The sequence below is a fragment of the Peromyscus eremicus genome, chromosome 1 (genome assembly GCF_949786415.1).
Source record: "Peromyscus eremicus chromosome 1, PerEre_H2_v1, whole genome shotgun sequence".
NCBI lineage: Eukaryota > Metazoa > Chordata > Mammalia > Rodentia > Cricetidae > Peromyscus > Peromyscus eremicus.
In genome coordinates this window covers 32,397,468-32,519,363 of record NC_081416.1, presented here as the reverse complement: position 1 = coordinate 32,519,363, position 121,896 = coordinate 32,397,468, and the positions used below count along the sequence as shown (strand labels likewise).

Sequence of the window (121,896 nt, the reverse complement as noted above, 5' to 3'; positions counted from 1 at the left end):
TGTGTGGGTACCTATGGAGGCCAGAGGAAGGTACTGGATCCCCTGGAGCTAGAGTTACAGGCAGTTGTGAGCTGTCAGGTATGGGTAGTAGAAATGCACTCAGGTTCTCTGGAAGAGCAGCAAGTGCTTTCAACCACTGAGCTATCTCTCCACTTTTTTTTTTTTTAAATAATGAAAAATATGCTAAAGTAGTATTTATATGTAGAGGTCAGTGAACAACTTGCTCAAGCCTGTTATTTCCTTCGATCATGTGGGACATGGGGATTGAAATCAGGTCTTCTGGTTTGGTGGCAAGCACCCTTACCCACTAAGTTAGCTCATAGGGCCAAGCCTACTCTACTATTTTACATTTGAGACTAGAATGCTGTGACGGGTCTGAATACTTGAAGTTGACTGTGTCTGTATCAGTATGTCAATAAGATAATCAGATATAAAGCTCCGGGAAGTGCAAAGCTACCTTTTATTTACAATGAAGCACATTCTCAAGCAAAGTCAAGCCCTGAGTCAAACCACCTGAGCAACAGCAGCGGCTTCACACGAGAATTTCAGCAGCTGCTCCATAACATGTGGAAAAGAAGAAAGAGCACTACTAGTTTTGCTCACTTTTAATTTCAAATGACAGAGAAATTCATGTTCTTAAACATAATTTTGGAAGATCAGTAACAAGGAACAAGACCTCAATTTAAGCAGAAATGTGGAGAAGGAAGGTGAAGGAACATCACCACTCTGCATTACTTTTGCAAACTCTTATGAACCCAGATCATTAAAAAATAAGTTTGCCAGGCATGGTAGTACATTATCTGTAATCCTGGTACATTCAGGAGGCTGAGGCAAGGCCAGCCTGGGCTATATGCAAAGTTCCAGGCCTGTTTAGGGGCATAGAGAAACCTTAAAAAAAAAAGTTTTAAGAAACATGTTTTGGATGTATAAACATAAACCAAAATATTCTTATCTAACAACAACAACAACACACATTTGTTTGGTCAATACAGATTTGGTGGTGTTTTTTTTTTTCCTATTCTTTTTAAATGTCTGGAACCATAAAATTGTGAATGAAAACTTCAAACCAAAAGTAAAGTAGAGCTATGGAGAAAGACTGAAGCATCAGATCATGTCCTGGCCCTACTTCTCATGAACCTGGTAAGTGTGGACATGCTACTCAGCTCCCAAGATGACTGTGAAGATCAAAGGAGATCCAAGAAAGGAAGCTCTGTCAAGTGCAAAGCCTGTGCAAGTGCTACTATTTCTAGATACTTCCAATCTGAACACATTTTTTAAAGGACTGTCTTCATTTATACCATGTATTCTTTCAATGGACAAGAACACATTTTAAAAATGGTATTCAAACAAAGAAATACAGCAACTCAGTTTATTATATGCAGATTTTTCTGCATTGTTGCTAACAGTTCACTGGTCCAAAATTACTAAAATACTTAAAAAACTATACATTATGTAAACAAAACATAAATAAGACAGTATTGTTCTTTGTACATATATTTAGTACAGATTATTAGGGATTTAAGGAATATGTACAATTTTACACCATGGACTGCATTTTCTTAATGCATAAATATATATATATATATATATATTCTTTTTACAGAAACAAAAATAAGATGTCACTAATGACAAAGAATACTATACTGTAGATACATCACAACAGTCCAAATTTAAGAAGAAACATCGATATAATTATGTAAAGGCTAGCTTACTTAAACTAGTCAAACTTGACTTTATTCAATTTATGTTATATAGACAGGTAAATCTCGATGACATATTTTGAACAAAGAACCTTGGAAAATATCTTTACACCAATGAGTGAAATGGTATACTTTGCCCTCCCCAAGAAAACAAAGTCTTGTGCAAGCTAATGGAGATACCTTAACACACACACACACACACACACACACACACACACACACACACACGTATGAACAGCATGTTTTCAACAGTATAACAAACAGTTAAAATTTTTGTGGGAGTTAAAACAATGCCCCATTATTTAAAAACTGGCTCATTTAGTCTAAACTCAAGATGCAGCTGTGTCAGGCTTCTCTGAACCAGGTGACTGAAAAGCAGGGAAGACAGAGGCAGGATTTTGACTAGCAGACACAACAGCTTGAGGAAGAGATGAAGACAATGCAGACACCTTAGATGCTGGAGTATTAATGGTATTTAAAATGGCTCCTTCTGGGCTAACCAATAACTTTTTGACAGAGGTATCCAAATGAAACACCGATGTGCTACTTGGCAGTGGAGGATTATTGGAGGAAATGGCAGAAACCAAAGATGTCTTCGTCAAAAGAGCAGCTGGAGAGGACTTCATTACCGAAGTCAATGGCACCGTTGGTGCAGGGGGAACATAAACTTTAGCAGGTGTGGTTACGATTTGTGGTGTTGAATGTACTGTAGATAGAGAACTTGGGCTTCCAAGACAGTTTACAATCTTCGTCGAGTTTCTTACAGAATGCTTTAAAGGCTGCCCACTTAAAGAATTATTTGATGTCTGTATGATCTTCTGGACAGGGCTATCTACTGGTGTAGCCGGTATGCCCTGGGCGTTGTTAATAACTAAAGGAGGTCCATATTTTGGATTAGTGGAGATGAGGAGGACATGGCTACCAGCTCCAAGACCTTGAGGTGGAACAATGAACCGGGCTCCGTTCATCATGATTTGAGTACCTGGTGCCAAAGGTGTACTGGTGTTGATAACTATTTTTTGCTGAATACAAGGGTCACTGAACGGAGCACCTGCCAGACTAGTTATATTTAATGGTGGTGCACAAGTGTGAATGGCAGAGCCACCTGCAGTAGAATTGTTACTGGGACTTGTTTTTACTAGTGAAGGGGACATATGCTGGTTTGGCATAGAAGTAACATTGGAAGTACTGGTTATTTTACCTGGACTTGGTGAGAGGGATGGTAATTCAGCTTGAGGTTTATTTGTGTTTGCATTTGTTGGCACTGTAGTTGAAGGCCCTGGCGACTGAAACTGGAGAGAGGTCCGAGACTGTCTTTTGGAAAGAGATACAGGGCGTGTGGCTCCTGGTACTGTTGCCGAATGTGGAACCGTGCTGATTATTTTTGGAGACGTAGTCACAGGTGTAGGCGGCAGGGCAACAGTAACAGGGATTTGCAAGGCTGACGGCAAACATTTAGGAGACACTGTTGGTTGTGTAGTCGAAATGAGAACAGATGACGCAAGGTGTCCTGTTTTTACAGTTGATATTGCCACAGTGTTTCCCAGATTTGACGGGCAGAGTCTATTTGACAAAACAGGCATAATTCTTGAAGAGGTATCACTGCCACTGACTAAGACAGGAGGTCGTGTCCCAACTGAAGCACAGGATGAGGTCACTGAAAGGGAACTCAAAGGTACATTTGCTCCCGTTCCTGAAAACCTGTTTGCAGCTCTTGCTGTAGAAACCACTGACTCATTAACAGGAGGAAGGTTCTGATTCACAGTATTTGAGCTTGCTGGAACTGAGTCACTACTTGTGGACAAGGGCGAACCATGGCCCTTACTACTTCTGTCTTCTCCTTTCGGCAGCACACTCTGCAATATATTAACTGATGGTATCACTGGCAGGTTTCCTGGAGGGTTTATAATTGCTTGACCTATGTTCAGTCCAATTTTCACATCTTTAATCTGAGACACAGTTGGTGAAGAATTTATTTTTATTGGTGTTCCCACTGTAGACGGAATTAGTACTATTTGGGGTTGCTCTGGAGTCTTAACATATGTTTTATTCAAGGGAGGAGGAAGTGTCTGTTTTAATGATTCTGCAACAATAGCTGAGGCTGAAGTGCCACTAGGAACTGGAGCATTAATGAAAACTACTTTCGGGGTAGAAACACTCGTAGATGTTGGTGCTGGTGCCATATTAACTGAAGGTCCACTGCTAGAAGGAAGAGCAGATGGAGTTGATACCAGCATAAGTTTCTGAACAGGAGTCTCACTGAGCACATCTCCATTTATTGCTGCTGTTGCTTCTGATCTTGTAACTGAGTAGCTTTTTGTGATATAATCTACTTGTTGAGGTTTAGCTGATGTATGAATAACATTTGTATTGGTTTGTCCGAAATTTCCTGGTGATATGCTAATTACACTAACTGAACTATTTGTTGTTGATGGTAGCAATGAGCTGGAAGAAACAGAGGGCTTCAAGGGTGAAGAGGGCATGTAGGAGGTTTTCTCTATCAGGGGGCCCACACAGCCACTGCTGGAGGATTGGCTTAATATAGGTTTGAAATTTTTCCCCACGGATGGATGAAAGCCACATGAAATAGAAACACAAGTGGGTGTTTGGCTGAAAGATGGGAGATTAGATGCAGCAGTCCTTCCAGTTACTTGTGAAAAAGCAGGGGATGAGGTTGACTTTGGCACCAGAAAGGCCTGAAGGTGAGGCGCAAAGGTGAAGAGAGAACTGGAAGATAAACTGGTGGGTGAGTTCTGCTCTGGGTTAGTTTGTACTTTGACAACTCCAGTGTTCCCACCTCGCGTCCTAACAAGAATCGACTGGGAATCTCTTATACACACGGTCTTCAGTTCTTGCTTTGCTTCAGAAGAATCGAGAGTGTGCTGTGAGGAAGAGGGGAGGGAAGGGCCAGGCTCTGTAGACTCACTTAGTGGTGTTGGTGGTAAGAGAGGCTGAACTGTTGAAGAAATGGTGGCTGAAGTGAGAGGCTGGGGGAAGGAGGCCGACGAAACTGCTTCACTCTGGCCAGTCTTCACTGGGGACGCTGACACATTCCCTCCGGAGGTCACAGGTGACAACGGTTGTGATCTAGCACTCCCATTTGATGAAGCTGCAACTGTCTTACTGAAAACTGTACCAGGCAGTTGGGCAGACACTGTCCCTCCTGACGTGACAGGAACAGACACGAAAGAACAGGTCACACTTGTCGTCTGGGGGCAAGATGAACAATGCTCTGCACCTTTCTGCTGGGGTGCTGCTAGCTCTTTTGCAACTGCTTTTCCCTCTTTGTGCTGAATCACGAAGTTCTTAGGCAGAATAAGAACTTGCTGCATGATCTTTTCTCCTGTTTTAGAATCCACCACAGGCTGCATCTGAATCTTGACAGAACTACTGTGGAGGTCAACTGGCAACCACTGACCACAGGGCATTTTGTATACCATCTGTAAAGGTCCTTTTGTACTGGTGAGGCAGGTCAAGGCTGGTTTTACGGTGCTTGTTTCTACAGGAGATAGAGCTGGCTTTTCCACAGCAGGAACACTTCTACCTGTGGAAGGGGGCAGTTGATTTGTTAAGGTCACTTTGTTCCCAATATTCTTTGCAAGCAAGGCCTGAATAGGTTTGGTCCCTTTCTGGAGAGTGGACACTGGTACTGAATCCTTTGAGGCCAATGACTCCGAAAATGGCAGTTCTGTATGTTTTGACTCACTCAAACAGTCTATCTGCATATCAGCTTCTACATTTTCAAGTGCTGTTTCATTTGTGCTGAGCTTTGTTTTCTTCCTTGGGGAAAGCTCTTTTGTGCTATCATCCAGATAACTACTTTGTTTGGACTGTCGCTTAAGTGTTTTAGGCAGTATCTTCACTACATCTTTAGAAGACAATTCTTTTTTCAACAACTTGCTTCTGGCCAAAGGAAAGCCTATTTCTGATAATTTCATATCATCTGAAAATTGTAAAAACAAGCATTTTATTTATAGAAAACAGTGACTGTGTAACACCAATTATAAAAATTAAAGTTAATCTTTGAGCAGGCAATTTAAAAAGTCTACTGTACAGTCATTCCAAAGCTTCAGCACTACCAAAGAAGGTAACAGTGACCTTTGACATGCTGACTTCCCATATCCCAGTTATGCTTAAGAGCAACTTATTACTGAGATTCATTTTGGACTAACCCTGCTGCCAATGCCTAAGTGTTAAGGAAAAACTCGCGGCTTTTAAAAAGATACTCAGTTTAATTTGGCTAGTTTTCTTTCTCTAGATAGGGAAACCATAGAGGAATGGTTACAATTCAGTATTTTAGTCTTCACAGACTGAAAATGAAAACAAATGTTCAGCCTTTCTTGTTCTTTATCCTTAAAGAATTGTGGTCCTATCTGGTCAAAAGAAGTTCACTCTTACAATTCACAAAAGATATGAAATATGTTAACGTATTACTAACCAAAAGTTTTCATATTAACTTCTCATATAACTAAAGAATGCCACTGATGAGCTGAAATGAATCACATTTAATTTGCTTTAGCTACCCATACTTATTAGAATAATGTGTTTACTTTGGTCTTAGTCAGCCATCAACCTTGGCCACACACCTCATTTTAAAAAACCTTTAGAACGTTACAGATTTCTCAAATTCATTTACAGCAAACTTTACCAACAAAGCTTTATGAGCAGTAACAATAAAAAAGATGACCAGTGAATTCCAAACGGGTAACAGATTAGCAGTGTCTGATCTGCAACAGGCAATGGCACATCTATAATTTAGGGTTAGGCACTGGCTCCAGAGACTCTTAGAAAATTAATAATGACTATAATAAATTGCTTACATGAATATGGGTAGTATGTCTGTAAATTATCAGACTTCCTCAATCAACATTCACTGACCCCATTACCTTTTGCCTTCACAACAAACAAAGTTCTCTGTGTGCTTATATTTAAAAAGTTTGAATGCCTACCAGAATCCACGTGCTCTTTCTCCAGGTTGTCTAGAGGTTCTGCTGCATCTACAGACTTACTGATTTCTGCTTTAGGAGGCTCTCTCTCAGGGTTCCCTTCACAGTCTTCAGTAGTCCATAGTTCCCTAGTAAACTGATCGTGATCGGGTTGTCTTTGGAAATCATCATAGTCTTTCTTCAGGCGGCTCCTAAAATAAATCAATGTAACGTGGAGCTTCTGGAAGCTAAATTAATTAGCATTTTAAATTAAACCTTGAAATATTTTCAATTGTCATTAAATTATGATGTTTTAAGTGTATCTAAAATGCCTATTAGTTCAGTCTTGCCAGTTATTAATTGCCCAAAAAGATAAAACTTATGCTATATGCTTAAGAAATTAAAGGTTATATCTTACAATTTCTGAATAAAACTTGAATATGCCATCTATTTGTCTTTCTGAGGGTTACAGCTAGAACTATTAAGAAAAGCAGTATCTTCAATTCTTTCAATTTCTTTCTTTAAAGACTTGAAGTTCTTATCATATAGGTCCTTCACTTGTTTGGTTAGGGTTACCCCAAGATATTTTATATTATTTGTGGCTATGGTAAAGGGTGTTGTTTCTCAGATTTCTTTCTCAGCCTGTTTATCATTTGTTTTTAAGAGGGCTACTGGTTTGTTTTTTTTTTTTTTTTTTTTTTTTTGGTTTTTCGAGACAGGGTTTCTCTGTGTAGCTTTGCGCCTTTTCCTGGAACTCACTTGGTAGTCCAGGCTGGCCTCGAACTCACAGAGATCCACCTGGCTCTGCCTCCCGAGTGCTGGGATTAAAGGCGTGCGCCACCACCGCCTGGCTTACTACAAGTTTTTATTTCTGTATATTGGAGTTTAAGCACTACCTCTATTATAAGATTTTTGGCAAATTCCTTAATCCCTCTGGAGTATCAGTTATTCATTTACAGGTTAGGAATAACAATAGCACATCACAGTGTGTTAGTATGTACAGCACATGCATATACAAGTGTTACCAGGTAATTCTTTACAATTTATCTTTTAAATTGTTGCTTAAGGATTTAATGGGGCTATGAGATACTAAAGTAAGCTAGCAAAGAATAACTGTAAAGTGAATTTATCTTCTCATCTGTAATACTAGAATAGAGAAATTATTCAGTGGTTGAATGCTATCCTTACTTTCAGCTATGACTACTTGTATTTCACGGAAAATAAAAAGAACTAGAAAAATATTTTATATGCTCCACATCTTATCTGCAAATATCTTTATTTTTATTCATATTTTCCATCTCTCTACCTATGTTAACACTCCCAATTACATGTATCCTCTCTTCTCCAGATACTACTATACTAAATGCCCCTCCATTTAATCCAAAAACAATTACTTACCTTATTAATAAAAAAAAGCAACTCTAGAACCCCAATGCTATCTCTATACCCCAATCTGTATTTCTTGGTGCTACCTCACTTCTCTCCTCCATTTTATGCCAAAGGACACGAAAGAGGACTACCCTTCAGTTCCTCTAATTCTCTTCTAGAGATTCTTCTTCCTCAACTTAACCTAGTTTCCAAGACACCTTTCTTCCTTGGTTATCCTCTTCTCTTACTAAGCATTCTCCCAAAGCTTCTTCTCATCCTATTCATCTACCTCACTCCCCCCCCCCCCCCAAGAAAGAGTTTCTCTGGCTTGTCCTGTAACAGTCCTGGCTGTCCTTACACTCACAAAGATCTGCCTGCCTCAGCCCCCTGAGTGCTGCTACCTCACTTCTAAAGGTTAGAATGTCCACTGTCCACACAATTTCTACTAATCTCATGGCTTTAAATATAGTCAATGTTGATAACTCCCAAATTCGTACCTCAAGTCTAGTAATGCTCTTGACTTACTTATATAACTCACATAATACCTACTCAACATCACCAATTAGGTGTCTACAAAGAATATCAAACTTAACATACATGTTTAAATCCAAACTATTTATCCCTATTATTCCTCAAAATTGAATCTTTTTCAATCACTCTTGTCTCAGTTAATGGCAAATCCATGATAATAATTGTTTAGACCAAAAATTAATTTTTACTCATCAATTTCTATCACATTTATATTAGCTACTTCATTAACTGCTGGTATAAATACCTGACAGAAGCAGCTGAAGGAAGGAAGGGGTCTATTATCTCAGTCTGAGGGTCCATTATGGCAACAGGAGCATCAAGTGGCTGTTCCCTTGGACCCAGTCAGGAAACATAGACGAATGCTGCAGCTCAGCTCCCTTTCTCCTTTTTGTTCAGTCTAGGGCCCCAGACCACATTTAGGGTGAGCCTTCCTACCTCAATTAACCTAATCTAGAAAATCCCATCCAGACATGCCCGAGGTTTGTTTCCATACCATTTCTAAATGCCATCAAGTTGACAGTAGGATTAACCCACCACACACTCCATAATACACTCATTAAGCAAATTCTACCAATTCTATTTTGAAGCTATATCTAAAATCCAATCACTTCCTGTCATGTGCAATACTATGAGCGATTCCCACTTTTTTCAGGGTAACTACTATAGTAAACCAGTTCACCTGCTTCCACCTTTACAGCTATTTCAACATGGCATCTAGAGTGAATGCTTTAAAACTTAAGGTCAGGTAGCCTCAGTGGTGGTTCAAATGGATAAAAGTGCCTGCCACCCAGACCCCCACAGAGGAAGGAAGAACCAACTCCCTGCAGGTTGTTCTCTAACCTCCACCTGTGCACCACAGCAAACACCAGTGTAATTCCAGCCCGACCTCCACACACACACACACACACACACACACACTCCATCAACGTGAACAAATTCAAACAAAAACCAAAACCTCAGGGCTAGAGATACAACTCAGTGGTATACTGACTTAGCCATGTGCACAGCTCTGGATGCAAGTCTCAGCATTGCCAGCCAGCAAGGGAGCGAGTGAAACACGGAAGACACCATCCCGTCTCTGTACAATCCTCTCAAAAGCTTTTCATCTTGGTCCATATAAACTCTTAAAAGATTAAGTAGTACTGCTGGGCGGTGGTGGCGCACGCCTTTAATCCCAGCACTTGGGAGGCAGAGCCAGGCGGATCTCTGTGAGTTCGAGGCCAGCCTGGGCTACCAAGTGAGTTCCAGGAAAAGGCGCAAAGCTACACAGAGAAATCTTGTCTCGAAAAACCAAAAAAAAAAAAAAAAAAAAAGATTAAGTAGTACCTGACCTGGCCTCTTTGACCTCTGACTTTTATGTCCTAACTCAATCTCCATCAATCATTTTTCTTTGGTTGTAACTGACTGTGTTTCCTCCAAATGCCAAATACACTTGTATACTTTGAGAGTGTGTTCTTCTATTCTGTTTTCCTTCTAGTACACACCTCATTTCCTTCATGAGTAGCCCTCAGTCTCAACAGGAATTTCACATCCCCTTTCATCATGACCTTCCCCCACTAGCATTTATCACATTTCAGTCTGTATTTCTTCCACTAGAAAGTAAATCACAGAGAACATGTCTTTGCATTTGCTGAATTACAAATGAATGGAAAAACCCCAAATCATAAACTAAGGGTCTCAGAATAAGTTAAATACATCATAAAGCTTGTTACCTGTTTCTCTGAAAAGCCTTCATTAACTTTGGTTCCCATGGCAGCAATTCATTTAAAAGGCGTATCAGTGTACTATGCAATTCTTTTACAGCTTGCCTCCGATGGTACCATTTGCCCTAGAAACATAAGTTTAAAAAGTAAATTTCTTAGACTTAATCTAAAATCAGTATCAACCAAGTTTTATCCTCTAATAAAAAAGTAACAAAATGCCAATAACTCATCAAAAATATTTCTTCCACAGGAGTTTACAAAAGGAGGGAATATCTTGTAAGAAATCAATGTTTAGTGGTCTTCAGTTCTACAGAAGAAATCCCAAATGTTTAACATCTAAGTAGGAAATATGTATTTAAAAATTGTCTAATTATGTCAGTTGTAAATATCTTAATAAATCATTTACCAAATATATGTAGTCTTGGGTTTCATCTCCAGTGCCAACGTGGGGGAAAAAACCCCCACCAACAAATGAACAAAACCATGTAAAGGTACAAATATTTAAATAAATTTACCAAAAAAGTAAATATAGCTCATGAAGTAAAGTTTTTGTAACTTCTAAGAGAGGAAAAAAGAGATGTCTTAAACTTCCTTAGGAATTATTACAATTATTTTAGCAGTTTCCAGCACAGAAAAGCAACTAAAACAGTTAACTGTTGTTTATTTTATATGTGTGGTGATGTACATGTGTGTGCATGTGCATGAGGATGTAGAAACCAGAGGATGACATTAGGTCACAAGTCCTCCTACTTCTATAGTAAGCATTTGTACCCACTGAGTTACCTTCTCAACCCAGTCAACTGGTTTTTTAAAATCTATACCACTACACTAAAATTAATTATTCCTGATGTCTCTCCCATTTTCTAGTATTACAGGTACTTTTTGTCTACCTACCTACCTACCTATGAATGAGGTGTTATAATTATTTTAGCAGTTTCTAGCATAGAAAAGCAACTAAAATAGGAGGTTACAAAAGGAGGAAATATCTTGTATCATATAATCTATATGTATTATTTCAAAAACACACAATTATATATTATAGATCACATTTAACACATCATAAAACCAGACTTCATCCTATAAGCAACTGCTGAGTCAATCTGCCCATATGTAGAAGGGTAAGGCCACTATCTATAGCAAACGTATACTCTAGAGTTGTACACAGAGTTGCCAATTTTTTACATACACACACATACACATGCACACACATAAAATCTTTGCTATTTTAAATGACAATTCTATAAGTTTCTAACTCGAAATCTTAGTAGTATAGCTTGACCACAAGGTTTCAGTACTTCAAAGCAACAGAATGGGTATTTACATAAACATAAAGAGCTATATTTCTTCTGAGGTTTTTGAATCTTAGAAGGGGAACTGTTTATTAGAAGAGTAGGAAGATGTAGGATTATATGCTGTGGACACACCAAATATGAACCTTATGCTAATTCATGTCTTAAAAAGATTATTTTTATTTTATGGGTATGAGTGTTTTGTCTACACCTCATGTATGGAATGCACATGAAGCCCAAAGAGGGAGCTGAATCTTCTGGAATCAGAGTTACAGGTACTTGTGCATCTCCATGTGGGTGCTGGTAACTGAATCTAGGTCTTCTGCAAGAGCAGCACATATTAACAACTGTGGCCATCTCTCCATCCTTAATTTGCATGTTAATAAGATGTCAGATCATGGTATTAAGACCCGTGCCCCCCACCACCCCAACAGAGAGGGTCTCTCTGTTTAGCCCTGGTTGTCCTGAAACTCTCTCAGTGGACCAGGCTGGCCTCAAATTCAAAGATCTGCCCACTTCTGCCTCCTGAGCGCTGGGAGTAAAGCAATGCGCCACCACCACCCAGCTTAAGAAAATTTTTATTTCCTACCACAAAGTGGTTGTCAAACTTCCTAATGCCACAACCTTTTAATACAGTTAGTTCCTCATGCTGTGGTGACCCCCAACCATAAAATTATTTTCAGTGCTACTTCATAACTGTACTTTTGCTACTGTTATGAATTGTAATGTTTATGTTTGATATGCAGATGTTCTTAGGCAACCCCTGTGAAAGGGTTGTTCAACCCCCAAAGGTGTCACGACCCACAGATTGAGAGACACTGCTATAACATTAAATTAAATGGTCTTGCTTCTTTATAAATATTTTCTAAGAAAAGCACAATTCAGACCCAAGTAAGCAGTGAGTCAGACCTTAAAAGTTAAAATTTTTCTCAAAAGAATTGGTGACACAGTATTAAGTGCTTATTCTAATCCATGCAACTAAACTATTACGTGGAATAAGAATTAGTATTCATCTTTGGCAACCACACTTCTTTTGGTTTTAGATGGGATCTCACTATGTAATGGTTTGACTTGCTATGTAGCTCAGGCTAGTCTGGAACTTTTGAGCTTCCTGCCTCAGCTTCCCAAGTGCTGGGATTACAGGTGCCAATCATACACTCAGCAACTACTTGGTGGAAAAAGAAATGGTGAGAGAATAGAATTCAATTTTCCTTAAACTTAAGAGAAGGAAGACTGTTAGAGAAGAAAGCAGAAAGAGTATTCTCTGTGTGATAGAATTCAGTAAAAACAAGATTCAAGTCTTGAGAGAACTAGTGGGGACCAAAGGAGAAAATTGACACCCGAAAAACTAAGGCGGCTTGCACAGTTGCTGCCTGGATAAGGAGAGTGGTGACAAGGTGGGACTGCAGATGACATCAGTTAGGGATATATAGAAGAACAGGAAGGGTAGATGGCATATCTGGAAATCTTTATGTCAAGACCTTACTATAGTGGTATCTCTACTAAATTATTAAATTAATTTTTGCATTATAAGATTTTAAAAATGATTAAGATTGTTCATTTAATTCTGTTAATTTTAATTAATTAACATCTACAAAATACACTACTGAACCAAAGATTATATACAAGGAAGGGAACTTAAATGTTTAATCAGAGATCAGATTCATAACTTTCATACAACTGCCTTACCTGTTTTGAAATATCTATGGTCTTTTATCTTAGAAGATTAATAAAATATATAAAACTATAAAAAATATAATGACTCCAGTGAAAGGAACCTTGCACATTGCCATGGGAATGTGAATCTATAGTATTGAGGTGATTAAGAGTAGATTAAACTGCCTGTGTTGGTGTTTAAAGCAAGAGTTTTCACCCAACTACTCAGATGGAGAGGAACTCACAGTTTCATGTGTCATCTGGATAAAACATGATGCTCACAATCCAAATGCAATTAAATAATGACATTTTGTGTCCCACACCACTGGTGCTGAGGACTGAATCCTGAGCCTTGCATTTTACTTCCAAACTAACTCCTTAGTCCTAACATTGCTGCTTTCTACTAAGTAGTGATTTCATTTTCACAGTATACAGTGGAACTATTACAAAAAGCATAAAAGCTATCCTTTTTTTTTTTTTTTTTTTGAGACAGGGTTTCTCTGTGTAACTTTGGAGCCTTTCCAGGAACTCACTCTGTAGCCCAGGCTGGCCTCAAACTCACAGAGATCCGTCTGCCTCTGCCTCCCGAGTGCTGGGATTAAAGGCTTGTGTAACCGCCACCCGGCTAAAGCAATCTATTTTTAATAAGCAACTAGCGCTAATAACAATCTGCTTTACTTTGGTCCAATACAAAAATCTACTTCAAATCAACAAATATTTATTGATGTTTAAACCAAGCAAGTAACCACAAGCCAGAAAGAGCTTTTCTAATTGATCAATTTTATTTATTATATATAGATATGAGAAAAAATAATTTTGAAATTCCTTCCAGAGATGGATTTATTAAAACACAAAAGGGCATAATTTTCTAGAAGAAAGTTGTCTTAAAAAATCAACTCAGGAAATACTTGTAAAATGGAATTGACTTCAGACTAAAATTCTGCATTTTACAAATGTTAAAACCTACTCTCCTAAAACACTATGTTGTCTTTTCTGGTCCCCACGAAGCCAATTCCTAAACAAGTGTAGATTATATTGTGTAGATACACTTGTGATGTTCAAAGTTATACTCTCTAAAGATTGTGTCAATTAAAAGTATAATAGAAATTAAAACAAGTGACATATTTGAAAACATAAGGAAAACTAAGGAGAACAACTGGCCTGGTGGCCCAAGCCTGCATTCCCAGCATCTGGAGTTGGAGGCAAGAGGATTGCTGCAAGTGTGAGGTCAGCCTGGGCTACAGAGTGTGCTTCCAAGGAAAAACAGGGTGCTCCCTACCTTTATTAATGTAAATTATAGTAAATATTCATCTATACTGATTATAGAACTAAAAATCAAACTGGCAGACAGATGGATCAAGAGACAGGATAGGTATTTGGGGCAACTAGTTAGGGGCTACAGTGCTAAAGCATTAATAAAAATGTATTTAGTATAGCATTTAATATAAATTATGCTTATAACCTGATTACTTACTTTAAAACAAGTGAACACAGGGAAACTTTAACCTTTTTTTATCAACACAATTCTGATCATTTTCAGGAATTAAAAAATTTTAAAGATAAAATTCAAATGCATTATATACATTTAGTATTATGAACATTAAAGGTCACTTCAATGAAAATAGGGCAGTTTTTAAAAAAGATTTATTCATTTTATTTTATGTGTGTTTTGCCTGAATGTATATATGTATACTATGTGTGTACTTTATAACAAAGGAGGTCAGAGGAGGGCATCGGATCCCACGGAACTAGAGTTACGGTGCGTGTGAAGGACCTTGTAGAACAACTGCTCTTAACCACTGAGTCATCTTTCCAGCCCAAAGAGTAATGTATTTTTTTAAAATTAACAGATTCTAAACTTTAATGTGAACAATGAATTTCAAGCATGCAACAGAGAAACAATAGTCAATAGTCTAAATTTGCAGCTTACCTTTCATTGCTTCTCATCCAATGTCCACAGCATCTGCAAATTGCCAGCTCCCTTTGTATTAGATGCTCAACTACCAAACCATGGAGTTTTTAAATGACCCTCTATGGAATATTATTAAAGAAGCTGATTTATGGTCACAAGGTAAGTCCTTTATTATATTATGAAGTTTCCTAAGTTTCTGAATATAATGTACCAATAACCTAAGGAACCATATGAGGAAAGAAACAAACTACACAAAATTGTAAAATGAAAAACTGCAACTGAGCATTGAGAACTTATCTAATAACTAAAGAACAACTCCATCCTGCTGCAGTAATCTGAGATGAGTTTGACAATGCCAGTTAACACGGGCTAGGGTGCTGTAAAGAGGGAGTTGGCAATCTACTAATGCTGGAGGCATTGGAAAGCTAAGAGAAAAAAACTAGGAAAACAAATTCTAGACTTATTAAGTATCTTATCGTTGCGGTAATGTTTACATATTAATAAATTCAGATACTTTGTATGGCAAACTCACTTTTACAAACCATCCAATTTCTTATATAGATTTTCTTGTAATGTTGTATATAATCAAAAAAGGTTATCAGGAGCCATATAATAAGGAAGTTAAATCACATATAAATGCACAAAAATTTCTTTTCAAATGCTACTTTCTAAAATGCTTCTGTTTATAAATGCTAGTGCATAGAAGGAAACATTCATCACAAGGCAAAGTACTTGTAATTACACGCCTGATTCTTACCACAGACAGAAATCCTATGGTGGAAAAGGACTGCCAATTTATTAATATCGTTGCATTATAATTTTCAAGAAAAATGAAAATAAACTCTCAAAGTGTCAATGAATCCCTGATGATCAATGATGGCTCATTTAAAGCCCAATCCAATCCAAAGGAGACTTGTAAAGAACGTAAACTCCTATGAACAGAAACAGCACAAATAAAATCTAACTATTTTAGCCGGGGTAGTGGTGGACTCCTTTAATCCTAGCACTGGGGAACAGAGGCAGGCAGATCTCTTGAGTTCCAAGACAACTAGGACTACACAGAGAAGTCTTGTCTTGAAAAAACAACAAAAGTAAACAAAAGACAAAACAAAAAACTAACCCCCCCAAACACAAACTATTTTAATAAACTAAATTGTTTGACATTTTTTATAGTCTAAGTAACAATAAGTGAAAAATTAATACTACATTTATTAAGTATTTTCTGCTTTCATAATTTCTTAGAGAAACTACCTCCGCATTTCCACAGTCCTGCATATTCAGTTTAGAAGATAAAGTATCACCTTAATCTCGCTGTCTTATAGTGCCTTTTGAAAAGTGCTAGTTTTGATGATACAGTGAAATGACTGCATATTACTATGAAAAAAGTTAAAACAGTATTTTAACAATGCCAGAGTAAAATTTTCTATTGCTACTCTCACAATTTCCACTTAAGTCTCACAATGAACAGTATATACATTCGTTTGGTTAGACTGCTAAATTAGCATTACAATCAGTACAAAGACACACGGTCACACTGTGAGGACAGCACTGGTGTGCATAGCAATGCAGAGACCACATTCCTGGTGAGGCAGCTCACTCTTCATAAAGAAAGAAAAAGGCCATACACAGTTTTTACCTTTTCTTATGCTCAATTTCGATGCAAATCTTTGCTTAAAGGCAGATGCCTCTGAGTAAACCATGATAAAGTACATATTTAGTAAACATGATGAACAAGCAGGCTCACATGAAAAATTTTTAAGAGTAGCAAAAATCTTTCATTTTTTTTACTACCTAGAATGCAGTATGTCTAACAAATTTCAAATATAGTTATGAATGAGTAAATATACTGAAACATTCACGTTCTAACTTTCAAGAAAAAAAAAATCTCAGACAAGAATGTTTTCCAAATAATTCAGAATGGAAATTTTATCTCAACTAAAGCCACTAGAACATTAAGTAGTAAAAATGGGATTCCTCCTTGAGAACATTAAAAATTCCTGTGACCTGAATTATGAGAAACATTAAAAGGTTTCATCAAAATATGTTTCTCTCCATCTCAACCAGAGGCCTCCCTTTAGACAAAGCTGAGGCAGATGATTAAGTACAGCATTATAGAATCCAAAGGAAACAACCTAGATTTTAAGAAACTATAATCTTCCATCGTGATAAACAGTTCAATGGCAAAATCTGAGATATTTAAAAAGCCTTTGAACTATAAAGTGCTCTACAATATAAAGTCTGTTAAATTAGAAGACAAAAATAACCTTTTTAATGCATTGTTGACTGGATAAGAAAATGGATTTTCTTTTTCTACCCCTAGGACAAGGACACATATTGTCTAGGCTGGCTTCAAGCTCACTATGTAGCTGAGGACAACCTGGAACTTTCCCTGGTTCCCTACTGCTAGGATTACAGGGATGTACAGTGTGCCTGGCTTTTCTTGTGGTTTGGTAGGAAATAGTATCTGGACAAACCCTAGAGAGAAGAAACTCTCTGAAACAGCTAGGTGCTTATTATATAAATCTGTATTACACCAATATCCCATGTGCAATTTCTAACTTTAGTAGTGACACTTATGGGGAACTAAACATTTACATCTTCTTTGCTATTCATTGTTACTGAAATAATGAAAATCATTATTAAATGAAAGAAATGTTTTGATTCTAAATACTATTTTAGCCTTGACATTAATCCTCAGGGGATAAATATTAGTTCTTAATTTATTACAAGATAAGGAATAAGTCAGGGAAGCTATCTCCACCGTGAAGTTCATACATTTTATTCTTATGACAAGCCTTCCTGCAATGGTCCTCACTGTAAGCCCAATTCTAGTAAGTATGGTTACCTGCTTTTTTAATCCACAGTATTCAACTAGGGCAAATACATGAACATAATAAGGGGTGATAACTGACAGATAACCTGGCAATGAAAAAGAAAAAAAAGACCAGAAGCAAACATACCAAAATAATCCTTCAAAATACATGGATGAATCTTTAATAAGAACAAGTGATAGCAACAGATTTGTACAATAATAAGACAACTGATATTCACAACAGTGACCCTGGAGTCGATCGCAAAGGCTTAAATTGTGTTCAGATAGCAGGAGGCATGGAAAGTTCTTCATTAAATGATTAAAATAAGGATTTTTGATATTATTTATATTTACTAATGTTTAAGTTTTAGTTTATGTAAAAATTTTGTTAAGGAGAGCACATTACTCTTAAATGATACCAAATAAATACAAGCGCCGGAATTAAATAGTAACAAATACTCAATAAGGTTAATTTCTGCATTTTATACAGATCACATTCACCATCAGATTTTGTAAAGAAAAAAGATGTGTTGGGAGGAGAGAGAATTCTAAAATGAAAACTTTCCTATTTCATGCTCTGTGGTCATTTTCACTGGCTGAGACAATTGTCTATGTAATATTTCTTTAGGCAATTTCAGTCAAGGGGAAATAGTTTATACCCTATGTTGGTACTTCAGTAAAATTATCCCTGGTAAAGTAAAGTTCCAAGAACCCCATCTCTTCAACAAATAGTAAAAGCAACTTGGAAATACCAAAGGATGCAGTTTGGAGACACAAAAGGGAACTCATCGAGCCCTCTATAATCTGAAACTTGTAATAAACATCTCCTCCAAGACTACACTGTCAAGTACCTTTATTTTGTTTCCTTTCCTCGGTCTTCTACTTGATCCTATGAAGGAAGGCAACATGCTCACACTGCAGTCCACCTCACTAACAAAGCGAGGAGGACGGCTCTGAGGAAAATCCCGAGTGCTTGCACAAGTTTTCTTCCTGTAATATGTGCTGAGTGCTTAAATCAACTATGCTTCAAACTACGTAGTAGGAACATTTTTTTAATATATAAACAGAATAAAGTTATGTTTAAGTGAAGTATATAAAGGTTTAGCAATTTACAGAACTCTGCTGTTATGAAAAATGAAAACAATAGCTCCTGAGGCAATAACTAAATAGCTTTTGCAAAACTCTAAGTTATACCCTGATTTTTAAAAAAAGATTATCCTTTCCTACTAAAGAATCAGCCTTCTATGAACATAAAATATTAAGCAAGATGAAAGAACTTTTGGTTGAAAATATTCTCACGTGAATTTTTATGTAGAACATACTATTGCAGTAAATTTTAATAAAACAGCCTTCCACATCAAGAGACTTCTCAGATACTAAAGTATATATGAAAACATAAGTGTTGTTTTCAACTATTTTTAAATGGAAGTATTTCTGAAATGTTCTTCCCACTCTCCGATGGTATAAGGTTTTTCTTGTTAACTGATGACTGTTAAGATTGTTTTTGTTTTGTTTTGAGACAGGGTCTCACTAAGTAGTATTGGCTGGCCTAGAACTCACTATGCAGACCAGACTGGCTTTAAACTCAGAAATCCTTTAGCTACTGCTTCCCCTGAGTGCTGGTATTAAAGGTGTGTGCCACCACATCTGGCTGATGACTATTCGGAATATTATTTCACCTCTTAGATCACAGTGATCTTCTCAGAGGTATCATGTGACAGGCTTCTGAAATACTCAAGGTTCTTTCATTCTTGTGTTAAATAACCTAAAGACATTTCAGTCTGTTCCCTTCAAAGTGCTTCCAACATATCATTCCTAACAGCATGAAAATGGCTACTGTAAACCTGCTCAATCAGTTATCATAATTATACACATTTATATTAACAGGCTTTAAGTACAAAGCAAGTGGTTTCATGATAAAAGGGTTTTTTATGATTATTTTTCTTAAATATTTGATACTTTCCCCATCTATCTATTGGTATATAATTATGTTTCCACTATGACATAATCCAATTATAAATGCCAGCTAAGTAGGTGTTATCTATTTAATAAAGAACAACATGGAGCACTTTACCAAGTAAGAGCATACATGTAACACTCTCATGCTGTAGTATCAGGAAATGAGTTGATCAATTACTGTTAGGATATAGAGTAAAATTAATTTTAAAAACCTATAGTCTGATAACGGTTTTTTTTAGGAGTCACCTTGTTAAGAATAAAAAGAATCTAGGGCTTGGTCTGTTTTATACTACATATAATTAAAAAAGTTTGTTACTATGCAATAGGTGTCCATTAAAGATAAGTAATTAAGAACATGAAGTATCTAAAAAGCTACCAGTTAGAAAACCATCAACATACTGAGTAATAGCTAAGACTGTACTTGTTATAAACCAGGCAAAGAAAATTAATCTTCTTGCCCCGATAACATCTTTTTGTATTAAGAATGAAAATTAGACCACCTGGGAGAAATGAAAGAAACAATGCTTCTACCTTTAATTGTAAATTTTCATGTAATTAGGAGAACAAGATTTTAAAAAACTTTGGAAAAAAAGCAGGAATAAATTTTAATGCTGACAATAATAGATAGAACTTTTGGATAAACACCTACCGATTTTTTTCTACTGTTTTCCAGATCTTTGAGTTCATTCTCGATTTTTGTGATTAATTCCCTGAGTTCATCAAGATTAGTGCAAATAAGCTAAAATAAAACACAAAAACACAGCTTGATAACACATAATATAAAACACCAAAAATGTGGTAACAGAAATTGTTTAACACATACTGAAATGAGGAATACTTCTCTGCGATAATAAAAGCAAGGAAAGCTGCACAGTTACTGAGGTATTTACTTGTTATAATGTATGAACTTCAGGCTTCATATAAAATAAGCTAAAATTACAACACTGGTACTCTTGTCCTACACCTCTAAATTATAATCCCGCTACTTTCTCAGTATTATTAACTTTCAGCCCAGAATGACAAAGATCTGGAAATTCATTAGATTTTACAGGTTACTGAATCACCTGTAAGAAAGAACTGCACCAGGCAGTCTCTGAGCAGGTGAATTACAGCCCTGTGAGAGTGGCCATTATCCCTTTGCTTTGGTTTGCTAGCTATGTAATTTAATAAACTGAGTTGCTGCTGCTGGCAGTGGTACTAAAGGAGGACAAAATTATGTGTAATATAGTCAAAGATAGGAACAAAATTAGGTACACATTCTTGCCGTGAGTTTAATAGTTTTTACTGTCGCTGTTTTTTTGTTGCTGTTGTCTTGTTTTGTTTTTTTGAGAAAGGGTCTTACTATGTATCCCTGGCTGGCCTCAAATTTATGATGGTTCTGCTCAGTCACCATGTGCCCCTCAGCCCAACTGAGCTTAAGAGATTGTAATAAAACCATCTTTACAAGCAGTATCTATTTCCTCCTGTAATTGTGTGGCTCATTTCATTTTACTTGTTAATTCTGGCAAATGACCACAATGATGAATTCTTAGTTGTTAACTGACCTAGCTTGGCTTAACTACATACAGTTTTATAAATTGAAACATCAGAAATACTAACAAAAATATTAGTTACTCCCTTTGGTTCCTGTAAAATTATATTGAATTTTTTTCAATGAGTTTAATATGTTTAACTCTTTTTCTAAAATAATTTAAGCAATTTAGGAACATCTAAAGTAACAGAAAATTCAGAAAAAAAAACTGCATCTACATAGACAAAAAGTTTCAGATCCAAGAAAATCTTGATGGTTACACTGTATAACTTAAAATATGCTATATATTTATAAATTATCACCAACCTTTATCATCACCATGCTTATTGCACACATTAATGCAAAGTTACTGTTTTCTTACAATGTACACTTTCATTAGAAACTCAGACAAAAGTAACAAGCAAAAGTGGGTCATAATAAGATACGTGCTAGTTGTTATTGAGTAGTTAAGACAGGAGGTAGGAAATGCTTTAAATTTGGTTAAAACTGTAAGAAATTCTGAAATACATTTATCTACAAAAATGGCAATATGGTTCAATCTAAGAGATTAAGAAAAAATTATCACAGATACTATACCATAATTAGTATTAATAATTACTTATTATAAATATCTATAAAACTTCAAATGCACTGATAAAGCAGGGTAAGTATATACTTAAGTAATCCAAATTAAACAATTTCAGGACAGGAGATGTGCTCAGTGGTAAGAGTACTTGCAAAATACAAAAACAAAAACAATTTCAGAGTAGAAAACATTACATAGTATTGTATTGGGAGAGTGTAACTGATAATTATTAGAAATCACACATTCCAATTTGCTAAATCTGGTTATGAAAAAAACAATGATGGTTAAGCAGTAGACTGGCCAACTAGGTAAGTACTTCCATTACATCTATAAAGCCATAGAGCAACATCAGCTTTCTAGTAGGTTTTAGTGAGTACTCACTGAATGTGTTGCTATTACTGCTACATCAGATTTGTCCTTTTTCACTGAATTTGGTGTATTGGTTAATATCACAGCATAGATTTTTCACTTACCTATATGGCAAGGCTCAGAGAAATTTTCCTTATATTTTAGGTATCTCACTTAAAATGGCTAAGAGTATGCTTTAATTGCAGCATGTAGAAATTTATAAGAACAACAAAGGCATATACCCAACAAACTAAACACATCCTAAAAACTTTAAAGCTCTTTATTTATATCAGTTAGTCATGACATCAACAAATAATTATATTTCATCTCCTGGAACATAGCTGAGGCCCAAGTGTTAAAAGGTAAATGAAGTAACACTTCTAAGTAGCTTACCTAGTTAACAAGCTGTGCTACATCAACTCTTATCAAATTTCAGTGTGCATAAGAACTGCAGGGGAACCTGGATAGTTTTGTTCTAGTACGTCTCCTCTCTGATGAGTTTATAGATTTAGTCCGTAGATCCCACTTTTGAGTAGTCATGTACTTACTTAATGACTGAATTACAAACCAGCACAGCTACTGAGCCATTAAAACATTCTGGTGCTATGTAGCTAATAAACATGAAAACTCAAAAGTAATTAATTCCTGAATTTAGGGGGTGGGGTATTTTTAGGATAATGTTCTTAAATTGCCTCATCTAAGTTCTAAGGATAATTTTTCTAAATTTGAGGGTCAGAATATTTTAATGACATTTATCTTGAAGGTACATTGAAATAACTTAATGTCTACATAATAATTTAGAGCTTTAGCTGTTGTTGACAGGATCTTACTACATAGGGCAAGATGCCCTCAAACTTAAGTTGCCTAGACTAGTCTCAGCCTTCCAAGTGCTGGGGTCACAGATATGTGCTATCACAACCAGGCCTGGTTTATACTCTTAATATGCAAACATACTCTTTATATTTCTATGTATCTGATGTATATCTAACATAACAATATTTTGAATCATGTTAAGGTATTAGAAAACTCTGGAGTAGAAACATAGTTTGATTGATGCCAACTTTATGTTGCATACAATTCAATTCCTACTTTTTCAAAAATGAAAGTCATAGCTGGGCGGTGGTGGCGCATGCCTTTAATCCCAGCACTGAGGAGATCTCTATGAGTTCAAGGCCAGGCTGGTCTACAGAGAGAGATCCAGGACAGGCACCGAAACTACACAGAGAAACCCTGTCTTGAAAAAAACAACAACAAAAAACCCCCCAAAACAAAACAAAACAAAAAAATGATGGAAGTCTTCAATTTCAGATGGTGACTCTATGAAAACTAATACCACACAGTAAAAATTCACTTTAGTAAGAAGATAGATGCATTTAGTAAGAACAAAGAAAAGCATTTCATTAAATCCCTTTCTCGTTAGTATTAATTTAGAAAGTGCTTCTGAGACACAGGGCCTCCTGGGAGAAAAGGAAGACAGCTGAGCTGCTGAGATTACCACACACACTCTGAGAGGCTTTCCTGCAGGGAGAACGTAGGAGTGACACACTCATGTTACAGTAAGCTTTTCACTTGACTGAATCAAGGCTGAGCCACAGTCAACCAACTTACAGATGAAATGGATTAAATTATGTCACTTGGTTCAAGGCTTACAGTAGGCAAAAAAGGCCTATCTTCAATTGAAACCCAAGAATTCAAAGCAACAGATGTAAATGACCTAAGATGATGTGCCGGGACAGGAAACAACAGAACTATAAACTCCATCTACTATTACCACATTCTACAAGCGGGCTTTTTAAACAAAATGAAAAAATTTAAAACTAGCAAAAATTGAAGGTGTAGTTTTAGGATACAATTCATAACTTACTATTTTCATTGACTGACAGTATTAAAAGGCCTTCTATTCAACTAAAAAATTGGGAATGACTGTAGGTATTAGGGTAAGGGAAGTACTATATAGATAAAAGAATTTCATATCTCAGAAAAATTACATGATAAAAATTTCCTTACATAAACTTCAATCACCGAAATCATGCCATTCTGGTAGAGGTATACTAGGTTTGAAAGGCATTTTCAAATAAAGTATCATATAAAATAAAAAATGTAGGTTATACTAAAAAGCAAAGGGAAAACCATGTTGAAAAGAAAAAAAGTAAATATGTTCAAACAAAATGGATTATTTTCACTACCACTCTATTAAAAAGATCCTATGATTTGTTTTAAAATTTATAAGTAAAACACTAAATATATGATACAAATAAAAATCCATATAGTATTTAAACAAAAATTATATTAATAGTTGTTAGAATTATGCTGACAGGAAAATTACTTCTTATGATCACTGTACCACAACAGCAAGGACAATAAACAAATAACAGAAAATATCCACTTAACGTGAAAACAAAATAATTTTGACAAACAAATTAACAAAATATTTTAAAATACCAAGTAATTAAAAATGTTTTTCCAATGCCTTAAAGAAAATTGAATAGTTTTAAAGGGGTAAAGTTGAAAATATGTATTTTAAAAGGTAGAAATTAAACTATGACTTAATCTATAGGTCTTTATAACATAGGAAAGTTAAAAATTCTGATTTCAATTTTAGTTTCAATTTGTTATATGAAGATAATACTTGACTTCTTATTCCTTAGTTGGGTAGGTGGAAAAATATACTTTTTTTTTCAGAGATCTTAGTTAAAAGTTTATGTTTGTAAACAATACTGTGTAAGTCTTAGCATGTGGACTGTGGGTTTACTTTGTAAATTAACCTATAGGATAAATAGCATGTATAGAACAGATGCCAAGTATACACTCATCAAAAAAGTATTTTGTGTGCATTTGTGTGTGTGGGGATTACCAAGGAAAAGCAGAAACATGGTAACTAAAGCCACTTAATTATTCTTATATTTTTATGTTTATCTGTTTTTATTTATGTATGTCTGTGTAAGTGAATACCAAGTGTGTGACTGCCTGTGGAGGCCAGAAGATGGCACAAGACCACTTGCAGCAGGAGGTACAAACACTCGTGAGCCACATGACATGGGTGCTGGGAACAGAACTTGTGTCCTCTGGAAGAGCAGCAAGTGCTCTTAACTGCTGAGCCATTTCTCCAGCCCCTACTTACTAGAAGTTTAAGAAATGATTTTGATTATTTTTAATTGTGTGTGTGTGTGTGTGTGTGTGTGTGTGTGTGTGTGTGCATGTTGAGTACAGGTGCCTGTAGAGGCCAGAGAGGCACTGGATCCTCTGGAGCTAAAGTTACAGGCAGCCAGTTTGTGAATACCTGATGTGAGTGCTGGGAACCCAACTCCAATCCCTGAAAGAGCACTGAGTACTCTTTGCCAGTGAACCACCTTCCCAGCTCCTCCTTTTTACAAATGCGGTTTACTGGGACTAGACACATCATGTTTTAAAAATACTTTCTAACTTATTTTAGCACAAAAAGAGAATTTATATACTATTACAGTTCTCAAATACTGAAAATAAGAAAGGCTCTCGGGGGTGGGGGGCAAAAATCAACTTTAATAGGAAAACTGACATTTACTTTTCAGTCTAAGAATCTTTATGTTACAAAATAAAGAATTAATTTATAAAATCATAACTGTTAACCTTGATATAAAACTTAAAACCATCACTACTGTAACCATCTGAAATAAAAAATTCTCTATTTTTCTTTTTTTAGAGTTATTGCTGATAAATTCCACAATTCTGCTCATGTCACTATATACTAATCAGAATACTAGAGTAAGAAAGTCTTAGTTTTGCTCTGTGGACAGATGTTATTATTTGGTTTTTCACTTTAAAATTCTTACAGTTTCCATCAAGTACTATTTTAATGAGACCAAATTTAAGATTTATTTCAATGTCCTAAATAGCTGGAAAAGTCCTAAAGCCATTAAGCACTTATCACAATAGACACTCTTAAGTAAATTCCTAATTAACTGTCCTAATTAAAATGCAGATTTTCCAACCTAAGTCTATGCCTATTTTGAAAAGAAAAAGTAAAAACAGCTAAAACAGTAAGCTATGGAATTAATCCTCACAACAACTCTAAGAATGTACTGGCTATTATCACTCCTCTGTGCAGATGAAAAACTGGACTCACAGACGTTGACTAACTTATGTAAGGTGATAGTCAGGTGGCAGGTTTGGCATTCCAACTCAAGTTGCCGAGATCCAGAATGCACATGTTTTAACTACTATGTATTTCACTGATACCCACTACTTTAAGGTCTTTGAAGAGGATGAGACCTAGGAATCTTCACTTTTAATAAAGGTATCAGATTCTTTTAATACTTTATAAACTTTAAGAAACAAGGGCATACTAACAGATACTCTTAGTTTCTTTGCAATATATACACAAATTGAAACTGAAGCCATCACTTGAATGTCCCTACTGCATACTCTAAATACAAATGGGAAGATATTTCCTGACATGGAGTTTTATAGTGTACATACATATAAACATGAATTTTCAAGAAGCAACTAAAGGAAGCAAATTTAACTTTTAGTGTTTAAAAGTCAACAAAAACAATGTCAAAGAAATAGAAGTCAAAACAGGTTTCACCTTTTTAGCACATTAAGACTTAAAAAATTTTGGTAAATAGGTCAGGTTTTATAAGAGCGATTTAATATTTATGCATCAAAGTTTTATTTTCAGTAATACAAATGGATATTTTAGTTTAGAATGGCTACTACTAAAATCTTATTTAACTATTTCTACAAGGTATTTTTATGTTCAATACTAATAAACGAGGTGCTAAATATACTGCCAGTACTTCAGGGAAGAAAAAAATTCACTTATTAGATAATAATTGGTATTTTAAGATTCACCTATTTTTATTTTATGTGTATGAGTGTCTGCCTGTATGTATGTATATATGTATATATGTATATGACACATATGCCTACTGCCCTTGGAGGTTAGAAGAGGGTGTTGGCTCCCCAGGAACTGGAGGAACAGATGGTTGTAAGCTATTGTGTAGATGGTAGGAACCAAAGTTGGTTCCTCTGCAAGTACAGCAGAAGTCCTCACAGCTGAGCTACCTCTCGGGGTCCCTCAATCTCTATTTCAGAAGACAGATTCAAGTTCTCTTCACGAATCACAACATAGTATTCATATTGCAACTAGAAATAAGAGCTACCTTAGTCCAACACAGACTCACAAACAAGACAGCTACAGAGAGAGAGAGAGCGCGAGAGAGAGAGAGCGCGAGAGAGAGCGCGAGAGCGCTAGCTAGCTCCCCTACCCCCATGCCTTAAGAACCAGGAAAGGGAATTTATTTATTTTGAACAGTTCAATCTAACAAAACATGTACTTTTGACCTTAAATTTCTGAGTGATAAGCAAATGGTCAATGACTGACTAGAAGTATCACTTATAACAGTGTTTTCCAACTTTTTCCATGAGTCAGAGTCAAAAATACATTTTATCATGCATGTCAACACACATATACACAGAGGCAAGTAAAACCCAAGTTTCAAAAAACAATGTATTCAACTATACATATTCATGATATTGTATGTGACACACTGACTATACATGATGTACTGATAAATTCTTTTTAATATTGATAACTTAAAAAAGAAACACTGGTTATGCAATCCACTAAAGTCGATTTCATATATCATTATTACCACCCACCACTGTACAAAACACTACTTATGCAGTCTGTGTTACTATTATATACAAACGTCTACTCATTAATACAGAAATAAGAAAAATACTAAAAATGGACACACTGTCCTAAGAGCTATAGAATTATATATTAAGAAATTGAGGAAAAAAATGAATGGGAGAAATAACAAAAGCTAGCATGATTACCAGTGGAAGCATAAAAATATAATATTGTATCATTATAAGCAATGAATTGGGCAGAATGGCCTCCAACCAAACAGTAAATAATATTTTACTAGATATTCTATATAAAGGTTATGTGAAAAAATTCTAAAGAATATAATTTATCATAATAATGTCATTAAAGTAGTCTATTTTATATATATCTATATATAATTTTTTTCTTTTACTATTTAAAGATACCCAATTTTTATCCATTTTCCATTTCCCTCAAATAGGATTTTTACTGAAAATAGATGTAGGATACTGTTACACAGTATTTTTCTTGCCTCTTTATTTTCATAACTACTTGAGACCTACAAATTCAAATATATCACTTTTATTTTATGAGCTTATAAAACTTTTGGGAATGGACTGTTCACACTACTACAAAGACAAATTTTTAAAGAAAGTGTCATTTGTCGGAGAAAACACTTATTGGATAAGTAGAAAATAAACCTTATGATGAGGTTGCCTATTTTCAATATTAGCAACTTCATATATGGCAGCAATGTTTTTTTTTTTTCAAAAATGTTTGAAGACTTATATTTAGCCTTTACTAAATATTCTCTCTGAAGTTTATTTATAGCTAAGAGTTAAAATACCTGTTTTTCAAGTTAATCAGTCCACCATTTCAATATTGGTTAAATATGTACAAATGGCTTACCAGAGTAATATTACTATGTACAAACCATGACTTTTTTCTTAGAAGAATTTCATTTACATATACTGAGGGATATATGCACACAGACATAAAGAAGAGAGATATGTATATATACATTTCTATTAAACTACATCTACAAAAGTTAGTATAGGTTGGAAACTAAAAACACCAAGGTTTGTCAGAGAGAGAGGTAAAGTTACGATTTGCCTACATCCGTACTTTAAAGGGAAGCACACTGTGAAAACCAGTCATTAAAAGTATACACCCTGTAGTTTCTGGAAATTCGGCCGTTCTCTCAAGGAATGACACCAAAGCAAAAAAATTAAACGCAAGAACTTGGTGACAATGTTGGAACATTTACCTGAAACTCCGGCAGAGCAGGTGACTTGGTGACAGTTTTCCTCTTCTTGGTGATTGCTTTTTTAGATATGGATTTTTTTCCTTTCAAGATTAAAAGAGAAAAACTTCATAATGCTGTTTACAGCACCTCATTAACAGAAACCAATTTACACAGAGCCTTGAAAGTTAAACTGTAACTAACAGATGGTTGCTAGTAAGTCAAATGAAAATAATGAATCAAACAAGCCTCAGTGAAAGCAAATATTAAACTGCAGCTACCCGTAACAGACACACCAACAACGCTGCTTCTTTATGTAAGAAGCAACACTATTACACTGTTCAAGGTGACACAAAAACATTAGAGTTTGTTCAAAGGAGTAGACAAAAAAGCCACGAACAAAACTGCTGCTCAGTTAAAATCTACATTCACAACTTACATGAGCCTGAAAAAAGCCTTTCCTTAACAATGACTTCTGCAGTCAAGAACCTGGGTAAGCATTTTATCTAAAGATTATGGAATCCTCAATCAAAAGTGGAAGGATGCCTCTTCCTTTAGCTCTGCATTTATTTAATAGGCTGTTTTGGGCATTATTTGAGATCCAAAGTTTTAAAAAGTATAATTAACATATCCCTTTAATATGCAATTAGTACTTTATGTACTCAGAAATCATGAACCCCTCCCTTAGTAATATAAGGATGCCTTCCTTTAGCACTGCATTTATTTAATGGGCTGCTCTGGGCAGTATTTGAGATCCAAAGTTTTAAAAAGTATAATTAACATATCCCTTTAATGTGCAATTAGTACTTTGTGCACTCAGAAATCATGAGGAAAAATAAATCTCATCCTTAAAGAATTCAATTTCCAGAATACATCTGAAGTATATAGCTACTACTTTGCATTAATGTTGCAAAATAAAACATACATAAATGCATTTTTGGCAAGGAACATGCTAAAATTTTTCCTTACTTTATTTTAATGTTGAAGATCTCACACTGTAACCAGAGCTGGCTGCTCACAAAAATTCTCTTGCTTCAGGCCCCCAAGAGCTGTTATTACATGTGTGAACTACCACATCTTCCCCTTATGTGTAACTATCAAATAATAAATTTACTTAATTGTGGGCTGGAGAAATGGTTCAGGGGTTTTAAAAGCACTGGCTGAGCCGGGCGGTGGTGGCACACGCCTTTAAGCCCAGCACTTGGGAGGCAGAGGCAGGCAGATCTCTGTAGGCCAGCCTGGTCTCCAAAGTGAGTTCCAGGAAAGGCACAAAGCTACACAAAGAAACCCTGTCTCAAAAAACCAAAAAAAAAAAAAAAAAAAAAAAAAAAAAGCACTGGCTGCTCTTCCAGAGGACCTGGGTTCCATTTTCAGCAACCAGTTCCATGGGATCATTTTCTTCTGGCCTTCACAGGCTCTGCATGCACATGGTGTACAGATATACATGATGGCAAAACATATATACACAAAATAAAAATGAAAAATAAATATACTTAATTGTTCAACAAATGCTATATATAGGACATGAGAACAATAAGGAATTATTAAATGGAGACCTTGTCTTCTACGAGTTCATGATTTTTAAGAGCATAAAAATGTTTCTGTTAAATTTTTTGTTGTGTGCTGGAGATTAGCTCCAAAGCCTTGTGCATGTTAGGCAAGTGCTCTACTTCAGAGCTACATTTGCAGTCCTTCTCTGTTAATTTTGATACACAATTATTTCTAGGCTAAAATCAACTTAATATTTACCTTTTCAAAAGAGAAAATAAAATTACATAATTCTAATATCCCTCTCTATAAACATTTTTCTAAATTGAAAAGATCTTATATAACAGATGTTAATTTTGTTGCAACATTTTACTAAGCCCAACTAAAGTAATTTCCAATTACAATAAAATTATTATTTTCTGTATTCCCTTTCAATGAAATCACAAAATTATAACTGGGATAATTCCTAACATTTGACTCAAAATATGTATATACTATGAATGAACTATGTGAATTTTGAGGTGCTTAAGTTCATATAGATTTCATTGTTTGGTTTAAATAAGTATCAATTTGCTGTAATTTGACTCTTGCTTTAATTAAATGAATATATAATTACCCAACATTTCTTTTCTCATCACCATTATTTGCTTCTATGTTCACACTGTTACCTAAGACAGTACTAAATCTAGGAAACTAGAGGAATGAGTGAGCTGTTAAACAATACTCAAGCAGAAATGACTAAGTTCTTAGTGTCTGTAAAATATAGCTAGCTCAAGGAGTCTTCAAAATTTGAATGCCAAGCCGGGCGATGGTGGCGTATGCCTTTAATCCAGCACTTGGGAGGCAGAGGCAGGCGGATCTCTGAGTTTGAGGCCAGCCTGGGCTACAGAGTGAGTTCCAGGAAAGGCACAAAGCTACACAGAGAAACCCTGTCTCAAAAAACCAAAACCAAAACCAAAACAAACAAACAAAACCCAAAAAATCTGAATGCCAGGATGCCTTTTCTATTTATCGTTTTTTAGATATATTTATGTGTATGAGTGGTTTGCCTGCACGTATGTTTGTGTATTGTATGTGTGTCTGGTACCCAAAAAGGTCAGAAGAGGCTATTGAATCCCCTAGAAATGGAGTTCCAGAACATTGTGAGTCACCACGTTGGTCTCAGAACAAGTGTTTTAACTGCTGAGCCATCTCACCATTATCTTTTTTTTTTTTTTTAAGGAAGTTCATAGGAAAAGATTTGCTAAGTAAAAGTAAATTTGCCTTACATTAGGTGGGGAAGCTTTTAAAACACAATTTGAACAAAAGGAAACTCCCCCTCAATCCTTTCTCTTTTACTGCTCTAATAGGCTTGCTTTATTTATTTAGACACTGCTTCTTGTATCCCAGGCTAGCCTAGATCTTAGTGTCAAAGACGACCTTGAATTTCTGAACCTGCCTCCAAATGCCGAATAATAAGCATGTTCCACTACTTTAAAAATAATTATTTAGGAGGAGGAAGGCTGGGAGGGAGTGGGAGAGGGGATGAGAGGGAGATCTGTGGTTGATATGTAAAATGAACAACACAAATTTTAAATAAAAAATAATTATTTATTTAGTGTGCATGTGTGTCCATGTATGTGGGTAGTCATTCGTCACAAAACACTTGTGGAGGTCAGAGGGCAACTAGTGAGAGTATGTTCTCTCCTTCTACCATGTGGGTTTAGGGGATTAAACTCGGGTTGTCTGGCTTGGCAGCAGGTTACCTGTTAAGACATTTTACAAGTCCCACCACCACTTTTTTTTTGGGGGGGGGGAGTTTTTTTGCCATGTAATCTCAACTGTCCTCAAACTCATGGCAATTCTACTACCTCAGTTTACCTGTTGGGATTATGCATGTGCACTACAGTGCCATTTGTACCGTGCTGGGGATCAGGCATGCACTATATGCATGTTGGGCAAGAAATTTACCAACTGAGCCCCATCCCCAGTTTCTCCAATTAGCTTACAATCATTCATTCATTCACAGACACCTTTAATAATAGTCAAATGCACTTCATACTGCTATTTCATAGACTTTTCAAATCATATAGTAAATTCTTAATAAATTTTAGCAGCCACTCTGTGTGGGTGGATTTAGGAAATTTATGTGGTTATGTCCTTCAGTCATTAGGCTGATTAAATGCTATTAAGTTCCTGGACTTGCATCAGTAGTCATGTAGGGGGCTTTAAGATTGAGTTCTGAAACCAAGCTATGTGGACTTGGATATTTGCTATAGTCACCTACTAGCAGCATGCAGGTCAGTAAACAGCTTGTGGAAATTGGTTCTCTCCATCCACAGCGTGGGTTCTGAGGAATGAACTCAGGTTACAGGCTTGGTACCAAGTATCTTTAACTAATGTGATGAGCCATCTCACTAGGCCTTGCAAATCTTACTTTTTAGTCGTCCCCCCCCCCCCCCGATTCTCCTCCACAGCTTTTGTTCTTATGTCCATGTTCCCTGCTTTTTTAACAGTAAGTCCACTGATGCCACCCATCAGGGCATTATAACTAAATGCTTTCCCCCGCAACTATGCTGTGAGTTACTAATGATAGAAATTATATTACTCTCAGGCCGGGCGGTGGTGGCGCACGCCTTTAATCCCAGCACTTGGGAGGCAGAGCCAGGTGGATCTCTGTGAGTTCGAGGCCAGTCTGGACTACCAAGTGAGTTCCAGGAAAGGCGCAAAGCTACACAGAGAAACCCTGTCTCAAAAAACAAAAAACAAAACAAACAAACAAACAAACAAAAAGAAATTATATTACTCTCAACACACAATGCATAGCTTCCAAGAAGTGATCCTTAAATACCAGAATCCCACTTTTCATCAGAAATTTTGACATTGTAGTAGTAGGAAAAAAGAGAGGCAAGTTATATCTTAACTATTCTGTGCATCCATTTGAGTCCATTTTGTATTGAAGATCATACTGAAATTACTTTAAGTAATTAATACTTTTTTCAGTACTTGGAATTGAACCCAAGAGCACCATGCTTTCTTGGACAATACTCTGCCACTGAATTATAGCCTCAATTCTTTTTTATATGAGATAGGCGCTTGGTAAGTTGCATAGGTTGTCCTTGAACTTGAGATCCTCTGGCCTCAGCCTCTGTAGCACCTGGGATTCTAAGTGGGCCTGATCATTCCTGGTTTAATTTATACTATTTACCATAGACGGAGGAGGATTAATGTTTATAGTGGCAATAAGAGAATTACAACACTTATTGGGATATTGGCATATACTATATGACATAAACTTACTAAAAATAATTTTATATAAATTATTTTATTTAATTCTCAAAGCAACTATTGAAACCAATATTTTACTAGAGATAACTAAAGATCAAAAGAATTAGTTAACTTACTCAAGTGCCAGTAAGTAAGCACCATTCTAACTCCAAAGTCCAAGTTCCTTCCACTATGTAATTAGTTCACAAAAACCAGTTACCATCTGTTGATTCTTACTACAAACCAAGTGACAAGCATGATGGGTTTTATGAACTTCTACTCTAATTTATCTTACTAGAAAATTAGCAAGCTAGAGACTATATTAGCTCATTTATACTAATGTACAGACTATAAACAGAAATCAATGGAGGCTTTATAGCTGCTATGTACTGGAGCAGATATTATCAGCTACATTTTCCTTACGTCAAAACTGTGCTGTTTGATGACATAATATAGCTTCCTTTCAGACTTATGCACGGATGAAATATGCTTATGACTGACTTCATAGTAATCTTTTTTGATCAGGATTCAAAGATTTGCACATTCACCATTACTTAACATCTTGTGCAACCTCAAAAGATAGCCTGGATATTTATTTCCCCCTTCTTTGCTAAAACTCAGGCCTTTAAATAAAATTAAACATTTTTTATATGAAGCATAGACTAGTACAAAACCACACAGCTATTATTTGGGTTTATTTGGAGAAGCTAGCAGTGAAGTACAGACACCTACAGCTACAACTGAAGAATGGTCCTTTTCTTTCAGGCAAAAGCTGTCCTCATTCACTGTGCAGACAGCTTTGCAAGAACATACAAACAGTTGCGAGAAAGGCACATCTGTCTGGCTTGCCAGGTAAGCCAAATCAATTCTGGCTGATTAATGAAATTAAGGATGGCACAGCCAGATCACCATCATATTCCAGTTATTTGGTAATTTGTTTTTGTTTCAGGACAGGACATATACTAACTGCCACCAGTGGGACATTCTCATGGCTTGAGTAAATCAAGGTTTTTACTCCCAGAGCCCCAAATCACCTGGCCCCATAAAAACAACCATAATCCAGATTTAAGATTGTGTGTGAATCAGAAGTCATTTTAAAATATAAGTAGAATGTAAAAAATGATGTTTTAATCTCACACCACTGAGTTTAAAACACTGTTATATACAAAAAGTTAATTTGTGCTTGGAAAACATATAAGAATATCTTAATAATCCTAGTAATAAAATTTTGCAATTAATGTTACAATAGTATACCTAATAAGCTTTCTAAAAACCATGCTCAGAATAGCTTAAGAAACTCATACTCCACCTAAGAAAAAATTATAACTAAAAAAATACATTATCTTTTAATGGAGGCACAAATGCCTCCCTCATCCTTTATAATCAGAACTGGCAATTCAATTTTCCTTTTCTTCATTCTATGCCTTATCTGTATTCCCATCCTTCATCTGTTTTCCTGTGTCTGTTTTCATCCCTTAGCCCACTGGGCTACTCAAAGATTTCAACAATTCTTTTCTGGATCTAACCTTTTCATGGTTTAAAATTCTCCCAATACATTCATTACCTCCTCAGTTTTGCCAGTTTAGGAATGTTATTAACTTACTGTTAAAGTAAAAAATTCAAGGACATTGTATGATATTAAATAGTGGATCTGGGAAGTGCTTGGGATGTCAAGCCACAGAAATGGAGTTTACCTTGAATGTTATTTACTACATGTGCATGTCTTAAGCTGATATTTAATCTACAGAAGTTCTTGAACTGCTGTAAGTAAAAAATTTGATCTTTAACAATTGATTTTCATATTGTTCTCCTTGCTTATGAGGAATGTTTTTGTCATGATGGTAATTCTTTTACCTAATCACAAAATATAGTAACTCTTGAACATTCAATAATTTTCTCTTTACCTTAGTGTTACATGAATATTAGTTCTGGGGAGAAAAAGTAGAAGGAACTGAAAAATAAAAAATAACAATTAGATGCCAAGTTGTGCTACTTTCTGTACACCTCTCTTGATAATTTTTTTTTTCTGCCAGTGTAACAGAAAAGTTACATGGCATTCTTATTTGTGTTTAATTTTCTCTTCAAAGTCATCTTCTAGCTCTATTTAAACTCTACCAGCTTGTTTTCATGGCTACTTAATGGCACCCGAATTATCTTTTAAGTATCTTCGAATCTCACCATTTATTAGCTGTGTAACACTGGACAAGTAAATAGATGTTCTTGTTCCTCATTTTAAAGAATATCTATAAAATCTTGGGGCTGGAGAGATGATTCAGCAGTTAAGAGTACTTGCTATTCTTGTAGAGGACCAGGGTTCAGTTCCCAGTAACCACATATTAGCTCACAACCATCTCTAACTCCAGTTCCAGATCCAATACCTCTTCTGGCCTCATCCAGCACAGGCACCCAAGTGATGTGCATATATAAATGAAGACAAAACACTTACATACATAAAATAAAATCAAAATAAGTCTTCAAAAACATCTAATAAATAAATAAATGAAAAATGAGACTAACAGTAGTTATCTATTTTTACAATTTTTATGATTAAATGAAATAACATGTACAAAGGCTAACATTTAGTGTTACATGAATATTAATTCTCCTGAGGAAAAAAAATAGAAGGGACTGAAAAAAAATGATATAGGGTTGAGGATGTAACTTAGTGGTTGAACACATGCCTGGCATGCATAAAGACCTGGATTGCAATCCTAGCATTGCAAAATAATAAAAATAAAAATAAACTGACAAGACGTACAGTAAGTTATTTTATTCTCACATAATCTTGCAATCTCTAGTTGGTACTCTAAAAATATTTTCCATGAAGACACATCTAGTTAGGTTCCAGATGCTATCAATACAGAATTCTACAAACTTTTCACAAATATGGCCTTAGAAGTAACCAAATAGTATGAATTATATTATTTCTGTTATTTTCTATAAACTGCTTTTTATATATCTGACACATCTCATATAAAGCTCATTCATTTGCTCTTGGGATCTTGATTCAATTATTTAAGCTGGCATCATATGCCTAGAAAGTGGTCTCTCCCAAACGGCATACTCTTGAATAGAGTCTAACATCTCAACTTTTACTTCAAAGATTTTTATTCTGCTATTTTTTAACAACTTGATTAATTATAAATATGCTTTATTCATGATACTAATCTTTTTTTTACCTACTTATTACCTATTATTATTGAAGCCTAACTATTCTTCAAAGTCCTTCATTCTTTGGGAAATCTTCCCATGGCATATACCGAGTTTTCCTATTTGCTTCCTCTTTTTGATTGTATGGTCTTGATTATTAAATTGAGAAGGCTATTTGTCAGGGGTTTTTTTTAGGTTTATATATTCGTATAAGTGTTTGTCTGCATGTATGTATGTGCACTACATTCAAGTGTCATATCCTCTGACGCAGAGCTGCAGATGGCTATGAGCCCGCTTGTGAGGGCTGGGAACTGAACTCAGGGCTTCTGCAAGGGCAGCCAATGTTCTTAATAGCTGAGCCACCTCCACAGACTTGTATTTATCAGTGAACTTAATTTTCTCTTTCTTTTTTAATTAACCAGGCATGCCTTTAATCCCAGTACTTGGCAGGCAGAGGTAAGTGGATTCCTTCGAGTTCAAGGCTTGCCTGGTCTATATAGAGTTGCAGGCTAGCCAGAGATACACAGTTGGGACTCTGTCTCAAAAGCAAAAAAAAAAAAAAAAAAAAAATTATACACACATATACTTTTTTTAAAGAGAGAGAGAGAGAGAGAGAGAGAGAAAGAGAGAGAGAGAGAGAGAGAGAGAGAGAGAGAGAGAGAGAGAGGAGTGAGTGTGTGAGTGTGTGTGTGTGTGTGTGTGTGTGTGTGTGTGTGTGTTCAGGTCAAAGGACAACTTGGAGGAGTTGGTTCTTTCTTTCTACCCTATGGTTCTCACGAATGACCTCAGATCATCAGGCTTGGGAGCAAGAGCCTTTCTTTACTCAACTGGGCCATTTTGCTGACCACAGTTTCTTAATCTATTAGAAAAAAGACTGCTTGCTTTATCTATTTAGATCAGTTTCTAAGTATCAGAAAATGATCTGGTTGAAAATAATGACTACTGAGAGTAGAAAACTCCTTTACACTAAAACTAGCTTAAAATGGATAACTTTAAGATATGTCTTTTATTACTGCAAATGCATCTTTATATTTTAAATTAATTTGAGCTATTTGCTTCACACAATCTATAACAATACTAAAATAACCAAAACATCCACTAAGGAAAGTGGTTCAATAAACTACATACTTTTTTTTTTTGGTTTTTCGAGACAGGGTTTCTCTGTGTAGCTTTGCGCCTTTCCTGGAACTCGCTTTGTAGACCAGTCTGGCCTTGAACTCACAGAGATCTGCCTGCCTCTGCCTCCCGAGTGCTGGGATTAAAGGCATGCACCACCACCGTCCAGCTCAATAAACTACAAAATACAGAATCCTATACAGCCATTTAAAATGATGCAGCAAACATCTATTTATTACACACAGTTGTTCATGTATTCTGTAAGGTGAGAATAATACAAAGTATAAAAAAGTATGCATAGTTTGATTCTATTAAAACGTATGTCTTAAAATTATATTAAAGATACATAATAAAGCTGGTGGTGGTAGTGGTGTACGCCTTTAATCCCAGCGCTCAGGAGGCAGAGGCAGGAAAACCTGTCAAACCTATGACCATGGAGCTCACTTCCTACAAAGTATAAAAAGGAAGCACTGAACTCAAACATGATGGAAACTCAACTAGATAAGGCCATGCTGCCTCAACACATAATAAAAACGTACAAAACAAGTGGCCTGAAATGATGTAAAACAAATGGCTTATGTTTACAACATCTGATGCAATACCATTATATCTAAGGTTTGTAAGACTTGAAAGCAAGAGAATGAAGACATTCACACGGTTTTTGTAAATTTTCATTCTAAAGGCTTATTTCTCAAAGTTACTTTAAAAAGTTAGGTCAATATGGACCACTTTCAAAGTTTTAGTTAAACAAGCTAGGCCTGGTTTTAGTAGTAAACATTACACTACTATTTTAACCCCCCCCCCCCCCCCCCCGTGTATGTGTGTGTGTGTGTGTGTGTGTGTGTGTGTGTGTGTGTGCATATGTATGATCATTAGAACTCAGGTCATCAGGTTTGGTGGCAAGAGCTTTTACATGCTCAATCATCTCTCTGGCCCTATACTTTATCAATGATTCATTACACACATGTTTTAGAACATACTGTGTTCTATTTAACGATTTAAGTAACTAAAAACTCACTCCCTCATTTGGCCAATTTAATTAACTATGCTGCTGTGGGAAGGAATAAAAATGAAATGCACAATGATGTTTGGAACCACAAGTCATTTTGGTAAGCATTTCTTATTTTTTTTCTTCCATCAAGCAATTTTTTAATAAAGGTTAATAAAACTGACCATATGTTTTCATCTCACCTATCCTGTGGTAAATCAGAAATAAACCAATTAAGACAGACAACAGAAAAAGCAAAAGCAACAGAATCCTACCAAAAAAAAAAAAAAAAAAAAAAAGAACTTCTGTTGTTCAAATAGGCTGATGGCAAATATATAGGGCATTTAAATTGGGCAAAAGACATACTTAGAAATGCCCCCTCTTTTTTTCAAGACAGGGCTTCTCTGTGTAACAGTACTGACTATCTTAGAACTTGCTTTGTAGACCAAGCCTGCCAAGAAATCACAGAGATCTGCCTGCCTTCTTAGTGCTGGGATTAAAGGTGTGCACCACCACCACCTGGCTTACAAATCTTTTTATAAGTAATATACTTTATACTTGGTGTTTTATTAGTTGACATAATTCCCAGGTTCAGTTTTTTTCTAGATATGAAAATATATACTGAAAACAAAGTGCTAAAAAATATGTAATATGGGGAATAAGTTCAGACACAGTAAATAATATGATTACTCTAGACAAAGAAATGAACTTATATACTTGTGTGTCCTTAGCTTGGAAGAAAAAAAAAAATCACTTAATGTAAGTGATGAGACACATCATTTACAGGGAAAAATATAAAAATACAATATTCAAGTATGTCAAATTGAGATTCATTCAAATGTATTATACTAGTTATTTTTGTTAGTATATAACCATGTTTCCTGCCCTGCGTTTTTAATCCTGTGAAATAAAACTTGACCCCCACATACACATAAGTAAGTACACAGATGCATTTCATTCTATCAACCAGATTCCATAATGCATAATTGAAAGAAAAATGTAACTACACTTAAATATAAGAAGTCCTGCCCATTGGGTCAGCTTACCAGATTTGTGCTTCTTGTGTTTTCCTTTCTTTTTAATGATCAATAACTTATTTTGGATCTCAGGTTTGTAAGACTTGAAGGCAAGAGAATGAAGACCTTCACGCTTTCTTTGTAAATTTTCATTCAAAACATCTTTCAATTTCTTTTTTTCTTTTTCTTCTTTTTCGCCCTCATTTTAGTTAGTTTGAGTTTTTTGTGGCTCTGTAGCGAGTGCTCTAACAATATATCTCTTACAACTCTGTGGCAGTTAATATCCTGATGATCAATGTGACTTCCATTTATATGAATCTGGCAAGATTTCAGAGCATTTTCTTTTAACGGACTGGGTTCTGTCTTTATTCTGGAAGCTTCACCATATTTTTCCTGATTTTCTATAAATCTTATTTCACCTGGACTGAGTGGCTCTCCAAAGGCAGTAACTTCTCCTGGACTTCTGGGCTTCTCCAAATTTTCTTTACAACAATCAGTTTTCTCAATTCCATAGGGACTGTGGACTTTAATGTCACAGTTGGATTTTACTTCCATTTCAACAGAGATGTCATGATTATCAAAGTTCATTTTAGCAGGACAACAGGCTGGATCAAACTCCATTTCCTGCTCTTTCTTGAAGGCTGAGGGCAGACTTTCTCTATTACATCTGTGTTCTCCATTACTTGTACTAACATGGTCACACTTGAATTTCTCCAGTTTAATTCGAGGTACTCTTTTTACTTTAATGGGTGGAACTGGAAATTCTGGGGCCTGGAAGGGCCTTTGTTTATAAATCCGTACATCTGCACCACAGAACTGTGGAAAGTGCACATAAGCATTCTCCAGATAGTCGTAGCCAAGGATGACTTCCCTACACTCATGAATGGGCTGCCCAAGCACAGCATCCTGAACTTCCTTCTGTGTCTCATACACAAAGTCACAGAGTCCTTTAAGTAACCACACTTTCTGGTAGAAAGGTAGCTCGTGAAAAGGTTTTTCTTCCAAGGGATTAACTTCTCCAAGAACCTTAAAAAACTGAGGACATAAGCCAAGTTTCTCAGCACAGTTATCAGGATGTTCGGTCTGTCCCACAGCAGTATACCACTGCTGTACCTTCTGTCTCAGCACCGCTTCCCAAGTCCGGTAAGGCAAAGTGGGTCTTCGATGTAAGGTAGGTCTGCGATGGGGAGGGCTGAGTAAAGAAGTCATTATTTTAGACAGAAAGGCATTACACTGGGGCATCAGAAGACAGCGTTCCAGTTCATAAAAGACAATTTCTGGCAAGTTTAGAATCTGTTGGGCTAAACAAAGGAAATGCCCAATGGCTGGAATTTCCCACATGTTCTCCATACAGGCTGGAGCTGCTTGAGCAAGGAGTTTTCTTTCCCACTCTTCTACTTCCTTTTGACAAGCTTCTTCCGCTTCTTTTTTTTCTTGCTCCCGAAGCCTAAACAAAATTTAAATTATACTACTATTACTTAAAGACAGCAGCATAAAACACTGAAATTTAAAGTTATATTTATCTTCAGTAATTAAGACAACTGACTTATGTTTTCCACATGAGTCCTAAGTGCCCCATTAAAAGTCGCTGTTCCTCAATCTTCATAAGGAAATACATATTCCCCTGTATCCTCAGTTTTATGGATGGAGACCTATCACTAACACCATCTCCGGGGTGAAACACTTGAACTTATATATCTAACTTTACCTAATAAGACAGTGAATTTTGACTGTAGTCATTTCTATACTATGACTTCATTTAAAAGCTATACAATGTTTATATTTTTACCCACATTATTTCATTTCTATAAAATTATAGCAGTGGGGCTGGGGATGTAGATAGTTTGTAGATTGTCTGTCTAGCATATAAGAAGCTCTAGGTTTGATCCCCAGCACTGCATAAAAACAGGGTGCTCAAGGCCATTCTTAGCTACATTGTGAGTATGAAATCAGCCTGGAATATGAGAAACAGTGACTCAAAAAGAGAGAAAAGATTATAATAAAGAGTAAATAATAATAATTTAAGCAAAAAGTTATGTGCTTGTCAGGTTACATGGAGCTCTATTAGACAGAAAAAAAAATAACTATAAAAAAAACTGTAGGGGATAGAGAGATGGCTCCACTGATAAAATACCTGCTGCAGAAGCATGAGGTTGTTGAGTTCTGATCCCAGGCCCCATGCAAAAGTTGGGCGCAGTGGTGTGCAGCTGTGAGCCCACTATTTGTGTGTGTGTGTGTGTGTGTGTGTGTGTGCAAAGTGGTAAAGACAGATGGATTCCAAAGCTCACTGACTAAACAGTCCTACCAAGTAGTGAGCTATAGGTTCAGGAAGAGACCTTGTCTGAAAAAAATAAGGTGGAGAGTGATAGAGGAAGACATCTGATGCTGAGCTCAGGTCTCTACACAGACAGGCACTTGCATATACATGAACACACACCTCAGACACATGTACACATACCATAAACACAGAAAAAAATTATATTACTAGCCAGTATATGAAATGAACCAAGATACCCATCATAGATAAATGGATAAGGAAAATGTGGTAACGTACACACAATGGCATACTACTCAGCCATTAAAGGAATTAATTTTTGTTATTAGCAATATGAACAGAACTGGAAATCATGATGCAAGAAAAATAAACCAGATACAGAAAAACAAAGGTTACAAGTTTTCACTCATTTATAGAAACTATAAAATCAATCTAATGGAAGAACCAAGTGCATTTGGACATCCAAACAGTGTTAAATATCATTAACGAGATTCAGCTGTTGAGGGCTAGCAAGATGGCTCAGCGGGAAAGCCACTTGTTGCCAAGCCTGATGATCTGAATTTGACCTCCAGGATGGAAACAAAGAATCAGCTCCCACAAGTTGCCCTCTGACTTCCAAATACATGTTATATGCAGGTAAGGAGCAAACACAAACATATTAAAAAAGTTTTAATTTCATGACAAAACAGAACAAACAAGAAGATACCCCCTCTAATATGTTTATAATTTTGAAGAATTTTATTTTTACTAATGGGAGTGGCAGGAGTACCATGCTGGAAGAATCTGGCTTCTTCCTTTTATAAAAATACCAATCTGAGAGGTTTCAACTTGGTTATAAAAAAAAAAAAAACAGAAAAGAACATATTCCTAGAATGATAGATACAGCTGTGCCTTAGCAGTTTAGGCCCAAAAGGGATGGCAGAATCCATAAACTTTCAGTCTTACATGTTGTCAGAAAACCTTTCAACAATAGTCAGAAACCTAGAACCAAAGCACCCACGATTCAGTGTCTAGTTATTCCCCATGTCCTGCAACATAAATGTTTAAGTATTGTCCTGAAGAAACAACACACTACGAAAAATAAGGCTATAGAGTATGCTAAACCTTTGACCAAAAGAATGAAGGAAGCTAAATTAAAAAGTCAGTAACAGATTGTCAAATGGCATACACTATCTATAACTAGCACTAAGGATATTTTAAAAAGCCACATGTAAACCCATTTTATAAGCATTTAACTAGTTACCCTCCACAGGGAATTTTGGTTCTCCGCAAAGCCATACACTGCCAAATAAAAAGCCCACTGCCAGGCGTGTGTTACCTTCCCTCCAGTAGTTGGTCAGAGGTTTCCCAGAGACCCTCAAAGCAATACAGGCTATTGACACTGCTCTTGCTTGCCTACTAGAACTTAATGGAAAGACCCTATTGCTAAAGACACCACATATATAGGTTATAGGAGATGGTGAAATCAAGTTGGTACTAAGCAGAAAGCTTTTTCCGTGATGGCTTTCATAGTACTGGAAGGTGTGATGTGGCTGCTGGGTAAAAAGTCAACAGTCTCACCCAGCTGAGAACCCTGTGAGCTATAATAACAACCACTATGGCAAGATATCTCATAGTGGTGGTGCCAACATTACGAGGATGACCAACCACTTTCTGGTTGGATTTATTAAAGCCTGCTCCACAGGAGAAAATGAATGCCTGGTGTGGTGGTGTGAAAGAAAATGGCCCCCATAGGGAGGGACACTATTAGGAGGTGTGGCCTTGTTGGAGAAAGTGTGTCACTGTGGGGGTGGGCTTTGAGGTCTCCTTTACTCAAGCTACACTGTTGATACACAGTTGCTTCTGCTTCCTGCAGATCAAGATATAGAACTCTCAGCTCCTCCTCCAGTACTATATCTGCCTGCATGATGCCATGTCCTGTCATGATGATAATGGACTAAGCCTCTGAAACTTTAAGCCATCCCAATTAAATGTTTTCCTTTGTAAGAGTTGTTGTGATCATGTCTCTTCAGAGCAATAAAAACCCTAACTACCACACCTGGTACTGCCAATTTGGCCAAGGACCCATGGATGGGGAGCTCACAGACCCCAGGAATAAGCCTACAATTATTCTACTAAATGGCTAGAGTATCAAACTGCCTTCTAAATCTCTTTCTCTGCACACAGATTAGCTCAGCTATCAGATCTCACTAGAGACGTACAGTGGATGATGGCAAACACAGGAACTCCTAACTAGTCACAATGCAGAGAATATGTGTCAATGGAATGCTCAGCCATAGTAAGGACAATTATATCACACCCACACCCCAATATTCAGAGACCATTGTGGAAGAGGGGTGGGAAAGAGGGGTTGTAAGAGCCAGGGGTCAGGAGGACCGGAGCAGAACAGTGTCTTCTGGACATGATCAGAATGCTGCACTCAGAAACTCAAGCAGCTGTGGCTGCTGGCCTAAGACCCACACAAGATTAAGCCAGTCAACACGCTGGAATGTAGGGGAAAGGATCACAAGTCCCAGGCATAAGTGATGAACTACGGCAGGTGCTGCCTCCTCGGGAGGAGAGTCAGTTGTCTTAAGAGTGTGGCCTCTCCTAGGCTGGCCGTGCTCCGCTGGGCAGCACAAACTGGACTCAGTAGGTTATTGAAGAGAGAAAGAGGACATGAACATGAGAGAGAAGTAACAGGTAAATTTGGGAGGAGTGAGAGGGAACAGTGGGGGTAAACATAATCAAACTACATTGCATGAAATTTTCAAAGAATTAATATATTTAAAAAAAAATCAATCAAAACGATCCAGAAATGATAATGGTGTTAGAATTAGCAAACACTGTGAGAGTTATTGAAACTGTATTTTGCATGGTCAAGAAGTTCACTTAAACTAGGTGTGTGAGGCACAAGCCTGTAATCCCAGCACTTGGGGGCAAAGGCAGGTGAACTGCTTCAAGATCAAATTCAGTCTAGATTAGCCAAGGCTAGCCAAACAACAAAACAACAAATTTCACTTAACTTGGAATGTATTTAAACAAAACCAAACCAATGCTGGGCGGTGGTGGTGCACACCTTAATGCCAGCACTGGAGAAGCAGAGGCAGGATGATCTCTGAGTTTAAGGCCAGCCTGGTCTACAGAGTGAGTTTCAGGACAGCTAGGGCTACACAGACAAACCCTGTCTTGAACCTCCACCCCCTGCAAAAGAAACCAAATTGAACTCCCCCCGTCAAGCCCAAGACAGGGTTTTTCTCTGTGTAGTTTTGGTGCCTGTCCTGGATCTCGCTCTGTAGACTAGACTGGCCTCGAACTCACAGAGATTTGCCTGGCTCTGCCTCCCGAGTGCTGGGATTAAAGGTGTGTGCCAAGACCGCCTGGCTCAAATTGAACTTTTATAGGAAAATTAAAATGCTTGAGATTTAAAAAAAATACACTAAATGGGATTAATGGCAATTAGAGGCAACAGGGAAAAAAGACAAGTGAATATAAAATGCATGAAGAAAAATACTTTCACAGAATATATTTAATTAAGAAAAATAATCATAGAAAAAAATTATAAAATAACAAGAATGATTAGGAATAAACTGTAAACTATATGGGTAAATACATTAATAAAAAGTAATGTTTAGTTTGGTGATAAAATGATATGGCTGAATTATTAATAAAAACCAATATAGACTATGTGTTATGGTACATGACTATAATCATGGCACAAGGGAAGCAGAGGCAGGCGGATCTCTGTGAGTTCGAGGCCAGCCTGGTCTACAGAGTAAGCTTCAGGAAAACCAGGACGATACAGAGAAGCCCTGTCTTGAAAAACAAACCAACAAAAAAATCTTTTTGTTTTTCAAGACAGGGTATTTCTGTGTAGCTTTGCAACCTGTCCTGGAACTCACTCTGTAGACCAGGCTGGCCGTGAACTCACAGAGATCCACCTGCCTCTGCCTCCTGAGTGCTGGGATTAAAGGTGTGCACCACCACTGCCCGGCTCCAAAAAATCCTAAATCAAAAATTTAAAAACCAAAGATGAGTCAGGTCATTTGAAGATCCTATTTATTTAATTTGAATTATAGATTCTATTTATTTTACCAATAAATGGAATCTCTATAGACTTATAAACTAAGATAAACGGAATTTCCTCTTTAAAATTCTATTGTTAACTATACAAAAGGTTTTGAGTCATTTCCCATAAAATCTAAGTAAGAACTTAAATGTTTGCTGTAAGCGTCTGTATCTGTTAGAATATCAAACATCAAAAAAGGCAGCTTACTTAGTATGTCTGTCACTGGTTTTGATCAACTTTTTCATTATAACCTTTGACTGTAAAATTACTTAGCAGTTAGAAAAATCTTGATATTTATGATAGATTTCTATTTTTAAAATCAATCAGGGGACATGGCTCAATAGGTAAAGTTGTCCTCTGACTTACACATATATACTGAGAAATGCACGCCCTCTCCCACACACATATCACATACACATTTTAAAAAATTAAAATTCAAGGCTGGAGAGATGGCTCAGCAAATAAGAGTATTTGCTGATCTTGCAGGTAACACAGGTTCAGTTCCTAGTACCCAGGGGCAATTTACAACTGTCTGTAACTCTAGTTCCAAGGGACCAGTCACTCTCTTCTGGCCTCCAAAGGAACCAGACACATGTATGGTGTACATACATATATGCACGCAAAATATTCATAAACTTAAAAATAAATGAGCTGAGTGGTGGTGGTGCACGCCTTTAATCCCAGCACTCGGGAGGCAGAGGCAGGCAAATCTCTGTGAGTTCAAGGCCAGCCTGGTCTACAAAGTGAGTTCCAGGAAAGGCGCAAAACTACACAGAGAAACCCTGTCTCAAAAAACTAAAAAAAAAAAAAAAAAAAAAAAAAAATTAAATTAAAAAAATGCAAAACATAATTAAAAAAAATCAAAATGTGTAATACTTTGTTTTTTCTCACAGATTGAATTCACAGGCTGAGTATCTCTATCTGAAATGCTGGGGAAAAATGTTCTGGATTTCACAGTATTTTCATATGCATAAAATGAAGTATCTTGAAGATGGAATCCAAATTTAATCATTAATTTATGTTCCACATATATCATATACATATTGACTGAAGGTAGTTTTATGGCACTTTAATGAACCTGTGTACTGAATGCAACCCATATAAACTTTTTAAATTTGAGTGTAAATTTCATCAGGTGTGGAATTTTCCATTTGTGGTGTTATTAGAACTTACAAGCATCAGATTCTGGAACGTTAAAACTTTTAATTTAAATCCAGTATGCTCAACTCCTCTGAAGGAACATTAAATATAGAATAGAGGATACAATAATAAAATAATAACAATGATGATGATAATCAATAGAGAAAGAGAATAAAAAGAATCCTGGGATCTTGTAGACAATGCACAAATGACTAATACCAATGAATTACTCTTCGTTCTGATAGAGAAAAATCATGTTGCTGAAGAGATGGAAACAAAAGCAACCAGTGCTTAGGAGAATGAAAGAGGAAATTTAAGCAGATGAAAAAATAAATGACTTGTTTTTGCCTAAAGCAGTGCTAAGTAACCTTTGGTTATTAGGTTAGTAATATGGTAATTGCTGAAACTATTCACCTAATGGAGACACTAAGAACACACATAGAACAGTGGGAAGATGACTTCTTCAAATTCCACAGCAAGTCAGTGTAAGAGAGTGTGAGTGCAGAGCCTACTCGGCAGGCTAAAGTTAACATCAATTGGGTTACTTTTGGAAGGAAATTAGGCAATGATACATACATTCTGTTAGGTCAGGGCCCGAGAAGAGGCACCATGCAGGGGAAACACGCTGCCAACTCTATGTGCACTACGTGAAGTTACTTAAGGAATACTGTTTGCAATGTTACTCCTCATGAACTGTATTTTTCAGGGGAGGATGTTAGAATCTAGTCATGGACTCTGGGTTTACTAAGGAGGGGTGAAGAAGAAAACAAAATACATGGTTTCTGTGGGTTTGTTTGTTTGTTTTCTTTGCTGGACATAGGGTCTCACTTATGCAGAAGCCCAGGTTGGCCTGGAGCTCACTATATACCCCAGGCTAGCCTTGACCTTGAAGTAATCTCCCATGTCTCCTGAGTGCGGGAATGACAGGTGAATACCACCATTCCAGGCTTAAACTAGTTCTGTGGAAACAGGAATGTGAAGTCTTTCATTTGATTCTTAAAAATGTGGTGAATAGGGAACGGGATAGCCTTAGTATCTAGAGCTCTAGAGATAATGTATGTAATCTACCAGATTTAAGTTTATCTTGTATGTATGAATGTTTTGCTTGCATGTATGTAAATGCACTGCATGTGTACCTAATGCCCGCAGAAGACATTAGGTGCTAAGAATCAAACCTTGGTCCTCTACAAGAACAGCAAGTACTCTTAACCACTGGAACCATCAGGTGTATTCTGTGAGGTCAAGACCAGCATGGGCTATATAGTAAGTTACAGGCCAGTAAAAGGTGTATAGTGAGATCAGCCTCAAAGAAAAAGAGAGAGACAGAGAGGAGAGAGAGAGACAGACAGACAGACAGAGACAGAGACACAGGCAGGTTGAACCTAACCATATTTTGCTGATAAAGACAGACTTTTAAATCAGCTCTCCAAAGATTTGTTTAAAGGCACAGTAGTAAAATAAAAGAAAGCAGGGCTCAGTGGTTAAGAGCGCTGGCTGTTCTTCCAAAGCCCTTAAGATTCAATTCCCAGCAACCATATGGCGGCTCATGTCCATCTATAAGATCTTAAGCCCTCTTCTGGCCTGCAGGCGTACATGCACACAGAGCACTTCACTGCTTTCTGTTATATACATGTATATAAAACATGGTTAAAAATGTTAACTCTAGATACTAAGCCTTCTGTTTGGGGAAATAAGACTAAGGATCATAAAACCCACAATCACTCATTAAAAATCAAATAAACAAAAAACTGGCCCTTATTTCTTTTTTCTAGATGAGCTTTGTTGTTGTTGTTGTTGTTCCTTTTAGGCCTGGAGAATATTTACCTGCTACTGTATGAAATACTAACAGAAATTCTAACAAGTGTTACTTTAACCATGCATACATAATTTATAAAAAGCACTGCTACTGATGAATGGCTTTACAAAAAAAAATTACATTTGAAAGTACCCTCACTCGTTTTATAAACTTTTAGTGAATGCTTATTATAAATGAAGGAAGAAGGCCGGGTGGTGGTGGCGCACGCCTTTAATCCCAGCACTCGGGAGGCAGAGCCAGGTGGATCTCTGTGAGTTCGAGGCCAGCCTGGGCTACCAAGTGAGTTCCAGGAAAGGTGCAAAGCTACACGGAGAAACCCTGTCTCGAAAATAAATAAATAAATAAATAAAGGAAGGAAGGAAGGAAGGAAGGAAGGAAGGAAGGAAGGAAGGAAGAAAGAAAAAAAAATATAAACCCCCCCCTTTTCTCAAGAGTTTGAAATCTAGAAAAAACATATAAGCTTCAATTAAAAATTATCCATTAAGGAAACACTACAATGTAGGCAAAACTGATGGTATGACAAAGGAAAGCTAAGGCATTTGCATTTTAAAATGAGTAATACATATTATATTATAGGAATATTAACCACTAATATCAAATTTATTAGCTAAGTTTTTAACTTATCTGCTAACAACAGAGTCTCATGGTTAAAACAAAACAGGAATTTAAATTTTAGTAGGGAACTTATAGAAGCCCTGTAGGGTCAGAGACACAAATTTAAAAGAAGCCACAAATTAACCTAACTATATCTATACACTTCTCCAGGAGAATTAAGACTTCTAGTGGTATTTCACACTTCTGAAACTAAGAACCTAGAATAATCAGAAACTCCTACTGCCACTTTTGCCAAGATATAAAGTCTCCTATCTCAGACTGCTGCTTGAGTTGTCTATACAGTTTCATGTAAGAAATATAGACCTGATCACATGCCCTCACCTTAGATATGAGTGGGTGTGAGAATTTAAAATTTTTGGCATTTGTCAGGAACATCAAGATTTGTGTGGGAAAATAGCAAAAGTCTGGAAACCTATAAAAAATGCAGGTGACTATACTTACACTGCTATTTTTTTTTTATTTTAAAGGAAGATGATTTTTAATTATTCTTCAACAACTAGATAATCCAGAAGAAATAGACAATTTTTAACTCTACAGTCCACTGAGGCTGGTTACTGAAGAATTGTACATCTGATTATATCACTGACCTGTAAAGGGATTGAATCAATAATAAAATCATACAGTCCTCTGCTGTTCTGTCTATGTTACTATTATGAGACATAAAACAAAATAGAATTCAAATGGCTATCTCTTTAAAGAAATGTATTATTGCTCTAGACCAGCAGTTGTCAACCTGTATATCATGACCTCTTTTGGGGGTCAAAGCACTGCTATTTTTTTTGTTAGAGAATTTCAAAATAGATTATAAAGTCAGAATTTTTATTTTACAAAAATATAGAAACCACTTACTGTTTTAGTTATGGTGATTTCCAAATCAAAAGATGAGTTAGTTTATATGGGTATGTGAAACAATGACTATTAAAGGATACAGTTTTTGGTAATCTAAACATTAAATTTTATAAAAGGCAATTGTGAGAATATTTTTAATACAATTAAGGTATCAAAACTACTATCTGATAATGTCACATTCTATACTGAGTAAGATAGTGCATGCCTGAGATCTCAACACTTGTCCCATAAGATAAAGAAACTAAGACAAAGGAGCACACAAAAAATAATAAAAATCCAGAATTTATGTAAAGAGAGTCAGTATGTCCTTTTAACACATTTTATTTTCTGAAAGTCTTACATACTTTTTTGTTCAATAAATGAGGTCTACCCAGTGTATTCTTTCCTTAAACGGGATCAACTGCAATCTCACGTGCTTGCCCAGCAAGCACTTCAACCACTAAGGCTTCTCCCCAGCCCAATTCTGGTTTTAGGAGACAGGACCTGATATAGACCACGTTGACCCTCAAACTCCCTAGGTGGCCAACTCCTGATCTTCTAAGTGCTGAGATTAAAGGTATGCACCACCATACCCAGCTAATTTGTACAATAATGAGTTGTTTTTATAATTAAAAAATCACAAGTAAGTCAGGCGATGGTGGCACACCCCTTTAATCCCAGCACTTGGGAGGCAGAGGCAGGTAGATCTCTCTCTCTGTGAGTTCAAGGCCAGCCTGGTCTACAGAGTTAGTTCTAGGGCAGCCAAGGCTACACAAAGAAACCCAGTCTCAAAAAAAAAAAAAAAAATGTAGTAACATTTTACTTTAGATGAAGCGTAATCTGATAGAATTAATAAACAGACAAAAGGTCACGACACTATATAACTACAAATTTCTACATAATTACAAGTTAAAATGATTTATAATACAAAATATTGCTGAGAGAAATTAAAGAAAACAATTACGCAGAAGTTAACCAGTAATAGCCATGCAATATTAATCAAAATCCCCTCAGACTTATATTTTTTGTAAAGAAATTTACAGTATTCTAAAATTACATGGAAAAGAAAAGGTCATAGTACAGACAAATTTGAAAATAATAAAGTTGGAAGACTCACTTAAATTTCAAAGCTTACTATATAAAGCCTTATTTATATAAACTCAAATAGTACTCTACAACAGTATCAAATAAAGTAGTCATCAAATTAAGGCAGTCGTAGCATAAATGTATCTATACATAAGTGAGTTCAGAGTGACTCATAAATACATGTTCAATTAACTTCAATAAAGAGAATTCAGTACAAAAAGGATAGGTTGTTTTTTGTTTTTCACAGTAAGTGATACTGGCATAACTGGCTACCAGTAATGGAAAGACTAGTTTTATCTTTTTCTCACATTACACACAAAAGTTAATTTCAATTAGGTACTGAATACAATCATAAAAACGGAAACAAAGAAATACTGGGGGAAAAAATTTCATAACCCCAGTTATGTTACAATTTCCTATACAAGTCACAAAAAGCTCATTTTTTTTAAAAAAAAAATCAATCAACTGAATGTCAAAGGTAAGAATTTCTTCTTGAAAAACACTGAAAACAGAACACAGTTTTTTTGTTTTTGTTTTTCAAGACTCAATTTCTGTTTAATAGTTTTGGCTGTCTTGGAACTCGTTCTGTAGACCAGGCTGACCTCAAACTCACAGAGATTCAACTCCCTCTGCCTCCTGAGAACTGGGATTAAATGTATGTGCCAAAACTGCCTGGCAGGACACATTTTTGAGGTAGCATCTGCAAGTCATATTTACCTGGCAAAGGACTTGTATCTTGAATACATAAAGAATTATTGCAATTAAATAAGAAAACATATAAGAGTTGGGTGCAGTGGTACATGGGCCATTGAATGGACAATGTTCTGCCATGGCTTATTCTCCTATGTTTATTTGTGGCAAAGGTAATATAAATACATGTACGGCTGAAAAAAAAGATGATTTGGGACTGACTAGCTTCCTACTATACATTCTCACTTGGATGCTTAAACATTTATCACCATCTCAATCCCTTCATTTTTAGAGAAGTTCATTGTTCCTTCCCTTTCAGCTCAAATTTTCAAACTTACAGTTTCATTTCAGCTGTTTTAAAAATCACAGGGTAAGCCGGGCGGTGGTGGCGCACGCCTTTAGTCCCAGCACTCGGGAGGCAGAGGCAGGCGGATCTCTGTGAGTTCGAGGCCAGCCTGGTCTACAGAGTGAGATCCAGGAAAGGCGCAAAGCTACACAGAGAAACCCTGTCTCGAAAAAACAAAACAAAACAAACAACAAAAAAAAAAAACGAAAAAAAAAATCACAGGGTAGTGAACTGCTTCGGAGGACAGGCCCAAGAGCCACCCAAAAACTGTGTGACTTTAGGCAAACCGCTTTCTCTGGACTCATGATACAGTCTGACTACACACGTTGAGAGCTATGCCTGTCTCAGGAAATAAATACTACACTCAGAAGCTTTCTTCCTTGTCACAACAGTGCCATGCCTACTGTGTGTGGCTACATGTGCCTCAGCTCCTGAGTATGGGAATTAAAGGCAAGTGCCACCACACCCAGCTGTGCTCCATTTTTCATTCTTCCCTTCCTCTACTTCTATCAAGGAAGGCTTTAAGTTCTGATGCCTCTTCCCAGAACAATTTCTATTTCTGCTAACTAGTAATAGACGTGTTTTCTTCCATCAGCCTTTCAATTTTTTGGTTCCTCCCATTCTAATCAATTATGTACTATTATCAGGTTAATTTTAATTCTTTCCCAAAATTCCCATTTCCTATAGCAGAAAAATTCTGCAGGGGAAAATGTGTTTCATAGTTATTTCCCAAATTAATCACTGCTATAAAAAGTATGATTGCTTAAGTATCTCGGCTGAGTTTTAGCCGTACAATTATCAAGCAAGTTACATTTATTAATATAAGAACAACAAAATGTTTTAAGTTGCCTTCAACTAGTATTAGCAAATCCTAATTATATCAGCAAACATTCCTTGCATAGTCTGAGATTTGATCTGGTGTAAAATCACTAGTAAATTACAGAAACTCGAGTTTCACTTACCTCTTGGGGCTCTACTTGCCTTCTGTTACACATAAAATGTTTATAAGGCCATCACTCTATGTTCGTGGGCACACAAATGTACCACTAATTGAGTACAAGACTTTTTTTGAAGAGTCTAAAACAAGCAGTTATCCAAGGAGTTAATAATACTACTGCAGGAAATGGCAGAGGTGTATTTATGTCATTCTTTTTTTTAATCTAAACTTAATTTTTTATTTTATGTGTATGGGTGTTTTGAACCCATGTATGTACACCACATACATGCCTGGTACCCTCTGAGGCCAGAAGAGGGCATTGGATTCCCTGGAACTAGAGTTAAACAGTTGTGAGCTAAGATGGGAATCGAACTTGGATCTTCTGTGGATGCAGCAAGTGCTTCTAGCCCCTATTGTCATTCTTAACATCATTATTTCTGGAGTTGATAATAGTTTAATGGTGTGTGATTCTATTCTAAAAACACAAGTGTATATAAAAATTGCTATAATTTGAAGTTCCCTTGGGAATATTTCTAGAAAACTTGAAAATCTTTCATAAAAATTATTTTTGTATACTGTCAAAATAATTTGTTTTAAAATTTAAAACTACACTTTAAAACAAATTTCACTATGATTCATTAACAATTCATATTTTGTTGACAGTGCATTACTATTAAACCTACTAAATACGGATTACTACTAAAACGGGACCAAAAATGTGGTACTGGCATATAAATACAGCTATTCTCTAAAAAGTAATTCTTGGAAATCTGAACATTTAACATTTTAACATTTACCTTTTTTCTTCTTTTGCTCTCAGCTGTTCTTCCTGTCTCAAAACTTGAACCATTATAGACTCAAAAACTCCACTTGTCAAACCTGCCAAACTTCGAGGTGTTGACCGGCGCCTTGTTGAAGTACATGCAGTTCCCTTCTCCTCCTCCAATCCATAATAGCCTCTAGATGTAACTGCTATCGTTGTCTTTTCTCTCAAGTGCCTTGGAGAAGAATAAGTCAGTTCACAAGGTCAAATCTTCTGGATAAGCAACACACCCTTTCACTAGTACCTTAAGTAGAAGTTCTTTTGCTGACTACTACAAAATATTTAGTTAAACCTTTCTTTGCCACATTCCAGGGTTTTATCTGTTCCACACAAAATTCTAACTTCTTTCATATAAAATTCATTGAGGGATAGTCCCTCAATTTATATAAATATAAATATATTTATATTTAAAAAAATATAAGCATGAAGCATTAAAATTACGGACTAAAACACTAATTCTATTAATAAACATTAATAGAAAGCTTTTGTTTGCATTAGGTATCATACTGTTTCATTGATGTATGAGAAAATATTCAATGATATAAAAACATTTTGGGGGAAAAAGATTTTGATATATAAATAGTTTGGGGAAATTATAACTAAGGACAGCATTATAATATATAGCAATTATATTACATGGGCCCAGAGAGTGAGGAATTATAAGGCCCAAGGAAAACAGCTGCCTAGCAATAACAAACCCTGAAGAGATGAAGTAGAGGCTTGTTTAAATGTGTTTTTACTAAGTGATCTAACTATGTAACATTAATTGTTTTATCAGTACTAATGAAAGAGAATATATTATAAAAATATGAATGTACAATGTAATCTATCTTCTAACTGAACAGATTCAGATTCAGAATTTAGAACTCTAGAATTCCTCTTCAATCTCAATGCAAATGTGTCCTTCATGATATTTTTATTAACTCACTGAGATACTGGTCTAATGCTTAAAAATAGTATCCCAGCAGTTCACTTAATTGTGCACAAATCACCTTAATGAATTTGAAATAATTAAAAATATTTGTTAATAGACCTAAGGATGCAGCTCAGGGGTAGCAAACATAAGACCCAAAGATTGATCTACAGTACTGAAAAAAAAAAAGTCAGTAAAAACATATTTACACTAGAAAAGGAAGCATTACACTGACCTTGCAAAGTTGTAAAGGCTAGTCCAACTATTGATTTCTAGGTCTGTATCTATTATACAAACTAATTGTAATAAAACAAATCAGGGAAAATATCTCTTTTTCTACCTTTGTAAGATATGCCAAATCCTCTGAAAATTCATACATTATTTCTACTACTACTACTACTACTACTACTACTACTACTACTACTACTACTACATATATAGTGTTCTGCCTGCACATATGCCTGCATACCAGAAGAGGGCACCAGATCTCATTACAGATAGTTGTAAGTCACCATGTGGGTGCTGAGAACTGAACTCGGGACCTCTGGAAGAGCAGCCAGTGCTCTTGACCTCTGAGCCATCTCTCCAGGCCCCTCATACATTATTTCTACAATGGCAAACTCAAAGTCAGTTCGAAAGGCAATTACTCAAACTACTGCATACTAATTTATATGAGGATTTTCCTCCCTTGGAGCCCTTTCCACTCTTGGATGTTCTTTTCTTACCTTTCCTTAATAAATCTACATTCCCTCTGTTTAAACAAACCACACATGCAAAAAAAAAAAAAAAGAATTTATATGAATTAAATGTTGACTATGGCTATATTTCCCTGCTTCCCTAAAAACTGTCAAAAAGTTCACTGAAACATAAAACTTTACACTATGAGATACAAACTCCTTCCTTTCTTAAACTGTGTCCACATCAGTTTATGATTATAAATTAGGATAACTTAATCAATTTTATCTTCATTGGCATCTGGATCCCATGAATAGTCTACTAAATTATTGCACTACTGTTTTGTTTTCTGTTACAAGGAGATGGCACTAACTGATTTATAGCTTCTCACAGGATAAAAACATTAGTTTTCTAATAACAAAGAATTTGGGCTCATTTGGTGTGCTATTTCAGGCTGCTGTTACCATTTTTTAAAATTAGTTTTTTAATTAAAAATTTACATTTATTGTGTACTGGGGGGCGCACATGCCAGACTATGCCTGTAGAGATTGGAGGATTGCTTTCAAGTGTCAGGACATTCTTTCTACCTATAAACAAAATTTTACATTTATTTCCTTATTGTCTGTGTACATAGACAGGTTTATGTGGAGATCAGAGGACAACTTGGGGAAGTTGGTTCTTTCCTTCCACCACAGGAGTTCCAACGAACGAACTCTGGTTATTAGACTTGTAGCAAGTACCTTTACCTGCTGAGCCATCTCCAAGGCCCAGATTATATTAATTAACATACCAGAGAATATAAACCATTCATCTAAAAGACCAGGTATGTGTATACGCACTCATTGAAAAAGACATCATTATACGCTAAGTGTAAAATTAACCTACAAACACCACAAATATAAATGACATCTAGAAGTACGTGTGCTTATATATACATGAGTCCCAACTCTTAACCTAGATTACTACAAATGCTTCATGACAAGGCTTTTTCCTTTCATTCTGCTCTATTGATACAGAAACCTGTGCAGTACTTTTAAAAGCTGCTTGGAATATGTCAATACCTTGCTGTCTCCTCCAAAATCTTCCAGTCATACTTGGAGCACATGTGACATTCTTATAACCTCTAAGACCTAGTGTGATATGGTCCTTACCTCCTTAAGGCCTCCCTTTCTAAGTCTTTGTTCTCTGCATTCCAGCCATTCTCCCATCTATTCTCTAGCTAAACCAACACATCTACTTCCCTAGAATCTTTGTGCTCCATCCTTCTTCCATAAAAATACTCTTTCGTAGATATTCATGTGTAGGTCTGTCATTTCAACCATGCTTCAATTGCCACCAAATCTGAGAGGGTTTTCTCTGATTGTGATATTTAATAACAGCTCCCCTATCACTCTATGCCCTTATATTGGTTTCTTTGTCTTTTACTTATCACCACACTGTGTTAATCAGCATTTATTTAAAATTGTCTATGTGCCCCCCACACCCAGCCCCCTAAAAAAGTTCAGGGATCTGTGCCATATAGGAGGCGAAAAGACTGTAAGGGCCAGAGGTGATAGATGACTCCAAGGAAACAGGGTCTTTGAGACACAACAAGACTGAAGCAGACATAAACTCACAGAGACTGCGGCAGCACAAACAAGGCCCACACAGGCTCAATTCAGACGGGGTCCCAGCACTGAGAGGAAAATTGAACATGGGATCACACTCAACCAAGAAACTATCTGCAACTGATATCTGTTAGCACTTCAGGGTAGGCCCCATGCCCAAGAGATGTTAGCCAACACAAAACAGATTCAATAGTATTTTTTCCACAGACTTTCTGTCTCATTTTGCTTTGTTTGGGCATTTTTTGTATTACGGTCTTTTGCTTGTATAATTTAGTTTCCGTTTTTGTATGGGTTTTATGTGTGTGTGTCTGTTTCTTGATTTCCTTTATTTTTTTAAAGAGAAAGGGAGGAAAAAGGAACATAAAATTGTGTTTGTAGGGAGGTGGGAAGGATCTGGAAGAAGATAAACATGATCAAAATATATTACATGAAAAAATTTCCAATTAAAAAATAATTATTTATCCCCCAACCAGAAGGAAAGAGCCAGGAACATAAGGGGCCTGTCTCCCCTTATTGACTGTACTTTCTGATTCTGAACTATAGCATGTATACATGTGTACATGTGTGTGCGTGCATTTTTAAATATCTTTGAAAGCATAAGAGTCAAAATGTTTCACATTTTTCAGTTACAAGTAAATTTAAAACTCCAATCGATGTATTTGTCCATAGTAAGAGTCCTGATTAAACATGTTATTTGGTTTTTATTCATTAGAGAATAAAATGCCATGAAGTAAAATTAAAAAAACTCACCTCACCTCCAATCATAAGTGTCACATATCTAGGACTATATAAACACACTAAAATAAGTCTTCCCTTAAAAAACAAACAAAACTAACAAAGAAAACCCAAGCTCTTTTCTTCCTATGAGGAAAATTATTCCACTAAATCAATGTCAGTAGTTTGAAAATAATATACTGCCAACTATACACAAAACCTTGGCAATAATTATAGGTGACTCACTGAGTTTTTGTCATCATTCTATTGGTTTTTTTTCCTTTAAATCATAAAATGTCTATGCTAACACATTCTGAATTTCAGAATTCAGACACTAAATTCTACTTACAATTACTGAAACAAGTATTAACAAGAAGCAAATTGATAGTAAGTAATCAATACTTAAAACTAATATAAAATATACTTTATATTTACTTATAATCAATACAAACAGATACTGCCTCCTATTAAAAACAAGTATTTAGGAATGTTTCCATTATTATGTGAGGACTTTTTGGCTGATATTATTAAAAGCAATATGAAGGTCATTAATAGTACAACTATTTGTATGGAAGTAAAGCTCAAAAGTAGAGAACATATTTAGCATGCACAAGGCCCTGTGCTCAATACCACACACACACACACACACACACACACACACACACACACACAAAATCTGCAATTATAACCTAGAAATAAAAAATTACCTAATCTGTTTAATATTCTAAGTGAAAAGTTTCACTTTGTTAAAAGTTCATTTAAAAAAAAACATTAAAATTCAACTATAACCCTATAAGCCCCAAGGTCCTAGCAAGAAAGGACATGTAAAAGACAGTGAGTGATAACTAATGCAGGGACTATGTACAAATGTGCACGCAAGGCTAAGAGAAGCTAGGAAGAAACGAAGTGTTCCTGGATCAGCCATAACAAGGAGTTACTCCCACTCTAAGCCTAAAAGAGGAAGAGAAGGGACCGGGGACTAGTTATTAGACCAAGAGAGCTATAACTATAGAAGAGAACCATACAATGACTGAGCACAGTTACTGACAACCTGCAGGCCAGGAAAGAGGAAGATGTTAAAGGAAATACTCCTACCTCTCGGTCCTCCTGTCAGTGCCTTCCATTGGCTGAACCCAATCAGAAGTCAGGGGACAAGGCAGACCAGTTGATGCAGTCCTTAGAAATCAGCCTCCTGGGGCACAGAGCAGAGTATACAAGGGTGGAAAACGCATTTGGAGAAGCATATGATGACTAACAGCACAGCACAACCTGAGCATTAGTTTTCAAGAACAACTGAATGAAATTAGAAAAGACAGATTTACTAGGGACTTCAACAAAAACTTAGGCACATTTGATAGATAGCAACGTAGGCATTGCAGCTGGAGGTGTACTCTAAATGTGAGTACCTTTATGAGCACTGAGCTGCACCAATCATTAAAACCCAGTATCCAAATAAGCCTAGCATAAAAGAAGTTTTTCAAATATCTCAAACAGCCAAGTATTAAACCAAACCTTGACAAACAAATCACAATGCCCTCATAAAAATAATTTTTGTGTTATTAATGCTTAGAGAAATTCTTACATGCAACTTATAAATAAGTATAAACATACTATAGAATACAGACTCATTTTTTTCCTCCTCCAAAGATCAGCTTATAGAAGTTTAGAGACCTGACAATGTCTTGGTGAAACCAATCATTTTGTACAGAATATATGCTAAAAGAGAAAAAAAAAAACAAGTTTGGAGACTACTGCTTTTATCTTTAAGCTACTTAATATCCAAGATTTTTTTTTCAGAAAAAGAAATCATCTGCAGGAAAGCACTAATCACAAACTATAGTTATTTTCTACTCTTCTTTCCCTTTTGTTTCCTCAGCCATTCTTCTTACTCCCTGTGAAATTCTCAACTCACTCAGAAAAGAAGTACCTTGTCTTGACTTTCATTTGCTCGAACATAATTCAGCTTCTTTTCACTAGTCATGAAAATCGGCTGGAACTCAAAATGCATTAACAACTTTTCTTATTGCCCTTGGCCAACTTCTTTTCTATCCTCTGCATTCAGTTTCTCTTAAATCTTAGCCTGAAGACCCTCTGCTCATATACTTCTACTACTAAAGCACTACTGTTAATAACAAAACAAAGCCTTGCAGTTTCTTTTCTAGCTATAAACAACTGGGTTCAACCTATCCTAAGACTCTCTTTGAAGGTAGTTAACATCCTCTTTTGTGCCCATAAGAGCCACTTCTACTGCCATCATTATGTAAAAGCTTCACCCTATTGCCCACTAGAACTTAGTAAGATGGTTCTTAAGTAAGATATCCATTAATTTCTGCTTTTGAAAAACCAAGGCTAGCTGAATTTAGGCATGTCTTAATGTTTCAGTGAAAATGTCTCTGACCTAAAACCAATCATTGCACAGGTGTTCAGTATTTGTATTTCATGAATTCTTTTGTGTGCTCCTTTAGCATAAAATCATGTCCAAGTCTGATTAAAAACAGCCACTCCCCTTGAACATATTCAAACCTAAACTGCTAGTCCTTATGTTCACACCTCAATCTACCAGAACATGGCAACTACCTGCACATACTCCACTGAACCATTCTTCCCAGTGTTCTTGTTATGAAACTAAAGGGATAGTTTCCAGTTTTTATTTTACTCAAGCTCTCTTTTATCTAGTCACTCTTTTCTCATGACCATTAACTGTAACTTAAAACAAGACTTCTGGGGATAGGAAAGTAGAGGGAATATCTATTCATACAATTCAAATTCATTCAGATATCTACTAAACAATAAAGATTCAACAATAAATATACTGACAATTTGTATATATGAAATTAAAGGTATAAATATCAAAGATGATTGATACATTCAGGTTGAAACAATGGTGACAGCGCCAACAAAAACCTAAAAAAAAAATCTAAAAGTCCCAAAGGAAAACAAAGAGATTTGGGTTAGAAATAGTTAGCATTTTTGAGGTAGCAGTTGTATAAGTAGAAAAATTCTATGGACAGAAATAAACTATTTTTTAAAAGGGAAAGAGGTCTTAAAATACTGACCTGGAAATCTTATGATAAGCAATGCCATGGAAAACAAGTAATGTATCTAGAGGACTAAATATAGAAACATAAGCTCTGAAGGCACAATTGCAGGAATTACCTACAGATTTAAAAAAAACAAACAAACCAGCAATAGAACACTGAAAGGATGGGTTAAGACATAACTTAAAAATGCAAAAAATGAGACCAAAAGTTTAATTGTTAAGTGATCTAAACTCTTAAATTTCCAAACAGAGTGAGAAAGAACAAAGTGAAAGCCAAGGATTGAGAAAGAGGACATTCAATTATTAGTAAAAGTCAAGACAACCTGAGTAGGAACTACTGCAAAGACCCTTACAAGCTAAACATTTCTATGCCTTGGACATTTTCAGAAACAGCAGCAGATAAATAAACATACTACCCAAACTGAAGACAGACCATTCTAAGTTTTTAAAACCACACATTTTGCTTAGAATAAATCTATGTCTTGATTTTATTTGAATTTAAGATTCATTGGTAAAAAAGTTCTCTTTTATATAAAAATGTGTTTGAAAAATACCTTACCAAACTTGACAAGTTTGATTTTTGGTTAGCTAGGGCTGCTCTCCCAAACATATTACTACTACTTAGAGCTAATCCTTGCCACACAGAGTAATTTAAGAGGTCTCAGTGCAGGTTGCAGGCAGAACATAAATAAGCTCATTATTAAGTGAGTTAATAACTCATTTCCAAATATGTTGGTGCTATCTAAAAGATACTTGAGGCAGGTAGATACATTAGCTTCCTCGCTCTGGCTCTTCTCTATATCTACCAAGCAGCAATAAGGCTTTGAAATAGATTGTAAATTCGTGAAACTTTCAGATTTAGACAAACCCATCAAGTTTTGCCTTTGTCAACATGTAACAAAGTAACAAGTCTTAACAAAGATATAGGAACCTAGCAAAGCTAAAAAACAAAATTAAAATTAAGAGGATGTGGCAATTGAATATTGTGATAGCTACAAAAAATACCTAATGCTTCAACTATTCTTTTCCTCTTTCATTTCACAAATGAGAATAAAACTATTTCTATTCTCTACAAATCAGTAATTTGTATGGTTTTCTCATATATTTCTTTGGCCAATGGACCAAAACATAGGTGTTTCTGTTCTTTTTTTTTTTTTTTTTTTTGAGACAGGGTTTCTCTGTGTAGTTTTGGTGCTTGTCCTGTAACTCACTCTGTAGACCAGGCTGGCCTCGAACTCACAGAGATCCACCTGGCTCTGCCTCCCGAGTGCTGGGATTAAAGGCATGCGAGACCGCCGCCCAGCTAACATGGGTTTTTACAAATGTGGAATCCATTGAATTACTAAAAAGACACACTTGTTACAGAAAAGAAAAGCAACTGCAGGGAGGAACAAACAACTGGTCTCGGCAGAGGCCCCATTTTACCAGATATGAAAGGACTGCAGGAGCTCAAGAAGTGGCTCAATCAGTTAAAAGCACTTGCTCCGCAAACCTGAGGGCCTAAGTCTGACCATGAAAACCCAGGTTAGAAAGTCTGGGTGGGGTGCTCGGTAGCTGTAACCCCAATACACTGGAGACAGGAGGATCCCCAGGGCTTACTTGCCAGCTAGTCTCTAGGCCTGTCTCAAAAGGGATGGGCAGTGTTCCTGAGGATGACACCCAAGTTGTCCTTTGGCCTCCACACATGTAAGCAGAGTACACATGCATGTATGTATTTCTCTCTCTCTCTCTCTCTCTCTCTCTCTCTCTCTCTCTCTCTGTCTCTCTCTCTCTCTCTCTCTCTCTCTCACACACACACACACACACACACACACACACTCACACACACACTCACACAAATAAATTTAAAGTCACAAAAATAAATACATCAACAAATGAAGAAAAATCAGCAACAGAGTGGAGAGTTCAAAATACACTACAGATGTTATCATAAAGATAGTATTTTAAATCAATGAAGAAAAGTGATGTTGCAACAACTGGCTGCACGAGAAAAACAAAACAGCTGGAATTCAACTCCATTTCTTGACTAACAAATCCTAGATCGATCCATTCATTTTTTCATTTTATTTATGTCTTCATTCAGCATTAGTTAAATGCTTATAAGTAGTGTGGCTATGTATGGTACAACTGCTACACTAAAGATATATAAAATCAAAGTAAACAAACACATACATAAGTTCTAAGTTACATACTCTTAGTTCAGTCAAGAATAATTTCTCTGAGGAAGTGACGGGAGCCAACCATGCAAAAAACAAATCCAAATGGGGGGAAGAAAAACCCAACTTAGGAATATGTGTTCAAAAAAACCCAAAAAACAAACAAACAAAAAAAGACGAAGTACAAAGGCCACGAGGTGAGAAATAGTTTAGGAGGTGGTAAGATGGCTCAGCATGTAAAGAGCTTGGTGTCAAGCCTAATGACCCAGGTTTGATCCCCAGAACTCATGTGGTGGAAGGGGGGCGCTGACTCCCCAGTTTGTCTCCTGACCTCCACTCTAGAGCCATAGCACATTCACCCACACACCACATAAATAACGGAAAGGGGGGTGGGTTGGTGTGTAGGTGGTCTGACAGGTATATAGGAAGAACAGAGTTAAATTCTTTAATATACCCAAAATGTCAGTGAAGCACTTATCTGTAAGATTACTTCATGATTTCTCTTAATGTATATTTTTAAATGGTTGATGGATAGAAAGTGAATTCAAAGGAAAAAGCAGAAACTAGGAAACTACAGGTAAGAAATGGTAATCGCTGGAACTTCAGTGGCAACATTAGAAACATACAAGCTCAGAATTGCTATTTTTAATAAGGGAAATAAATGAACTGGAGGAAATTTGAAAAACACAAGTTTTTTGGCCAGAGCTACATAGGCTTAGCAACAGTAAAACTATAATCACTACCATAACAAAACAAGCCACAAGTACAGGTTTGAACATGTCTGAAATGGTTATTACATACCAATTAGAGACAGGAAATAATTGTAGCCTCAAAACAGTAAGAGATCCTATGGCTGGTAAAAGGAGATACTGTTTATTTACTTAAGTGCGCATGTGTGTGCAATAAACATATGTGTGCAAGTGCCATGCCTGTGTGTAGAACTGTGGAGGGCAGAAGTTGATATCTGGTGTATTTCTCATTGCCTCCACCTATTTTCGAAGACAGGATCTCTCACTGTCTTCACCTGGAGCTCACTAACTGGCTAGACTGGTTGGTCTGTTAAGCTCCTCACCATCCTCCCATCTCTGTTTCCCAGTCCTGGGATTTCAGGAATACACTGTCACACCCAATTTCTATGTGGGTGCTGAGGTTCTTAGCTTATACAGTAAGTACTTTACCCCCAAACCAACTTCCTAGTCAAGCAGACTTCTTAGAAAAATTTTACTTTCTTCTTATACTATTTAGCTTTTGTTAGCAGATATACACACCATTTCTTAAACCAATAAACAATTAACAATGCAAACATTAATCACCGGATTGCTAATTATTCAACACACATTAGATACATTTCAATCACTTTCTTTAGATTTCCTTAATAGTTATTTTATGTGTTTTGCTATTGGTTTGGTTTTTTTGAAACAGGGTCTCATTATGTAACTCTAGCTAGCCTCAGTGTGTAGACAAGGCTGCTCTCGAACTCAGAGATCATCTTTCTTGGCCTCTTGAGTGCTAAGATTAAAAGCATGTGCCACCATGCCTTGCCTATGTTATTTTTTTAAAAATAAGATCGCAAATACTGTCAGTCCTACAACGCTAGATCTCTAACTGGCCCCTGTTCCTTGAAATTCCTTATACTCTTTTCCTCCTAGCCTGTCTCTCAGTAGACTCCCTTTTTCTTATTCCCTACATCTTTTGGCAACACAGCGCAGTGGTTAAACATTGGCTTTTAAACCAAACCACCTGCAGTCATATCCAGGTCCCACCACTAATTAGTCTGGGCAAGCTAATCTTTAAGTGGCCCAATTTTTCCATTTGTAAAACAGCTCATGAAACCAATAACTATTTTTTTAAAGATTTTATTTTATGTATATGTGTGAGTGCCTGCATGTAGACATGTGTACCATATGTGTGTCAGTGCACCCAACGAAGCCAGAAGACGGTATTGGATGCCCCGGAACCGGAGTTCCAGATGGTATTGAGCCACCTGCTGTGGGTGCTGGGACCTGAACTGGGATCCTCTGCAAGAGGAGCTGGTGCTTTTAATCTCTGAGTCATCTCTGTGGCCTCCCAATAATTATCTTAAGAACAATGTATGTAAAGCCCTTCAAACAAGGTAGCAGTGACAATAAATGTTAACTGGTGTTAAAATGTAATTTCAAAACTTTTGCTGGGATTCTGTATATTAAAGGTAACCAAGACAGGCTCTTTATCTAGTGCTTGCTCTAGACAAGTTGTTCTTACCTTGTGGGTCATGACCCCTTTGGGAATTGAATGGCTCTTTCACAGGGGTTGTATATCAGATATTTACAATTCATAAAAGTAGCAAAATCACAGTTATGAAGTATTATGGTTGGGGGGGTCCCCAAACATGAGGAACTGTATTAAAGGGTGGCAGCATTAGGAAGGTTGAGAACCACTGCTCTAGACTGATACACTAACCATGAGAGTACTGTTACAAATTAGAATGAAATAATGAAAACACGAGGAAACCAGCTAACTTTGTATGACATGAAATTTCAAAAAAAAAAATATTTGTAAGGTATAGTTTTACTTATAATTCTTTAAAAACCATCATGGCTTGATTGAGGCACCAACTTAGTTTTTAATGAGTCAGGCCGATTTAGTCAAAGTGGTTTTCTCTTCTTTCTTAGCAGCTCTATTATTTTTCTTATTTATGTAAAGAAAACTGATAAAAGCAACTCAAGGAAGTGAGGAATATTTGGCTCACAGTTTGGGGGTACAGTCCATCATGGCAGGCAAAGTATGTCAGCAGGAACATGAGACAACTAGTCACATTGGGTCCACAGTCAGGAAGCTGAGGGAAATGAATGCTGCTTCAGCTCACTTTCTCCTTTTTATTCAGTCTAGATTCTAGCCCACAGTAACCATACACTACTTTCTTTTTTTTTTTTTAAAAAAGGGCCTCACTGCATCGCTCACGCTGGTATCAAACTTGAGATCCTCCTGCTTCTACCTCTAAAGTGCTGGTAGCAAAAGCAAATACCATCTCCAGCCCACACTACTTTTTATTATATACACACTTGTCTGTCTCTCTTATTTTCTCCCTCCCTCTCTCTTTCTGTAGTATGGACGCTGAACCCACCAGCACCTTGTACAAATGAGGCAAGTTTAGTATTACTTACTACCCTATCCATCCCAGGCAGGGTCTCACTCAATTGCCCAGGCTGACCTAATTTCAAACTTGAATTTTATCAGGTTTCTAAAACTGTATCCATTCCTTACAGGAGAGAGTATGAAGCCTCTTTACAACCCAACAAGTAATTACAGAATTCCTTTGTTCTTTAAGAGTCTCCTACTTTTTTTTTTTATAAGAGTCTCCTACTTTTTAATTTCAAGTGAATACTCACAAAAGTTAAATAGCAGCAAACCAAGTAGAAAAAGTTCTGTGCTCACAGTTTATATTCTACTGAGAGGAGAGAAATATACTATATGTAACATAAACTGAATGACATTATGTGTTAGGCTGCAAAACAAAACAAAAAACCTATTAAAAAACAAAGTACACTGAAGGTGATAATGATCCAGAAGAGGAAAATTATTTAAGAAAGAAGGGTTAGGAAATTCTAGATAAGTTAGCATCAGGAAAGAAAACAAGAGAGTAAGAAATGAACCTATCTGTAGTATATTCCCAAATACAAGCATAAATATTCAAAGCAAATATTAAACATGTCTTCAGTTTTGTTATTTTCTAATATTTTCATCTTCAAATTTAAAATATTCAGATATGTCAAAAATGGTTTTGTAACTGCAGGAGAAAAGTATGTAATGAGTTTTTTAAATAGCCTGTTGCCTTCTGTGTGAAATGAAGTGGACTCTTCCTTTTGAGGACAAACATGGAAAATACTCTAAACTGTCTCTTGAGGAACTATCTATTTAGTAAAATTTTAAAAGAAACCATTTTTTGTTTTCTAGTTCTTTGGATTTTAATCTGCCTCCACAATCAAGCACTAGGATCTAAAGCATGCTCCACAACTCTGGTATAGTATTTTGTTTCAGTTTTGTTTTTTTGTTTTTTTCCAGGGTAGGGCCTCATAGAGCCTTGAAGGCCTTGAACAGCTTATTCTACCTTGACTTCCAGGTGCTGGAATTATAGGCATGAGTAATCAGGTCTGTCTGAAAAGCAATTTTAAAGACAAAAATACTAGCCACTAAGATTGCTTGGCAGGTAAGTCTGACAACCTGAGTTTGTTTCCTAGGACACACATGATGGAAAAAGAGCTGACTTCCCCAAGCTGTTCTCTGACCTCTACATGCTTACTACTGTGTATGTGTGCACACATGCACATAAACATATAAATAAATACAGTAAGAATTAATATAAAAAATAAAAACAAAACATATGAAATGCTCCTGGGAAAATAGTATTCTGAGTGCATATTTTAGGGAAAAGATTTTTAATATCAACCAAAAAGGCTGAGAATATACACTACCACAAAAGTAATACATTATGCTAGTAAACTGTAATTTCTTCCTTTAAAAACAACTTGTGTACATGTGCATGTTTGTGTGCATGTATGAGTTAGTGCAAACATGCAGGCCAGAGATCAAGGCTGCGTGTCTTTCTCCATCACTCTCTGTCTTAATATTTTGACGAGAGTTACTTTATGTATACAAGTGTTTTACCTGCATGTATGTATGTGCATACCTTGTGCTCATGAAGGTCATAAAAGGACACTGGATCTTCTGGAACTAGAGTTATGGATGGTTGCAGAATCACCATGCAGGTGCTTGGTATCAATCAAACCTGGGTACTCTGCAACTGCAACAAGTGCTCTTAACCACCAAGCCATCTCTCCAACCCTTCCTACCTTGTTTGGAGGCAGGGTCACTCTCTCTCCCTGAACCCAGAGCTTACCAGCAGGCTACACTGGCTTGCCAGAAAGCCTTGGCAACCTGCCTGTCTCTACATCTCCCCACCTCTCTCCCAGTGCTACAAAAGCATTGGAAAGCCGGGCGGTGGTAGCACACACCTTTAATCCCAGCACTTGGGAGGCAGAGGCAGGCGGATCTCTGTGAGTTCAAGGCCAGCCGGGGCTACAGAGTGAGTTCCAGGACAGTCACCAAAGCTACATGAAGAAACCCTGTCTCAAAAAACCAAAAAGAAAAAAAAAGAATTGGAGATCCAAACTCAGGTCTTTATGCTTCTTTCCAGGGAAGGTGTTTACTGACTGAGCCATCTCTTCACTCCATTTTTTTTCCTCTTAAAAATTACTTTTGTTAGCATATATTAATTGTACAAGGATGTTTCACTGTGACATTTCCATACATGAATACAGCATACTTGATCATATTCACCCTGTTGCCCCTGACTCTCCATTTCTACCCTTTCACATGCTAATAATTCAACTTTTACTTTCATGATATGCCCCCCACCATTCTACATATAAGAAAAAAACATATGATAACTTGTCTTTGTGAGACTGGTTTGGATTAGAAACTGTTTCAACTGCTAACATGCTAACCTTCAAGCCTTTGCAAACCAAGGCTGTAGTTTGTACAAATTAGAATGCTATCATTTGAAAGAAATTTCATCCTTAACCAATGGGATGTATCTGAAAAGGGATATCCTTCGGGAAAGGAAGAGCCCAAGCACATTTCATGTTTTAAACTACCAATTCAAACACTTCCTGAATTTTATCTCTTAGCATTGCTTTTCACTGATTTTTTAACACAAAAGACAAACTTCACAGATGAGCAACATTTATAAGGCAAGCAGTTTTATCTTCTATACTCACTACTTTTTAATATTTTAGTGGATCCCAACATCAAATGAACAAATGTGAACTCTTAAGTCTCACTAACATTTCTTAAATTATAAAAACACTATCAGAAGAGTTATTTCTATCTGAAAAGACTTTCAGATGTCTGTACTCAAAAGCCTTAGACAGTAAAATCTGGATTCAATCCTCAGTACTAGCTATTCTACTTTTGGCTTTGAGCCTAGCCTTTAACAGCTGAGCCATCTCTCTAGCCCTACTAGCTATTCTAAATCTTTAAAACTACAACTAGAAAACTTCTGTACTTTGAGTGAAATTAAAAAAATAAAACTGCAAAACACGCCTTTGCAGAAAAATTAAGAGTAGAAAGACAAATTAAATACCCACAATTTTACCGTGCAGTTACAACTACATAATCTATAATATATAAGCGCCCTGATTATTCATATTCAGACCCAATTTTTTACCTATATAACTTACTTAAAATTATAAATATTTTTCAATAAAATCTTTCAACATAAAAGTTATACACTTACTATATCAACTCTAGGACTATACACAGAAAAAGTTTTTAAAAGGGGCTGAGAATGTAGCTCAGTGGGCACAGTGCCTGCCTAGCATGCACAAACCCTGGGGTTTTATCCCCAGCACTACATAAACTGGGTGTGTTGTAGGACTACACAGTGAATTCAAGGTCGGCTTAGGACACTTAGGAGACTCTGGGAAGAAAAAAAAAGGTGGGGGGGATAAATCTAGCAACTTTCTACTTGGCAATAACCACAATTATTATTTTGTTGATTTTCCTTATTTAAAAGTCTATACACTCAATATCTTGAGACCTAAGTATGAATAATTCTAGAACATTTACAAGTCTCAGGTGGAAGATGATCTAGCCAAAGGTTTGGTAGATAACATTACCTACCACTGAGATTTATTAGTCTTTTCCAACTAAAGCGAAACAAACAAACCTCAGGTAATATAATAAAGATTTTAAAGATTCATAATATTATGCAAGGTTGTGGATAATGAAAATGATATTATGTAATTTTAATTTTAAAAAGCTAGCTTAAAAATGATCTGAAAGCTAAAATACAAGTATAAAATGGAATAAACTTCTTGAAGTTGTTTTTCTCAGGTATGTGGCCATAGTCCTGGAACTTACAAACATACTGACAGGCTACAAAGTAAAAACACACTGCACTCCATCAAGGCATTTTTATTATATGAAATCTACAACATTCTCAAATACTTTCAAGTGAAACAGAAACTTTAGACAATAAAGTATACAGTACTAAAAATAATACCTTTTATTGGTGCCATAATATACTCTTTCTAAGCCTGACTAGCTGCCTCCTATCAAGCTGTCCAGCTTTTTATTTATGGTATATTCATTTTAATCACAATCTTCCATAACTTTTTTCTCGCCTAAGCCTGATAAAGAAAATCAATTCTCACATGAAGTGCTGCTTTGGTACCCTCGTCTCACACTGTACACTCCAGTCTCCACATCTATGTGATTTCTTCACCTATCTACCTGAAGGAACAAGACAATGTTTACTAATATATCTAGAGAATTTTATGCACTATCTAGTCCAGAACTGCTTAAACACTTATTCAATGAGATCAATTTCATCTGGCTCAAAACTACAATGTCTTAAATAAACTATAGTAAGGGATTTGAAACTTCACCCCCGTCACGACAATAGTAGTTATGCCACCTCTACATACTTCTAACACTCTAGAACATAGCTCATCACAGTATTCCTAAAATATGCTCCCATGGGACACACAAAGTACTTTATTATAAACTAAGCCAAGATTTACCAACCAACCTCCATCAAGTAATTATTTTTCTCAATTTGGAGTACAAAAACAGTTAAGGTCTAGATATACTCTTTTCCATGAGGGGCTTCCTCCCATAATTGTCTTAAGCCTTTTGTACCTTTTAGAAAAAAAACAAAGCAAGTCACATATAACCACATCAAAATTTCAGGGCGCTGTGATTCTAGCATTATGCCACCTAAGTGTTCTGTCAATGGAGCTATTTTGAGAATTACAGAATATGTGGTACCTTTTACCACATCTGTGTATATGTTTTTAAATCTTTTGGAAATAGGGAGTGCTCTCAAACCCTAGAACAAAAGATGAGATCAATAAATGTCTTACTGAGTCCTTCTATTTTCATCCCACATTTAAACAATTTCAGGGCCCTTTCTAAATAAAACTATTCTAAAATAAATGGCAATTATTATAACTAGAATTATATGCAATATCTTAATAGTCTACAGTTCTGAACAAGAGGCAAGTCCAGATTCTGCTACTAAAGGCCCAAAGTTTCCAATGTTTAACTAGATATAAAAAAGAGTTCTATGCTTTGGGTTCTCTTGAGCTCCTACAAACCTTTCACTTTTTCAGAAAAGAGAATGACAGCACTTGGTGGGAGGGGCTAGACTACTCAAAATAAGCATCTGGTCAAATTTTTCAACCAATTTCTGGGTTTTGATCTTAGTCAAAATAACCAAACCTCAAATTTAACTTACGACAGTATTAAAATTAGTCTACAGAATTCATTCTGATTCAATTACTACTTGCACTTAGACATCTCAACTTTTAAAATTTGAGGCTTTTGTCCACAATAATGATGCTTTCATATTTCTATTTCCAAGGAAACCATTTTGCCAATTAAAAAGCAATTACTAAACTAATCTTCAGCTATAGTTTAAGACAGCAGTTCTCAACCTGTGGGTCCAACCCCTGGGGGGTGGGTCGAATGACCCTTTCACAGCAGTCACTTAAGACCATTGGAAAACACAGATAATTAATTACATTCTGATTCATAATAGTAGTGAAATTACAGTTATGAAGTATCAATGAAAGTAATTTCATAGTTGGGAGTTACCACAAAATGAGAAACTGTATTAAAGGGCTACAGCATTAGGAAGGTTGAGAATCAGTTTTAAGAGATATTTTAACCCATACACATATCATTTTAATAGCAATTTAATTGGGAAAGAATAATTTTAATAAGGATATTTAAGATTATTTTCATCAAAATATCTGAAATGTTCAAATGCAAAAATCTTAATTCACTGCCATTAGTGTCATCAACGATGGACATTTTATAATGTCAACCTTTTAAAACTAGATAAAGCTATCTTGGACTATATGTAACTATTCTTTTTCTTTTTAAAAATTATTTACTTATTTTTATTTATGTGCATTGGTGTTTTGTTTGTGTAAGCATGTTGATCCCATGGAACTGGAATTACAGTTGTGAGCTGCCATGTGGGTGCTGGGAATTGAACCTGTGTCCTCTGGAAGAGCAGTTAGTGCTCTTAACCACTGAACCATTTCTACAGCCCCATGTAAATAGTCTTAAAATTTTTCAAAAATACCTCCACTGCTCAATTTTTGAAAGAATCTTAAAATGTGTCATTTTTCTAAATCTTTCTTTTAAAGATTTGTGTGTGCGCATGTGGAAGCTAAAAGAGGCCACTGGATCACCTATGAGTTGCTTGACATAGGTGCTAGAATGTGATCTCAGGCCCGCTGTAAGATCAGCAAGTGCTCTTTACTACTGAACCAGCTCTCAGTCCATTTTCCTAAATCTTATATATAACTTCCTATTACACATTTATTCTATTCCTTTCCACTTACATAACTTTACCCCTATTTCTATTTTTTTTAAAAGACAAGGTCTCACTATGTAGCTCAAGCTGGCCTACATGGATCTCAACATGTGTGTGTGTACATATGTATATACACACATACATAAAAACCAAGCTGTCCTCTAACTCTTGAATGGTGGGATTGAAGGCGTGAACCCCCATGCCCAGCTTAATCCCCATTTCTATCTAATGCTAACTGGTATTTCTTGGTTGCCTCAAATGATAAATGATATTCTTTCCACAATTTAACTTTCTTGAGAATACACAGATTGTCTAAAGAGAAAAGAGTCTATAGGAATGGGAAGAATCCTGGTTAGTTGTCAATTTGACACAAGCTAGTATCATTTTAGAAAGGGGAACTTGAATTTAGAAAATCGCTCCCACTAACCTGGCCTGTAGTACATTCTCTTGATTGATGATTGATGTGAATGAGCCCAGATCACTGTGGGCAGTGCCACCCTGGACAGATGGTCCTGGATGGTATAAAAAGGCATGCTGTGGGATAATGCCCTTGTACACTGGTTTAATAAAACGCTGAATGGCCAGTAGCCAGGCAGGAAGTATAGGCAGGGCCAGCAGAAGACGAGAATTCTGGGAAGAGGAAGGCTGAGACAGGAGTCGCCAGCCAGACACAGAAGAAGCAAGATGACAAGACAAAACTGAAAAAAGGTACCAAGCCACATGGCTAAACATAGATAAGAATTATGGGTTAATTTAAGTGTAAGAGCTAGTCAGTAATAAGCCTGAGCTAATGGCCAAGCAATTATAAGTAATATTAAGCCTCTGTGTGATTATTTTATAAAAGACTGTGGGACTGTGGGTGAGAGATTTGTCCTGACCGCAGGGCCTGGGCAGGACCGGAAAAATCTTCCAACTACAGAGGCAGGCTGAGCAAGCCATGGAGAGCACCCCTCTATCACTCTCCATCAGTTCCTGCCTCCAGGTTCCTGCCTTGAGTTCCTGCCCTGACTTCCCTCAGTGATGGAGTTTACTACGGAACTGTAAGATTAAACCTTTCCTCCCCAAGTTGCTTTTGGTCATGGTGTTTAAAAACAGCAATAGAAACTAAGACAAGTAGTATTAAGTATAGTTTTTAAATCAATTACTTAAAAAAGTATGTTGGGCCTTTCAAAAATAAGGCATCACTTTAGAAAAAGAATAGATATCTATAGCTCTATTTAGAATGCTTGCAAGCATTTAACCAGGTTTTGGAAACTCAAAGAACAGACCTGAGTCTCAAGCCTAATTCTGAAAGAAACAATTTAATAACCCACACAAATTTTGTTTATAGGTTTCTATGGTTAACACTATTATAAAAGCCACAAAGACACAAGCTAAAACAAGTTCTCATACTTTCTTCCCTTCCTCAATGGATCATTCTACATACCTTTCTGTGGCATGGATATGATTTTAGACCCCTACCAAAGCATACAGAATTATTTGTACTTTCTAGAAACTGTTTCATACTTTGCATTCACTGTAGTTTACCATTCTGGAATGTTCCATATAACCCTCCTGAAAAATCCAAGAACATTATTCAACTCCTCTAAGAATCAGTTCAAGTATAAACCCTCCAGCAGCTCTAAACTACTCTTTTTCTCCTCTCACCTGCCCCACTCCCCCTTCTCCCTAAGCTTTACGCCAACTTCCCCTAAAGTTCCGTTCTGTATATTCATTATACAATCATTATAATAATCATATATAATTATTATTTTAAATGTTTCCATACCACTTGGGGGCAAAGACTGATGTTTCATTTCTCTGTCTTCTCTCCCTCCTCCCGCCCCCATGTTGTTCTTCTTTTGAGACAGGTTTCTCAGTGTAGTTCTGGCTGTTCTGGAACTTGCTTTGTAGACCAGTCAAGCTTCGAACTCAGAGATCTGCCTGCCTCTGCCTCCTGGTGCTGGGATTAAAGGTGTGTGCCACCACTTTTAGTTTTGATGTTTTCGTTTCAAGGACAATGCCTAACTCTACTGAATATAGAAATATTTGTACCATCAACTAAGCTAGTCTAACATTTTCACTGTATGGATGAAGAAACTGAGATTTGTTTTAACATGTTCCAGGACCAGTACCACTAGGCTGCTCTCTAATGATAATGTGGCATCTTTACCTAATATACCTCATCAAATGCTCAACAGAAAGCGCAACAGTATGTAGCAGCTCAAAAACCATTGTTTTTTTTTTTTTTTTTTTTTGTTACATTTGTTTATGGAAGGGGGTGTTTATCTCCACAACTGAAAGTCGGAGGACAGCTTTCAGGAATCAATTCTCTCCCTTTCCCGCATGAATTCCAGGGATCAAACTCAGGTTCTCAGGCTTGGCAGCAGCTGCCTTTACCCACTGAGCCTTCTTGCCAGCTTCATATATGCAGCCACTTCAAAGTCATCTTTACCATTTGAAAATAACAGTTAACTAGGTATCTAAGAAAGACATATCACAAGACAAGGGAAATCAAATAATATGGCTTAATTACTAACATATCACATATCACTTTAAGACAGTCACAAAGTTATCTATTTCCTGACGATCCTAATCACACACACAGTCTGTAGTGTACTGTTCTAGAACATCTATATATCTAACTTAGATTCCAAGCAGCTGTAGCTTTCACCAAGTTCCACCCACTCAAAACACTTACTCAGTTATGACTCAGATTTTAAGCTAATACATTATAAGAAAAATTTTTTAGCATCCACAAATATAGTCTAGCACTTACAAAATGTTTGCATACATCAAATACTGGTACAAAAACATGAGAGACTCAACTTTATCTATTTGAGACTATCATATTACTTTTGGTACTAAAACGCAAAACTTATTTCTTTTGACCTAATGAATCAGAGATAAGTATTTTTTTATTAACTTTACAACATTATAAGTTTAATTTCTAAGTGTAGACACTATTAGATCACATGGGAATATTTCTGGGCATAAACCATTGGGCATAACGATACTCATAAATTTTTTGCGCTGGGCAGCTGTGGCGCAAGCCTTTACTCCCAGCACTTGGGAGGCAGAGCCAGGCAGAGCTCTGTGAGTTCGAGGCCAGCCTGGGCTACAGAGCGAGATCCAGGACAAGCACCAAAACAACAAAGAGAAACCCTGTCTCGAAAAAAAAACAAAAAACAAAAAAAACCCCAAAAACAAAAAACAAAACCCCCTGCATAACAGAAAAGAATAACTTGCCCTTTTGGAGGCCAAAGATTTGTTATGTACACAGTAATTTTGAAAATATCTACAGTTTACCTATATCTATATGCTACTTTCTAGAACTTCCATGAAGCTGTTCTATCTCATTCTACATGCCTGTTTTCTCCACCTGTAAAACTAGATGGACTACAAGAACTCTAAGGTTCCTTCTGTGTTTAAAGTCCTGTGACATCAGTATGGAGTATATCTAGCTATTTAAAAATAACGACATGTGGGACGAGAGAGATGGCTCAGATGGTTAAGAGTACTTACTGCTCTCCCAGAGGACCAGAGTTTGATTCCTCCAACTCACTTCAGGTGGCTCTCAAACCACCTGTAACTTGAGCTCCAGTGCATCTGACAAACACTTCTGGCCTCCAAGGGCAACTGCACTTACATGCACATTAATAACCTCCTCCACATATGTGTGCACGCCACACACTGGCGTTAAAAATAAATCTTTTTTTAAAAAAAGCTTTTTAAAATGATGACATGTGAATGGACTGTTTCTTAATTTGTACCATATCTGCCACAATGCTCTGTAAAGATGAGTAACACAGTAAGAAATATCAACCACCAAATAAAAATATTAAAATAGTCTACAAAGCTAATTTGTAAATAGCCTATTACCAAATAATTCTACTTTATTGAAGAATGCAAAAACAACTTTAGTTTGTTTACAGGGAATTTGCCTTCTAATGACTTAGGCATTCACCATATTACTCTTTTAGTGAAATTAGTCAGCAATAGATTTGAAAATAGTATATGAGCAGCCAAAGATAAATATAGAATAGATTATTTTACATATATACAATGCCCAGGTTCAGACTTGAGATAATATTCATTTTATTGCACTACTGTGATTATTACATTGAGTTACATGACCAACAGTATTGCCTTTGTTTTAAAAAAAAAACCCATTTAGGGCTCATAGCAATTTTTTAAGTAGATAATATTGTTCCCATTTTATAGGCAAGGAAACAGGCCAAAAAAAGTGGTTCAGTCAAGTTCATTCAGCTAATAAACAGTCAAACTCCTATTCCAGGGACTAGAGAGATGGTTCAGTAGTTAACAGCCCTTGGTGCCCAATAGAGAGGACTCGAGTTCAGATCTCATTACCACGGAACAAGCCCATAACCCCACCTCCAAAGCAAGCCAGTCGGCTGGCTGGGGCTTGCTGGCTCCCAATCTCTAGGAAAATGCAAGCCTCACGTTCAGAGAGGGGCCATGCCTCAAAGGAAAAGGTGGAGAGTGATAGCAGACACCAGACACTTTCTTCTGGCTTCCACTTTGTGATCACGCTGCCACACACAAGTGCACATACACGCTCTCTCACACACACACACACACAATAAAAAAACTCTGGTAATAAATTATTCCATCTTTATTAGCACTCCTAATATTTAAAGATATTTCTATTACTGAAGAATTTTAATTAATCGGACTCATGCCCACTATATAGTGATTATTGTATAAAATGCCTTAATTTTAGTGTCCTATGCTAATATATATTCCCTTCCTAAAAGGGGGGGGGGAGTAAATAGATGATGTATACCAAAAGCATGGTACAATGTGAATTACCTGTAATTTCTGGTAGAATAACAATTTTCTAAGGCTGGGTACTTAACTCTGCGGTAGAGTGCTTGTCCAATATGTTTGAAACCCTCTGTTCTATCTAGCACTAGAAGAAAAAGACACAGACACACCCCCCATGCAGGTCTAAACTTAAGAAAGACATTGTGCACTCATTTCTTGTCACTGCAAAAATTTAACTTCCTCAGATGAAACGGAAACATTTAATAACACTAAATTTCCAACGGCTGAAACTGATAGCAGAAAAATTTTACGCGACCATCTTCCTGCACGAGCCAAAATTATTTCTCTAAAGAAATAATGATTTCTTCTCTAATTATTTCTTCCCCTGCATGCTGTCTTAAACTGTCCACAAGTGGCGGGTTCAACTTCCATCCTACAAAAGGCTTTCCCTCTGCCTACTCGTGTGGCTCTTACATCTAGAACCTCTCTGCCTGTTCTTGGGAGTTTTGGATTCCTAGGACCGGGCTTCCTTCTAGGCTTCTACGTGGATGCACTCCCGCTTCCAGCCATGCCCACCACACCCCTCCGGTCCCGCGCCCGGCGCTGCTCCTCCTCCCGAGGTTCCAGCACCGTCTCAGCACCTATCAGCGCCGCCCCCCCCCCCCCGGCCCTGGCCCAGCCCCTCCTCGGACACGTGTGCGGGTGTGTTTGTGTCGGTCTGTCAGTCCCACCCGGGACCCGGCTCGCTCGCTTACCGAGAGAGAAGCGCCAACTTCTGCTCCAGCAGCATCTCCAGTTTCTGGCCCTGTTTGGAGATCCAGTGGTCGACTCCATGCAGGCGGTAGCACGTCTCCAGCATCAACCTGAAGTCCGCCACAAACTCGGTGATGCCCCTGTACTGGCCGCGGGAGAACTTCTCCTCCATCTTCAACAGACACATGCCCTGGCCAGGCTGCTGCGGGAGGACGCGACTGCCCCGGCCCCCGCTGCTGCGCCGCCCTTCGGCCACCTCTTCTTCCCCGGCGGCAACGCCCCCCAAGGGCTGCAGGAAAGGGGCGGTGAGGCCGCGGTGCTTCTCCTGCAGGAACTCGCCCAGGATGCGGTAGCCCTGCTGCAGCTCGTAGGTCAGGTCCTGCTCCTTGCAGCAGCCACCGCCCGCGACCACCGTCGCCTCCGCCACCTCTTCCTCCTCCTCGTCGTCGTCGTCCACTGAGGAGGCACTCCTCCTGCGGACCAGCCTCGAGGCCCGGGCCGCCGCTGCCACCACCTCCTCCTCCTCCTCCTCCTCCTCGTTCCCTTCCCCGGCCGCCGGTGGCGGCCGCTCCTCCTCCGCGGCCCGCTCCATCTCCCCCGGCGTCTCCGGCACGCTCATGCCCCCGGCAGGCCCAGGCTGGGCGGAGAGGAGCCGGCCGCTCGAGGCGCGGGGAGACGCGGGAGCGCGGGCCGCTTCCTCAGAGAGCCGTGGCGCCGCGCAGCCCCTGCCGCATCGGGCCTCGCTCGTCTCCAGTCGCCGGCCGGGACCCGCGCGCGCGGGGGTCTCAGGCTCGCGCCCGCGGGGCGGGGTTACATGGCGCGCAGGGGAGGGGGGGGAGAGGAGAGCCTAGGTGCCCTCCTCTCCCCTCCCCCCGGCGGCGCGAGGCCCGCGCCGGCTGCACCCTCCGCCCGCCCGCCCGCCCGCTCGCTCGCTCGCTCACCGGCCGGGCCGGGCCGGCGCGGCCTCGGCGCCCCACCCCCTCCCGGGCCGACGGGGCGCTGGGAGGGGGCGAGGAGTAAGAGGGCTCTCCTCCTTCCCGAGGGGGCCGCAGCACCGGGCCGCCGCGGCTCCGGCTCCTCCTCTCCCTCACACCCCCTCCCGCCCCTGGCTACCTGCGGGGGGACCTGGGCAGGAGGAGGAGGAGGCGGCGCACGGACCGGGCCCGGCGACAACTGTCAGTTAGAAGCCCCGCTGGGCGGGGAGGGGGGGGGGTAAGGGGAGGGGCGGAGAGGAAAAGGGGAGGGCACTCAGCACCCCCAGCCGGGGAGAGCCGTGGAGAGAGGCAAAGAAAGGAGCGCCGTCGCCATTCCCGGCGCGCATGCGTAGTGCCGCAGGGTGGCCCCGCCCCCTCCTGCGTCCCGCCCTGCTACGCCGTAGCCAGGACTTGGCCGCCCCGCCGGCCCCGGAGGCCGAGTGTGGAGGCGGGCCCGTGATGTCATCAATATGCGGACCTGTGTAAGGGGTGGAGTGGGGGGGAGACGCAGGGCGCCTGCGCCGCGCTTGCCAAGCCTGAAAAGTGCTTCTGTGAGCCCCTTACTAGTCCTAAAACTTTTAATATTATTTTCTCAAAGCAGTTACTAGGCAACCTTTATTAAGGACAAGTGAGTAACGAAAATGCACAAAAGTAAATCGTCTCCGTAGTAAAATCGTATCTTTGCACCCCTCCTCCCTTGTGACTGCCGGTCTTTTTACATAAAACTAGCATTTAGGAAAAATGAGAAAGGAAGTTTTAAGGACTCCGCAAAAGACGAGTGGAGGATTGTAGAACCCTAGTTCTCGAAACGCCAGATCCCAGTTAACATTTTTAAAAATATATTTTTAAATCGAATCCTGTTTTCTGTTGAAATTTTAAAACTGAAAAACACTTGGATTCTTCAGTTCGGCTAACAATGAAGAGAATGCAATCTCGCTATTAAAGTCTCCACTTATTTCTACTCTAAGCTGTACAGCTTGTCGTTGGTATGGCTTTAACAATCTCGCTACATATGTTTAATTTTTAAATGACTAAAAAGTGGACTCATTCACATTAGTTTACATGTTGCATAAAATAAGGGGGAAATCAATGAGATAGTAATAAGACATAAAATAGACATTACTGTTTTCTAATGCACATACTATTCAGACTGACTTGCTTGAAACTTGGAATGATACAGAAAACTAAAACTATAGAAATGCAATTTGAACATGAAATTTATAACTAAAAGTTTGAGATAATCTCACCTTCAAGATTGTTTCCTTCTGTATAAACAAAGACTTTTAAAGGACTGATAAAATGTAATGCCTTAAAACTTTTTTGTGGGAGGATCAGTAAGTTAAATATCAGTTGTAGGTTAAAAGAAAAGTGAAAAGTGAACATGAGTTTTTGGAGTACCTACACTCACCTTCACACATGAATGTACTCATCTGGTATTTATGGTTTCCTCTCTTCAGACCTACCTCAGCTCATGGGGGAAAAAGGTAGGGGCCAGTTCTACTTCAGCAACTGGTAGATATGTCTGGTTGGGCTTCCTTCATTTCCTTTGACAAAACCCAGGAATCTAAAGCCTACCAAACTCAAGCAAATGCCCACTCCCTTTTAGCCACCAGACCTATTTCAAATCCTCACACAGTAGCTTCCATTTATTGACCCTTGTGCTGCTAAGCACTTTTTATTCATTATCTCCTTCGATTCCTACAACAATCCCATAAGCTACGGATTATCCTTATCTTGCAGATGGGGAAATGAACACTTAAGAAAATAGTTTGCCAAGATTCAAATTTAAAAACTCTCTTCAAAACTCCAGGACCCAATTACAAATCACTTGGCAGAGTTTCACAAGACTGTATGAATTGAAAACAATGTATTGCTGAAAGATTTCTTAAGCCACATAAAGAGAAAGATACAGATAAGTAGAAGGAACTTAACTCCAGTTCATGAAGAGGTCAAGATGACAGTAATCAGGTCCTTGAATGTTACAAAAATCACTTTATTACATGAGAAATATGTTTGCAGGTAAATTATAGACAAGAGGGAAAGTTGCCATTTAATCCCACCACTCAGAGAAAATGATTAAACTTCAAGGTAGCTATTTTTCTATTTAGTTTAAATACACCTGTAACCACACTATATATCAAAATCTGAACTATCTAAAAGTCTAACTTTATATCCCTGTCTACAGTAGTCTAGATAGAACTAGTAGGGGGAAATTCTGTGTAAACCAAATTCTAAAGTATAAAAAAGAGCACAGCAGAACAACCACCAACAGTAGTAACACTGACAATTTATTGAGCACTTACAGGGCCTGACATGTTTGCTCCGTTACGTACACAGTACTCACAACAGGCTTAGGAAATCACAACAGACATTCTTGTTTGGAAGTTTTGAATGAAGTTTTGTTAAGTAGAAACTTTTTTCTACTCTACAAAACACCTTCAACAGTAAAGACATTTCAGTTAATATAATTAACCCTAAATTCATAGAGTTGTTTTGTAAAACAATACACTGATACATGACTACTCTTAAAGCTCTTTTTAATGTTTAAAGATAAAATTAAGTTTGTCTCACTGTTTCTGTAGAATCTGTTAGGAACTGCTTCCAAACAAATCTATTTAATCCCCATTCCAAATAAAGGTTTCCTTCCTTGTTTGGTGTGGGGGTAGGGGGATATTACATACAAACACAAAGTAATACTCTGCTAAAACATGTAACAGTAACTGACTCCCACAAACATTGACTATTTTTATTTATTAAGCTCTGTTACAGTCTGTCACATGTTCTCAGGGTTAGATGTATCAGCACTTCCTTCTCCACACCCATGAGTGTTTCAGTTCCAAGTAATTTTTTAAGACCAATTTGGTTAAGTTCTTCTAACTCTCAGCTGGACACCTTGGAAACTGGAATGGAGTCATGCTCCAACCACTTTACAGGAGTTCTATATGAAAAGGTTCATTTATAGCATAGAAACAAACTCCGACATCCACGCAGTACCTTGAAACTCCTTCATTTCTAGCATCCTTTCATTACCATAATGAACAGAAGTATCACCAAGGAAGAGTAAGTCTGCTAATATACTCCACCCTCAATTCCAAAGATGCTTATCCTGGAAGTTTCCCTTCCTTGTCAGCTCTTTACATCTTGTGATAGTCACAGACATCTTGGCATCAAGTACACTGTTTACCCAGCGTCAACAGTTCAGACAAACAGCAATGATTTATACATTTCACACTAGAGGGAAGGTGACAAATAGCTCTAAGACAACTGGAAGCACAAGTTACAACCACAGTGTCTTTAAGAGATGACACATGCAAAATGAACAGAAGACCTTAACACTAATCCTGGAGAAACATGGAAGTATGAACTGCTTAGCAGAGAGAAGCAGTATCTCTCATTTGTAATGGGTCCACTCACAACACTTTGTAGTTATTTTTTATGGTAGCTGATATTCAAGTGATAGTAAAGTGCTTCAAGCAACGTTGAGTAATTCTTGTAAAGCTTCCTGCTGATCTTCATCAAGTTGGGATATGCACTGCAACCATAATTCTTCAGAAGTCTGTATCTGCCGAACAACATTAGCTAGGCGTTTGGCACAGGGGTCTTCATGGCTAATAGTCTCATTAATTTTTCCTTCTGCAATTATACTGATGATTTTTGGGAGATTGGAATTATTAGGACCAATCACAACTGGGTGGTTATTTTCAATTAGGTCACAGAGAAAATTCAAAGTCTGAATAGCTTCTTCTTTATCTTCATGCAGCGGAAGCCATGACAGCCAGTGTGGGAGGACTTCATCTATGTTTACACAATTGGGCTTGAACTTCATAATCTTTCCTATTGCTGAGATACAGTTTTCTGTAGCAATGACATTTTTTTTGGTTTTGGAATTTGCACACTTAATAACCTTTACCAACAGTGGAACAGCTTCTGAACATAAAGAACGATAATCATCTCCACCAAACTGTGCCATGACGCCCAATCCATAAGCAGCAGCTTGCCTGACTTCGGGGTTGTTATCTCGCATATTGAGTAGCATCGGCCACCGAAAATACTCAACATATTTGAATGAGGTTGGACTGCAGTGCTCTATGATATCATCAAATATGCACAATCCCCACTGTCGGTCTGGCCATGGCCTACTTGAACAAATTAGATTCACAATTAGTGGAAGTAGCTGTTCAAACCATGGCAAAATCTTTTCCTTGTAAGTGCTAAATAATGAGTGTAGAATATCTGATACTTTGGTCAGAATGTAAACATCACATTCATCCTCGTCTTGAAGAGACATTTCAACCTGTTGGTCATAATTTTCTTCTTGCCTTTTTACTTGCCGCAACTCTTGGTTTTTAAAGTGCCCTTCAAGTTTTGCCTTCAAAATTCCTCCCAGTTCTTCCAAGTGTTCATCATTAAGACAACCATCCCCCATTACCTCAATGGACTTGGCAAAAGAATTCATTATTTCTGAAAGTACATCAGTATCAGGTTCAGTCCCAATAGCCTTGATTAAGGGATCACATATAAACTGCCACATCTGTGAAAGATACTCTGAGCCACGAATTCTTGCACATTCCAAGAGAAAGGGCATGGCTTCTGCAGCTGCCACTCGAACATTGTCATGAAAATAAAATTTCAACAAAGGGACCATCAGCTTCACAACTTGTTCTGTGTATTCCACAAACCCTTCTCTTAACTCCTTAGCATAGTACACCAACATCTGGCAAGCAGTTGCTTTTGCTTCGAGTCCCGAAGTTTTAATTCCAAAGCTCTGCTGGTCTCCGAGATTTACAAACTGCCAGCCATCATCATCGCTCATGTTCTCCACGTCTTGTGTGTCTAAGAGAGCGACGTCAGGTTTAGCTGAGGCAGTCTTAATTAGAGGCTCGATAACCAGGGGAAGATACTGCTGAAAGTCTTTTCCAAGAATTTTACACATTCTAGCCCATGCCGAAACCATGTAAGAAGTCTGAGGGTCGTCATCCTCCATCGCATTTAAGTCTGATTGTGTCTTCAACAGTAACTGCATCACATTCGATGCATCTTGCATAAATTTTTCCTTCCCAACGGCAAGGCCAACATGGCTAATGCACTCAATAGTTTTTCCCCGAAGAAGCTTGAGTTCCTTTTGAACGGCAAGCTCAACAACATGTTTGAGTGAGGGCATAAATATATCATAATATGGAACAAAGCTTTCTTCTATTGCATCAGCAACTGAGGCAATGGTTGTCACAAGTTGTTCTAAGGCCAACTTAGTTCCATTCCGAATCAGCTCTTGAAGTTTAATTACCAAGATGGAATGCAGACTTTTGATCATATTTTCTAAATATAGAATTAGCAAGGATTTGGGGCAGTCCTCAATAAAAATAACAAGAGCAGAAGCCGCATGAGATTGCACACGTTGATTACCTTGATTTTCCATGGTTCGCAGCAAAGCTGTAATCACTATTTCATGGAATTTCTTTTGGAAACTAGGTGCAAAATCTGTAGCCATCTGTCCCAGTGTAGTGCAGGCAGCAGCCCTCACCCTTGGATGAGGATCCTGAAGAAAAAGCAAAACTGAGTTAACTGTTTCATCTAGAATTGGTTCCATTTGCTGATGGCAACCTTCTCCGATGGCTGATAAGGCCATTAATCCAGCATGTCGACATTTCCAGTCATGACTCTGAAGCATCTGCATGATATGCTCCTTGGTCATTGGCAAAACAACTTTTCCACCAAGTCCACAAGCCAGTCTGTCTAGCGCACTCTCAGCAGCAACGGCATTGCTGTCAAAATCATCTTCTTCCATCTCATCAGCATTTACCCAGTCCTCGTCATCTTGGAGATCGACCATCATCGCTAACACATGAGGCACAGCCTGGGCAATAATATTGGTATGTTTTTTCAACATCGGAGTTGCAGTTTCAGATAAGGTCACTATTACTTCCAGAGCCAACTGGCGTTGCAGATTACTAAGCCTAGAGTCTCCACATAACTTCAGGCTCAACTGCAGAGTATCTTCTAAATACGGACCCAAATACTTAGGTACAGTATCTGCAATCTCAACAAGGGATTCTAGCACCGAATCATCATCCTGGTAGCAGGAATCATTCACAGCCTGTAAGATTCCAGGAAGCAAGTCTGCAAAGTCTTTGAAAAGAGCAATATTGTTTTCATTAGCAAGGACAAATGCAGCTGCAGCTCTAGCAGATAATGTCCTGATTGCTGGATGCTCTTGATCTTGAATACATTGGTCCAACAACCTCTTGATGATATCCAAATCGTGGCGATCTTGGTTCCCAAAAATCCCAGGAAAGTGCCAGAAAACGTGAAGTGCAACTTCCCACAGAACCACATTTTTAGAGTGAATCGAATCAATGAGGAATTTCAGACCTTCTGGCCAATGGTTAGTGCCATCCTCATCTATCAAATTCCTGGCCAGCACCGCAAAAATATCACAAAGCTTTTTCCTCATGCTAGCATGCGTTTCTAATTTAACAGCCAGGATCAGTTCAATCTTGACATCCCTCTGCACATCAGGAGGCAGATTTGGATAGACCTCCTCAAACCCAGAGGACAAAAGCCGTCGTAGCAGTGCGGCAGCCATTTGTCTCACCTCATAACCTGCTCTTCTATTTCGGACGGCGTCTAAGAGGAATGTAGTCTTACACAGACCTGGGATATTCTCATAGACTTCCTCTGCTTGCCTCCGCACCATACAGCTTGGATTGATCAGGTTCTTCAGAAGCTGGTAAAACTCCTGCTTTTCCGACACGGTCGCCGGCAACCCTGCAGACCCGGCCGCCGCCATCGCGCGCTGTCAAAGCTACCGCGACAGGGAAGGAGGGAGGGAGTCTGCGGCTGGAGCAGTGACGTCAGTGAGGCGACGGCGGGGATGGGCGGGGTTCGCTCCCCGGGCAGACGCCGGGGTAACGCTGGGAGGCGGGGGTCGGGCTTTGAAGATTAGGAGGGAGCAGGGATGGCGTTGGAGGTGTCGTCCTTGTGTTTTCCGGTTCGTGTGCGCCTGCAGTGGCGGGAAGGAGACAGAAGGAGAGGAGTTCGCCCCGAAAGTCTACATACTGTATGATGCCCTTATTTTTATAAAAGATCTCAAATAAGCACGTCTATACGGACTTTAATTAGCGGTTGCTATGGAGTAGGAGGGGAGGAATGGAGTATAACTGCTGTCCGCTCTCCGGGATTTCTTTTTGAGGGTTGATGGAAATGTTTTGTAATTGATAGTGATGATGGTTCCCCAATGCCGTGCCGTTATGCTAAGAATTACTGAGTTCCACAGTTTAAATTGGTGAATAGGGTACGTGAGTAATACCATAATAAAGGTGTTTGCAAAATAAGCTCAATTAAAGGATAACGATTTCCTCCCCATTACCACATCCAACGAAGTAAAACGGTGATGCTCAAATTTGGGTGTTCATCATAATCTCTTGTCCTGTGGATTATAATAGAGATTAGTAAAAACAGCTAAGTAAGTATGGTGAAATGATCTGGAGTAATAAAAAACTTCTTCAATCCTGGTCTTCTATTTAAATTAATTTTGTTTCTTTGTCACTCAAGATTTTCCTTACATGTGTTTCTAAACTGCAATATGACAGAGTTCAGTTATTAGAATCCTAATTGCCCTTTAATAGGAAGCTGCAAAGGTTATCCTAAGAACAAAGTCCCCGAGGCTATGTATCTTTAATTTAGGCAGGTGTGTCATTTAAAACCATAATTATAAAGTGTAACTGTCTGTGATCGGATCTTACTGTCAGCAGTTGCCACACTCATTTTAAGCCTTATATAATTCTATAAGGTTGATAAGGACAGATATAGTCCTACTTTTAGGTGAGAAATGGAGAGCCGGGGAGACTGAAGGACTTGCCTAAAACGGCCGAGTCTAAACTCTACCTATTCTTAAAGTGGCATCTTTTTCACCACAGAACTTCCCTGTAACTCCTCTTGCTTTTGCAACATCATCAGAGACTTTCACTTACTGTTTTCTGTCTTAAACTTTGCCAAGCAGTTGGAATTTCAGTTTTGTGGAATTCTGCTGCATATACACACAAAATGGAGAAGAGACAGTTCTCACATTAACAAGATGACAGAGTGCTCTCATAAATTAATTTGTAATATGAAACTATTCTCTGAATAATGTTCCTCATTCTGTGGATCATGTCAAGATCTTTTAGGATGTTTATTGTGAAATACAGATATTAGGACCAGCTTCCAAACTGCTATCCTAGCATGTATAAATTGAATATGCACAGCGAGTTTTCATATAAATACCCAAATTTGAGAATTCTGGATCAAATCGGTTTTTGTTCTGATTCTAAGATCTTCCTTATAGTTCTTCATCTTGTACCATACTTACTACTCCTAGAAAAAACTCGACTGCAAAAAACCTCCGCATCTGCAGTTTTAGGAAATGTTAATGAATGTGGGAGAAATGCTTTCCTTACAGCTACAACCATTAGCATACTAAGGGCGTATTAAAGCTACAGCAAGATACAATGACAGACCCGCTGCTGTGTTTGGAATGCAAATGACTGACAATGCTAAGGCTGATGCAAATGTGGAACCTCAGGGAGCTCAGTTATATTCTGTTGGGAGTACATACAACAGTACAACTTGAAAAAATGGTTGAAATCCTGTTAAGATTGTTCAGTCACACATTTATTCCCTCAGAAACTATTCATTGGAGCTATATCAAGTTTAGTGCTGAACATCAAAAATTAAATACAAGAGAAGCTAGGGAAATGGCTCAGTTGATAAAGTTGCTGTGATGTAAACATGGTGAGTACCTGAGTTTGGATCTCAATATCCATGGAAAAGCCAGCCACCCTACTGCACATATATAACCCAGCACTGGGCGGGAGCAGGAAGAGACGGGTAGATCTCTAGAGCTCAATGGTCAGCCGACACAAATGATGAGCTCAAAGTAATGCAGAGCATGGGAGACCAGCTCCCATGATCAGCTCAGGGTAATAAAAGGAATGCCTCAGAGTAGGGAGGGTTAGGAAACTTTTAATAGGAGGGTATTTAGGAATAAGTTTTAATCTATCTATGACTGGTGAAATAAGGAAACACATGCTTTCTGATGATAACCTTCTCTTTTACTTCAACTTAAGAATAGTCTCTGACTCTTTCCACATAACTACATATCTCCACAATTCCACACACAGCCACATGTCTTTACATACATACATATTTCACATGGCTACTCATCTATCTTTTCATACATTTCTCTTCTACATCTCTTTTCTACACTGCTTCATCTTCCTTGTCTCCACACAGTTACAAATCTCCACACAGCCACAGGTGAACACCTCATTTACACAGCTCTCTCCCCAGACAGCCCTTTACACAGTTCCTAGGCACAGCTCCTCTACATAGCAGCAGCTCTTTCACACAGCTCTCTCTCTCTCTTACACTCACTCACACACTTTCTTCTATATTATTCACTTACTTTTTACTCACTCTTTCACCCACTCACTCCCTCACTTTTCTCATGACTCTTCTTCATCTCTCACTCAGCAATACACACACGCACACACACACACACACACACACACACACACACACACACACACACACACTCACATTCTGCAGCAGCTCTCACATAGCCGTCTCGCTCCACACTACCACCACTGCCCCACAGCCAAACTCTGGACAATTATAAGTTACATTTTCAGGGCCCTACCTCTTCTCATAAGGCAAGATAAGTCACATAGTTTCTCTTAGGCCAGTGATGTCATATTGACCCGTGCACATAGCTCTAAGTTGGTGAGGGATCCCAGACAGTAAACAATTGGCTGAATCTTGAGCAGTCAGGGTACATGCAGAAAGAGAGCTACTTCAAGGAGCTATATCTCAGTGTAAACAGCCTGACCTTGATTTAGCAATAAACAATGCCTGGGGATTAGTCTTTGTGTACATTCTGTAGGGGAAGTTTAGTCTGTTTTGAATTTGTTCTGAGGTCCAAAATTAGCTGTCTGTGTAAAAGGCTGTCCTTGTGACTGAGAATCCTGTCAGTCTGAGTAATGTAAAATATCCCAGAATTATTTCTATACATCAAAATTATACAGCTTAAACAGAAATGATAACCTGACCATCTACAACTGTAAGAACGCCCAAATACGTAAAACACACTACTAAAGGGTTGAAGAAAGCACCCCACAGCTCTTCTTTCAGGTAGGTATAACAGTGGCACACGAAAAAGTTACAGACAGAAAACAACCAGTTTCCACAGCCAGTGACCTCACGGCTTTGCCAGATGGGGCTCCCCATCAGGGAGTTATACGTCTGAGGGGTCGACTTCTCAAACACTAGTTGCCACCTGCTGTACATTCCCACAGCCCCCTGCATCAAAGTTCAGTCAGAGGCTCTTTTTCAATAAGATGAAGTAATTTAGGAAGACACCGGAAGTTGACCTCTGATCTCCACTTGCACAAATGTGCACACACCCACATGAGCACAAACATACACCACACACACACACAAAGATCAACTTCATGAAGATGCTTATGAGAGATAGTAAATGTCACATACTCAAGGAAATAGTTCCAGAATTAGCTCAAGGAAGTAATTCTGCCCATGGCATTAAGGAGCCACCTAATACATTGGAGTATAGAGGAAATCAACTGGAAGTCTGCACAAAAGAACATTCCCTCATCAATTTTTTGGTCAATCTGAATTACAATTTGTGCAGGAAAAGGCAGGGGGAAAACGTGATTATTCCTTTTAGTCAATTTTCAGAGTGGGTGACATGAATCTCAGATGGAGGTGATATCTGAACTGGGTTTTGAAGTCCTAGTTAACCATTTGAAGAGAAAGAGCACTGTCCTAAGTAGAGAGAACAACTTGCTGACATGCAGAGGCCTTGAAGCAACCTGGGAGAGCTCTCTGCCAGTGTTCCAGTGTCAGAGCATTAGGTGTGGGGCCTGAGGGGTCTGGGGCAGCAAGGAGGAAGACAGGGAGATAAGTAGAGACCCGATGATGAAGGGTATAAAATTCCATGCTAAGAAATGTGGGTTCTTTCCCTTAAAGGTGACAAGATTTTAATCAAGTGCTATAAATCAAATTTTAGAATGATTTCTTTGGCAAGAACAGGAAAACCGATGCATAAAGAATAGAGACATTATGTTGGTCAGTTACCTAGTTCAGTTAACCAGAAAGTCTAAATTTCCAGTAGCTGAATTTGATGGCGGGAAAGAAGGCAAGGCCTGGAGAGATATCAATAGCACACAGTATACGAGGAGGAGACTAAAACATCTTCCCAAGAGTTGCCCTGGTCATCTGGTTTAAGGTGCTGTTGTTTGCCAGTTTATTTATTTCTCAAAGAATAAAAAGCAATGTTTGTGTCGATCAAAACACTGCTAACTATTTAGGAGGGAAAAGCTGTTCCCAAGAAGGTAAATCTTGGGGTCCATATTTTGTTCTCTCACTGCTCCCCAAGTGCTAAAATGATTATTGTAATTTCAACAGTAGGAGAAAAAGTGAACCCATTTTAGGGCAGTCATTTATGACTGCTTGCTTTTAAAATACAGAAGATGATTTAAAATCTTAGCTTTCGTTTTAGAACGAATAATTATCTTGTAGTTACTTTTTATTGTTATTGTCTCCCTCTTTCCCCATATGAGAAGTGCACATAATACCCCAAATTGGCTTGCCAATTTGGTTAGAACTGAACAATTTTAAGTTCTGTGATTAACTCTAGCTTTGTTGTGTTGGTGGAGAGGGCATCTCAGGATTGTTTCCCCAGAGTAGCCCAACAGCAGACAATTAAGGTGTTTATTAGCATCTTACCAAGTCAGGGAAAGTTCAGGATACGTTGCTAATTTCACTGAAGAACTGGGAGAGTTAGAGTCAAACAAATGGGATAGAATTAAGTTGGTCATGCATGATGTTTTTTCAAGAATAATCCAGAACAACTAAAAAAAAAATACAGAAAAAAAATGCCATGAAAATGTCATGAATACTTTAAGTGGCCTAAAATGAGACAACCTGAATATAAAAAAATGCCTACAGTAGATTGAAAGAGGATCAAAATTATGAACAAATGTGACAAATTTCTAATGTCAAAAGTTATTAGACCATTGATCAGCTTTAGATTCCTAAGTCAGCAACTCTGAAAATTGACTAAGAGCAATAATCAAGTTTCTCACACAAATTGTAATTCAAATCAACCAAATAGTTGGTGAGGGAATGTTTCTCTGTGCAGACTCCACCTAACATGCAAAGAGAATGCCTCAGTCAGAGGATTGCTCTGCCACAACACTGAACGGAACTATGGATCGAGGTAATGGTAATCAACAAGTGTTAAATCATTAGATGAAACACACATTGGGAATTTTAAAATAGAGAGTTCAGGCTGAAGCCACTGGAAATCATTGTTTAAACGTTCTGTTACTAAACTGGAAGTGCCATTTGCCAGTTGTCTGAAGCTCAGATCCATCTATACTTGTATAATATGTTCTCTGATGCTAAGGTTAGGTTTTGGAAACAAGAGCTGGATCTCTGTTGGGTTCTACCAACAAGAACCTCAAGAGACTGGATGATTTAAAAAGAGGCAAGGTCAGGAAAGGGATTGTTCCTTTCTTGTTCTTTCTGTTTTTCTCTGGGTTGCCTCAGCAATGGCTCTTCTTTCTAGAGGCAGCAGCTTCTTGTAACCTTTAAAATAAGCACACACAGACACACAGACACACACACACACACACACACACACACACACACACACACACACACACCCTCTTACCTGTGAGGGAATAAGGGATAGTTTATTCAGCAGCCTAGTGTGAGTGACCGTGGTCTAGGAGTACAGATTTAGGTTACTCCAAATTCCGTGTTCCAATATCACAATAGTTTCATTGGGTTTTTATAGTAGCCGAACAAAGAAAGTCAGAAATGGAAGCATTTTTCCAATCCATCAGTGAAACCATCAAGTTGGTGGGTTACCACAAAGTAAGGAAATCTCTGCTATAGGCCACCCATCTTTACATTGGTTGTGACACCGGTAACATGTCCAGGGGGAAATCCAAGGGTACAAGGACTCTTGCTCCCCTTATTTCCCTCCACTCGCTTGACTTATCATGCCCTATAGTGGATATCAGCAAATCTAGCAATCTGACACATTGTCTGGCCACAATCAGTGGGCTGAACATTGCACTATTAATCTCAAAACTCTAGGTAACTTCATATATTGCAATGGTATGTGGTCAGAGACTTCCTATATCAGAGCCCTTTGGATCTGTCATCAGTATGTGATTAAATGTAATCATGTTATTTCAGTGTGTTGCAATTTTGGTTACGTTCTGCAGCTATTTGTTAACTGTGTTCATAAATGTTTTATTTGTGTAAACTGTCTATGCATTACTCTGTATCCTAAGGGAAACAATGAATAGTAAGACCTGTGGCCGCTGTTAAAATTATACAACACAGTGCACCTGGTTTTTAAGATGTGTGCATGTATATGAAGGGGCATGTGAAGCTTCAATTACAGTAGAGACCCCAAGACATTCGAAATGCCAGGACCACTGAACAAACACAGAGGACAGTGGCAGGTGTGGAGCAGAGCCAGCCTGAGCCAACCAAATGAGCTGTATGTGTTATAGATGACAAAGAAGTAGGACTGCTGACCTTTTTCTTCTCGCCTTCTTTCTGTCTTTTTTCTTTCTTACACTGCCCAAAAGCCTAAGCAGGCTTTCCTGGACGCACCTGGCTTTCTTATCTTCTCCCTAAAGCCCACCTTCCCTTCAGCCATGCAGCTGCTTGCCGATCTCCATTGCAAAAGGCATGGCTTTCCTTTTCTCCATTCCTCTCCTCTAGGTTTCTGCCAAGATTTTCTGTTGCCTGTCTAATTCTTTTTCTCAAGCTTGAATAAAGCTGTGTGTGAGTTTTCTTCTCAGTCCCTTTAAAAAATTCTTTTATTAATGACTAAGAACCAACCATGATGAGAGAGCCCCAATTTCCCCAGTAACAAAAGGACATTGCTATCTATTCTGCATACTTTTGTACGGTTTGATTCTTTTGAGTGATGTGGTTTTTGCACTAACTTGTGTAAAGCATGGCGAATGTGAAGTGATGGTCTCTTGGTGCCTGACCTGGGTGTGAGTCCTCATTGCCACAGGGAGCATCTAGAACCTGTCTAGGGAAACTTGGAGTTTCAGAGCCATCAAAACCCCTGCATGACTCCTTCCTGCACAGCATGAAGCTGCCCCATAAGTCACTGAGTTTAAAACGGAGCCAGCCCTGAAAAGACAGTGATATCTGGGTCAGCTGCTGTTGGAGTGGGAGGGTCAAAGAGCCACAGTGCTTACTTCTGTCCAGTAAGACCCATTGCAACCAGAAAAGATCTGTAAGGCTCATACAATCATATTTGCCTAGATGTTGACAGCTCTCCACAGATCATTTCCTGGCTATGGTGGAGGACTCCAGGTTCTCTTTGTCACCTGGGACAAGTGGTAATAGCAGACATTCTATGGTTGACCCAGAATTCCTCCTTCTGTTTGTATTTGTATCAACATAGACCGTTTGGGGAGGGCATTGACACTGAATTTCACCATTTAGCTCTGGGTATTTGGAACACATTATTTAGACCAGTTCAACTTCAAACTCGACAGAGATCTGCCTGCCTCTGCCTCCTAAGTGTTGGCATTAAAGGTGTGCACCACCACACCCAGATCTCAACATAAACTTTAAAGCATACTAATTGATTTCTTGAAATACTGTTCTTCAATTCAGTCTTCCTTTAAGCATCAATACAGCAGAGAAAGGTAAATGAGAAGATGCCTGCAATGTGGAAGAACACCGGGAGCATAAGATTCTCTTAATAAAGGAAACAAATTGAATACAAAAAGACCAAGAGTCAAAGTGAAATTCATACCGAATTGTGTGTGTGTGTGTGTGTACCACGGTTTGCATATGGAGGTCAAGAGACAATTTGCAGGATTTGTTCTCACCCTACGAGTTCTGGGAATTGAACTCAGATCAACAGGCTTGTAGCAGCACATGCATTTACCCATCTTGCTGGGTCCCCAGTTTGTTCCCTATCTGTCTGTCTGTCTGTCTATCATTTATCTATCTGCTTTCTCCCCATTTGTCATATGTGTACATGAATATGTGTGTATGTATGTTGTGGGGAACAGCTGTGTGACTGCATTGCATGTGGAGGCCCAAGGTTGTTGTAGGAAATCATCCTCGATTACACTTCTACCTTATTCTACAAGGCAGGACCTGTCAATCAAATCCAGATCAGTCAGATATGGCTAGTCTGGCCAGCAGACTTGCTCTGAGGATCTCTGCCTTTGGAGGTTGGAGTTACAGGTGGGCTGCCATGCATGCCCTGTATTTATGTGGATTCTGGAGATCCCAATTCCAGTCCTCACACTTGCCCAGCAAGGCTTTAAGCACTGAGTCATTCCCCCAGACCACTGTTCATTATAAGTGGAGAGTAATGAAATCTACTTCACTGGGTCAATGTGGCAGCTAAATATGAGAAAATGTGAATGTAGAAACACTGTACAACATTAACTGATATGGGATTGTTTCCTTTATTTTTTCTATTCTTCATTCCCCAAGGTCATTTACGCACCTTTTCCTTGGGGGCTATTTATAAGGAAAGGAGCAGTTGTCTGAAGATAGTTTTCTCTGCTTTGTAGACACTTCAGCTCATCAAGGAGACTGTGCCAGGGCGGGGTGGGGAAGAAGGAACAGGGAGGATGCTGGGTACCTTTCAGGGAAAGAATTAGGAATAGACAGAGTGGATATTTCTGTCAGGGTTATGGAGATGAAGGAGGTTCTGTAAGGATGGGGAACTATGCTTTTCAGAGCTGGGTCCTCTCATGGTTGTGGTATAAAGGTGAGACTGATTGCTAATTGCAAAGCTCCTAGCCCTGGGAAATATCAGTACATGCAAAATGAGGTGGTGTGGCGACTGCCTACTCCAAAGGGACCACTGGATTTTGAGTAATGAGCACCTCAGTGGTGGCTTTTGTAGTGGTGGCTCTTGTGACCCAAGCCCACAGAGAGTTCTCTGCTTGCTTTTTTTCTTGATAAGGCCCCCGGGACTTTAAAACAAAACAGAACAACACAAAAAACCTAGTTGAATGGAAGGTGTTTGGAATTACGGGAATAAGCCTGAGATGAGGTCCACTACCAACGCAGAGAGAGTGGACGCTCTAAGGGACCTTTAATATCTGCAACCGTGATTGGAATCAGAGCCAAGGCTTAGGGGAAACGAAGTAAGAGCCCAGCTGTTCGGCACAGGAGCAAAGCTTAATAATGACCAAGGCATATGAGGCATAGAGAGCAAAAAGTCAGACATAAACTTTTGGAACAGAAGCAGGATTAATTTGGTTAAATGTGAATGTAATCTTTCTGATATATCCTCTGTGGTCTATGGTTTATTTTTGCTATAGTAACAAAATAATATTATAAGCATTTAAAAAATAACAAGGTTTGTTCTAATTATACACTAATACACATAAGCATTCACATACAAATACATACATACTCATGTCTAAAATACAAGGATACAAATCTTGGGGCTAAGTGTGGAGCTACATGCCTTTAACCATCTTACCTGGGAGGCAGATACAAGGGGGATCTCTGTGAGTTCCAGGCCAGCCAGAGTTGCTTAGTGAGAACCTGCCTTAAAATAAAAACAAAAACAAAAAAATCTTCAAAAAAATGTAGGATGGCTGCTGGGCGGTGGCGTCACACTTTTAATCCCAGCACTTGGGAGACAGAGGCAAGCGGATCTCTGTGAATTTGAGGCCAGCCTGGTCTACAGAGTGGGTTCCAGGACAGCCAGGGCTACACAGAGAAACCCTGTCTCTAAAAACAAAAACAAAACAAAACCCCCCAAACTTAGGGTGGGCTATGATTCTGTACCTGTATGTTAGTGTCGGGCTCTACCAGCCCCCACCGAAACTGATCTGGGGTCTTTCCCTGCTTCCCAAAAGAGCTGGTTTGCATTTGACAAGCACTTCCATCCTTTCTTCTGCATCACAACATTCTATGGATCATTGTCCATTATTATCAGAACTTTTCAAACTTTAATATGTGTATGCCTCATGCAAGGAGTCACTTACCTGCCCTCTCTGCCTTGTGTATCTCCTTAGCATGTACCTTCTAGTGCAATATGTGTGTGTGTGTATTACACATACATAAATACATTAACATAATATTCATCACTTGTCTTCTCTAGAATGTAAGCTTCACAAAGGCAGGGAATTTTATCTGTTTGTAACTGGTATGTAGTATAATATAATTTTTTGATCGGGAGAAAAATGCATTTTTTTGTGGAATGAGTATACAAATACTTAATTTCTTAAATTAAGTTGCATTTAAAAGCACATTGGGCACTTGGTAGATGCAAGGTGTTCTGAGAAGTGTTTTGTGGAATACTAAAATAAACTAACAATGGGAAGTCCTGGATTCTGGAAAAATACCTCAGACCAGATGCCCTTGCCACAGAATCCCGCCTGGCTCTCAATGAATTTAAACAGGTCTGTAGATGAGTTATATTATGTTGTAGTAATGAGTAATAACGCCTCATCCCCAAATATCTCAGGTTTAATATGGGATTTATTTTACAAGGATGTCATATGATCACTATGGGTCAGCAGTCAGACATTGCCCTTTGTAATTACTCAAGGTCTCAGGAGCTACCTCGAATACTGCTTGTCCTTAGAGAACTCAGGAAGATCTGTAAAGTAAATGCCTCCTTGTTATTTAAATGGGGAATAATAAATTCTATGTTTATTTCAAATGGGGAATAATAAAACCTTCACTAGGATTTGCAGCATCTAAATGAGAGAAGATAAGAATGTAGAAAAAACTGTACCATGTCGCTGTCTCCGCTAGTTTTCCCTTCTCCTCTTCCTGAGGTCATTTGCGTACCTTTTCCTTGAGGGTTATTTGTAAGCAAGGGACTCTTTCTTGGGTCTCTCATTCTAGAGGGCTGGCGGTCCTGCCCACCACCTGACCAGCATTCAACAGTGCCCTCTAGTGGGATTAGAGCTACTTCGTTAGTCCTCCCGGGGGACTTCAGAAACCTGCCGCAGACATTATTTAGAGGAGTTGAAGAGTAGCATTTAGTTGTACTCTGCCCTGCTTTGTGGGCCTCGCAAAAACACGCAGGGGAAGCGGGGCCACTGCATAGCAGCCTTCTCAGCTTCTCTATGGAGTCTACCTTCTCGCCTTGACAAAAGCATCCAAATTTCTAGAATTCATAGAACTTAGACACACAACCCATTATTTTTCTTCAAATCACCAATTACAGTTTTTCTAGTTATATTCATTAATGCGTGTGTATGTGTGTATGTATATATATGTATATGTGTGTGATATACATACATACATACATGCATACATACATACATACATACATACGTGTGTGTGTGTGTGTGTGTGTTTAAAACTAATCTGAAGAGTCCAAAAATCCAATGTGCTGGAGAATTTTTTGGCACGTGCCATAGTCAGTGTTAGTAATCAAGCTGACACACCCGGGAAGAGGCAATCATAACCGAGGAAATGCTTCTGCTGGACTGACCTGTGGGCACATCTGTGGGACGTTTTCTCAATTGTTAATTGACAGAGGAGGGTCCACCCCACTAGGGGTGTAACATTCCTGGGCAGGTAGAACTGGGTTGTATAAGAAAGGCAGCTTATTGCTTGTTTGGAGGTTCTAGCAGGGGAGCGCAACTACTCGTATACCCTTGACCGACGACGACTTCTTCGACCGAGCGTTCAGCTTCGGCAGGGACACACATGGAGCGGTGAGGGAGGAAGGGGACACCTGCCTAGCCAGCCAGATCAGCCAAATCAACCATGGCGATCAATGGGGTGACAGATGTCACAGCTAGATCAGGCCCTCTGGATAAGTGAGACAGTTGATGAGCTTGAACTGTTTAGGAGGCCCCCAGGCAGTGGGACCAGGACCTGTCCTTGGTGCATGAGCTGGCTTTTTGGAACCTAGGGCCTATGCTGAGACACTTTGCTCCGCCTTGGTGTAGGGAGGAGGGGACTGGACCTGCCTCAACTGAATCTACCAGGCTGGGCTGAATCCCCATAGGAGACCTTGCCCTGGAGGAGGCAGGAATGGGGGGCAGATTAGGGGGGAAGGCTGGGGGAATGGGAGGAGGGAGGACAGGGGAATCCGTGGCTGATATGTAAAATTAAATTAATTATAAAATAATTTTTTTTTTTTTTTTTAAAAAGGCAGCTGAGCAAGTCAGAGGAAGCACGCTTGTAAGCAGCATTTCCTTGTGGTCTCTGCCTCAGTTCCTGCTTCCAGGTCCCTGCCCTGAGTCCCTGCCTTAGCATCCCTCACAAAACTGTAAGATGAGAGAAACGCTCTCTTCTCCAAGTTACTTTTGGTCATGGTGTTTATCACAATAACAGAAAGCAAACTGGAACAATATGGTTAAGAATTTTAAGTTCAGTCAGTGTCTTAGTTACCTTTCTATTGCTATGACAAAAAGCCATGAGCAAAGCAACTTATAGAAGAAAGAGTTTATTGGGGGTTCACAGTTTCAGAGGATGAGTCCATAACCATCATGGCGGGGAGCATCGCAGCATGCAGGCGTGGCATCGCAGCATGCAGGCGTGGCATCGCAGCATGCAGGCGTGGCATCGCAGCATGCAGGCGTGGCATCGCAGCATGCAGGCGTGGCATCGCAGCATGCAGGCGTGGCATCGCAGCATGCAGGCGTGGCATCGCAGCATGCAGGCGTGGCATCGCAGCATGCAGGCGTGGCATCGCAGCATGCAGGCATGGCATCGCAGCATGCAGGCATGGAGCAGTAGCTCTAAGAGCTTGTGCTTTGATCCACGAGCAGGAGGCAGAGAGAGCTAACTGGAAATGGCCTGGCGTTTTGAAATCTCACCCAGAGCTCACCCCCACTGACACACCTCCTTCAACAAAGCCGCACCTCCTAATCTTTCCCAAAGCATTTCCACTGACTGGGAATCAAGCATTCGAACATGCAATTCTATGGGCACCACCCTCAAATCACCACAGTGTGAGAAAGCATTTTATTTTATTTTTTGCTTATTCTTTTTAAAAATATTTTTATTTTATAATTAATTTAATTTTACATATCAGCCACAGATTCTCCTGTCTTCCCTCCTCCCACCCCCAGCCTTTCCCCCCCAATCCACCCCCCATTCCCACCTCCTCCAAGGCAAGGTCTCCCCTGGGGAGTCAGCCCAGCCTGGTAGATTCAGTTGAGGCAGGTCCAGTCCCTTCCTCCCTGCATCAAGGCTGAGCAAAGTGTCATAGCATAGGCCCTAGGTTCCAAAAAGCCAGCTCATGCACCAAGGACAGGTCCCAGTCCCACTTCCTGGGGGCCTCCTAAATAGTTCAAGCTCATCAACTGTCTCACTTATCCAGAGGGAGCCTGGTCTAGTTACATGGGGGCTCCTCAGCTATTGGTTCACAGTTCATGTGTTTCTGCTAGTTGGGCTATTTGTCCCTGTGCTTTTTCCATCATGGTCTTGATATCTCTTGCTCATGTTCATAGCCACATTATTTGTAATAGCCAGAACCTGGAAACAACCTAGATGCCCTTCAACTGAAGAATGGATAAATAAAATGTAGTACATATACACAATGGAGTACTACTCAACAGAGAAAAACAATGACATCATGAGGTTTTCAGGCAAATGGATGGAACTAGAAAATATCCTGAGTGAGGTAACCCAGACTCAGAAAGACAAACATGGTATGTATTCACGCATAAGTGGATACTAGATGTAAAGCAAAGGATAACCAGACTGCAACTCACAACTCCAGGGAGGCTACCTAGTAGAGGACCCTAAGAAGGACACAGGGATCACCCAATGACAGAGAAATGGATGAGATCTACATGAGCAAACTGGGGGTGAGAGGGGGGTGGTAATGGAGGGCAAGGGTCAGGGGAAAGCAAGCTTAGGGGAGCGGGAGGTCCCAGCTGGATCAGGAACAGAGTGGGAGAACAAGGAAAGAGACACCATGATAAATGAAGACCCCATGGAAACAGGAAGAAGTGCTAGAGAGGTCCCCAGAAATCCACAAAGATACCTCCACTATAGACTACTGGCAATGGGTGAGAGAGTGCCTGAGCTGACCTACTCGGATGGCCAAACACCCTAACTGTCATGATAGAACTTTCATCCAGTGACTGGTGGAAGCAGGTGCAGAGATCCACGATCAAACCCCAGGTGGAGCTCCAGGAGTCCAATGGCGAGAGAGAGGAGGGATTCTATGAGAAAGCATTTTAAATCTTAGCAGTAGGTGGCACCCTTGCTTTAAGAGTCAGAAAGAGTGAGGCAAGCCGCTTGAGCAAGAAAGCAAGGAGGCTTCATAGATAGCTGAGGAACGATGGGAGAGAATTAGTCCCAGAAAGTCACAATATTCCTAAATTGTAAGTGAAAATTTCAAATTTCTAGCAGATAAAATACAAGCCCACTAACTAAGGTGTTATGGCCTGGTATATAAAACAGAGGAACACACACAACACAGAGCAGTTTCTACGGACAAAACTAACACCTAATTGCAAATAACAATTTTTACTTAAAAAAAAAAGTTGGGGCGGAGGAGGTGATGGTAGGGAAGTGAGCAGAGGTACAGATGAAGTCAGAATTCTGAGCAACTCTTGCTAAAGCAGAGTGATAAAGGAATGGAGGGCTCTTGTATAATCTATGTTTTTGTATATATTTTGTATATATTTGAAATTTTTCATTCAGAATAAAATCGATGTATACTTAACAATATCAAAGAGCTGAATTTCTTGTGATCAACACTGAGTGTGTGAGAATCCACACCAAGCCGCAGAATTAGTAGGAAGGAAAGGATGAATATTGACACAGAGGAAGTCGTGGGTCACAGGAAATGAATAAACCGAATGAATGTGTAGTACTGAGTCATGTTTCTCAAGCCTCCATTTGATTAATTTTCTTTCATTGACAAAAGTATTTTTTTCAACATTGTATTAGCTTGGAAAGTTGGTGTTTTAGTGAAGTTTCAGTTGTCCCGTCCTTTTGTTTGGGGGTGAATCTGGGATAAAGAGATGGGTGACAGCATCAGCAGAGAATCTGGAGTTAGGGAAGACAAAGCCATAGCTTCTTTAGACACAAAGGAGTGGGGGACAGTGTTCCTACTTACCACTGTGAATTCTTCATGGCTAAAAACCAGAAGACTTAGCTAGTCCATTCTTATTAACAATGGTTTATTTAAATATACTTGCTTTAAGAAATCTGCTTTATGTCCACTGACAAAAGATTTTCCCAGATTGTTATAAATATATGTCCACGGAATTTAATATTTTTGAAGCACTAATAAGATTACTTTAAAATATATGAATGTTTCCATTCATGCTCTAAGATGATTAAAAAAAACCTTTCAACTGATCTTTCTTAGCATTCAGAAAATTTTTGTTTTCCTTTTTTTAATTAAAAAAATTGTATATGTATAGGTGTTTTGCCTACATGTATGTTTGTACACCTCATGAATGAAGTGTCCACAGAGACATTAGGTGTCCTAGAACTGCAGTGTAGACAATTGTGAGCCACTATCAACCCTGGGTCCCCTGAAAGAAGAGCCAGTGCTTTTAACCACTGAGCCATCTCTCCAGCTTTCAGAATAAGATAAAGAAGGCATTTCTATTTTTAATTTTACAAGGTCAAGTAACGATTACAGTTTAATCTGTTACACATGTGCAGTACTCTATTCTCTTAGTTAAAGGAAAAAATAATTAATAGTGAAGCAATACATTTTCTTTTAAACCAAAAATTATTCCTAACCCTATTAGTAATGTGGTCAGCTATCTCATTGGAAAACTGGATATTTTTCCTCCCTTATTCTGTTTAACTTTAAGGCTCTGCCAAGGGATAAAGAGTTTGGGATACAGATGACACAACTTACAGGAATCCAGAAGCTTGAGTGTCATCTTCTGGCCACCAAGGACTGTGATGAAGAAGGAAGACAGACTGAAGGGCAGTGAATAGAGAAGGCTTTGCCTCATACTACCTTTGGGCTCTAGAAGGCGCTCTCACATCAACCGGGGTAGCCTCTGCATAGTATAGGTCTTTGCTCACCTCTGCTGAGATGACCTTGACTGTTAGATGTCAAAGATGGAAAACTGTAGTGTATCTGTGAAAGACTATGAGGAGCTTAAGTCCCAGCACAAAGCTGGGTCTAGGAGCAAGTGTGAAAAACTGGTATTTGGTTCAGGGAGAATGAGTCGACACCCAGGGGTGCTGTCCTTCTAAGCATAAGTTCAAAGAGAAGGTCAGGAAAAGACAGGTTATCACTGGACTATCATGAGGCTAAGATGGCTCAAACCATTTTAGGCTCAGTAAATGCTTGAAGTTACACCAGGAACCTGAGATTTTCCCTGTGGACTGCCTTGTCCTGTGGGACAATTTTTAAGAGAACACAAGCACGCCATCTGTTTGTCCTGTCTCTTCCTCCGTCCTGTTTAGGATGTAGATAATGCTACCTTGCACAGTGAGACTAAAGCTGTAGGGTGGAGCAAGATCAGAAGACTTTCCATCCCACTGTGTACCATGCTGCCTCCGCATCTCTGAGGCACACTGGGACTCAGAAGGAATACATTTCAAGTTCGTTTAAAGCATTATTGCTGGTTGTTACTATTCTACATGTATTCCCAGGAGACTCCAATTTCTTCAAATGCAGAGAGAGGAGAGGGCCAGAGATCACAGGGATGGTGTGGCTCAGGTAGAAAATGAACTTCTGGCCCTGTGTCCTAAGCATCACAGGTGCCTTAATACCTCTGGCACTTAGGGTAGTGGCAATGACGAGCCCAGGGAAGCCAGCTTCCACCCACAGTATGCCCCTGCATTCCTTTGGTTTCTCATCCTCCAACAGAGTCTGTGAGTAACTAGGTAGCCTTTAATGAGTCCCCTTACTACCTCCTCCTCCTCCTCCCTTTCGTCCTCCTCCTCTTTCTCCATTCTTAAACTGTTGTTAATTCTGTTGCTGGTTGCTAAGTTCCTAACAATATGTCCCTGAAAAGCAAAGGCTATCATTCAAAGTTCGTATCAGCCAAATCCCTACACACGTGTACTAATACTCTGGGATTTTCATTTGCTAATACCCCGACTTCTGCTTTAAATCTACAGCTTTAAGTTCACCCATAATGTTTGACACTTAGTTTTCTGTCATTTACTGAAGGGAAAACAGAGTTCTAACTGAACAATACCATCCAATCACATCACGGCGAAAATGACATTTCAGGGGACCCATAGACTTTGCCTTAACTTCACAGAGAAGTTCAATGATAGTATCATTGCTTTCTTCTTTTCTTTTTTCTTGTTTGTGATGTTTGGTTTTTAAGACAGCAATTTCTAAAGTAACACTGAAAGGCAGGTGTGTATAAGATTAAAAGCTTTTTTTTTTTTAAAGATTTATTTATTTATTATGTATTCAGAAGAGGGTGCCAGATCTCATTACAGATAGTTGTGAGCCACCATGTGGGTGCTGGGAATTGAACTCAGGACCTCTGGAAGAGCAGTCGGTGCTCTTAACCTCTGAGCCATCTCTCCAGCCCCAAGATTAAAAGCTTTAATCATGCTCCTAACATAAAGTTTGAATCATTAGAAATGTCACTTATGGTCAAAGCCAGATATCAGGGATCTGACCCGACCTCCCTCCACCAGTATCTTCTGGAAATGTTTTTTAACTTTTACAGTAATAACAACCATCTCCTGCCAGACATCCAGTCCAGAGGGACTGGATTCAACAGACACTGATTTTGAAAATAGGCAGTGTTGCCAGAATTTGACCTATTGGGGATGTTTTCTGAGGTTCTCCCTTTCCAGAGCTGCTTCAGAAATGACATCGTGAACATTTGCCAGTGACACCTCTTTGTTAACAGTAATTTATGTGTACAATAAACTGTAGCACTTGTAAGCACCCAAGACCAACACACTCATCACTTTTGTGTGATATGTGGAGCGAGGACGTCTTCATTCCTTTTCCTGTTGCTGTGTTGAAGTACTCTGACTGGCAGTGGTAGCACATGCCTTTAATCCCAGCACTCAGGAGGCAAGGGTAGATGGATCTCTGTGAGTTCAAGGCCAGCCTGGTGTATAGTGTGAGTTCCAAGACAACCATAACTGTTACAAAGAGAAACCCTGTCTTGAAAAACAAAACAAAACAATAACAACAACAACAACAAAAAACGCTAAACCAAACCAAACCAACCAACCAAACAAACAAAAAAGCACTCTGACCAAAAGCAACCCAAGGAAGGAAGTATTTATTTGGGTTCACAGTTCAAGATGGAGAAGTCATGACCTCAGGAGGTTGAGGTCACATGAGTCTGTGGTTAGGAAACAGTACGAGGGCTTGTGCTCACCTCCCTTTCCCCATCTCATACAGTCCAGGATCCTCGGGGCAAGTCTTTCCACCTCAACATAAGCAAGATATTCACCTGCAGATGTGCCCAGGAAATTCTAGATTCTGTCAAGTTGACAATTAACACCTACCACCACAATGCCATCTCTATTTCTGTCTCAGTTTCTTTTCCTCTTGCTATAATAAAATGCCCTGAAAAAAAAAGGAACTTAAGGAAGAACGGGTTTACTTTAGCTCACAGCTCCGCAATGACAAGGAAATTAAGGCAGCAGGGGCTTTAAGCTGGTCCTGTTATGTTTGAAGCCCCCCCCCCTCCCGCAAAGATAACAAAGAAGGCTTCCCACAGTCTGTAGTTTTCTAACCCCAGAATTCTTCCACATTCCAGCTAGAAAACAGTGTCAACAGCCTCAGAAACACATGGTCAGATTTATTACTTCCTGGTATCAATGTCTAAGTTTCTCTTCCTGTGTCGGTGATAAAATACATCTGACAAAAACCACATAGAGGAGAAAGGGGTTGTTCTAGTTCATAGCTCCAAAGTGTAGTCCATCATGGTGGGAGAGTCAAGGCCACAGGAGCAGAAGCCTCATCACAGGATTAGGAAGCGGAGAGGGATGGATGCCTATACTCAACTCTCTTTCTCTATGTCATACAGCCTAAAATCCCAGTCCTGGGAATGGGTACCATCCACATTAGTGGACCTTTTCACCCCAGTTAACATCATCAAAGTAATTCCCCGAAGGCAGACCCTTCTCCAGGATGATTCTAGATTCTGTTGACAGCACCAACCACTACATAAGGCATGGGAATATAAGTCAGAAACTAATTTTTTTTTGTTTGCTTGTTTGTTTTAGCTGAGGATCGAACCCAGGGCCTTGCACTTGCTAGGCAAGCACTCTACCACTGAGCTAAATCCCCAACCCTCAGAAACTAAAATTTTTTAAAGGGAATTGAGAGGGTAGGTTCATATACTACAAGTTTTACTTCTTATAGGCTTAGAACTTTTACTTTTTCATCATTTTAGGTGATAATTCTTTATAAAAATTTTCAATGAAGAATTCTAATAAGAGTATTTAAGCTCTTTTAGGATTCAACAAATGACCCAAATTCAACATCTTTCCCTGTATCATTGCCTAACTTGTCAATTTTTCCTTCTAAACCAGAGTGATTCTTCTGGGGACAGGTGTGTGTTGGGGGGTATCCCTGAGCACGGTAGGATGTTTGTTTAGCAGCACCCCTTGTTTCTATCTAATGTATGTTAGAATCATTTCTCCCATTAGGTGCACTGTGAGAGCCCTAAAAGCCTCTAGATATCACCAGTATCCTTCTGTGAGAGACTTTGTCACCTCCAACCACAAACCCTATTCTGAAAGCAGGTAGTTTCGTTTGTTGGCTTGTTTTGTGGCTTTTCCATTTTGTTTTGTTTTGAGACAGGGAGACCCCTTAGCCAAAGTAAAGTAAACCCAACTCTTAGGCATACTGAGTTGGTTTTTCCAGGTTCTTGCTCTTCCTTGATATTCTCTTTTAATTTTTCTTTTCCTTGATTGTAAATACCCCACCCCCCACCCAATCAAGGATGCTCCTGCTTCGTAGCAAACTAATCCACCCACTTCTCCTCCTCTTCCTTTTCCCTCTTCTTTTTCTTCTTCGAAGCCTGAAGACATTTTCATGAGAGTTTAAAGGAAAGACAGGTTTTTGTGGTGATTGGTTTGTTGTTTTTGTTTTCCTGTTTTGTTTGAGATAGGGACTCACTGTGTAGCACTTGGCTGGACTGAGGCTTGTGATATAGACCTGGTTCCAGCTCATAGGATCTGCCTTCCTCTGCCTCCCCATTGCTGGGCTCACTCCTCCTCTAAGAATGACCTGCAGCTGCCTGACCATGCCTTGAAATGAATTCAAGTGTGAACCTAGATTAACCTTTTCACATTACAGCGTGTAGGGCAATGGTTCTCAACATGTGGGCCATGGTTCCTTTGGGGTTGCATATCAGGTATTTACAGTATGATTCATAACAGTAGCAAATTACAGTTATGAAGTAGCAATGAAATAACTTTATGGTGGGGGAGGGGGTCACTACAACATGAGGAACTGTATTAAAGGGTCAAAACATAAGGAAGGTGGAGAACCACTGTTAGAGGGACTCATCCATACATTACCTATACAAATTCTTTGATCTATGAATTGTAATATTTTCTTCCAATTCTGCTACTTCTCTTTTTATTTTTGGGGAGCCAGTTTTAAATAGTTTTATTTAAGACATTGCATTTTCCACTTAGGACACAGTGTTTATGTAGAACAATGTGTTTTCCTTTCCCTGTGCACCAGTACTTCATTATAACAGGTCAGCTTTAAAACTGCCACATAACTCGATACATTTAGATACTTAAAATTCTTTGCTGTGGAAAATGTTACATCTCAACCTGCTTTTGTTTCTTTCATGTTTAAAAAGAGCTTTTCCTGGTGAGCAGGATGTTTAAAGCTATTTTTCTTTATGGTTAGTGGCTTTTTTGTTCTAAAAATACTTTGCTTCGATTGCGAAGGTATTTTTCTATTTTCTTCATAGATTTAGCTTAAGTGTTTGGACTTCATGGTTTAGCGTTGTAGTTTTAGCTTTTACTACAGCTACGATCTACATAGAATGACTTTTTGTGGATGTTATATGAGTTATGGGTCCAGACTAATATTTATTCATATAAATACAAGTTTTAGTAATTTTTTAAAGTAAAAACAGTTTTCTTTTCTCTATTTTCTTTCTTTCTTTCATTCTTCCTTCCTTCCTCCCTCCCTCCTTCCCTCCCTCTCTCTTTCTCTCTCTCTCTCTTTCTCTTTCTTTTTTCTTTCTACAGAATCTCTGTCCAAGCTGGCCTTGACATCTGTATCTAAGAGAAGATGACTTTAATATTTATTTATTTATGATTTTAAGCTTTTGATATGCCTGTTTCCAGCTCCTAAGTGCTGGATTACACGGGCATGTGTGACCAAGGCCTATTTATGTGTTGCTATAGAGGGAACCTGGGACTTTGTGTTTTGTACAAAAGTGCTCTACCAACTGAATTACATTCTAGGCCCAATTTAGTGAATTTTAATAAAATGCTTTATGTTAATGAAAAACAACATATAATATTTGTATATGTGTATATGTATATACACACATATAGTAGGATCAGAACCATTGTGTGTGTGTGTGTGTGTGTGTGTGTGTGTGTGTGTGTGTGTGTTCTCTCCGGTCTCTGCCTTCCATCTCCCTGGAGGAGCACTGTGATACAAACATTCAGGCAATATGTCTAGTTTTTTTTTTTTTTTTTACATAGGGAAGTTCTGGGAATTTGAACTCAGATCATCATGCTTGTGTGGAAAGTATTTTTACACACCTGAGTTATCTCCCCAGCTCAGAACCACTTTTGGGGGTAGAAATACAATTAGAAATGGTCACAAGTACCAAATGTTGCAATTGGCAGGATGTTAGATGGGTTTTTCTTCTTTCTACTCTATATATTCTCTCTAGTGAACTTAATTTCTTCCAGTGAACATACTTGGGAGAAAAGCTCTATTTTAAAGTGAATGTCTTTCCCTTTGTTTATAATCCAAAGTCCAAGTGGTAGGCTTTTGACTGTGTAGCAACAAGTCTGGTTGCTAAGTGTTTTAACTTGACTCCAGATCTTCTGAAACTTTTAAGAACTTGTGCTGTGGTCTTCCAGACACTGGAGGCAAGATATAGGTGGGCCTTGGGCCTCTGTTCTGGCTTCAGTATTCCTGAGAGATGCTTTATACGTTTAGCTGTAGGTCATTCCAAATCCGAGGTAGTAAGAACAGTGAGGAGGAAATCCATCCCAGGGCAGATGATTTAACTGGAAGTTGAAGGCATTAAAGAAAACAATATTGGAATTTGATATACCATTCCTATTTTTTTTCTGAATTCCTAAAGCCAAGAGACCGTGAAATGCATTATAAAGACTTTGTTTTACAGCAGCTCAGAGTGCCACAGCACATACCTTCGGTGTTTAGCTTGGACTCTGGACAAAAGAAATAACATAGAATTCTATGACTAAGGATACCTGTATCCTCTCCACAGCACTCAGGAGCCCTTGATCTTTTCATAGTGGGTCACACTACTCTGTCATGCGATACCCATTTTCTCGGGCATTATTCTTATTTCAACCATATCTTTATTCCCTAAGTAGCTTGCCCTAGTTAATAGCCTCTAATCCCCACTTACTCCACCCAGACCCAGTTCTCCCTCTCTTCCTGAACTGCATGGCTACTTATTTCTAATAGATTTCGTGTCAACATAACTCCATGGCCTACTACAGTTTCGTCTTTAACAGTGCTTCCATCCAAAAATGTTGTACTCCAAGGCCATGGACCACCACAACTAGTCATATTATAGCTAGAAAGATATGGGGAGAATAATTTGGGTATGGTGGTAAACATTTCTAACCCTAGTAGTCTGGAGGCTGAGGAAGGAAGCACACAGAGAGTTCAAGACTAACTTGTGATACATGAGGAAATCATGTCACAAACACATCAAGAGAAGAGACAAGGAAAAAAAAATCAATAGAATTGAAGAAAACCTGGCAAACTGGGACAGCCTCATTCACAGAAGAGTTAGTTCCTAGAAGGTGTTATTCTGGGAAAATAAGGTCAAAGATATGGTCTTAAAAACACAAGGCAGAAGAAGAGAGTAGCACACGAAGGTAGGTCATGGAGAAAGACTGTAGCATCTAGGAGTCTTAGCATACCCCTTCCAGGTTATTGGATTCTATGAGTCTTGTGCCTCTAATGGTCTATGAACTATTTTTAGCTTTAAATTTTGGAAACTAGTAGCAACTCTTGTGATTCTAATTCATGATGTGCAAGTGAATTCTGTCTAGTTGAGGGGCAATCTATTTACCTACCCTCAACCAGTTGGGCTTCATTTTTCAATTATTTCTGGTATTCCTGTTGTCTCTTTAGGTACATGTATGTATCTTTGAGTTCTCCTCTGAGGAAGGTGTTAAATTTTATTAGTCCCTTGCCAAAAAGTTAAAGTCTTTTGGCATATTCTTACTTTTTATTTGTACAATAGTCGTAATTCTGCCTTTAAAATATTCTTTTGGCAGACACTTCCGTATGAAGGCTGAATCATTCCAGTATGGCAGTAGGGTCTTGCCAGCAGAAATGAGGACAAACAATAGGATCCAAGTTTGAATTGAAAACTTCATTACAACTCACTGGGGGTCTGGATCCTGAGTTTATAGGGAATAAGAAGCCAAACATTGGTCTTCTGGGACACCTGATGCCTCCATAAAGTCATTCTCCAAAATTGTTAGAACCACAATTGTTTCTAAACTGATATCTTTTCAAGTGAAAATTTGGATAACTGCTTTTGCTTCTGTAAAAAAATTTTTTTTAAATGGTACAGCTTTAAAAAGTCACCATGAAGTCTCAAATGGACTTGTTTCTGCACAGGGACTCATTTACTTTTCTGAGGCTCAACTCTGGAACATGATGTCAGTTGCTTTCTCTGTTCCTACATGACAGAGTTCAGACCGTTCCTAAAAGAAATTTCAGGGTGAAGCCGACTAGCAGGAGGAAATCTACTCTTTCTGGATCGCTGGGATGGTCTAACCTAATGGACGACTCAGTTGGACCTTTCTCCTCGCTCTCCCCTTACCTCCTTCTTGAACACTCATTTATTTTTGTGTATGCATTTGTACCTGTTGGTTCATGAGGGTGAGTACATGCTGCAACATATATGTAGAGGTCAGAGGAAATAGGTCCAGTTTTCGCATGGGTTTCAGGGATCCAGACTCAGGCTGTCAAGCTTGTGCCTCAAGTGCTTTTACCCACGGTGCCATCTCCAGGCCCTCATTCAAGTTTTCCATTGCGTATTTAACAATCTCCAGACACATTCTGATACTGGAGTTTTATTCCTAATGCATCGGCTCTTCTCTTGTCATCATAACTTCCCTTTTGCAATAATCCTACAACAATCAGAACTATGGTTTCTCAGTATCTGGTCTACCTGGGCTGTCTTTGCTATAATGGGCTAATGGAGACTGAATCATTTATAGTAAGAATAAGTTTATGTAATTCATGGGTTTCTTTGATCCAGAGCTGCAGGGTGGGGAAGTGGAAGGACAGGTGGGTGTGAGGAACCATAAACACAGGAGGTGGCCTTGTGTCCTACTTTGCATGCTATTACTGTGATAAATGTTGGGGCCCAAAACAACTAAGGACAGGAAAGTATTTACTTCATTTAACAACTCCCAGCTCAGTCCATCACTGAGGGAAGTCAGGGCAGGAACTCAAGGCAGGAATCCGGAGGCAGGAACTCAAGCAGAGACCATGGAGGAATGGAGGAATGCTGATTCCTGTCTTGTTCAACTTGTTTTTTTAAATCTATATATATGTATATATAATCCAGAACCACTTGCCCAAGGATGCCACCATCCACAGTAGGCTGGGCACTCCCACATCAATCAATCAAGAAAATGAACCACAGTCTTACCAACAGGCCAATTTGATGGAGGCCTTTTCTCAATTGAAGTTCCCTCTTTCCAGATGACCCTGGCTCATGTCAAGTTGACAAACACCAACCAGGACAGTTTCATTTTGAATTACTCATCCCTACAGCAGATAATCTAGTCCTGTAAGAGCTGTGTCCATTCATTCAAGAGGGCAGTGGCTCCATGACACAATCTTCTCTCTACATTGTTACAAGAACCAAATTTCAACACGAATTTGAGAAAGGATAAAGCATATTAAAGCCAGAGTACCTGACTGTCACAAAATCACTATATGAACCTACTCAATTTACATTAATCCCATGGACACAACAGTTCTGCTTGACCCTCCCCACACACAATGTGACTCCTCAACTTACAAAAGCCACGTGTCATTTGACCATGTTTTTCCTTCTTCCCAGAAGTGTTCTTTAAGACTTCCCATCTAAGATCCCCATCACACCGAGTTGCTTTGGCTTGAAGCCTTTGATGTCAACTCCATAGCTTCCTCTTCTCCTTTCTTCATTGTTTCTTCTTCCTTTCCTCAGTCTAACCAGTCCCATCTCAAATTCAATTCAGGTACTCATTACCCAGTATTAACATACTTCTCATCCCTCAAGGTGCAGAATTTTTTAAAAAATTATTTTATATGTATGAGTGTTTTGCTTGCATTCATGTAAGTACATCACATGTATGCAGTGCCTGAGGAGGCCAGAAGAGGGCAAGGGCACCAGATCCCCTGGAACTGGAGTTAGAGACAGTTGTGAGATGCCATATGGATGATGAGAACCATCTAGCCCCTCAGAGACACTTTTCAAAAGATGTTCCAGGAAATGTTACCTCAGGAGTTGTTGACTGTTTATTGGAAAAATATTTAGGGCTGGTGAGATGCTCAGAGGGTGAAGGCACCTGCTGCCAATCTTAACCACCTGAGATTGATCCTGGAACACACACGATGGAAAGAGCGAGCCAACTTGTACAAGTTGTTCTTTGCTTTGATCTATACACACAGAATAAATAAATAAATAAATAAATAAACAAACAAACAAACAAAAATGTAAAAAGGAAAAAAACAAGAAAACTTTAAAAAAGATATACTATTTCTAAAAAAGAAAAGAAGAAGCATACAGGATCACACTAGTTTGGGGGAATGTTGGGTTAGACAACAAGGTTTCTTCACTTAGACTTTTAGTTCTTGTACCATGCCATCAGTTATGAGTTCCTAAGCACGAGTGTGGCTCTAAGCTGTCATTCGAGCATTATCTCACCTGCGTGCTGTTCTGAACAGAGAAGCACAGACTCTCTTCATGTTTCAGCCTGTGAGGAACACCAGGAAGAGCAGGTTGATAACTGAGCTTCTGGAATCCAAGTACAGTTAGCATAATAATCCAGAGCAAAGCCTTCATGTCCCAGAAATGTCAGTAGACTGGGCAACATGGAAATGGGGTCTGGGAGTAGGTTTCCTTAGCTCCTCATAGGAACTGCGGTTATTGAGCTAAACCGGTTTTGGCTCTGACACAATACAGCATGTCTTTTGAACCCACCTAATTGCCAAATCCAAAGGACATTTTCAGTCCTGCCTGCCTGCCTTCATGTGGTTCCCAGTACACTCTGTCTGGACGTTTTCTGTATTGGAAGGCTCTGCTTCATTGACTTACATTAACCATCCTTCTAATTCCCCATTTAACTTTGTGATTGCCCATTCTTATCTTCCCTTTCATAACACCCCTATTCCTTCATCTCGAGTGATAATGTTCTAGGGTCACCATCTTGGTCTGGCTTCTCTTTGCACTGACTAAATTCTCCCTTCATCTGTTGCTGAAAACTTAGCTGCCTAGCAAATATTTCTCTAGTTTCCACATCTGCTCCAAAAGCAGTGAATACAGACCAAACTCAGTCTTTACCCACGAGACTATACTTCTTAGATTCCCAACCAGAAGAGTGTCTTGTCTCTCTCAGCTTAATAATGATGCTACCCTTAATGGAAAAAAAAATAGAAATTTTACTCTTTCCTAGCTTAGCCTCCTCTACTAAGGCAGGCATAGAGAAAGATTGTAAGGCTCTTCTTTAAAAGCTAAAACATATATTAACAAATACTTAAAAATCTAACAAATAGTTAACGCAATTTTATTATGATTAGATACTCTTAGATATAGTACTCAACAAAACAGAGGAGTCCTTCTGTTTGTGGAGCTGAAAGGCTCATGGAAAGACAAATAATACACAGGTATTTGAGAATAAATTTACATTACAGATGACTGGGGATATATAAGCAGTGGTCCTAACCTGCTCTGGGGATAAGAGAAGGCCTCACTGAAGACTCAATATTTAGAGTAGAATTTTAAAGGCTGGATGGAACTGTGTCAAGAATAAGGGCTAGAAAATGGCATTTCTAGGAACAAAGAGATCTAAGAGTGAAGATGAAAGTCAATGATGAGAGAAGCATTAGTGATGGTTGGCAAGGCAGCAGGGAGGAAGGCTGCTTAGGACCCCGAGGACCTTTAAAGATTCATTTATTAGCCGGGCGGTGGTGGCGCACGCCTTTAATCCCAGCACTCAGGAGGCAGAGGCAGGCGGATCTCTGTGAGTTCGAGGCCAGCCTGGTCTCCAAAGTGAGTTCCAGAAAAGGCGCAAAGCTACACAGAGAAACCCTGTCTCGAAAAACCAAAAAAAAAAAAAAAAAATTCATTTATTAAAAAATATTCCTATCATGTGCATTGGGTGCTGAATTCTCTAGAGGAAAAAAAAACTCAGTAGGGTGAACACATGGCACACATATACATGAGCAGACATTCATACATGTGTGTATATTATGTAAAGAGTATCATTATAAAAAATTGGCTCATGTAAGTATGGAGGCAGTTGAATCCTAAGATTTTCAAGATGAAGTGGTGAGATGGAGATCTGGGAAAGCTGATGGTTTATCTCTAGACTGAAGGTCTAGAGTCTAGTCACTGCTGTGTGTAGACATGCAGACCACTAAGCAATGTTTTGTTAACCATACAAAGTTAACTTGACCTGGACCTGTCTTGTCTATCTCCTTCCCCTTCAAGTATAAAAGACACGTACCAGCCACCATGACTGGGAACTTCAGAGCATGAAAGAAACATAAAAATGTGACACCAGAGTTCCTGGAATATCTTTGTCTGTTCCGTGAAAAGACATGTATATCCCTCTTCTCCATTGGCCTGTCTTTCTCCCTCATTCTTCCCGCTATGTCTGTAACCCCTAACTCCCTGGAGTCGAGAAGTTGATTTGTCAGCAAAAGCTTCTATTTCTCCCTCCATGGGCCTCTGAACAAAGCCTTTCTTTCCTCCAACACTGACCTCTCAGACACTGGCTTTTCCAAAATGGGATGAGCTTCATCTAATAACACTTCAGACTGTTGGATTGTGGCCATTCTAGTGAATGGAGAGTCAAACATTATTGAGGTTAATTTTTTTTATAAATAATTTGCTGAATTTTTTTATATGTTTACTGGTATAGGGCTATTTTGATCTTTTTCTGTCAAGTGTTTGCTAAGTATTTTGACAATTAAAAATCAAGTTGTTCTCCTCTTATTGAATTTTAAGTGTTCTTTATTTAATATGTAAGTCCCTTGTTAGTTATATAAAGATCATGTATATAGTATCCCTTTTTAGGTTGCTTATTTATTTATTCATTTTGAGACAAGCTCTCAATGTGTAGCTGAGACTGTCCTCAAACTTGTAACCTTCCTGCCTCAGCTTCTGGAGTGTAGGAATTATAGGTATCTGCCACTGTGGCAGTCTTGTCTTTTCTTAATATTAGTAGTGTCTTTTGAAGTGTAATTATTTTAATTTTGGTGATATTCAAATTATTATTTTCTTTTATGGTTTATGATTTTTATACCCTAAGAAATATTTGTGTACACCAAACACAGCAGAATTCTTCTCTTACATTTTCTTCTAGAAGTTTTGTAACTGCTTGTATTTTAGAGTTTGTGGGAATAACTCACCACTCAATTGTATTGTAAATGACATCTTTTGATGTACTATATAGCTGCAGTTTTTAAATTTTTATATTATTATTAATATTATTTTATGGGTGTATGTGAGAGAGAAGGCATGTGCATGTCATGTTGTGTGTGTATATTTAGGACAGTTTTCAGGAGTCCACTTTCTCCTTTCACTGTGTGGGTTCTAAGGAGTGAACACAGGTTGCCAGGCTTGTGCAGAAAGCACCCTACCCACTGAGCTGTCTTTCCAGCCCTAGTTGTTTGTTTTGTTTTTGTTGTTTGTTTGTGTTTTTTGTTTTTTTGATATGAGATTTCTTTGTGTAGCCTTGGCTGTCCTAGAACTAGCTCTGTAGACCAGGCTGTCCTCGAACTCACAGAAATCTGTCTGCCTCTGCCTCCCAACTGCTGGGATTAAAGATATGTGCCATCACCACCTGGAAACCAGTTGTTGTTTTTATATGGAGACTCAAAGATATTAAAAAAAAGTATGTACCATACATTTCCAAAATGCCTCTGTAGCATTTTATGACTCAAAAGTTCTTTCTCTTGGAGCTCTAACTGCCTTTCTGCTCAATGTTCTGTACCTCTCATTAATTAGTGGCAAGTTCCACCAGAGCTGCATACTGACTGTTAGCATGAACAAACTCATCTGTTGCATGCATGGGTCAACTCTTGTTTCACACTCGGTGTGTACCTGTTTCTCTAGAGGCTTTGCACACTCTCATACTGGGACTTCCCTTCCCTGTCAATCTTGACCATCTCTACTTTTCTCTTGCAATGGATTCCTTGGTGTTTGGAGCCCTTGTCTTCTACTTTTTGAGTTTAATTTTTGGATTGTTGATTGTATATTTCTTCTTGTAACAGATGCAGATGAGTCTTTCTAGTGAAGAGAATGTATAAGTTGCATGCAAATTGATAAATTGGCACTCTGCTTCATACATTAGACTCTGTGGATATATATTTGTGGTTCATCTTGAGTATTATATTCAATCATGGCACACTTTAAAACTCGTTTTTTAGACTTCAAGACCAAGGAAGTAAGAAATCCTTTGTGAGAAATCCATCATTTTGGAAACTTTCCAGGGGATAGACACCTACCAGCTTCACCTGGCAACAGTGGAAACAAACCGAATTTTGTTTTGAACTTTAACAGGTGATATTTTTGCTCATAATACAGAAACTAAGCTAAAGAAGGATTGGAATCCGACTCAGAAGAAACCTACAAGGGAGGAGAAAAGCTTTCTCCTTGACAAGGCCAGCCTATATCTGCTGATGGCTTATTCAACAGAGCATATTTCCTCTTAGGGAGTTAAAATGTAAGACAGATTGAGAAGCATTCAGATGCTAAAGAATGCAGAAATCGGGCAGTGGGAACAATCTAAAAGTAAAAGTCACAGGGTATTGAAGTCATGTGTAGTCAGAAATCCGAGTAAATTGAAATAACAGGATACATGAGTTGTGTAACATCTTGACAATGAGCCACTTCTCTGCTGTAAATAATTAGTTTCACTTTTTAATTTCCTCACTCCTCTTTACAATCTATCACTTGAGATAATCCGAGTGGGCCTATGTGCCTCGAATCTTATAAGAGTAATTAATTAGCATAAGTATTCCCCAAGTCTGTTCTCTCATCTTCGTGCCCATTGCACTGATCAGATTAGGCCTTCATTATTAGAAATGTAGCTGATTAGAATAACAATGAGAACTTCCTGGTTTTTTCTCTCCCACCATGTAACCTTTCTGAAGCACCAAGCACGTCACTCTGCGTTCAGGAAGGGTGCCTGTGTGAGCAATGGGCAAGTCACACAGCAGAACATCATGGAAGCTGGCTTGGGAACAGCCGCACTAGTTATGTGTGTTCCTTGGGGGATGGAGAGATGGAGGTGGGAATGAGGTCCAGAAGAACCAGGTGTCATTTAATTCATCCTTTTTGTTTCTAGCACAAAATGTACTGCCTTGGAGTCTCTGTCCCTTTGCTTACTTTAGATGCATGTGGCCAACTGTTTACTCCCTCTAGCCACATTAAGACCCACACTGTAATTTATCCAAACTGAAAAGACACAAATCCTCCCCCTGTCCTCATACTTAAGGAGCAAATTTGGTAGAGTTCAGCACTGTAGCTGGTAATGCAATTCAGCTTTTTTTTTAATCTCCAAAGTTGTGTTTTAAGTCCATAAGATGATTCAGTGTGTAAAAATGCTTAATCTGTAAGTCTGGTGACCAGAGTTCAATTCCTGGGATCTATGTAGATGTACAAGACGACAACCAGCTCCACAAAGTGGTCCTCTCACATTCATCCCTCACACATGTAAGGTTAATTTTTTAAACTTATTTTATTTTTAATTGACAAATACTTGTATGTATTTATGAGCTAAAATGTGATATTTTGATATATGTATACATTATGCAATGGCCAAGTCAGGCTAACTGTCCAATCCATCACCACAAACATTTATTCTTTCCTTGTGAAAACACTTAAACATACTTTTAGCTATTTTGAAACATTACTGCATTATTAACTGTAGTCATGGTGCTTTGATCTGTGACCAGCATTAGTTCTTCCTGTCTAACTAACTTTGAATCCACTGACCAGTGTGTCCCCTTTTCAGTTCCTCCCTCCACTGGCCTTTGGTAACCGCCGTTCCACTCTCTACTTAATACAAGAGTGAAACATTTTAAGATTTCTCATACAAATGAGATCATGTAGTTATTCTCGCCATGCCTAGCTTAGTTCAATACAATATCATTTAGGTTTGTCCACATGGCCACAAATGACAAAACCTATTTGTTTTTAATTTGTTTAAAGATGATAGAATTCCATTCCAGATTGAAAGCATGTTTTTAAAAACATACGTTCATCCATCAATGGGTACTTAGAGTCTTTCCATACATTAGCTATTCTGAATAATTTTGCTGTGAATATTCAAGCCTAGAGATTCCTTCTGCTCCACTCACTTTGGGGACACACCAAGTATCAATTAGCTGAATCATATGCTAATTCTACTTCCAGTGTTTTGAGGAGCTTTCATACTTTCCAAAATGAAGGTACTGCTTTATGTGATCAGCAACAGTGTATGAATTGCCCTTTCCACATCCTTCCCCACATTATCTTTAATCTTTTTAAAAAATAATAACCAGTATAACAAGTATACGGTGGTAGTCATTGTGTTTAAATTTGCATGTCTATGGTGATTAGAGATGTGGAGTATTTTTTCATATATCTGTCATCCATTTGTATGTTTTGTCTTACAAAATGTTCATTTAGGACCTTTGTCTATATTTAAGATTATTTTCTTGCTGTTGAGTTCTTTGTGTATTTTACATATTATCACATTATTGGAAATACTATTTACAGATATCCTCTCCAAATCTGTGTGTTATGATTAATTTTCTTTTTGTCATCAGAAACCTTTCCACTTGATGCCTCTTAACCTATAGTTGCTTACTGTGTTAGTGTCTTGGGGTCATAGCTAAGAAATCTTTTCCATACTTCACATAGCTTTTCCCATATATTTTCTTCTAGTAGCCTTAATTATGGGGTCTTATATTTAAGTCTTTATTTTTAGCTGATTCTTGCATAAAGAGTGAGAGAAGGGTCTGTTTTCATTCTTCTGCACGTGAATACTCCATTTCCCAAACACCATCTATTGAAAAGATTATCCTACTGAAAAGATTATCCTTTTCCCGTTGTGTTTTCTTGATAGCTTTGTCAAAATGTAATTAACCACAGGTTTGTGGGTGTAAGTTCTTCTCAGTTGCACTCAATCATTCAGACAGATTCATTTCCTCTCAGGGAGGTAACTTCAGGTCTTCTCCACTTACATTTCAGAATCCTCCCAAATCCATTCTCTACATTGATCCACATATGACTACTTAAAAACAATGTAAAACCAAACAGACTTTAGAAAGAATGAATACATATGCTTGATAAAAGCTCTCTGGGATTTTTTATTTAATAATCACAAAGTACGGAACACCATACATGCTAAAGTATCAGTAATATGTGGAATGTTGCCACATACACATGTGGACCATTTTTATTATTTTTGTAAGGATTCCAAAGAAAATGGTTATTCATAGGACAGTGTACCCCATGCCTTGAATGTTTGAGGCAAGGAGTATTGAAGATGTCTTAACTTTCTCTTCTGGAAAAATGTAAATAAATGGTTAGTAGAGAGGATTATATAATTCCTTCTTCCTCAATATCCAGCTTCAAAGATAAGCCCTTCAAGATAAACTTGCTTTGTCTATATCCTTATTCGCTCTACTTCTACCTCTGCCGGTTTATTTTTAAAGCAAATCTCAATCTACAAAATCATCAGTGGATACTTCTTTGTGAAGCTTTAAGAACTTTAAGCACTTCAGTTGCCTGATAGAACTTTGCAGGGATGGAAGTGTTCTGTACATCCATTCTCGGTCATAACCACTAGCTGCCTAGTGTGTGGCTTTTGAGTGTTTGAAATGTAACCAATGTGACAAGGAAGTTAAGTCCTTAAGGTTTTCAAACTTTGGCTTAAATCCAGATTTAAGCAGCCATATGTGCCCAGAGGCTATCTATTGGACAAGACAATTGTTTGACATAAAGACCCTTGTTAAAAAAAAAAAATAACTGGAATACAGTACATATAAGCATGTAATATTTGTGTTTTGCTCTAGAACACCAGCATTAATTCTTGCTGACTGTATCACTGTACCTACTGGCCAGTATGTCCTCTTTTTAGTCCCTCTCTCCACTGATCTTTGATAGCCACCATCCTACTTTCTACTCCAATTTGAACAACTTTTTAAAATTCCACATTTAGACGAGATCAGGCATATTTATCTCTGAGCCTAGCTTATTTCCTTATTTTCAAATATTTGGTTCTAATGCTCAGAGTTTTCTAAACAGAGTATAAATATCTTCTAAAAATCATTAAGTTGACCCCAAACTCATAGATGTTGCAGTTCGGTTGCCAGGTCTCTTCATTTGAGGAGGGTACATTAATTTCCATTTTATATCCATGTGTATCATTTTCAATCATTGTAAGCTATGAATATCACAGGTATCCATATCCATATTATATTTGATATGGCATCAGGGATATTTATGGTTGATAGGATTATATTACAATTCTTGTTGTTATTAAACAATGCTTACATTGGGGGTGGATGTCTCAGAGCCCAAGGTGGCCTTTAACACTCTGTGTAGTTAAGGATGGCTTTGAACTCCTGACTTTCTGGCCTCAAAGCGTTTACCACTATGCTTGGCTATCCTTTTTTTAAATGTACTTTTTCTGTCTCAATGAGACTGAGCATCTAAGATTTCATTTCAAACTCTTTCTTTTGTTTCTCCAACTCCAACAGTTACAGGACTGTCCTTCAGCATCTCCAGCCAGGATGCCTTTAGTTTTCTCTTCTTGCCTTGTCAATTCTTGTCATGCTTTTTGTTGCACAGGTGACAAGATTTCATAGACATTATTGTCATCATAGGCCATCTGTCTGTTGGGGTCCAGATACTCTGCAGTTCCTTCCTCAAGTACAAACCCTGACCCTGATGTGGCCCTATGACCATGGAAAACTTCAGGGAGGTGATAAAGCCTAGGATAAATATCATCTGGGTTGAAACACGGCCACAAGGACAGGGAAGTGCAACCAGAACTACGATGAAGACGTCAAAGACTTTGTTTTCTCAACCTCTGCTTGTCATGCTATCGTTAGCTAAACAACATATAAACAGCAGTGGGAAAATAAAAATGGTTCCTTCTTGACGTTAACCCAAAGTCTCGTGTCTCTGTCTGCCATTACCCTCCTTTTCGGGTCCCCGAGATGCCCAGAGGCATTTTTCTGTCAGCCCTACTGTCCATTGGTTTCTCCGCTTGTCTTTCCATGAATCTGACCAATGTATCAGGAGTTTCCCCTGCTGTGTGGAGCTCATTTAACATGGATAAACAATTACTAACAAGGGTAAGTAACTATTAATATATGTAAATAATTCTCTGTGGTATTTTAAATATACTTCATGGCCCAAGCATATTTCTCTCTCATTACCTGCTGTCTATTAAAATATCCACCTGTCAGTGGAACTTTCCATTTAGGATGAGTTTTGAATCTCCAGGGGTGCAGATATTCCTTAGGGTGCTTAGTGTCATTTATATCATAGTACTGACTACTGTTCATCACCCATCAAAGTGATGAAAAAAAGCACAGAACATTGTAAGTTCTCATAACTTGGCAATGAGCTTTTAGCCACCCCCATATCTCAGCACCTTCTTAATGACTTCATGGGTACATTAAACTCTTAGTATGTGTTAATTGGTAGGGTAGAAGCCTGAGTATGGGGCAGGAGGCAACGTCCAAGTCATCATAGTAGGAGATAAAAGTAGGGTGGGGTGGTGGGGGTGATGGTTGCAC

At 38.3% G+C, this 121,896-nt stretch overlaps 2 protein-coding genes across 3 annotated transcripts; both read right to left on the bottom strand.

Moving 5' to 3' along the window:
• Nucleotides 1-446: 446 nt before the first annotated feature.
• Nucleotides 447-79,592, bottom strand: Kiaa2026 (KIAA2026 ortholog). The gene is given in 9 exon segments (XM_059259136.1): nucleotides 447-5,643; nucleotides 6,650-6,837; nucleotides 10,237-10,352; nucleotides 20,505-20,594; nucleotides 29,157-29,236; nucleotides 40,167-40,316; nucleotides 40,319-41,583; nucleotides 54,715-54,915; nucleotides 78,735-79,592. Coding segments are annotated over 9 exon segments (6,321 nt in total). The 5' UTR covers nucleotides 79,352-79,592; the 3' UTR covers nucleotides 447-2,029.
• Nucleotides 79,593-81,973: 2,381 nt separating this feature from the next.
• Nucleotides 81,974-86,506, bottom strand: Ranbp6 (RAN binding protein 6). 2 transcript variants are annotated; one of them, XM_059259131.1, is made up of 2 exons: nucleotides 86,358-86,506; nucleotides 85,067-85,242 (listed from the first exon to the last, which is right to left on the bottom strand). In XM_059259131.1, the coding sequence occupies exons 1-2, from the start codon at nucleotides 86,491-86,493 to the stop codon at nucleotides 85,172-85,174; spliced, it is 207 nt and encodes a 68-aa protein (XP_059115114.1). In that variant the 5' UTR covers nucleotides 86,494-86,506; the 3' UTR covers nucleotides 85,067-85,171. The 2 variants fall into 2 exon arrangements, with proteins under 2 accessions (XP_059115108.1, XP_059115114.1); XM_059259125.1 differs by having other exon boundaries at nucleotides 81,974-86,506.
• Between the last annotated feature and the right edge of the window lie 35,390 nt (nucleotides 86,507-121,896).

Excerpts from the sequence above, each read along its gene's own strand:
- Ranbp6 (XM_059259125.1), bottom strand. The coding sequence starts at position 86,493 with ATGGCGGCGGCCGGGTCTGCAGGGTTGCCGGCGACCGTGTCGGAAAAG.